The sequence below is a fragment of the Lampetra fluviatilis genome, chromosome 21, assembly GCF_964198595.1.
Source record: "Lampetra fluviatilis chromosome 21, kcLamFluv1.1, whole genome shotgun sequence".
In the NCBI taxonomy this organism is placed as follows: Eukaryota; Metazoa; Chordata; class Hyperoartia; order Petromyzontiformes; family Petromyzontidae; genus Lampetra; species Lampetra fluviatilis.
Genome location: NC_136295.1, coordinates 1,484,304 through 1,586,952, shown reverse-complemented (window position 1 = coordinate 1,586,952; position 102,649 = coordinate 1,484,304). Strand labels below are relative to the sequence as shown.

At 48.4% G+C, this 102,649-nt stretch overlaps 4 protein-coding genes and 1 long non-coding RNA gene across 5 annotated transcripts in view; 4 read left to right on the top strand and 1 right to left on the bottom strand.

The window, feature by feature from the left end:
- The window catches only part of LOC144938129 (receptor tyrosine-protein kinase erbB-4-like), a 99,939-nt gene extending 98,170 nt beyond the window's left edge, over positions 1-1,769 (bottom strand). The window contains exon 1 of the mRNA XM_078865841.1: positions 1,540-1,769. Coding sequence (XP_078721967.1) covers positions 1,540-1,615 — 76 coding nt within the window. The 5' untranslated portion in view covers positions 1,616-1,769. The remainder of the gene's footprint in view (positions 1-1,539) is intronic.
- A 7,912-nt stretch (positions 1,770-9,681) lies between these two features.
- On the top strand, positions 9,682-74,845 carry SPAG16 (sperm associated antigen 16). Its single transcript, XM_078865723.1, has 17 exons — positions 9,682-9,733; positions 13,999-14,045; positions 14,803-14,901; positions 16,635-16,762; positions 17,342-17,479; positions 18,678-18,785; positions 20,792-20,909; positions 22,955-23,024; positions 23,932-24,056; positions 24,507-24,640; positions 26,195-26,338; positions 27,448-27,633; positions 30,406-30,532; positions 30,780-30,845; positions 30,955-31,081; positions 40,555-40,707; positions 74,548-74,845. The coding sequence occupies exons 1-17, from the start codon at positions 9,691-9,693 to the stop codon at positions 74,592-74,594; spliced, it is 1,860 nt and encodes a 619-aa protein (XP_078721849.1). The 5' UTR covers positions 9,682-9,690; the 3' UTR covers positions 74,595-74,845.
- On the top strand, positions 59,739-70,794 carry LOC144938093 (uncharacterized). The gene is made up of 3 exons (XM_078865790.1): positions 59,739-59,750; positions 65,539-66,495; positions 70,295-70,794. The coding sequence occupies exons 1-3, from the start codon at positions 59,739-59,741 to the stop codon at positions 70,307-70,309; spliced, it is 984 nt and encodes a 327-aa protein (XP_078721916.1). The 3' UTR covers positions 70,310-70,794.
- A 4-nt stretch (positions 74,846-74,849) lies between the features above and the next one.
- LOC144938034 (uncharacterized) lies at positions 74,850-77,648 on the top strand. The gene is made up of 4 exons (XR_013637811.1): positions 74,850-74,911; positions 76,102-76,264; positions 77,018-77,070; positions 77,638-77,648. It is a non-coding gene; the product is annotated as an uncharacterized LOC144938034 (long non-coding RNA).
- Positions 77,649-78,848: 1,200 nt separating this feature from the next.
- On the top strand, positions 78,849-90,889 carry LOC144938032 (myosin light chain 3, skeletal muscle isoform-like). The gene is made up of 7 exons (XM_078865722.1): positions 78,849-79,269; positions 81,229-81,256; positions 86,117-86,260; positions 87,836-88,009; positions 89,950-90,027; positions 90,527-90,567; positions 90,719-90,889. Exons 1-6 carry the CDS (start codon positions 79,159-79,161, stop codon positions 90,553-90,555), a joined length of 564 nt encoding a protein of 187 aa, XP_078721848.1. The 5' UTR covers positions 78,849-79,158; the 3' UTR covers positions 90,556-90,567; positions 90,719-90,889.
- Positions 90,890-102,649: the final 11,760 nt, after the last annotated feature.

The following is a 102,649-nucleotide window of genomic DNA, read 5'->3' as shown; positions in this document are numbered from 1 at the left end:
GAAATCCGCCCCGAGTGGCGGAGGATTTATATATATAGGCACGCAGGCTCCACGGGCGGCGCTGCGGGTCAGACGTGAACCTCACAGGGCAAGGCTCTCTCAAGCGCCGGGCTGCACGCAGCCTGTGGTGACTGTTGCGTAACACAGTACGTGCCGCGGCTTGTACACGCCGCACACGGCTACATACACTGCACGCCAGCCAGCGGGGTCCTGGGCGGCAGGTCTCGTTACGCGAGTGGAACTCTCAGTGGGGGATTGCACCCAAGAAGTTCGTATTTTGCGTAACGCGGTGCCAGCCTGACTGCCACAGCTGACTGGCATGAGCTGGCAGACACCAGCTGGTAGGCAGTGATAGTCGACAAGAGCTGGCAGACCAAACCTGCGTTACCTTTGCGTGTGTGTGTGGAGGGAGCGGTGGTGTAGCGGTTAGCGCACTGCGCTCCGAACCCAGCGACCCGAGTTCCCGATTCCATCTTTCTCGGCCAGCACCGGTGACGAATATCCGAACCTGTCCGAGGTCTCTCCTAGGTGGACACAGCCTTAAATAATTACCTGGTGCACCTCCGACAAGCACGGTTGGGCTACGTACGGTGCGAAAAAAGTTCAACACGCGGAACATACAAACATCAAAACTGGGGGAGACAAAGGCGACCGAGTGTGGTGCTGGCCCACCCCCGACTCCCTTCGTGCACCGTTCACACACAGAGATGCTTGCCAACAGCACTTACCCCCAACAGTCTGTTGAGGCTACGCGGGCGACCTTTGCTTTTATTTGTGCCAAGCGCGCGCGCACCGCACACACCAAGAGCAACTCGTCCTGTGCCCACGTCAACTCGACAGCACCAGCGGCGTGCTATTGCTGCTGCCCGTATGGTGACCGCGGTGTTGTCGATTTCACCGCTTGGGCCACTCTTCGGCTATTAATTTACAAAGTTCGAGAGCGCACACTTGTTCTCTGAGAATTGTTACTTACCCTAACTTGAAGCTTTCGAACAACAAGAACAACGCGTGCGGTGTTTAGTGATCTCGCGTTTACGTGAAAACATCCCACGCAAAGGGATGAAGTTGAATAATAAATAATAGAATCTCCGAGATGAGCCGAGTGCTGAGCAAATCAATCGCGCGCCACGCTTCCACGCGTCCGGACGTCCACGTGTTTCATTTGTGGCACCTGGAGCTTCTATTTGAGTCTGGTGAGTGTGGGTGAGTGTGAGTAAGAGCGTGGTGAGTGTGGGTGAGTGTGGGTTAGTGTGGGTGAGTGTGAGTGGGTGTGGGTGAGTGTGGGTGAGTGTGGGTGAGAGCGTGGTGAGTGAGGGTGAGTGTGGGGGAGTGTGGGTGAGTGTGAGTGAGTGTGGGTGAGTGTGGGTGAGTGTGAGTGAGTGTGGGTGAGTGTGGGTGAGTTTGGGTGAGTGTGGGTGAGTGTGGGTGAGTGTGAGTGAGTGTGGGTGAGCGAGGGTGTGAGTGAGTGTGGGTGAGTGTGGGTGAGTGAGTGTGAGTGAGTGTGGGTGAGTTTGGGTGAGTGTGGGTGCGCGCACTCACCCCTCTGCTTGCCGCGCACCGCGCTCACCCCCAGCCCCAGCAGGAGGCACAGCAGGACCGGGACCCGCCTCGCCATCGCCAGCACCCCTCGGTGTCTCCTCCGCCTGCCTCTCCCGTGATTCCAGCAGCAGCAGCAAGTCCCGTGCGTGGCGCTGGAGAAGAGTTGAGTGGACGCCGCTGTCTCTCTCGCAGGTCGCGCGCTCTGCCCGTCCTCTACAGCCACCCCCGTCCCCACCCTCTCGTGCCGCGTGCCCTCAGGGGGTCTTCACCCCCCCACCCACCTTCGTCTGAGTTGCGAGTGTCACGCCAGCGCTGCCAAACTCTACCTCCACGCGTGGCCGGACCCAGAAGAGGCTCGCGTCCGCCCTCTCGTGGGCACCAATGCGCGTCTCGGCTTGCAGAATCGTTCTCATGCCAGCAGCAGCAGCAGCCAGCAGCAGCAGTGAGCCCGCGACGGCCGTGCGTGGCCTCCCTGGGGAGGGTTCACATTCTGGGGGCATTGCGGTCAAGCGACTGAGTAGCTAAGACCGCTTACAGATGTGTCAAAAATATGTTTCAAATCGTCTTCTTCTTTCGTATGGCCGCTGATGTAGTAGATGCAGAGCAATAACGAGAAGCTCACATTCAGTTGGGTCAAGCCAGATAACCGCGTCAGGAGCAGCGGTCTGTATCATCGCCGTGATGTCTCCTTCGTGTTTGTGGATCGGGCATTGCGTCGCTAAACGTTGTTACGGTCTGTTCTGGATGACCGCAGTTGCACACTGCCGGAGAGTTAATTATTTATTTTTCATTTATGCATCAGGTATCGGCAAATACTGCCGTGCTTTATGATGCTGTTTAAGGTGGAAGATGAGCTTCGTGGAAGACCAAACCCAGGGGATCTTCTGCCTTGGGCTCTCTTTATTTGATGAGATATGGACAGACAGATACCGGGAGAGGGCGTATTGTCAGCGTATGTGTTAATAAAAAATACCACTATAATAGAGGTTTGTTTTGGGGCTTTACGCGATCTAACCCACAAAAACCCCTCTATTAAAAAAACACAACTCTTCTCTGTTGATTTTTCTCTTTCACTGCCTCCACCCCTACCGGTTCCTTCAACCGCCCCTAATCAAGTCGCCACGTCCTCTTCCTCCGACGACTAATTCCTGACTCGGCTCTCACGTCTCGCTTTCTCTATGTGCAGATCGCTGCCCTCAATCTCCTCCGTGTTCCTCAATCAGCCCAACTATCCGGCCACCAGACCTCTGCCCCTACCACCCTTCACCTAACCTCATCCATGCCCAGCCATCGCACCCTATCTATCTTAACATTTCACGCATGTGCCGCATACCTCGATGCCTCTCATCCACGTTGCACCCATCTGTCACCCTCATTCACCATCACCCTCCACCTTATTCCTCCTTCCCTAACCCTGCAACATTATGGCTCCATTCCCAGCCCCTGTCCCTCCATCCCTTCCATCACCTCCCTCACCGACAGCCATTCCACCCCACCCGTTCATCCCCTTCTGCCCCTTTGTGTATCGCCGTCGACTTGCGTTGTCATGTGCCCTGACAAGGGCGCTATATTATTTCTAAATAGCATCGAATGTATTTTACCAATTGCACGTCCTATGAAGAAACACATCCCTGTCATGGGAAAGTGGATTTAACACAACGCAGGAGGTAGCGAACTACCCCACGCCCATGTGTGTCGGAACACAATTTGACTCTCAAGAAAACCTTTCTTCTACACCTAAATATTTGTTTAGTAGCGTAAAAAAAACAACGATAAAATAACTGTCGATAACAAACACTATTTTCTTGTAAACAACCTAGTAAATATGGAATGTTGTGCCAACGTTGTGTCAATGTTGGCACAAACGTTGCATGTGTAGTGATGCACTTTAGAGACACTAGTATTTGGGAGGCACTCTGTTTATTATAGCCTTCACCAGCACAGGGTCAGGACAGCAACAGGCTGCCTGACCAACAACAATGAAGACGATGTCGAAGGCGATGACGAAGACTTGCAGCTCCACGGGTTCCACTCCAAACAACAGCAACAAGTCCTCTACGGGGTCTCCCTTTTATCCCCCCAGCGTAGCCTCGCTCCCCCCTCGGCCACGCCCCCTTCTAGAACCTACTTGAAGGATCCCGGCATACTTCACCTGCCCCCTCTGTCATTCTTTCCCCACATTCCTTCCTCCAGCCTATCCCCTGACCTGCTGACCGACAGTGCTGCTTCAACAGCAGATCCCCTTTTTGCCAGCAACCAGCGCTACACGCCATAGTGACCTATTCCATGTCACTACATCACCCCCCCTGTGAAAAAAAAACAGCTGTCCCGGCTGACCTCCATACCCCGCACAGCGGAACAACGAACACAACAACAACCGTTATGCCACTTGCGAGGCAACAAGAACAATAAATAAATAATAAACCCATCGCGAACGCACGCTAATAACCGAGCCCCTAGGAATATACAACCCCCGACAACCGTCCGCGTGGCGCAGCCACAGCCCGGGTCGCGTCTGCGACCACCCGCCAGACGGCATCGGAATAAATAGGAGAACGGGAAGGGCGGGTTATCTTCATCGAACAGTTTTTGAACGGGTCCTCGTCTCCGGGCCCCCAGGCAGGACAAGAATGTGTTTCCTGGGGACCCCGGGGACGATTTGTAAATGGCCTAATGGGCGCAGCCCCTCCAGGGAAGAAGAAAAAGGGGAATAAGAGGAAGCGGTTGGCGGTCGTTCCGTCCTCCCTGGCCCTCCTGTGGACTGCGCCGCTGGTGGTTCCGTGGTTGTCAGGCGCTGGAATCCTGTGGGTGGAAGAATAAAATCCCGCTGAGGCGCGACCTTCGTGACTGAACGCCCGGACTCGCTGGACCTCAGCCAATCGGCCTTCAGGTAATGGGGATGAAACGACCTCGCAAGGTGGAAAATAGGGTTTCAGTCGTGACGGGTGCATATACCAGCGTCTGCGACCGACCTGTATTCGTACGCACTGTGGCCTCCTGACCTCAATCACCTCCACCGGGCCCTGCCATGGCTTATGTGATTAAGGGGACGTACCCAGGGGCACCTGGGGGCAATGCAGCCATACCTTGTCCCCAGGTTTCCAGGGGTTTCCGGATCCCCGAAGTCCCACCAACTTTTAATTTGCAGCCTGCCGTTTCGCTAAATTACCCCGAAATGCTTCCCAAGCTTCTGTCAATCGTTTCAGGGTAAGGTGCATGGGCATAGCCACATTAACCTTCTTCCTGGTCGGCTCTATGTCTAAATGAGCCTCCACGGGGGTCATATTCCCTCCCGCACATGAGGAAAAAGGGGGAAACCCCAGTGGAAACGTGAGGGGCCATTCTGTTACAGCAAGAACACCCGGAACGTGCAAGTCCCAATTGGACTGCGCCTCGTTGACCTGTTGGCACAACATGGACGTGAGAGTCCTGTGCACGCGCTCTACCATCCCGTCAGTCTGGGGGTGGTAGGGTGACGTCCGGATCTTTTTAGTACCGAGGGAGTCGCACATTTCTTTTAATAAATTAGAGGATAAATTCCGTCCTTGGTCCGTAAGGAGACGCTCAAGGGGTCCCTTTGTCCAAAACATACCCGTGTAGGAACGCGTCCGTGATGGACGCGGCCGACTGATCTGGCAAGGGCCAAGCCACCGGCCACCGTGACAGGAACTCCACCCCGACGAGCAAAAATGTTTTCCCTCGGAGTGGTGGGACACGGCCCGAGGATATCGAGGGCAACGAGCTCACTAATACGTGACACCTCTATGGACTGCAACAGCGGCCGGTTCTGCCTCAGCGGGGCTTGCGGCGAGCGCACTCAACACACCCCTTCAGCATATTATTGACATCCTCCGACATCCCGGGCCAAAAGAAGTCGCGTTTTAAGGTCAACAAAGATTAATGCACCCCGAGGTGCATCAATCGCACATGAACAGGCCGTATTATCCTACCCCGCAGAGCAGTCGCTACGACGATGCAGTAATGCTGCAACTCCCCGTCCCACCTCATCAGCAGCCTCTCACGGAGGACCATGAGGAGCATACTCGCTCGCCCTATTCTACCACCCGTCGCTCCGATACGCCGCCGCATTTTCAAGAGGGATGCATCCTCCACTTGGGTGTGTTTGAGGGTTAGAGCATGGGTTATGGGGGAGCGGTAGCGTAGTTGTTAGCGCACTGCGCAACGAACCTGGCGATCCAAGTTCGAATCCCGCTTAGGGCCAACACCAGTGACGATTATCAGAATCCGTCCTGGGCCTCCTCTCCTTGGTTGACTCCGCCTCAAAATGAGTACCTGGTGCGGTGTGTAAACATAGCCACTGGGGAAATAAAGGCGGTTGGGCGTGGTGCTGGCCAATCACCCCCTCGTGTATCGCTAACAGCACTTGCCCCAACAGTATATTAAGGCTATACGGGGGATCTTTGTCTTTGTTGTTTAGGATATAACATGGGGTCCAGCATTGGGTGGGTGGGAGTGAGAGCATGGGTCTGCATCGACATCGCTACAGCATGGGGCCCAACATGGGTTGTAATAGCATGGGTTACAGCATGCGGTGTTTGTGAGTGAAATCATGGGTTAAAGGATGGGGTGGGTGTAAGTGAGAGCATGCGTTACAGCATGGGGTCTAGATCGAAATCGCTCCAGCAAGGTGTCCAGCCTGGCGTATGTGTGAGATCACGTGTTGGCGCATGGGCTGAGTGTGAGTGAGAGCAGACCCCATGCTGTAACAGCTGTGTCGAGTTCTGTTCCATTAGTTGATCCTGGCCGCATGAACACTGCCAGGATAAACTTATGTGGGCATGACATTCTATAACTTTACAGGGCATTCATCAGTCAATTCCCTCTCGCAATTATCACAATTATCGTTGTGTTGTCATTATTTGAGTTATTTTCGTTGTCTTACTTAGTAACGGTATTCTAAATGCAGTGTTGCTCACTCCACCTCTACATTTTAACATCTGAATTTTTCTCAGGGCACCATGGTATGTATTGCGCAGTCCAAATCAAAATAAGTTGAACTCCCCAGTAAACATGCAAACTTTGGGCCAACGTAGCAAATTTACTGGGTCTCTAGCCTGTGTTATTTGCTTCAAAGAAGGGCCATTACCCAAAACATCGTCTATTGTTTTTGCTGTTTAAGACCGCATTGTTGGTGACAATTGTCGAGTGTTGCTTTAGCTGCATGTAGAGTCTGCAGTGAAGTGGGTCTGTGGAGATATACAGGGTGGTCCATATGTATTGTGACCCACAATTCATTGACTCCTATTATTTTTTTCCTGATGCTTATATATTTCTGTTTTTACCTCATTGGTATACAGTATACAACGTTTTGGATAATTAAATGGGGGGAGGGGGGTCACAAGACCTCTGGACCACCTTGTACACTCTGATTGTTGAAAGGGAGGCCATGAATCGGTCTGATCAGCGAACTTTATTGCTACTCACCTAAGCCACGCACTCGCAGGGAGATTCACCACCAAAATACCCTCGGTGGCGAGGTGTTAACTACTTCGCCTGTTATGAGGTCGTGGGTTCGATCCCGACCCTGATGCCTGCTGTATATTTGGAGTTTGCATGTCTCTCTCCCCTCGTTGTCGCGTGGATTTTTTCCCCACACATTTAGAAACACGCGTTTACAGTATTTAGCTGCTATCCATTTCCACACGACGATAAGCCACTTCCTTGACCTCTCATTTGTGATGGCCAAATGGCTTCTGAAAAAGAGCTGTATTGCTCTGCGGGCCTTGCCTGATAAAATGAAAACATAGTTTATAGTTTAGTTTTAACCTCGTTCTTTCTGTAAGCCCCCCTGGTATCGACTCTCTCCCAGTTCCTTCTGGAACCGTCTACAACAATGTTTATCAAACTCTAGTCCTCGTGACCCACCGCCACGCGACGTCTTTCCCAGTTCACCAATTAACTCCCCATTCAAATACATCTGAACTCTCACCAATTAACTCCCCATTCAAATACATGTGAATTCTCACCAATTAACTCCCCATTCAAATACATCTGAACTCTCACCAATTAACTCCCCATTCAAATACATCTGGACTCGTTCCACACTGCACGCGCGAGATGATTGCGACACGCTGTCTGTGCCGCGTGGAGTACACGGAACGCACGCGTGGAGTACACGGAACGCACGCGTGACGCGACCACGCGCACTGAGATCTCAATCTTAACACGAGTCGGCTTAATGAACGCAAACAGCGTTCATTGATTAGCGCGTGGCGTGGGAGGTGCTTAACAATCATTGGGCGCAAGGCAGCAGTGAACGTGAATTTGAATGGGGAGAGTTAATTGATGGACGCGGAAAGTGGTAGCGTGGTGGTGAAACATACGAATCGGAAACAATTGATTCTGCGCGCCGTTCAATTTCCACAGTACGGGAAGCGTTGTGTTTATTTTGTCACATGTTAAAATCACAATCGCATAGGAGTGTAGTGGGTAGCTTAAAGTTGCCACTTAACTGGGTTAGACCCGGATAAGCAGTAGAGTTCAGTGTTGGCTTGACCCCGGGCAGTCCGGAAATTGACATCTGTTTTCAGGTGATAGAAATGTTTTTGTAGCGAGGTCTGGTACTGGCAATTCTGTGAACTGCATTACACAGTAAACCACACACTTTTCACAGCCAGAGTGCTAAGCCTGGAGCTGGTCGACAGCAGTGGTTTTTAACATGCGGTGCACGCACCCCCCTGGAGGTGCGAGATGCCCTGTCTGGGGCTATGAGAAATGGCCATACTCTTTTTGAAGGTAAATCATCGAAACAAATTAAGCACGGCCTGGTAAGTACAAATACTTTGTGTCATCAAACCCGTGTATGTGTTAACATTTTACATGTTTTAACGGTTGAGAACCAAAGGGGTGCAAGGCTGCAGTAAAGGTTAAGACGCACTGGGCTACAGGAGATGAAGTGGCAATAACAGACCACCAGTGGGTGAATCTGATCTCGCGAGACGAAACTCGTCTACCATTGTGATTATGGCAGGGATTGTTACTCATTAACTACTATTAGTCTTGACTTAAAGCTTTCGTGACTGCAGGAATTCAGACTCTTTGGGTCTTTCGGTAAAGTCACGTAGATAGAAAAATAATAAAAATCACGACGTTTCGATCGCAACACAAGCAATCGTCTTCTAGCATGTTTTAACCTGAAGACGATTGCTTGTGTTGCAATGGAAACGTCGTGATTTTTATAATTGTTCTATCTACGTGACTTTACCGAAAGACCCAAAGAGTTATATTCGTCTGTTCGTGTAACTATTCACATGGCAGTTCAAACACTGGTCATCAGAAACATGTCTTTATGTGATTCTCATCAGAACCCATGGTGTAAGTATAAGTTAATACCTCAGTGGACTCTGCCTGGTAGAATGGGGATGACTTCGTTATATTTGTATGTTTCTGAGTGATTTGTTTCACGACCATCATGTGTTTGTATTGTTTCTTGTTGTAACATTCTTACATGCCCCCTACCTGTGAAAAAGAGCTTTACAGCTCATATGATTTCTCCTCCCGTATAGATAAATATTCGGATTCTGAAGTGCAGTCTTGAACTCTTACTATATTCGCGTTATCTCTCTGGCCTGTGCGCCTTCAATAAAAACTTTTGCCCAAAAGGTTGCATGATTATTGATTTTGTTCCCGTTAAGGGGGCGCACACACACAAACGCGGTGTTGTTACTGACGCTGCGGTGGCTAGGAGATGTTAACTACCTCGTCTGGTGTACAGGAGGTCGTGGATTCGATCCCCACCACGATGCCTAGTATATATTTGGAGTTTGCGGTGTCTGTGTGTGTCTCTCTCTGTGTCTCTGGGTCCTGCGGGGTTTTCCCTTTACATTAAGAATGAACGTCACCACGCGTTTAGAGTGTTTGGCTGCTGTAAATGTCCACGTGATAGGCCAACTTCGTTTAGCTATCATTTGTGACCAGGTCGCTTCTGAAAAAAAGAGCAACGTAGCTCAGTGGGCCTGACCTGGTACAATAAAAACTAAGTTTAGAATAGGGATTTTATTTATTCACATAGGGAGTGGGCTGACGAAGGTCTCGCGAGACTTGGAGAGTTGGCTGCAGACAAATCTCGCGAGACTCGCGCTGGACGCGGTCTCCACGGTAACCGCGCTCGGCTCACTCGGCCTGGCGTTGATGATGGAGGCGGACGCGGCGAACGGCGCCTTCTACCTGGAGCGTATCCTCCTGACCCCCCCTGATCCTCCTGATTCCCTCCGACCCCCAGATCCTCCCGATTCTTCCCCTCTCCCTGATCCTCTCCGTCCCCCTGATCCCATCCCCCTGATCCCATTCCCCCCTGATCCCATCCCCCCCTGATCTCATCCCCCTGATCCCATCCCCCTGATCCCATCCCCCTGATCCCATCCCCCCTGATCCCCCTCGTCCGCGGCCTCCCTCCACGCCGCGGGGTTTGGCCGTCACTAAACTGAGCAGCTGCTGCTGCTGCGCGGTCCCCAACGCCGTGCGCGCGTGTGCGGTCTGAACGTGGAAGGTATAACAGGCGACGTTTCGGGCAATGGGCCCTTCGTGTCAGTTGTGTTTGTGCTCCGCTGCCAACGCGCCAGGCGACAGCATCACCAGATAATTTGTGTGCTTTGTGTTTTGTTTTTGTCGACGCGAGTGTGCTGTGCGCGTGGTTTCCGCAGCGAATCCTGCACTGCGGGCGGCAGCAATGGTTGGTGGATCCACGAAAATCTTGCGAAACTCCATACCTGTCAACCTCTTATCGGTGCCCTACCTTATTACAGAACAATGCAGACCTTATTGGTCACCCCGTGCCACTTATAAATCTCAATGTTCATCCTACAAAGTCCCATATAGACAAAATAAATGTTTTCCCCGTATTGAAACAGCTGTACGCCGTATGGACCTGACAACTAAATTTCCCTGTACAAGAATACGGGTGAACCGTGTGGGTTGACACGGTGTGAAACTCCCTTTCCCTGGGAGTACTGTACAGAAAATATGTGGACTCGGGTCTGTTACATCTGTATGGGATAAAGTGTTCCCCCCTCGCATGCTTGGGTATTCACCGTGTGCGCTGGTTTCCTCCCACATGTTAACAGTCATTCATTGACCGAAGTTCGACATATATGCCTATCTTACTATATAGAGGAACACAGAGCCGGGGCAATTAATTGATGGCGTCGGCTCATTGCATCCTTCCTTCCCTGCTTGTCTACAGTTCTTCCTTGCGCTTCCGAAACATGTCGTTTCGTTTACCTAATATAACTGCTGCCGCAGACACAACTTAGTTTGTAGACACCAGGGTATTGCATGTCAGGAATGACATCCTTCACAGATGGGATAAAATCACGGATTTTGGGTACTGTATTGAATCGGACCTGGATCTTGTGTTTGTTTAAGATTTTGGAAATATTTTTGGTAACACCTCTGTATGGCAAGATGATGGTTTTGATTGGGTCCTCAGATGGTTGTCTCCCCATGTTGGGGATACAGCTTTGCAGATTGTGCGGTCTAAGTATCCATTCATGTTGGCGGCTTGGTGTACGTGCTCCAGTTCACTGGCTAGGTGGCGGTGGTCGGAAAAGCAGCGGGCCCTATGGTGTAGTGTTTTTATGAGGGAGTTCTTCTGGGCCGGAAGGTGGTGGGAGTCAGGCTTCAGATAGGAATCCGTGTGGGTCGCTTTCCTATAGACGGAATGTCCCAACGAGCCATCAGGACTCTTCTCGATCAAAACATTCAGGAATGGTAGCTTGCCATCATTTTCCACTTCCATGGTGAATATGACGACCGCTTGTGTTGCGATCGAAACGTCGTGATATATTATATTTTGTTTTTCTACCTATGTGACTTCACTGAAAGAACCAAAGAGAGTGGATTCCTACAGTCACGAAAGCTTCAAATCAAGAAGTAAAATGTTAATTAATATCTGAACAAAATGTATAAACGTCATTATTGTCCGGATCAGCCTGCGTTTGCATCACAGCCCCGCTGATCACCTGGAAGACCGTCGCGGACCACCGGTGGGCCGGGAACCAGACTAAGGGAACCACTGCTCTATGTGAACAATATTTACGATCGCATTGAATCTAGCGACCTCGTGTGGCTGCGGGTGTCACGTGCACCGTAGCCACAATGTACATGTGTACGTCCATTGATTCAAGCAAGCCTGACTGCTGTTGAGACACTGCGTGTTGATGCAGGTCCAGAGTTTGCTTGTCTTGAGTTAATGCTGCTGAAATCATGTACTCCCAGAAATAACCTTTTTTCATGTGGAGAGACGTTGCTTATTTTCTTTATTTTCCACAACGCTAATGATTGTTTTGGGCAACGTATGACTAGATGATTGTTAACGTGATTCTGCATTTATCGCAGGCTTAATCGCCGCATCTTCATACCTTCTCCAAAAGTAAACGATTTGGTGATACTGCGTTGGTAGTGGTACACAAATAAAAACACGTAATGAAAAATAAGAATAGGTTTTAACCTTTCTGGCAATAAAACAGGAGGTGCAGAGATGTTTAAACGCCAAATATATCCATTTTGCAATGAATCATGTCTGCATTAACCACACATACTTGTGGTGAACGTGCAAACACCTGCTCTGATACTATCTGCATTGTCTTTGATACTGATTGGCCTTCTGTATGTCCTTGTCTCACCAGTGTCAGACCAGAGAACGCCAAAAGACGACCAGTACAAAGACAATACAAGTAGCAGAGCACTTCTAGCTCGGGTCTAGCAGTTATATCTTTGGGACCTTTGTACCAGTATCAAAATGATGAAAAATAAGAATAGGTTCAAAGACAATGCAATTCAAAGACAATACATATATTATCAGAGCATGCCTATTATCATAGCATGTTTTTTTGCATGTGTTGTGATGTCGCTGGATGTCAAAATGCTGGGTTCAGTGCCGGCCCGAGAGGGGCACGGCGTGCGGTGTATAAACTTTGCGGATACCACAATGGTGTGGGTGTAGTACCAGCCCTAGAGGGACCCGGTGATCGCTGATTGATCGCGCTAGATGGCACCACGCTTTACGTGCAGTGCCGACCCTACAGGACAGTGTGTGGGTGCCAACCGAAGGATGAGGTTATGTGAGGCCATGGCACTCTGGTTGACCCGGATGGACACGTGACCAGTTAAGTTGACAAAGGGGCCCCAAGAGGAGGCTAGGGGTGGTCACGTGATTGGGACCCAGATCCTTCCCGAGGATTCTGGAAGGTGGACGTGGCCAGGGGCAGAGCCGGCCACGCCACAGAGAATATAAGCCGAGTCCCGAGAGGGTCCAGGGTTGTTGTTCATCGTGGAATAAACCCTTCGTCTACATTCTCTGTTCAACAAGTCTCCAACATGTGGACCCGGGCCGAAGCTGCTGGTCCCGGTCCATAGTAGCAGTTACGTTGTAACTAGTGTAGTTAGCCTGGTGGTCACCACCATGGGTTGTTATTCTGTTAAGGGGAAAGTTACCTTGTTTTATTGGAACTGAATATGTTTCACCACAAGTACGTGTTGTTAATGCTGACTTGATGCCTTACAAAAGGCATCTATTTGGTGTTCGAACATGATAATACCTGTTTTATTGCCAGAAAGGGTAAAACTTTTCTTATTTTTAATCATTTTGATACTGGCAAAAAGTCCCAAAGTAAAAAAAAACCTCAATTACATTGGCCTGAAAATGGAAATATGAATATATATTTAGGTGACGTTTCAGACATTGGCTCTTCCTCATAGCACATAGATGAACTTTTAAGGCAGTATTGTTCATTAATGTATGGGATTTTTATTATTTTTACCTCCACAAGTCAACCAGTGTTCTAAGTGCACAGATTGTAAGGCCATACACACGTGGTCTAGTCACTGCTATTTGCTCTTGTCGGAGTTTGATTCCCGTTCACGGCCAACACCAGTGACGATTATCTGAACTGGTCCTGGGCCTCCCCTAGATTTGCTCGATCTCAAATGAGTACCTGGTGTGGTGAGTAAACCACCCCACTAGGGAGACAAAGGCAGTCGGGCGTGGTGCTGGCCACCCACCTCCTGTCCTCTGAACGACATCGTGGAATCTTGAAGGTCGACTGAAACAGACGGAAATTATGCTACGGTTAATATCCCGCAGTATTAACCAAGGAGCCTTGTGGGACTTGAACCTTGAGGCTTTGTACCTGCCTCCTTGGTTAGATGTCAACATTGTGCATTACAATGTATGTGGTGCTAGGTAATGTACGCAACCCCACCTTGTCAAATAAAACTGACCAATGTAGAAGGTTTTAAAGAGAGTATTTTTCTGTATTGGATTAAATGTAATCAACAAATATAGATAGCGTGTCTATTCTGATATTAAACCTGCGACGCGATTTTATTTTTAATGCCAATAAAATGAAAGCATCTTTCTAACAAGTTTACCAACAGAAAAAGAGTGCCGTGTACAGAGATGGGATATGCTTTCTCTATTACCTTGACTCCTTATTACAGAGGTTACAATCACTGATGATGCTGAAGATCAATACCGCTATGAAGAGGTGGGTGCATATCTCTGGATTGTAGATAATTTTTGGGTATCAATTCAGTATAAAAAATCTATAACTGCGACATGCACTCTTTAAAGTTTAAAAGTGAATATTGTTTACATTTGATACAGTCCACCTATGCATCCTAAAATTTGTTACCCTTTCGTATGTTATGGGTATTTTTAAGGAAAACATCGATTAATTATGCAAACATTGCACGTTTACATCTTCCCAAAAGTTATTATCCATATCAATATACAGTGACCCAGTTTTTTTATTTTACAAAAGTGAGAATGTGGATTTTACTCTTGTAGAGAATTCAATAAATCATGCACAACGTGTCCATGGCCTGGACAAAATCACCAATGACAATAAAAACATGTTAAATTGCAATTTGAATTTTATTTAGCTGTAAGTAGCATCAAATACGAAGTAAAATACTAAATTTTCATGGAAATTATTATTTTTTTGTACGGAAAGTAAAATTAATTTTAAAGCCGAAGTGTGATAAGTGTTATGAAATCTGCAAATGAGAAAAAACCCACCATAATAGATAAAGAGTGAAGGGCGTTAAATCGCAAGCTTCAAACAACACAAACACGAGTACAAAAAGCACTTGGAATGTGCGCGTCATAGAGAAAGCACCAGTTTATGAACAATTGGACCACAATACAGTTCTTTAGGGACATCCGAGTGTTTTTTGCGTTTGTTTTTGTTTAAGCATGCTAACATGTGAATGATACTTTGCCTCAATTACAATCGTCCATAGGTCTCCATTGCTGATGAAGGCAGTGCACAGGACGCTGATGAAGACCTTGACTTTGCCGTAAGGAGCCTTCAGGAGCTGAGTGAAGATGTGCAAGCCACTGTAAGGATTTTTTCCCATATTTATCACTCAATTCTATTTTACATATTGAAAGAGATACGAGAGGGATTTTCGAGTATCACAACATCCACTTTCACACATCGAAATCTGAGGATAAATGGTGAAACCTTCCTGGAGTATAGAGTATATTTCCTAACTCCAGTTGCATGTCGCTCTACAAAATTAATATTTTTCAATGCCTTTTTATTTTACTTCTTGCACATGCACCGTTACTATGACTCGCGGATGGGATCATGTGGGTCATCGTAATTAAGCAAAGATAAACTATGACATAACTTTGTGTGCAATATCATGCATTAATTTAGTAAGAAAACTGGTTTTATAAGTCTTTATGCAGATATATATATACACATACGATTAGTACCGTTGTCTGCGTATGGTGTCAAAGGAGTTCAACATACATGCCTTATTTATTTTAGTTATATATAAGCAGAAATACAAAAATCTGCAATCCAGTATGCGGCATATTGAAAATGCTTCGCGAGTCACAAGCCATGTTCTGTAAACGTTAGCGGGGCTAATTTGGAGCTACAGGAGCAGAGCGGCAGAGATATACAGAGGTAAGATCGTTTCATGTTTCTAGACTTGGATCTCAACATTGTAATCCGCAAGTTTATTGCGTATTAATTTAGCCGTGAGTCACGTGCCGCAATTCTTCTGTAATTCGCCACATTTTTTGCGGATTAATGGAATTGCGCGGCTCTTCCCATAATCTGCCGAACACCGCATTGGCGCGAAAATATTTCGTGATCCCACAAGAATCCATTCTGGGCACCCATTATTGCAGCTTACATGTCTCCAGTAGGTGAGCTCATACAGAGTTTCTGGGTATCCGTACATCAATTACGCTGATGTTACTCTCGGTTGGCTACGTAAAGTGTGAAAGAAGTTCAACATACATACTTAAATATATATACCCAGCTCCACATTTCTTTGAAAACTTTGGTCCTAATACAATAAACTTGCTCTTAGAATGTACAACAGCTGCACGACACTGGTTGATGCTCGAAAATCTACAATTCAACCCCTCAAAGCCGATGGCCTCAACAAACGTCTCCATCGTCTGAAAAATACCCTCGCTGAAGTCATTGGCCTGGCTCCATCTCTCAAGCTCTTAACATCTTTTGAAGGAGCTGCGCTGGTTACCATTGCATGCGAGAGTCCAGCTCAATGTCGCAGTGCTCACTCCTATAGCAAAGACAACTGGTCAACCAATTAATCTGAGCAATGCCATGCGCCCATATCTACCATCACCAAACCTACGCCCGGTTTGCCATTGACCTGCTGTGTGTGAAATCCACTCGGCTTAGGACAGCAGAACGGAGATTTTCATCTGCAGCCCTGGTGGTCTGGAACAGTCTGCCAATTGAAGTCCAGTTAGCCCTGATAACCAGTTCTTTCAAGAGCAGCTGAAACACATTTATTTTAGCTTCTGTTTAGTTTAATTGAGTGCGATCCATGCTTTTGTTCCAGCTTCATGGTCAATGTGACGCGTAAACCATATTGGATTGATTGATGTGAAAAAAGATGTTGTACCGAGTCCTTAAGCTGGTTAAGGTAGGAAAGCCATAACCCAGTAATGCCACTCGAGGGCGCTGTGGCAGTAGGTCAGAATTACATTTTGACATTAACATTTCCACTACCCCCTGATTTTATATAATGGGATTGAATTTGTGACACGTCTGACTTTTATGGGGGGGGGGTTTCTCCAACAGGTGCGTCGGCAGGGCGTGGGGGAAAAGCCCCCAGTGGCAAGACAACTTGAGGCCATTGATGACTTTGTACGCAATTTTCTGTTCCGGATGGGCATGAGCCGTACCCTTGACTGCTTTCAGAGCGAATGGTAAAAAAAAATCACATTTTTTTTACATTTTCTTCTTTATTCCAGTGTTTTTGGTACTGAAAAACTGTTGACCTTATCGTCAGAAACGTCCTTCCCCCAACTATCGACTCCCTACCCCTGTTTAAGTCCAGGTTCAAAACCTTTCTCTTTGCGCCTGTCTGTCCATCTTTTTCTTTATTAACAAAATATAAATTTATTTTTTATTACATTTTTTACCTAAGTGACTTTACCGAAAAAAACAAAGAGTATGGACCCTTGCAGTTATTAAAACTTCAAGTCAATAATTAAATTATTAACCCTCCTTTCCCCAGGATACCCACATTCTACTGCTCTGTACATAATCTTAAGATGTGGTTGCATATACTTTACATGCTATACAACTCCAAACTGGTATGCTGTATTGTGCACCTGCAGGAAATGTTTTGAACTGTTATCAATCCTGGAAGCATTTTCATGGTGGCGTCGTATTCGCACAGCGTTATAGGGGTATTATTATTATTCATTTGTTGTTAAATGAACTATCGTGAGGTTGTGACACCAGTGTCTGTTTCCTCGCTGTGGTGTTTAACCCCTGGACAGGTACGAGTTGCAGGAGAAGGAACAGCTTGGCAAGGCCGAGCGAGGAACGGTGTCAGATGTCTACATTCAGAACCAGGAGCTACACGACAAACTCACGTCCTTACACAGAGACCTCGCCAAGTTCCAGGATGCCACCAGGTCCTCCGATCTCTTCAACACCATGAACATTGCTGGCTTTTGAGGGTTTATACTATGCAGTGAAATTCCTCATATCCATTGGCCCTTTGATATGAAGATCGTTGTTATCCACAGGTTCTGTGGGTTCTACAACTTTTACTGTATCTGGAAATCGTGAAGTATTTTACGGCTGACCTAGTTCAGGGGTCAGCAACCTGCAGCTCCGGAGCCGCATGCAACTCCTTTGGCGGCCCCCTTGTGACAGCCATAGTTTTTGTTCCTTATATCTTAAACTTAATTTGACGTGAAGCAAATTAAATATGGCAGGGAATGGGTCACTATGATTTGTACAACAGTCAAACTGTATTGATAAAGAATAACTAAGGGGGGAAAACACTAATAGACTCAGTTTATTCCATCACCAATTTCGTTTATTTAATTCAGAATGTGTGTTGTCATCTGCAGTATTGCTGCTGCTATGTTTGTGTACAAGTAGCTCTGTGTGCGATGCAGCTCTCGAGCTATTTTGGTCAAATACAAAAATCTCTTCTTCTTTAAAAGGTTGCTGACCCCTGCCCTAGTGAGTAGCAGCACATTTGTGATTTGTCATGAAGTGCTCTGGGGATGCTGCAGTTCTGCTTGCACATATGTTAGTTTTGTATGTCAAAATTAAGTTAAACAATTTGATATTGTGAATGAGATGGCTTTGACTGTATTTCGTTTTAAAGTACGACTTACAATGTATTAATTTTAACATGGAAAAATAAAATTCTCAAACATACAATGTGGCCTAAAAGTCATGACACATAGGGTGCTGTATTTGTTTTAACACTAGCATTAAACAGTTTTTATTGTTTCTACTTTAAGTTAATATTTTATCTGTTTTCATTGTATATATATAAAAAAGTATTTTTCATTTTTAGATGAATTTTTTAAATGGAGAGAAAATTGTCTAAAGACGAATGAGTTGCATTTTTACGTATGCTAAAGAAGGCAGCTATAACCTTTAAAAACAAGTCCTAAATTAATTTCAAAATATAATTCATGCATGCATTAATGTTAATGGGAGTCAGTTTGAACATTTGTTCAAATAAGCATAACCCTATGACATCCTGACGTTTTTGGGCCACCCTGTTAGTAAATGTAAACACTCGCTGGTCTATGGCGTGGTACGTATGATCTGTGCTTTAACAAATCACTTGGATTGTGTGCGTTGCAGACAAACGCAGGACACGTTGGTGACCCTTCGTAAAGAGAGGGATCACCACCGCATGCACCACCAGAGGGTGCTGCAAGAAAAGAACAGGCTGCTGAACGACCTCAAGAGGTAAACTATACAACAACAAAAACTAGATTTCATTATATTTGGGAAATCAGTGGTTGAAAAAAAGTGATGGCACGGCCCACCCACGTTTTACGTTTAGACTCCCTGTGCGCAGTCATGTAGTCCAGTAGCGGAGGAATATCTCGTAGGTACCTTAGCTTTCGGAGTGTGGCATAGGTATGTAATGATGAATCTGCCTGATGTTGAGTTATAGTTAAGAACATACTCTTGTATGATTAGAATCATTATTTTTTCACAAATTTTAGATATTACCTGATTGTAAGAAGGCATTACTATAATTTGCAAAGTATATGCTGACACACTCTTGAGATTAAAAGAACAAACACGATTGGCATTAGAAATTAGACAAGATACATGGTTAAAATGTGCTTATACACGGGCCTATGTATAATATTAATAATCCACTGATAAGGTCATGCTCCTAACCACTGGTATTGGTAGGAACACTGAGTCACTGAACCAATGTGCATTGGATCAACAGCTGCATTCCTGCCATTGCTGCATAATTGTTTCAAGTGAATGTCCTATGTAGGAGAATAGCCCCACCATGGAAATGTGGTATTTCCCCATTTGTCTGAGGGTTCCCACTCGAGACAAGCTTTTCCCCCCACACTCACTTGAGCAGGGCACTTGAATTTTGTCTCCTGTTACCAAAATATCTTTGGAAATGGACATTAACTACCCCGTGGGTCATTATGTTGAGCAGGACATGTGGATGAAGATAAAACAATGAGAATAGGTTTTTACCCTTTCTGGCAATAAAATATGACATGTTAAGATGTTCAAACACCAAATAGATACCTTGTGCAAGGCATCAGGTCTGCATTAACCACAACAGTGGTGGCAAAACATTAACTTGTCGTCAACGTATGTGTGGTTAATGCAGACTTGATGCCATGCAAAACGTATCTATTTGGTGTTTGAACATCTTTACCATAAAGGGTAAAACCTGATATTGTTTCATGTGCATGTTATATTCATATTTCCATTTGTTAATGTGATTATTTTTCTTTGGTCATTCGAGCTGCCGATTCCCATCTCCTTGGTGAAGCCAGACGTCTCACTTTATGATTCTTGCCTGCCTCTACGTGGACGCTGTTTGGCTTTTTGGTTCCCTCTGTGTTTCACTTCTCGCATTCTACCTCTTGTTTGAACGTTTTGACTCTCACCCTTTTCACCCAGGACTTCCGACGCCTGTACATTTTCAAAATAGGTAGCTCTGAATTTACCCAAATATATGAAGATTATAAAAAAAAAATCATTGGGCAAAAAAAATCATGACAACTCATTACTGTGTCAGCAGAATCTTACCTCGCGTCTATAAAAAAAAAATTGCAAACTAAACTTTCACCCCCTCTCTGAATATATATAACATGTTGAACTGGATAAAATTATTTTTCACTACTCACTTTATTTCTATATATGCTGCCCTGATCGACTGCATGATAGCGAGTTATATTTAATAACACACTCTTTTAATTTATTATAATCACTTAATGTCTTTTGCTAAATTACTCAATTTGAATATACCGTAGATGGCAAATATTGCCACGACTGCAAAAACTTGGCAGGCTTTACTGCGTAAAAAACGATGATAATAATTTTGAATGTCGTCCCCCTAAGTGCCTGTAAAAATAAATTATCAGGACAGTCATAATGCTTATAAGTCATCCATTCCTTCACAAGTTATTTAATAATTTGTTCACTGGTTTTCTTAATTTATAGCAACCTTCTAAACATGTACGTTTCTCAGCTAGTATTATGATACATCATTGATTTTTATGTTTGGGTCGTGTAACTATCTGGCACAATTCACGGTGTGAAACCCTCCTTCACCCGACATAGCCAAACACGTAACAAATATAGCCACGTGTACGAGCATTTTAAGGCGCAAACCATCGTTGTTTGAGCTCACCGGTAAACTTAAGAAATGATTCTCACAGCCAAATTTAGCAATCCGTGAACATGCTCGTTGTCTGTTCCCTCAGATTGCAAAAGCATTATGCCTCGTACGAGCCAGCTCTCCGGTCACTGAGAGAGAAGTATGAGGCTGCCCTGAAGGAGAAGATGCTCACCAAGCTAGAGCGGGACCGAGCAGTGGGACAGGTCGGGCTATCATCACGCAAACTGCAGTCATCCTCGCAGCGGCGGCGGCTTTTGGCTAGCCCCATTGGACAAAGAGGGTTACCACATCGCGCGCTTTCACATGCGTTTCTGCGGCCGTCTGGAACCATCTTCCTTACGATATTAAGGAGTCGCTGGAGCTATGCACTTTTAAATCTAGATTAGAAACTCATTTCTTTTTAACTTTAGAACTGATTTTCTTAAAAAAATGCTTCTTGCGTTTAGTTTGTTGTCCTTCCTGGCACCTCTCATTAGCACCGTTGCCTACATACGGTGTTACAGTTCAACATACATACATACATTCATACACCGTGTGATAGCACTAATTTATCCTGACCCTGATGCCCGTTCGACAACCCTGACGCCTGTATATTTGGAGTTTCCATGTTCTCCCCGTGGTCGCATGGGTTTTTTTCTCCAGGTCCTCACGTTTTTCCCTCCACATTTAGAAACATGCGTTTATATTATTTTGCTGCTATACATTTCCGCATGATAAGCCACTTCCACGTAATAAGCCACTTCGAATATGCTGTGGCCAGGTCGCTTATGAAAAATAAGCTAAAAGCTCAGTGGGTTTTATTTGTATGTGTTTTAGCAATTTGCTTACTTTTCCTGTACTTCTGACGCACCCCAACTGGAGATTTGTGAAAAAAAGAGCTTTATAGCTCATCGGATTCCTCCTCCAGTCTAAATTAATATTCTGACTTTGATTCTTTACCTCTGGTTCAGTAGAAAAAACCCTTTAATTTCTGTATGGTCATCAGACAGCCCATTGATCAACTTTCAGTGAATAACTTTTTGTAATTGATGTTGAATGTAATGTGAGTTGGTTGTGCCTATGTTTTAATAAGTAACTACTATTAATCTTGGGTTGTTATTTATTGGGTTTTGTAACAGTTATTCATTATTAACATTTTCGTATTTTGAAGTAGGAATTGGATATTGACATTTACCAAAAATGTAACAACACAGTCGACTCATTAAGTGATTCCACAAGCAAACCCTCAAGAGTTGAGACACGCTTTTATACTATGCTACCAGAGATATTACATTACGCTACAGTAGAACCCCTCTTAACGACCACCCCTGTTAACGACTAATCACTTAATGACGGGCCTCCATACAGCCCAATGTGTAGTGTATAGTGTAAAGTAGTGTAGGGTATAGTGGTGGAGTGCCTCCATCGAGCCCAATGTGTTCACTTACCGATCATTCCCCTGTTAACGACGGGCAAATTGTAGGTACAGTAATTAATAATTCATGCATTTATTAACCACGTTTATTTTAATATGAATTGTCTATAATGGTGTTAGTATCTTTATATATTAATATCCATTGTTTAAATCTAATAAGGTACGTTTTTTGGATGAAAAATTGTAACTTTCAATGCTATTGGAAATAATGAAGACTTGAACATGTATTTCCCATACTCGCAAATCACTTAACGACCTGTTTCATAGAACCAATTACCGCCGTTAAGAGGGGTTCTACTGTACATAATAATCGTGGCAGTGCATCAGACACTGCCGCTTCCTCCCCCCAATCGGTGTCCAATGCGTCGTTTAGCTCGCATGATGTGGTAGTTGTTTGTGTGTCAGTATGACAAAGTTTGTTGGCGACTCGCACTTCGGCAAATGTTACATCTTTACGTATGCCAAGTCCTTAATAAAGTAAAATATTAAATAAGTCCCTTTCGCGGTTGACGTCCCTCACACTTGGGACAATATTTTGTCTGCATGACATTTGGAAATTATTCCATCCTAGTCAGTCTTCCATGACCCTTTTCGGTTCTTTACTCAGACAATACAAATGTGTCTTGAGTATAATACTTAGTTTTTCTGGACTAAATTATATTTTAAAAGTTGTTGTATTGAGATCATTTAAAATAATATTTTTTTTGTATATACCCACATCATTGTATTGATCCGTTTGTTTTTGTTCTCAGTGGACACTGATCTGCCTATTCATAAGTGACTGCTGTGAAAAATGATCATTGAACTTCTGAATACTACTTTTGTCCAATTTAGATTGCTGGTCTGCAAGCCACTCTACACAGTCTAGAGTCTGGGCTTGAGGAGCCAACACCAATAATTGCAGGTGTGTTACTACTTTTTCAATTATCTTTTACCACCTTTACAATTTTGACAAAGGGTAACTTTTACGCACTTGTAAACTACAGATAATAACAACAAAAACACGAGTGAAGTAGACACATTGTATGTAAATTAGAATTTCTGCGAAATGTGGCTCCAGCATCCATTGCCAACTGTATATACCAGCTGGATGAGATAATTGCATGTTGGGTTTTTTTCCGTTTTCATCAAAATAATTTAAAGTCAATTCCCAGTTGGAAGTATATTTTAGTGTAATGTACATGCGTTGTACTATTTCCACTTGCTCACCAGGTGAGCTGCTTGACTCTGTCCCATCTTTTATCTCAATGCTATTGAAATACTTGCCTATTTTTTCCATGAATTTCAAGCAAATTAACTTATTTTGTGGGCTTAACTGCACTGGCTGCATTTTCTGCTTACAAATGCAAAGCAAGAATGAATGGTGTGCTAGCTCAAAATGCAATCATGAACCACCATAGATGGATATTCATGGTTACTTATTCACCTTGAAAATCCCCTAAGTCTCATATTTTTTCAGGTGATTCCTTCTTGCCAGATCCTTTGGTTTTTCCCATACAAAAAATACTCAATCTGGCAAGACTAAATGCATTGCACACATGTACAGAACACCTCAACTCCACACCCAAATCATGCACATTCTTTCCGGATTTTGTATTTGATATCCCTGACACCACGTCTCACTGCAGATGGGTATCACACGTGCGACGTCTGCGATTCACCATCCCTACCCTCAAGTTCCCATATTACATGAGTGCATCATTGTTAACACACCCAACAAATAAGAGATTGCATCGCCATCCAGAACTTGTACCCGTGGCTTTAGTGCGGCACAGCACGTAACCGTAGGCTGTTGCGTCCTCGCGCGCTAGGCTTTCACGACGCAACAGAGACTGGTGTGGAAGGCCCGTCTCAGCGCCGTCTCCGAGAAGCCCGGCAGCAGGGCATCGCACCAGCCGACGAGCCGGCGAAGAGCTCTGCAGTGCGGCATGCCAAGGTAAAACTACGCGATAAAACCGTTGCCACTCATCATCATCGTCATCACGCGCCGTAGGTGTCCACTGCACATTTCGTCATTTGTTTCCACTTTCTTGCGTCTTGTGCCAATATGCTCAAGTCGTGGCCACATATTTCTGGCACCAATCTCTTATGTCGTCATCAAGTCATTCTCTGTCACATTACATGACCTGCCATATTGCTCGATCTATTCACAGTGAGTGATGCAGTCCACTTTTAGTATAATCAAGAGAGGCTGGCCATTTTATGTTTGTTTGTTTTTAAGCGGAACACGAAACGTTGGTCTACTATAAGCCATCCATTCCCAGAGTATAGTGACTCTAATGGCAACACAGTCTCTGTAACAAATGTTAAAGAAAGACTATAACTTGTGTTTTTAGAGACGCGATTAATAAGCCTCCTTTTGCGGTGCATATTTCCCACATTGCAGGATTCAGAATTCCCCGTGGATACCCGGGTCAATCCATTCCTGGGCCAGGTGCAAAAGCAGCCAAGTGACGCGATGCGCAGTGGCTCGCTGCGGATTTCCCAGACGCTCAAGGCACACGAGATGCCTGTTAGCAGGTGCTTGGCACTCACGTCAACCGTTGCACATTATACAGCCCTATTACGTATGTCTGTGTGTGTATAAAGTGGGGAATGGTAGTGTAGCGGTCAGCGCGCTGTGCTACAAAATCGGCGACCCGGGTTCGATTCCCGTTCACGGCTAACACCAGTGACGATTATCTGAAACGGTTATCTGAAGTACGATGTTTCGCTGGTAATTTCATCCAGCGTCATCAGGCGATTTGCCAAAATAGTAATTACCAGCGAAACATCGTACTCAAATTGTAAATATTGTGGATTTATTTTCCAACACACCGGTGGGCTGAAGTAGTAACTAATTGCCACGTTTTGTTTACGTGACAAACCTTACTGGCTGTGTCGGGTGGTGGAGGGTTTCGACGTATTTTTACTTGTGCGATCTAACCCAAAAACCTTTATTATGAATGATATTGGTCGTGAAAGCCTTTGTGTTAAAACTACATATATTTTTGCAATGCCAGCTGGAAGTGCAAGTAATAAAACTAATCCTAACCCTAACATAACTTTATTGTAATGGTACATACTGCACATGACCTGGTAGAGATGCGTGCTTATGCAAACGTTTTCCTTTTACAGTTTAGAATCTATTACAGTTTAGAACCATAATGCCTTTTCTGAATGACGCATTGTAATTGGAGGAATTTAATTACACAGCTTCTTTCACAATAAAATAATTTTATTGTAGTGCACTGTGCAAAAAATTGCAAATGGCATGCACTCAGGATTCATGGAACATGTATCAGAATTCTTGTGCATTACAAAAAACTGGAACCTGAGATCTGACTGAAATATTGCAAGTTAAATGCGGAGGCGAGGGGTTTGGAGATGCGATATTGCGACATCCCTGTTACGAAGTGGCCACATTTCATGAGTCGTAATTGTTAGCTAGACCATATGGTTTCAGAATTATCTGCCCTCAAACAAGAGCTCCACAAAGTTTATTCACTCTGACATGGACATCCCCGTCTTTTAAGGCTCAGGATGGGCTTACAATGGGTCACTTAACCCACGCAATTTAACACAGAAGACTACTTAAGCCACACTTAAGTAACGTCACGGGGATGTAAAGTTAACACGTAGCTATATAAGCCGGGTATAACTTTATAGCAAAGAAGTAAACTTTAAGTGCAGTGGCAGCTAATCAAAGTCAAGGTGAGGCAATGGGGGCTGGGCCAACGATTATGAAAAATGTATCGTAGCAATCACGTGACGATCAAGCAATCGTCACACACCACGTGACCCTACCGAAAAGTAACGTTCAATTGTAAGTGGTGTGAAGACATTGCACGTAGTGTTAGGTTTGTGACGTTCGCTTTAAATAACTTTAAATTCCAGTGTAAAAATCACCCCAGCACATGCCATATCACATTGTTCACACAATTTGAGTTCACATTAAATGTAAGCAGATTTTACTGACATAGCATAAAAATAGATATATTTCATATAAATGGAAACACATTATATGGTAGACAGTTTACTGTGTTTTGCCAAATGATTGCTGGACTCACAATGCCATCTCTTTCTCTCCTCTAGCATGGCGCTACACCCTCGTAAAGAGATTCTCGTCACAGCCAGTGATGATCAACTTTGGAAGATGTGGTCCATTCCTAATGGGGACATCATCATGACTGGCCAGGGCCACACTGATTGGATTGGAGATTGCGATTTCAATCCAACGTACGTAAAACATCCCAGCATTTCGCAACATTGCTGCATCACTTGAGGTTATCTTTGCAACACTTGTTATGAGTAAATGTTTTAGTATCCTTATTTTAAAACTGAAGTGAAAAGTTGATCATCAACTTAAAATGCATTTTAAGATTTAAAATGCCAATCGTCGTCTTATGGATGAACTTTGCACTGTCGCTTGCTTTTCCAAAGGAACTACTTCAGCATTACCAAGATCCTGGGGTCAAATTAGGGCAGCCGCCCTTGGTATTATTTTCAATATAATCTTAAATTTTGACCGGGAAAATTATAGGTGTAATGTGTGGGTAAAGGCGGAAAATTAAGTATGTAATATTACGGACAGCTAAGCTGAAGGCCACGATGTGTTTGAAATAGGACATGGTACATAGAGGGAGATAATTTTCAATGACTGCACAATAAGACTCGACACATAACATTTTCTTTTTCACCTAATTATGCTCCAAGAAGTAAGACAATATATTAATGTGTGAGACTTAGAAGGCCATATGATGGTGTTTCACCTCGTGTGGATAAAGAGTTATGTTAACGTGTCCTCTCAAGTAAATATGTCGGTATCATCTCTCAGGAGTTCCCTTCAGACGCAAGGTGATGGACTGCTCACTGTGGAAGTTCTAAGGCAGTTGTAATTAGTTACATATATCCCTTTTAAGAAAATTGAAAATGTCCTAATTTGTTTTATTAATACTTGAACAGTTAACGCATACATTGGCAATGAAGCAAATAATTTTTTGTTAATTAATCAAATACTCATTTGTAAGGCAGTCTTTGGGCTGCACTCTGCTCACGTCTCTCGCCTGTAACATCAGGCATCCCAGTTGTTTTTTTATTTAATAAGTTGCACCCTACTGATGAGACTCGGAGAGGTTAAAGCGGTCCCAAAGGTGCCTTGGTTTAACGAATACTCTGATCTACCGATTAGCAGATGGAATAAATGTGCTTTAACTTCGGATGAAACTAGTTGTCTGTTTATAGTCCTTTTATGAAACATAAACGGCACGTGCTTATATAAGCATTGTAAAAAAAAAAACGACTTTGTGTAATTTAACGGTTCACGTGCACACTTGTGCACGATTCAGTGGAACCAACTTGGCAACAGGTGGCGGTGACTCGACGGTGAAGGTGTGGGACTTCTCGCAAGGAGTGTGCGTACTGACGCTGGAGGGTCACGGTCACGCCGTGTGGGGCTGCTGCTGGCATTCGTGTGGGGATTTCATCGCTTCCAGCTCCATGGACAACTCCAGCAAGGTCTGGGATGTCAACAGGTGAGGCCTTCGCGTGTGGAAATATTCTGATTTGATCACAGCTGGTCATGTTGGTGATGAGCTCAAACATTTATATATATTAGTGTATAGTTAGGTTCCTATATGAAGTTGTTTTAATCAGTTATTCGCACAGTCATAGTTTTTGTTAATATTTAGTCGTCTATAGTGGTCAGGAGATAGAGAATAACTAATACAGAGCTGGGAATAAAGTGAAGAGAATATAGTCAAGAGCCTTGGGCTTGTTTTGTTATTAGGCAAACGTGAAAATATGATTGATTTTTGGAGAGAAAACCTTTCAGGAACTCTTAAGATGCTTTGACATTCCAGGTAATTTCAATGGATAAAAACATGCACCGTCCCAACCCCTGTGCTGAACTACCTAATTGTCCTGCCTAGTTCCCCAGAAGGCCCTCTATATTAATATATACACACATTGAGAGAAACACTTCCCGGTTAGGGTAGGCCTGTCAAGTCCACTGTCTACTGGTGAGCACTTAGAATATTGGCCACTTGTCCCACCAGCAGAGATTGTCCCACCACTTGTGGAATCATAGTGGAGTACGGACATCAAACACTGTGGGCCATACGTTTCAAACGATACACATACAAGTATAAAACGCACTCGACCTCTGTGCATTATCCAAAGAATACATCAGCAGCTCCAGCTGAAGTGCATTGTGGACCTCTTATGTTAGTTCACCATCAAAATAAGGCAGTAATACAGACAACTGTGGACTGCTTTCGTTTTATATTTGGACTCATCAGAACAGGATAGTCACCAATGCTGCTACCACTGGGGGTTGTTTTAAGGGAGGAATGGAAGCTGCAAGTTATAGTGAAGATGATCGCTCTGTGTGGTGCAGTGCAGGGCGAGGGAGGCACAGAAAGAGGCAGTGGAGATTATTCCTCTAAAGTGGCCATCAAAATAAATTTGAGCAAAGGTGCATGGAAGCTATGAAGCTGTTTCGTTATTTAGCCGACCTCGTGCGATCCAGCTATCCAAGGTTTGTCTAGCCAGGGTCTGATTTGCCAGGGTTCCACTGTATTTTGGCAAAATTAAGACAGGCAATTGCGCAACGTGGCACTTGTTTTGATTTCACAACAAAGTGCTTCCAATTTTTTTCAGTTTAAAAGATAACACAATTATGAAAAAAACAGGAATTTTGATTTTGAAAGTTTAGATATGTATATTTTACATGTTAATGTCAATTCAGTATTTTTATTATAACAATGTTGAAATTAAATATGGAAAAAAAATCAAGTGCTTCACATATTTGCATGAGATTAAATATATAAGATCATTTAAAATAATTGTAAATTTGGGTTTTGATGGGCAAACACAACAGTAGTTGTCCTTTGGAGAGAGGTTCCCCTGCCATAGGAATGTGGAATATCCATCAATGACTCAGGGCTGTCAACTGGAGATGAGAATCAATGCTTCGATGCTCATTTGAGCAGAAAATCACTTTGACTCGTTGGCAAAGGACACCTTTTCTAACATGACTAACATATACAAAGACAAATAATATGCATATTATAGTCTGATAAATTTGCTGAAGGATTTGGGAAATATTCCACAGCCCCGATTGTCGGTCTAGACTTATGGTAATATTCAAGGTAGTATTCATGGCCTGCACATGACACAACTGTAGTAATGCTGATATAAATATATAAAATTGAGCCCTCTTTCAGTGTCTTATTACATGGGAAGTACAATGTTTTGATGGCGACACTGGCTTCTTCAGCTGTTCTTGTGTAGTTATTTGTTAACCAACTGTATCACCTCTTTAGACATTACAGCGATACACATGCGATCCCTAGGTTTTTATCTTTCACGAAGCTCATGGTCCACCCTGAACTGCATCCTCACAAAACATGGCAGATACAGATAACTGATGCACAAATGGAAAACTAAACTCTCCAGTGTGCGACTGTGGTCATCCAGAACAGACCATACAACATCTCACGACGCAATGCCCGATCTACAAATACGAAGGAGACATCACAGCGATACACTCCACTGCTCCTTACACGGGTATCTGGCTTGACAACCTGAATGTAAAATTGTAGTTGTTACTCTGCATCTACATCGGCCAATGCGAAAGAAGAACGCCTCTTTTATTTACTAGTTGTCCACTCTTGTATTTGTAATAAAGGTCATTGAGGCGACTTCTGGAATCCAGTCTTTATTCGCTTTTCATTACAGCACTTCCTTCACGCTGCTAACAGGCAGCGTGAGAGGGATAGAGAGAGAGAGAGACGCGCGCAGCCACGTGGCAACTTGGACCCCCACTCTCGCGTGGCCTCCTCCTCCGTTCGTTCCAGTTCTGACCACGTGTTGTTCGTCTCCACCCCTATTTAATACCCGGGTCATGTGGTACATTTCCACCAATCCTGGTTAGCCTCTATGGAATCTTCCAGACTCCACCGTAGGCTCCCGGGACCACGCCCCTGACTCGTCTCCCCATTGGCTGTGGCTAAAGCCAGCAGAACCAATCCTCTACAAACAGCTGTCACCTTTCCATTACGTCAGGGCCACGCCCCTAGGCTTCCCCCCATTGGCTATGGACCAGGACCGGCAGAGCCAATCATCGTGACGAGTTATAATCCGTCAACGACCCGGATATATCCTCACATTACATGTTAATTGGATGTTTACCGTTCCGATCATGTAAACCCTGTACAATTAGTGGAGCATAATAGGCGAATTCTTCTTCTGCAATCGCTGCGTTTTCCTCACGATTGTGAAGTCTGTCGTCTGTGTTGTGGCAGCGAGCGATGTCGCCAGACGCTCCGAGGCCACACCGACTCTGTCAACAGCGTGGAGTTCCTCCCTTACTCCAACACGCTGCTCACCAGCTCAGCTGACAAAACCCTGTCTTTGTGGGATGCTCGAACGGTAAAGTTACATGTAATGCATTCACGTTCAGCATTTTACTTTATTTTTAAAGACTTTATTGTTTTCGTATTGTTCGAAAGATGTGGCAATGTAATCAATTTACTTTGTGTTTCTGGATTAACTTTTTACTGAGAAGCACGTTGCACGTAAATATTAACGATGATGGAGAGGGCATTGCATTTGTTATAATCACAAACCATTTACGTATTGTACAGTAATGTGTGATAATGTGAAACTTTTCTTCCAGGGAAGATGTGCACAGATATTTTATGGACATTTGCACTCCTGCAACCATGGCACTTTCAACCTTAAGGTAATATTCATGGCCTGCACATGACATGACAATATCAGTGCTGCTAGTTGGGTCCATGTGAGAGCCTTCTTTCAGTATCTTTTATAATGGGAAGTACATTGTTTTGTAGGGTGACACCGTAGCATCCTGCGATTCATATGGAGTGATCAAAGTATGGGATGTCCGTAAAGGTACTGCGACAATGACACTGAACCTGGGACCACATCCAGCCAACCGTCTTTCCTTCCACCCGTCTGGTAAGATGCATTTTTCATACTGGACATAGCAGTTCGCATTTCATCTCCATCCATTTGTTTGTGTAAAAAGATCAGGCCATCATATCCAACACTATGTATATATCCATAATAGAGGTTTTTGGGTTAGATCGCGTAAATATATAAATGTGTCGTTAAAACCTGCCACCACCCGACAGCCAACTAGTAAGGGTTGTCACGTAAACAGAACGTGGCCAATTCGTCACTAGTACAGCACACCGGTGTGTTGGAGAGCCAAGCCACAACATTTACAAACTGAGCACGACGTTCCGCCAGTAATTACAACTAGCTTCATCAGACGACAGCCAGATTTGTGCAGAAGTTTTACTGTTCCATTTCTTATATAGAGGCGTAGATGTGTTGACCACCCTTCTGCGCTCTTGCGCAATGATGGAGGGGGGGGGATTACTGAGGCAACGTACATTATGCATGTGCATTATGGGAGCGCTTTAAACTTGTCCTTCCTGTCTATTGTGTTTATTAAAATAGCCCTACCAACGGTAATCCCTATTGAAGTACGCTGCCGTTTGTAAGCATGCATTTAAATAAAGTATTATTTGATTATTCACTTCCATGCAGCACTAAAACGGTAGCTATCCGAACAGTAAAGTTATTTTTATTTCTCTCAATTTCGATAGATTCTCTAATTCGTCTTGGCCAGTAGTAGCTAGTTTTGCACAATACTTCAACATCAAAATCAATTGCGTGTCCTTGTTGGCACACGTGTTCTGCTACTGCTGACAGTTGCATTTGGGATAATTTTATATTTATCTGATGTTCTTTTAGTCTCGTGCTGATCATTGGTCCTGTTTGCCCAACATAACATTTACCACACGTGCAGTTAATCCTGTAGCTTCGGTAATACATCTTTTGTACCAGATACAGTATTACATTTGGAATTTTATGTACTGTGCCAAATCTGACTCGGATGTTTTGTTTTTCAAAACATCTGGCTAGTTTATCAGATACTCTCGCAATGTACGGTATTTTTATCGTTTTAATTACTTGGGCAGTTTTAATGCTCTTGTTATTTGATTTGATTTTGGTAATCAATGCCCTGTGGATTTGTGCATCATTGTGTAGTAAGTATTCAGGAGGCTTTGACGACAGAGTCGGAGGCACACTTATTTATTAACACCAACTTGTGCACAGTAACGGGTACACACAGCACTTATAGGGGTATCGTCCCCTTCACTCGTCTAACAGGGAGACGCAACATCTAACCCCACTAACCTACGCCCGAGTCCTCCACTACAGAGCTAGGGGAGGCTACCTATCCCAGCCCTGGTCAAGCTGGGATCGCGGCACCCTGAGTCTCCAGACCGGCTCTTATAAGAACGTCAGTCTGGGCTCTCGGGGCCACGCCACCGGCTTGCCCTGGTCGGCCCTGACAAGGACAGCGAGCCAGGGGAGCTCCGGGGCCTATTCTAGCTGGTCTTCGCTCTTCGCTGGTTTAAGCTAATACTCGACCTCGAGCCCTCCGGCCCACCACCTTTTATAGTACTCGGCCCCCGGGAGGGGCCCGTGGGGGATGCAGGTGCGGACGTCGGTGTGAGCACCTCCTCTGTGTACGGCCCTAACCACGCCCCTTGTGTTTGTTAGCCATCCGTGCCCATACACAATTACACCTCTACATCACCCCCCCCTGCACAGCTCGCAGCCGTCCCCGGCTGCAAGAAAATCAGAATAAAGGTGCATCCCTCCCCAAAACCGTGTGTGCCTCGCGTAATTTTAACAAGAACAATGACAACCATAACAACAACAACAGCAACAGGAAACAGGAAGAAAAAAATAACCCGACGCACCCCCCCGAATAAATACCCCATTCTGCAAAACCAACATATATACACGCGCTCCGGACGCCTCCCCCCACCATCCGCAAGGGCCCCCCAACGGCCGACCTCACAAAAGTCTGCGCGTTTTGGCGCGCGTTCTCGCGGCGGGCCCGTCACAAGGGCCCGTCCCGGCACGCTCAGTGGCGGTTGTTGACGGTCCGGGTGCGAGAGAGTCTGGCTTCGCTGCCGAGTGACCCCCGACCCTCCCGGGAGGGGTTGGCGGTCGTGGACCCGTCACTCCTGTTGCACCTGGAGATGGAACAGTCGATATCAGGTTAGGCGAAAGCAGCGACGTCGCGGAGTCGGCGGACCCCTCACATGTTTGGCCATGCGTGTGTGTGTGCGAACCACGGGGCGGCGCAATGAACGGTTTCAACCTGGAGGGGTGCACGTACCACCGACGCCTCCCCCATTTGACGCGTACACATTGCGGCCGCAAGACCTGTACGACCTCCACGAGCCCCCGCCACGGCCGTACCAACTTTGACGAGGTCGCCAGCGGCACCTGGGGACAGTGCAACCATGCCCTGTCCCCCGGTTTCCATTTGAACACATGTACCCACCCCAGCCTAAGCCTCTCGTTCGCCTTCTGGCGGAGTTCAGAATTTTGCACGGCCGCTTCCCGCGCCTCAGATAATTTGCCGATGTTAAATTTAACGTGTTCCGACAATGTAGACTTCGCCTGAGGCGCCGAGTGCTTCAGCTGGGTCGTCACAGGCGGGTTAGCCTCGTGGCCATACATTAAAAAGAAAGGGGAAAATCCGGTGGCCGCATGGGGAGCCATCCTGTAGGCTTGTAACACACCGGCAATGCGAAGGTCCCAATCTGTCTGGGATTCCGATACCTGCTGGGACAGCATGGACGTGATAGTCCGATGCAGCCGTTCCACCATCCCGTCAGTTTGTGGGTGATATGGGGAGGTCCGAATTTTCTCCGTACCCAAGAGGTCGCACACCTCGCGGAGGAGTTTCCCCGAAAAATTCTTACCCTGGTCAGTCAGCAGCCGTTCCGGAGCACCCTTGTCGAGGACATAGCCCTGGACAAAGGCCTCCGCGATGGCTGCTGCCGACTGGTTGGCCAGGAGCCAGGCCATGGGCCATCTCGTGAAGTATTCGACCCCTGTCAATAAATACCTATTTCCCCTGGGTGTAGCGGGAAATGGCCCGAGAATATCCAGAGCAACGAGCTCGTTAATCCGGGAAACCTTTATGGACTGCAGCGGAGGGTTGGACCCCCTCGCTGGTGGCTTCCGCTGCGCGCATTGCGTGCACGACCCCAGGAGATCCCCCACGTCCTTTGCCATGCCCGGCCAGAAGAAATCGAGCTGGAGCATGGCAAAGGTCTTGTGAACCCCCAAGTGCAGGAGCCGCTCATGCGCAGCCCATACCACCTTACCCCTCAATGCTGCAGGCACCACGAGCCGTTGGCGGCAGGATTTCCCGTCCCAGTGCATTAAAAGCCCCTGGAACAACCCCCACAAGTCAACGTTCGCCACCCCCTGACCAACCCCCCCGGTGCGACGGCGCAGAGCGAGGAGGGAGGTGTCCTCCATATGGAGGCGTCCCCACTCCGCAACCGACAACCCCAGCAACGAATCCCTCCCTTCTTGCTCGATAGGACCCGAAGCTGAAGGCGCATCGGCGGCGGCCACGAGGACCGAATCGGTGGTCACGTTCGGGGGCCTACAACGCCCCGAACCCAAGAGGCACGCGCATTCCGAAGTGGGTGGCAACCCGACAGGGCGTCAGCGTTCGTGTGGCGGACGCCCTTACGATATGTGGTGACAAAGTCGTAGTCTTGGAGAATCTCCAACCATCGAGACAACTGCCCCGATGGTTGTTGAACCCGCAGGGCGTACTGCAGAGCCGCATGATCTGTACGGACGGTGAAACGTCGACCGTACAGATACGGGCGGTACTGCTGAACGAAATAAACAATTGCCAATAATTCCCGACGGGTAACGCAGTACCGTTGATCCGCCGGAGACAGTACCCGACTACCGTAAGCCACCACATGCTCTACGCCACCAATGAGCTGGGACAGCACGCCCCCAATGCCCGTGTTACTTGCGTCTGTATCGAGCAAGAAGGATTGTGAGAAATCGGGATAATTCAACGGCGGAGCCCCCACCAGGGCATTCCGGAGGGCGCGAAAAGCAGCCTCCTCCTCCGGCCCCCAATGAAACCTGACTCCCTTGGACGTCAAGGCATGCAATGGTTTCGCGATCGTAGCGAAGTCAGCCACAAACCGTCGGTAGTACGACGCGAACCCAATGAAACTCCTGACCTCTCCCACCAAGGTGGGAGTCGGCCAGGAGCTGACGCATTCCGTTTTGGCGGGATCAGTGGATATCCCCGAGCGTCCAACAATATGACCCAAATACCGCACCGATTCGCGGAGCAAATGGCACTTCTGCGGTTTCAAATTGGCAGCCCGCATTTTGAGAAAAACAGCACGCAACCTCTGGAGGTGTTCATCGAATGATTTGCTAAAGACGATGACATCGTCCAAGTAAATTAAACACGAATCCCATTGCAAGCCCGCCAAGACCAGTTCCATTAACCGCTGAAAAGTTGCTGGCGCAGAATGTAAGCCCATCGGCAAGCGGTTAAATTGGAAGAGGCCTTGCGGTGTACGGAAAGCAGTCTTAGGTTTGGATTCGTCATCCAGAGGAAGCTGCCAGAATCCAGAAAGTAAATCCAGGGTGGAAAAGAATCGCGCCCCCGCCAAGGCATCGAGCGACTCATCCATTCGAGGAAGCGGGTACGCATCTGCCACAGAAATTTTGTTCAATCGCCGAAAGTCGACACAAAACCGCAGTGAGCCGTCGTGTTTTTTCACCAAAACGATCGGCGCGCCCCACGGGCTGTTGGAAGGGGAAATGATATCGGCGGCTAGCATGTCATCAACGGCCGATTTGACATGATCCTTTTCGGCGGGACTCAACCGAAAGGGATTTTGGCGGATTGGCGCGCTGTCACCCGTGTCAATATGGTGTCGCAGCAATTTAGTACAACCAATATCAAATTTGTGTTGACTAAAAACGTCGGCAAATTCTTTCAGGAGAACTCGCAGCTGCGCACGCTGCGAGTCGGACAGGTCCACTGATCCCGCGCAAAGCGCATCCAGCCATCCGTCATCACAGTCCGAATGCGGTCGCGACGGAGGATCGGTGCTTACCTGACCCACGAGTGGTTCCTCATAGGGTGCCGGCGTTGCGTGTGCAAGCACGGTCCCTTGAGGAACCACGGCCGTTCGCGATCCTACATTAAGGACTGCAATGAAGGGGTCCCCATCCCCTTTCACCATGGTCTGAGCCGCTAGCAAATCGGGTCCATTGACCCCGGCCCGAGATGGTCCCAACAAGACCCCCCGATCCGCAACCCCCTCAGCAAACGGCCGACGCAACCTAAGAGGGACGAGCATCTGAGCCCCCGGGGGTACGCGCACAGTTTTTGCCACGAGCGCCTGCACGGTCGCAAACGCCCGACGCTCTGTGGGCGTGGGAAGACAAAAACGTTACACGTCGGCCCGACGGGAGCTCGATGCACCCCTGGTCGATCAAGATACGAATGGGCATTTTGGCCAAGAAATCCGTCCCCAACAGGCACGGAACCGCCAGTGAGGAGGAAACCAAAACAGGTCCGGATAATTTAATGTCTCCAATGCAAATTTTGGCGCGGATTTGCCCAATGATGCCTAGCGAGCCCCCGTTAGCAGCATAGCATGGCACGTCAACGGGGAGCAAGGGACGACTTTGAACGGGAAGGATGTTATGAATCAAATCAGATATAATGGTCGCCGACGCTCCTGTGTCAATTAAAATCCGCACCTCTACCCCATCAATATGACCGACCACGACCGACGATCCCGCCGACGCTGCAACGACACGATGGGCGAGCTCCGACCACTAACCCGGTTGGAGCGCTCGCCGCATTTCAGAACAATCGGACGCAACGGCCGTCAATTTGCGAGCCCTGTTCAGTTCAGCGCGTGAGTGTGTGTCGGATGTGTGCATGGGCCAAACGTGTGAGGTGCCACGACTCGCCGTATTTCTCTGCTGAAGATTGGGTGGAGACGGCGCGGCGTCCTGACGAGGTGTCGCCCCGCGCTGACGGGGAGCCCGGCATCCTGAAGCAACGTGGCCTTGAAGGCCACAGTTGTAGCAGCGTGTGAGCGCCCCAAATGGCCTGGGCTGCTCCTGGCGGCTCGGTCCGTTCCGAGCCTGTGGTGCCGCCGATCTCCATTCCCCCCGCCGCTCCACCCCGCAGACCTCCTCCGATGGGAGGGTGGTAGTCGCCATGGCATGGCCGGCCACCCCCTTGGCGGCCTTGCGACGCAGGGACCGCAAGCCCCCGTGGATGTGGCGCGCTACCAGCAAGGAAGACATCTCTGTGTCGTCTTGAGCCAAGACGGCGACGTCCAGCTCGTCCGCGAGTAGCAGCAGCTTTTCAGCCACTATAGCGTCCACTCCCTCCTCGTCCATCCACGGGAAAGCTGCCTTCGCCAGGGCCAGGAGAGCCGTCCGGAAGGCCAGAGGCGATTCGTTGGCGCCCCGATGACGATTGTGGAACAGCTGCCTGCAGTCCGAAGGCGGGCCGTAGACAGCTGACAGCAGCTGCAGCGCCAAGTGCAGCGTGGCGCGCTTTTCCTTAGGCGCCGAGGTGAGGGTAGCCAGGGCGTCGTTGTCCAGCATCGCCGGCAGCGCGCGTAGTGCTTCGGCGTCCGTCCAGTTCGCCATCTCCTGATGAGCGATGAACCGTCTTTTGAAACCGCCCCAGTCCCCGTCCGCGCCCACGAATTCTTTGAGAGGCGGCAGTCGCTGCTGTAACGTGATGTCCGTGGCTGCGGATCGCGCTCCGTCGTTCCCAGCAGACGTTACAGTGTGGGCGGGCTGCGAGCATGGCATCGCCGGTCGCTCCGTTGTTGACGCGCTGGCCGGTGTTGATGATGTCACGGCTTGTGCTTGGCCCTCAGCAGTCACCTGACGCGGGCCGGCCCCGCCCTCTGCTCCCACTGTAGTGATGGCGGGAAATTTAACCGCGAGCCGCGTCGGGGTGGCGGGAGATTGTCGCCGCGCGTCGGCTGCCGTCGTCGTCCCGCGCAGCCCCTCCAGCCCCCAGCCGCGTGATCTCCTCCAACGTGGCGGCCGCAGCGTAGAGCAGCTCCGCCAGGCGGGAGTGAGCCAGCCGAAGTCCCTCGGCCGACGCATCCCCCCCTTCCTGTCGTAGCAGCGCGGGTGTACTCGGCCCCGGCTGCTCCGATCCGACCTCGGCCATCTCTGGTGCCGATTCGGCCGAGGTGTCCTCCATCTCCGACTCCCTGGTACGTGTCGTCCCTCGTGTGTCCATCGTTGAACGTTCACTTCTGACCCCAGATGTAGTAAGTATTCAGGAGGCTTTGACGACGGAGTCGGAGGCACACTTATTTATTAACACCAACTTGTGCACAGTAACGGGTACACACAGCACTTATAGGGGTATCGTCCCCTTCACTCGTCTAACAGGGAGACGCAACATCTAACCCCACTAACCTACGCCCGAGTCCTCCACTACAGAGCTAGGGGAGGCTACCTATCCCAGCCCTGGTCAAGCTGGGATCCCGGCACCCTGAGTCTCCAGACCGGCTCTTATAAGAACGTCAGTCTGGGCTCTCGGGGCCACGCCACCGTCTTGCCCTGGTCGGCCCTGACAAGGACAGCGAGCCAGGGGAGCTCCGGGGCCTATTCTAGCTGGTCTTCGCTCTTCGCTGGTTTAAGCTAATACTCGACCTCGAGCCCTCCGGCTCACCACCTTTTATAGTACTCGGCCCCCGGGAGGGGCCCGTGGGGGATGCAGGTGCGGACGTCGGTGTGAGCACATCCTCTGTGTACGGCCCTAACCACGCCCCTTGTGTTTGTTAGCCATCCGTGCCCATACACAATTACACCTCTACATCTGTAACCGTTCATTTACAGCGCTTCTTTAACATATTGAATTCCACTTCTCAGACTGTCACCATCTGACACTTTCTTAGCTCGATGAATGAGCATCTTGATAAGAGCATATTTCTGTGCTGGGTGATGGTGTGACTGCATTCAGATAGGCGTCAGTATGCGTTTTATTTCGGTAAACACTGCGTGTTATTTTACCATTTCTAGCAGAATATCCAGAAATGGTAGAGTTCTGTCAGCTTCCACTTTCATGGTGAACTGGATGGATGGGTTTTGCGAGTAAAGATGATTTAGAAATACGTTCAGTGTATCTTTGCCGTGTGGCCAGACCACCATTGTGTCATCCACATATCTAAACCAAGCAGATGGTTTAAATGTGCTTGAAGCTATTTCTTTTTTTCAAAATCTTCCATGTACAAATTCGCTATCACAGGCGACAAAGGAGAGCCCATTGCTGCTCCTTCCTTTTGTTTATAGAAATCACCTTGCCACAAGAAGGAGGTGTTCTTTAGATAGTGTTCAGCTAGTCTTGGGATATCTTTAGCTAAACCGTTGTTCGTTGCCAGTGTCGAGTAATTTTATTGAACACTTGTGAACAGAGAGGTCACATCAAAACTTACGAGAATATCATTAGGATTAAGATTAATATCTTTAATTATACTTACGAGATGTTCAGAGTTTTTGATGAAAGAAGAGGTCCTACCGATGTAGGGCTGTATTTGTTTCGTTACGTATTGTGCTAATGTGTACATGGCAGAGCCTATTGTACTATGGGTCTTAATGGGACATCAGGTTTGTGAATTTTTGGTAGCCCATAAAGTCTTGGTGGTTTTGATGCCCTTGGTTTGATCAGGTATTGCTCTTCCTTGGCAATTGATGACTTGGCAATGATTGCCGTTGTTTTACGTTCCAATGTGCTGGTTAGGTCTCGTTTAATTTAAAGGTACCTTCATCGAGTAAATCTTAGATTTTATTATCATAGTCCTCACGGGGCATCACAACAGTTGATAGGCCCTTATCAGCAGCAAGAATTTGGATATCTTTATTTGCTCTCAATTCTCTGAAGGCTTTTGCTTCACTGAAGTTAATATTTGTTTTTGCCACTTTGCTGTTCTCAATAATGTTGGCAACCTCGTGCCTAGTCATCTCAGCTTGATTATGAGGGAGATGTCTAACTGCTGATTCCACTTCAGCAATGATCTCATTGACAGAGATTGTACATGGGGCAACAGCAAATTTAAGACCTTTAGACAGGACTGAAACCATATCGCTGGATAATTCAACGTTCGTCGTGTATGCCACCCAGTCAGCTACTCTGCTGTTTACAATAACGGTGCCATTGTGAATATTTATAATGGAAAATATTAACATTTAGCAACCGACAATATTTTTACGGTTGTTCATGGTGTATATGTGAAGGTGTAGTTCTAAACCACACATTGAAGGCAAATACACTCGGGGTGCATGGCTCGGGTCTGATGGGACCCGGTCACATTGGGACTGATCAGATCCGAGTCCATTTCAGAGCCGACTAAATATTATTGTTTGCTGCTTGGATTCAAACGCAGGATCTCAGTGGTACCAACTCAGTGCTCTGACCCCTGAGCATCCTAACCACCTCGTTCCCCTGCTTGCATTGGCAGTGTGTTCCTTGCTTACGTTGTGCACTTTGTCCCCGCTTTACACAGGATACGTAATGGCAGTGGCCAGCGATGACGGCTGTGTACGGATAGTGGATCTGTTAACAGGACACGTGGAAACACTCAGTGGCCATGAAGACGCTGTCCAGACCGTCGTCTTCTCACCAGACGGGGACACACTCTTCTCAGGAGGTTCAGATGGTACCATACGAATGTGGGAGTAGCCTGACATAATCCATGGTGATGCATCGAGGGTAGGAAGGTTCATTTCAAGGCCACGATTATTCGAATTTTGTTTTATAAATACGTGTGCTTAGTGTCCATTTACAACTTAAAGCACTTCATATCATTTGTGTAAAACACTTAACAGGGAGGAGATGCACCAATACAAATTGGACACGACTTGGTTTAATTCATACAAGTCCTCTTACTGAACCAAACATGCTGGTGTCATCATCAGTGAATTTGTTGTTTTTTGTGTTTATTCATGGCATCTCTTGACAATCCAACTATATTTGAAGGAAGCCTCAAGCGACTACATTGCAGTTAAATATTCCCTGATTATATCACAGTTATGATTTTATTGACTACTTAAATTTAAACGTATAACATTTGTCTTTTGTGGAAATTGTCATTCTTATTGCAATGTAATAAAATTTTAAGGGTAAAACGGTCTCTGGAAGTTTCTACATAAGTTAAATTAAACATTGAATTTGTATTTTAAGCAAACTATATATTTATCATGAAAAAAAATAACTTTGAACATTTCTCTAAAAAGACAGTCCCAAAATAACGGGTGCTATTTTATGTCATTGCCTGGACAACATTGAACCACGATGATGCAGCACTACCATCACAGATCCACATCTTCCTGGTACAGGAGGTCCTCCGTTGGCTTAACATGGGCGGTTCCCAGCATGCACAAGTAATGATGTAGTGTAAGGTACAGGGGTCATGATTCACTGATGTTGCATAAGAAAACTACCGTGGCATTCCTGACAATTATGTGATTGTTGCTTTTAATTATTTGTACTCACGTATGTAGGTTCTAACTCGTCCTGGACACGTATCATAGTATAAGGTGTCTTCAAGAAAAGAGCTTTTTATTTCATTGTTACACAGCTACCTGTGCGATCTACCTCACAGTGTGGAGGTGCAGCTGTCTACAATAAATAACAATGTATTGTTACACACGCATATTTCACGTTTTGGAAGCATCATTCGATCGAGATTTCAGAGGCATGGAGAAAGAGCTCAAAGTCCCTCCATAAGCGTGCCTCAACAGGTGAGAGCCTGCATGGGTGAGAGTCTGAACAGGTGAGAGCCTGCATGGGTGAGAGTCTGAACGGGTGAGAGCCTGACCGGGTGAGAGTCTCAACTGGCGAGAGCCTTGACGGGTGAGAAACTGGACAGGCGACGGCCTGAACAGGTGAAAGCAGAGCCTGAACAGATAAGTCTTGAAAAACCAACAAGATCATCACGAGTTCGACTTCCCTAATCGAACCAACCAAACGTCCCTCTCTAAAACCCTCGGCGGCTAGATCTCCCAGACTCGCGTATGGTCTTCCCAAGATCCATAAAGAAGGCACCCCGCTACGACCCATCGTGTCAACAATCAACTCCCCTACCTATAAACTAGCCCGTTTTCTATCAGATACTCTGCTTCCCTTCACAGGCAAGACCTCTTCGGCAGTACTCAAATCAACCCAATTAGTCTCTATGGTCAAGGACATGGTACTATCTCCTGATGATATCCTCGTCAGTTTTGATGTAGTAGTAGGTTTTTACCCTTTTAAACTGGTACAAAACTCTGTGTTGTATTACATTACATTTCGATATTTTACTAGGTTATTTAATTTTAGTGTGTCCTCCTGATTTTCAGGCTTGCTTGCCGTGCCATCGCATTCGCAGCACCACGTCTGTTGACCACTCATTGATATGCTAATTTTTTCTCTAACCCTCCTCCCTCTCTCTGCCTCCGCCCCCCCCCCTCTGTCTATTTAAGGCCACCCCACAGAGACGATCACCCCTCTCTGTTACCTGTGTTGCTCTCGCTATGTATCTTGGTGATATCTGTCTGCTAATATGTCTGTCTATAGTTTTCTGGTTAGATTTTATGTCGCTATTTCATTATACCTGATGATGATTGCTTGTGTTGCAATCGAAACGTCGTATTCTATTATTTAATTTATTATTTTATCTTTAGACGTGACTTAACCGAAAGAACCAAATAATAATTCCTGCAGTCACGAAAGTTCTAAAATTAAGATTGAACCACTTCTACGGGGAAGTTTTAAGCTTATCTTTTTTCTCTCTCTCTGGCGACTTGTTTTCTCTGCCTGTGTCCTCTCTTTAGATTGTTCACACTTAAATTCTAACTTAGCAATCTTTGAAATACGTAATCAACCAGGCTATGCGTTAATTGTGTGTTGACCGACCCTCTGTGTTGTATTACATTACATTTCGATATTTTACTAGGTTATTTAATTTTAGTGTGTCCTCCTGATTTTCAGGCTTGCTTGCCGTGCCATCGCATTCGCAGCACCACGTCTGTTGACCACTCATTGATATGCTAATTTTTTCTCTAACCCTCCTCCCTCTCTCTGCCTCCGCCCCCCCCCCTCTGTCTATTTAAGGCCACCCCACAGAGACGATCACCCCTCTCTGTTACCTGTGTTGCTCTCGCTATGTATCTTGGTGATATCTGTCTGCTAATATGTCTGTCTATAGTTTTCTGGTTAGATTTTATGTCGCTATTTCATTATACCTGATGATGATTGCTTGTGTTGCAATCGAAACGTCGTATTCTATTATTTAATTTATTATTTTATCTTTAGACGTGACTTAACCGAAAGAACCAAATAATAATTCCTGCAGTCACGAAAGTTCTAAAATTAAGATTGAACCACTTCTACGGGGAAGTTTTAAGCTTATCTTTTTTCTCTCTCTCTGGCGACTTGTTTTCTCTGCCTGTGTCCTCTCTTTAGATTGTTCACACTTAAATTCTAACTTAGCAATCTTTGAAATACGTAATCAACCAGGCTATGCGTTAATTGTGTGTTGACCGACCCTCTGTGTTGTATTACATTACATTTCGATATTTTACTAGGTTATTTAATTTTAGTGTGTCCTCCTGATTTTCAGGCTTGCTTGCCGTGCCATCGCATTCGCAGCACCACGTCTGTTGACCACTCATTGATATGCTATTTTTTTCTCTAACCCTCCTCCCTCTCTCTGCCTCCGCCCCCCTCTGTCTATTTAAGGCCAACCCACAGAGACAATCTCCCTCTCTGTTACCTGTGTTGCTCTCGCTATGTATCTTGGTGATATCTGTCTGCTAATATGTCTGTCTATAGTTTTCTGGTTAGATTTTATGTCGCTATTTCATTATACCTGATGATGATTGCTTGTGTTGCAATCGAAACGTCGTATTCTATTATTTAATTTATTATTGTATCTTTAGACGTGACTTAACCGAAAGAAGCAAATAATAATTCCTGCAGTCACGAAAGTTCTAAAATTAAGATTGGTACAAAACTGACATCATGTTTGCAATAACCACAACACAAGTAGTCAAAAAAGCAAACAAAAAGAAGCAACTCTGATAATGATAATAATATGCACTGTCCTTGAAGTTGATTGGTCCACACCCGAGACGTCTTTCTTTAGAACCTAGTCTCCATTGGTGTTGGACCAGATGACACCAGAAGGCGTACAACTCAAACACAGTGCAATATCAGAGTCTGGAGAGCTCGGGGTAAGCATTTACACTATGAGATCTCTTTTACCAGTGGCAAAATATAGTAGTAGGTTTTTACCCTTTTAAACTGGTACAAAACTGACACCTTTATTCAAGGCATCATGTTTGCAATAACCACAACACAAGTAGTCAAAAAAGCAAACAAAAAGAAGCAACTCTGATAATGATAATAATATGCACTGTCCTTGAAGTTGATTGGTCCACACCCGAGACGGCTTTCTTTAGAGCCTAGTCCCCATTGGTGTTGGACCAGATGACACCAGAAGGCGTACAACTCAAACACAGTGCAATATCAGAGTCTTGAGAGCTCGGGGTAAGCATTTACACTATGAGATCTCTTTTACCAGTGGCAAAATATAGTAGTAGGTTTTTACCTTTTTAAACTGGTACAAAACTGACACCTTTTTGTTTGCTTTTTTGACTACTTGTGTTGTGGTTATTGCAAACATGATGCCTTGAATAAAGGTGTCAGTTTTGTTCCAGGAGACTTGGACGACGTAGTTGGAGGCACACTTATTTATTAAGCACAAAGTACATAACAGGCCGAGATGTACAACACTCGAAGGGGTATCGGCCCCTTCACCCGTCTAACTGGGAGATCAACACTCTATGTCACAGCTAGCCTACTCCTAGGTCCTCCACTACCGGGCTAGGGGAGGCTAGCTAACCCAGCCCTGGTTAAGCTGGGATTACGGCACCCTGAGTCCCCAGACCGGCTCTTACAAGAGCATCGGCTCTGGGCTCTTGGGGCCACGCCACTGGCTTTCCCTGGTCGGTCCTGAGAAGGACAGCGATCCAGGGGAGTCCCAGGGCCTATCTAGCAGGTCTTCTTGCTTCACTGGTTAAGGCTGAACACTGAACCCCGAGCCCTCCGGCTCACCACCTTATATAGCAACTCCCCCACTGAGGGGTGGGGCCGTGGGGAATCCCAGCTCCGTGTCAGCCCCCCAGGCTCAACGGTGCGGACGTAGATGTAAGCACCTCTCGGCGTACGGGCATAACCACGCCCAGTGTGTTTGTTTGCCCTCCGTAACACCTCTACACATGCATCCCGTGCTCTCTTTTAGCCCCGCCCCCCACCCTTCCAATACGTTATCATGTGCAACAACAGTGACTTGCGCACAAACACGTCCACGCCCACGAGCACCTCGTGTCCTCTTTTAGCCCCCCCCCCTCCCGATACGTTCCATTCATTGGCTACCACATTCTGATAAGCTCCCCCCCCTCTCCTCCCCCTTAACTTGTATTTAAGAGCTTGCATCTTGAATCCCTGCCTCACTTGATGCAGCAAATCTGGCTGTGACGGTCCCACCTGATGACGGAGACTTGTGTTTCTCCGAAACGTCGTGATTTTTTTTATTAATTTAATTTTTTACCTACGTGACTTTACCGAAAGAACTAAGAGTATGAATCCTTGCAGTCACGAAAACTTCAAATCTAGAATCTTGAGAAGCTGCTTGAAGTTAGATGATGCACATATTCAGCCAATGTTCAGTGGTGCAGCTATGGAGAAACGCCGCTCGGCCAAGACCGTCTAGGCTCTGGGTACCATTCGTTTGTAGTGAATAACTCAGAGACGATAAGAGTTGGAGGCACTTTATTAACAAGCACCATCGGGGTTAACACTCTTAATGATTCGTCCGTCTATTGTTGGCGATGTTACTCAGGACAGTTGGTAGGCTGCCTGACTGGTGACGCCCCGAGATGGTGAAGACGGAGACGATGACAAGAAGGAGGGTGAAAACGACGGGAAGAATAGTGACCAAGACTTCAGCAGCACGGCGGGGTTCCCACTCCACATGACAGCCCTGAGGTCCCCGACAGGGGCCGCTTTTATACTCTCAGCGTGGCCTCGCTCCGCCCCCGGCCACGCCCCCTTTCCAGAACCTGCCAGCGGGTTCTTGGTGTGCCCCTTCTGTGACCCTTCCCCTAGATCCCCCTCTGGTGTGTCACGTGGCCTGCTCACGTCAGGGCTGCCGTAAGCCGCAGACCCCTTTCCCTGCCAGCAGCCAGCGCTATGCTGCTACATTACTATTGTATGCCACTACACAGTCATTCATCGCTCACCGTCGATGAAGGAGCATTGCACCAAACGTGCGACTTCTTGATTCCGTAAAACGGCGTCTCGAGCGATTTATTTGATCCACGGATCACGGGGGGGGGGGGGCGACCACGGTGTGTGGGGGTGGTACGGGCGTAGGGAGGGGGGGCAACTACGGGGGGTGGAGGGGGGTGGTGAGCACAGGGGGGGAGCACGGGGGGCGATCATGAGGGGGGGCGACCACGGGGGGAGGGGCGACCACGTGGGCCAACCACGGGGGGTGGAAAGGAGCGACTTCAGTGGGGGGGAAGGGGGGGGGGCGACCATGAGGGGAGCAACCACAGGTGGTGGAGAGGGGCGACCACAGGGGGGGGGGGCAACCACAAGGGGGGGGGGGGCAATCATAGGGGGTGGATGGGGGCGACCACGGAGGGGCGCCACCATAGGGGGTGGCGCCCCTCCGACGTTCTAAGCGGACTGCGAGGGTCGCAGTCCGCTTAGAACGTCGACTGCCAACTGCAGTGGGTACGACGAGCGGCGGGCGCTGTTGTTATTATTAGACGCGCTCCATGGGGAGCGGCGGTGTGCTGTGGTCAGTGGAGCGAGAAGCGTGGAGATATACGGTGGGAGACCTTGACCGAGAGCTCGGCGGCACAGCAGTGATGTCGACAATGCACAAGTAGTACAACATACATCACGGGTGGTGCCTGCAAGCAGGCACCTACCATGATGGATTGCTTGCTGAGTGTTTCAGGGCATGACGATCCTCGACTGTGGCACCCCACATGAAATTGGCAGTCTAAACAATGTAAGCAAAAATAATGCCACAAATTGTAGAAGGGAAATGCGAACGATGAAAATTGTGTTTAACATGTCGTGGGCTTTCGCGACCAATACCCATAACAGGTTTTTTTTCTGTTAGATCGCGTAAATATAAATGTGTCGTTAGACCCGCCACCACCCGAACTAGTAACTAATTGGCACGTTTTGTTTACGTGACAAACGCCACTCATTAGCTGTGTCGGGTGGTGGCGGGTTTCACAACATATTTACGCGATCTCACGCAACAACAACAAAAACCTCTTGCTGATGAAGAGTGTACGTTGAAACAAAGGACACGTGGTGTAATTATGTGGGTGCCTGTGGTCACTGGGGCTCGCTCACTCGATGTCTCCCCACGCACCTGCGAGGGCGACTGTGCGAGTACTACCTCGTGTGCGAGGCGGTGGCCCACAAGTTGGGTGCCACTCGTGAGGTTCTGCAACTGCTGTAACAATACTTGCGTTATCTCATGGGCGACAAAGTGGAGAGATGATATCACTAGAGCCCAGAGGTGTGGACTCGAGTCATGTGACTTGGACTCGAGTCAGACTCGAGTCATGAATTTGATGACTTGCGACTCGACTTGGACTTGCATAACAATGACTTTGTCCCACCTATGAGATGTGGACTCGAGTCATGTGACTTGGACTCGAGTCAGACTCGAGTCATGAATTTGATGACTTGCGACTCGACTTGGACTTGCATAACAATGACTTTGTCCCACCTCTGCTAGAGCCCCTGCACCTTACCCATGCTTCGTGTTTATTATTTGTAACAAACAAAAACCCCAGTACTGCGATGCCCTACAGTATCCTGTTGATGCAATAAAGGTGGCTATGACCTCCAGCTAATATTCGACATATAACTGTTCTTATGCCAAAATGATCATGCCTGTGATCACTGCGGCTACTATGACGACTGATGCAGTGTCATATTTTGTAAAATATATATCTGGTGAAACTGCTATGAGAGGTCAGAGATGGAATTGAAAGCTAAAAGTGGTGCATGGCTGGTATTTAGGGGAAGGTGGGGCTAAACCCCACGAGAAAAATGCATAATCAATACATTGCATATTATTTTAAGTCTCACGCCAGGAGCGCACGTATTTTCCCGAGCAGGAACCGCTTCGTCCACATGACAGAAATCACTGGTAATTGTCAGTGTCTGCTTGGACATAATCCACAAGGTTAAGATAGCACACAATGTTGGACGTAAGAAGCCGTGTACTGATGCCTACCTAAATGAGCAGTCGCACTCATCACACACAAAGTGCTTTCCTCAGATGAACTACAATACCCCGCTGATCTCGCCAAGAAACATAAACCATCACGCGACCTCCGATCATCCTCGCAGTGACGTCTGGCTTCCCAACGAACAAAGACGATCACCGCATCGCGCGCTTTCAGAAGCGTTTCTGCGGCCGTCTGGAAAGCTCTCCCTTCCGATATTAGAAAGCCACTGGAGCTGTGCATTTTTAAATATAGATTGACAACGAATTTATTTAGAACTGCTTTGTGTTTAATTTGTCCTTCACCCGCACCTCCGATGAGCACGGTTGGATACGTACGGTGCAAAATGAGTTTAACACACACACACATTCGGGGTGATGCATGTAGTTGCGTGGTCGCTCTGTGCGGGGGTAGACGCGTGATGTCGCGCAGGGCAACCCAAACACGCTGCTCGCCTGGCAGCAAAGCCCCTCCAACTACACCAGTTGTCCCACGAGTGGGGCAACTTGTTTGCGAGTTCTCTTATCTGCCAGCCTTTCCGCCGCTGATAACCAAAGTTTCACTTCGTGTACTTTACATTGTTTCACGCACTGCTGCCAACCACTGGCGGAGCCATTGGGGGGGGTGGGGGCGGCACGTGCCCCCCCCCCCCCCAATGATCCAATCGAAATCCCTAATTTAGATCGGATCATTGGGGTTTACTAATAATAAATCGGCATTTCGCGACCCCCACTGCCACTGTGTAGCATATTATTACATGCAAGGGACTCTATGAGATGATAGGACAATAATCTGAGTCCATAATTGGCAATAAGTAACGGCAAAGTAGTAAAAGTGACTCAGAATTGTGCGCAGTTGCGTACACAGAGTCCACAACTTCCCTGAAGGCTATCACCTTCAGCGAGCGCGATGCCGATCACACAACGCGGTTCGAATTCGACCCTCAATCGATGGCTGCGCTATCGCCGCACACGCGTCGAATAAAAAGCAAGGGACAAGTCCTTACTTACTAACATCTCCTATCTTACTAACAACTCCTATAATGTTTCATTGCTGGAGGGGTTGCCCCCCGACCTAAAAATCCTGGCTCCGCCATTGCTGCCAACCTTTTATTTCCACGAGAAGCATTAAGCGATGGTTCACATTACAATTAAACCTGGATTTGTTATTTTTTTCTTACAAACTTAAAATCGACATGATTTATCCATTCGTCCTCCACGATAAATGTGGGTGAGAGGGCCGAGAGGTGTCGAAGTGAGGCAGGATGACATGTACGGGGAGGGACATGAGTGGAATGAATGAGGTGGGGGCGACTGGGCATGTATCGGGTGTAACTTTACACTCTCCAGACAGTTACACTTACCTTGGCTTGCCCTCACCCAGTCCACCTCGGTTCGCATTTACACTTTCCATTTACAAAGGACTGTTCCAGCATTGACGTCAAGCGAATGCGATTAAGTAAGATCGTGGCTGCCAAGTGATGTGTCCCTTTGACCTGGTCTTCCAGACGCAGTCCTGCTATCACTACACGCACCGAAAATGCTTCGTGTAGGTCCAATGTGTGGAAATGTACTTCCATTGCAAACGTGAATATTGTGATGGCCAACTCGTTAGCTATCGTTAGCACGATGCAGTCGTATATATTGCGTTTTAACGGGGCGTTCTTTTAAATAGTAAAAATGTACACCCGATTCGTGTTACAAAATGATTGTGTCTGCAAAACAAAAATACATAATACATTAATAACATAACAAATATCCAGCCACAGCTGCAGTGGCAGGTCATTCTCTATTGTTCTCGCGGGGGATTTTGTCGCACTGGGAGAGCGAGATGGCAGGTGTGTGCAGATGACAAATAAATCATTTATGACCATCCAACATTGAGCTGCCATGCCTGTCTCGACATGGGGGCATGCGTAAAATTGCCTATTTATACGCCGCAAACCCTCTGACTTTTTGTTCTCCTGGGTATTGCGTACACAACTTAGATCAGACCATATTAGTGCATGAGCAACTATAAATATAGCCACCTAGTAAAAGATGCACATGGACATCTTCATTATCAGCCATTGTCTGTCCACTGCTGGATGAAGGCCTCCCCATGCCGGAATCATCCCTCGTAGCTCTGCGCCGTTACAATCCATCTCGCCCCTGCCCATCAGCTGATTTCATTGCTCCATCTCTGGTAGTCGTCCTGACGGGATTGTTCAATCCTCTGGCAGCCATTTCTGCATCAGTCTCATTCCTCAGTAATCTAGTCACGTGTCCTGCCAAAATAGGTCTTTTTTTTAATATGTATAGTTGCTCATGCACCATGCGTTATATACACGTATCATGTATACATGGGCTGTTCAGAAAAGAGACAGGGCCATAAAAAGGCTGTCTCTGGTGTAGGCCAATCAGTTTCAAGGACAATGCATGCATTATCAAAGCTCATTTGTCTGCTTGTTTTACCACGAGCATGATGTGGTGAATGCAGACTTGATGCCTTGCAATGTGTGTCTATTTGCTGGTTCGACATGTTAACACTCCGGTATTCTTGTCGGAAAGGGTAAAGCACATTCTTGTTTTTGGTCATCAGCCCACGTACTATTTATAAATGTATTGTCCGTACTACCGATAAATGACACTTGTTCATTTCTGATCCAGCCAGGTGCCTTGATGGTAGAGTTGCGAGTTGAGATTGCAGGTAGGGGTTCACTCAGCCCATCATGCTTCTGGGATTGATACAATGAATACACTTTGTGAAGAAGTCAACAGTGGTCCTATGGTTATACTCACCATTGCCATATGGACATTTATGTAAGTATGTTGAACTTCATAAGAGGTTTTTGGGTTAGATCGCGTAAATATATAAATGTGTCCATACTCTTTGGTTCTTTCGGTAACGTCACGTAGTTAGAAATCAAATAAAACAAATCACGACGTTTTGATCGCAACACAAGCGGTCGTCATCATCTTTTGCCTGATGACGATTGCTTGCGTTGCAATCAAAACGTCGTGATTTGTTTTATTTTATTTCTACCTACGTGACTTTACTGAAAGAACCAAAGAATATGGATTCCTGCAGTCACGAAAGCTTCAAATAAAGATATAAATGTGTCATTAAAACCCATCACCACCCGACACAGCCAACTAGTAAGGGTTGTCACGTAAACAGAACATGCCAATTCGTCACTAGTACAGCACACCGGTGTGTTGGAGAGCCAAGCCACAACATTTACAATCTGAGAACGACGTTTCGCCAGTAATTACAACTAGCTTCATCAGGCGACAGCCAGATTTGTGCAGAAGTCCACCTGTTTCGTTCTTTATATAAAGGCGTAGATATGGTGACCACCCTTCTGCGCTCTTGCACAATGTGGGGGGGGGGGGATTACTGAGGCAACGTACATTATGCATTATGCGAGCCCCTTGAACTTGTCCTTCCTGTCTATTGTGCGACGGGTGTGTGCGTGGGCCAAACATGTGGGGTGCCGCGACTCGCCGGGTTTTGTTGGTGAGGCTTGGGAAGAGGCACGACGTCCTGTCGAGGCGTCGTCCCGCGCTGCCGAGGAGAGCGGCATCCCGAGGCCACATGGCCCCGGAGGCCGCAATTGTAGCAGCGCGTAAGTGCTCCCGATGACTTGGGTTGGTCCTGGCGGCTCGGTCCGTCCCGAGCCGGTCGTACTCCCGATCTCCATTCCGTCGGGCTGTCGACGGCGCAGATTTCTTCCGCTGGGAGGGTGGCTGCAGCGACGGTATGGACGGCCGCCGCCTTGCTGGCCTTTCGACGCTGGGACAGCAAGTTTGCATGGATGTGTCGCGCGGCCCGCAGGGAACACATCTCCGTGTCGTCTTGCGCCAAGACGACAATGTCCAACTCGTCAGCCAACAGCAGGATTTTTTCCGTGACCATAGCGTCCACCCCTTCTTCATCCATCCGCGGGAAAGCTGTTTTCCCCAGTGCCAGGAGAGCCGTACGGTACGCCAGGGGCGACTCCTTGGCACCCCGCTGGCGATCATAAAACAGCTGCCTGCAGTCCGAAGGTGGTCCATAGACTGCAGCGAGGAGTTGAAACGCCATCTGCAGTGTGGCGCGCTTCGCTTTCGGCGCCGAGGTGAGAGTAGCGAGGGCATCACTGTCGAGCATCGCCGGCAGCGCGCCGAGAGCTTCGGCATCCGTCCACTGCGCCATTTCCTGGTGGGCGAGAAAACGCCTCTGGAAACCGCCCCAGTCACCGTCTTCGCCCACGAACTCCTTGAGAGGTGGTAAGCGCTGGTGTAACGCGGCGGCCGCAGTCGATGGTCGACCCCCGTCGCTCCCGTCACTCAGCACGGTTTTGGCGGGAAGGGCGTGTGGCATCGCCGGTCGCTCTGCTGGTGACGCGCTGACCGCTCCTGATGACGTGGCAGCTACTGTATGCCCGATGTCGGGCGCGTGGCTCAGGCCGGCCCCGCCCTCAGCACCCACTGTAGTCATGGCGGGAAATTCGAAATCCGGCCCCGTGGAAACGGCGGGAACCGGCGCTGGCCGTCGGCTGTCGTCGCTCCGCGGCGCTCCACCAGCCCCCAGCCGCGTAATTTCTTCTAGTGTGGCGGCAGCAGCGTAAAGTAGCTCCGCCAGTCGCGAATGAGCCTGCCGTAGTCCGTCAGCCGACGGCTCCCATCCGTCCAGACGTTGCGGTGTGGATGGACCCGGCCCTGGCTGCTCGGCGTCGCCTTCAGCCATCTCGGGCTCAAAGTCGTCAGCGTTTTCCTCCGCCCCCGGTTCTCTGGCACGAGCCGTCCGTCGCATGTCCATGTTCGTAGAAGACCACTTCTGACGCCAGATGTAATAACGTTCAGGAGGACTTGGACGCCGGTGTTGGAGGCACACTTATTTATTCCGTACAAAGCACGATACAGACCGGGACATACAACACTGGAAGGGGTGTCGGCCCCTTCACCCATCTAACTGGGGAGACACACTCTAGGCTACACCTAGCCTACCTCTGGGTCCTCCACTATCAGGCTAGGGGAGGCTAGCTAGCCCAGCACTGGCCAACTGGGCTTATGGCGCCCGGAGTCCCCAAACCAGCTCTGACAAGAGCACCGGCTCTGGCTCTCGGGGCCACGCCACTGGCTCGGTCCTGGTTGGCCCTGACAAGGGCGGCGATCCAGGGGAGTCCAGGGCTCTATCTGGAAGATCTTCCTTCTTCACTGGTTAAGCTTCATACATCCTCCCTCGAGCCCTCCGGCTCACCCCCTTATATACCATCTCCCCCCTGAGGGGTGGGGCCCCGGGGGATCCCAGCTCCGAGTCAGCCCCCCAGGCTGCCCGGTGCGGACGTCGCTGTGAGCACCCCCCTGTGCACCGACATAGCCACGCCCACTGTGTTTGTTTACCGTCTGATACCATTGCATAACAGCCCCTCCGTAACACCCCTACACATGTAAAGGCAACTTCACTTCTTTAATATTAATGAAAAATAAAGTGACTCTTACAATACATCTTGTTTGTTTCTATACTCACTATTATTACAATCCACTCAGTTTCTTTTATTAAAGATTCCACTAGGTGGCGACAAATAATATTGTTGACTGAAACGTGCTTACGTATGATGACGTAAGCACGTTAGTGCGAGCCCTCCCGGAAGCCATAGAGAATGCATTGGAGCGCCCGCCGTTCGAAAAAAAACATCTTTGAATGTAAGTCTATGGGAACACTCTGGGCGATTCTCAGCCAGAGTGAAATCGCCCAAGAAGAGGCGGTACTCCACAGAACGTGACATGATGCTGATTGGACTATATCCAGAGGCACAATAACGGCTAGCGTAACTCTGTGGTTGAATGACATTGGTGGTGCGTCGCCCAATCGCCCTAATGAAGAAACCGCCCCTGGTGCAATCTCCAACTCTTATTCACGTGCTCTCTGCAGCCTCTCCGTGTGATATGAAGACGGCTAATTTGCCTAAAACGTCACCTGTTGTCTCTTTTTCTTATTTTAAAGTCCGCACTGTGCGTTGAGATTGTGCGTGCATTGTTCTCGAGCGTCGCTGCCAATGCAGCAGCATCAAGAAATAATCTGCGATGCAAAATTACATTCTGGGAGGGACACAACGAGACAACACAGCAGCATCCATGGATATGTGCTGTTGTCCTTTCCCCGCACCTCCGATTCGCACGGTTGGCTACGTACGGTGCGAAAGAAGTTCAACATACATACATAGACTCACACAGCAGAGACCCATAGACTCACACAGCAGAGACCCATAGACTCACACAGCAGAGACCCATAGACTCACACAGCAGAGACCCATAGACTCACACAGCAGAGACCCATAGACTCACACAGCAGAGACCCATAGTTTGTTTAACTTTCCCCCGCACCTCCAATTCACACGGTTGGTTATGTACGGGGCGAAGGAAGTTCAACATACATCTATATATTTTGCAATTATTGAAGGCAGACCAACAGCACGATAAAATAAAGATACCACAAGGAGGATGTTGTAGTCTATTTGGAAAAGTCATCTTGATCATGAGACAGACGATAGCGATGTGTGTGAAGAGAACGGTTTTCAATCAGTGCATGATTCCATATGCGACCTCCAAATGATAAGTTAACTCAATTATGACCAATTTTAATAATTTCAATCAACATTCACCTGTACATGCAAGCACTGCGGTCGCAATTACGATAAAAGTCGATACACAACCCACATATTGGTGACAAGTGAATTTTGCTGAGCAAAGTATCTGCAATCATAGTCAATTTAGGCAGAACAAACTCCGATTCGCACGGTTGGCTACGTGCGTTGCGAAAGAAGTTCAACGTACGACCGTTCGTCCGTACGTACAAACTCCCAACGAGTATCCCCTTTGTACCAACGCACCGCGAATTCGAGTGCCCATCGAGCACGGTGACCCCTATGAAGGGCGCGCATACAAAATTAACCTAACACATGCCTGGGAAGGTTGGCTCACTCTAAACTTGCCGGGGCATAAGCCGCTCTCCTCGCATTGTCTCTGCGGTGGGGGGGGGGCCTCGCCAGCCCTCCCTTAATAAAAAGCGTTGAGTGACCGAAACACGTGCCAGTCTCCCCGCGGGACTCAGCGGGACCACTTTGTTCCACGTGCCTTTGTTTGGAAGGCCGGCAAAGTGGGTGTTGTGCCATAAATAATACTGCGGGAATCTGCCAGCTGTTGACGTCAGAAAATGCGAACGCCGCGGAGAATTCCGGTCGCGGGTGAATCGTCGCACCGAACAGCGCAGCGCGCAATAGCTCTCGCCTCGTCGTTACAATTTATTATTTCGCTGCGCTTGAATATGCAACGGACATTTTTTCCCTCTCGCGGAAATTATTTTACTACGTTGTAACCATTCTAATGTGTCAATTTACAATCGCTTTACTCAGGACGTGTGTGTATGTGTGTGTGTTGCACTTCTTTCAAATATGAAATCGTGGTTGGCAAAATGTGATAATTTTCTGCGTGTGTGGGAGAACGAGTCTCTCCATGCGTGTGTAGTGAGAACCAAATATAATAGGCGATTCACTCGTGCAGTTGCAATTGTTGTGCTATACTGATATTAGATACTATACCGCTATAGCATTAGAAATATCAAATATCGCTGTGAAAACTGAGCAATGGTCGACATGGGGCATTTGAAACATGTCGAGTATATTCGAGTGAGGCAGCTACCGACATATTAACACTAAATAACTTAACCGATATCTTAATATATAGCGGACCGCAGAGCAGGGCAATCCATTGTTGGCATTGGCTCATTACGTCGTTGCTTCCCTCCTTGTCTACGGTTCCTCCTTGCGCTTCTGAGTCGTCCTAAATTGAAAACGTATTTCTTTAGAACTGATTTTTCTGTTTAGTTTGTTATCCTTCCCCCGCACCTTCGATAAGCACGGTTGGTTATGTACAGTGGAAATCCAGTTCAACATCACCATCACGATCCACATAAAAATAGCCCTAAGTGACCACTGCACATTTCGTCACTGGTTTCCACTTCCCTCTGTCTTGTGCTAATATGCTCAAGTAGTGCCACATCTTTCTGGCACCAATTTCTGATTATGTCATTGTTAAGCCATTCTATGTGAGGTCTTCCTCTCTTTCTCGTTCCTTCCATTTTTATGAACAACACACTTTGAATTTCCCTGTTGTTGTCCATCCTACATATGTGTCCAAATGGTGGCAGCTTCCTTCTCACCACTGCCTGCACCATCAGGTCGTCTTTTATGCGCAAACTTTTATTTACTTCTACGTTGGTCACTCTTTGGGGTCCAGCTTAGATGGAGTATCCGAAGTTCAACATACACACACGTACATTGGGAAGGCTGCCTATGGATGTCCCACCTGGCACTGTGGAGCCGCACGTCTTTCTCTCTCTCCCACAGCTCCATTTCACCCCATCCACCTCCCAGCACCCCCCTCCAGCAGCAGGAAGCATTACGTAACGCCCACTGTGTGTTCAATACAATACACTCGCGTTACAACACTAGCTGATACATTCGTTGTGTTCCAGTTATTTCCTCGACTTTGGAATTCCCTCCAATCAGTAAGTGCCGTTTGTTAATGGCCGCTTGACATTTTTTAGCCTTTGTGCTCAGCAATCGTCCTGATGGTAAATAATAAATGCGGGTGCACGATTCAGGTCACACTGGATTTGATCATCCGCCATCCCATTAAGAGGTTTTACAAACCAATTTGGGAGGCAACCGTGCAATTATCCACATAGAGCGTGGCCATATTTATATTAGGAAATCACATTTGGTTACTTTGTTTATTTTAACGAATGGACGTATTGGGAGTACACCGGTGCAGCATAACATCAAAATTTGTCTTCCGACTGCTTCGACATCACGAGAACTGATTTTGACGTACAACCACCATCACCACCACCATAACCACCATCCCCACCATCACCACCGCCATCACCACAACCACCATCACCCCCATCATCACCACCATCACTACCACAACCACCATCACCACCACCATCACTACCACAACCACCATCACCACCACCATCACCACCACAACCACCATCACCACCACCACCATAACCACCATCATCACTATCACCACCCCCATCACCACAACCACCATCACCACCATTCACCACTACCATCACTACCACAACCACCATCATCACTACCATCACTACCACAACCACCATCACCACCACCACAACCACCACCAACCACAACCACCATGACCACCACCCCGCAAGATTTTCTGACCGGGGTTGCCAATCGCAGGAAAATGAATAATTACTATATTGCGAAAAATATACTTTTTTAATATCGCTCACCACCGGTGTACCACTAAGACGTTAAAATGTTCAAACTGACTTTTCATTAACATTAATGTATGATGCATTCATTCTATTTTTAAATTAATTTTAGGACTTAAAAATAAGAAAATCGGTGTAATCTTTCAACATTAATCAATTACGTTTCATCTCAATTCATTCAGGGTACTAGGTTGAGTTTTCTAAATCTGATCTGAAAAGGAATAAGACAAATAGATATTAATAATGATAATATATCAAATATTAACTTTAAAGGAATTTACAATGATCATGTTTTAATGCCAGTCGTGGAATTATATGAAATAACCCTGAGTGTCCTGGCTGTGGAGCCACCCTATATAATAATAATAATATTTAGTTCCATTGACAAATGGACCTTCCGGACAAATGTTTCCAAACAGATTTTCTTTTAGTTGAGACCTTGAAGTCGAATCAGCATGAGGTCGGCCATTTCACAAATATTACCTGGCAGTGGCTCGGTGTGACAGACAAGAGCAATTAGCACACGGGGTGAAGCCTCTGGTCACGTTCAGCAGAGTGCTGCAGAGTTGTGCAAACAGCCTCCGTAGATCGTCATGTATGTTGACTTTCTATCGCACCGTACGTAGCCAACCATGCTAATCGGAGGTGCGGGGAAGGACAACAAACTAAACACTTAAAGCAGTAATGAATAAGTCAGCATGGCTGTTTCATTGCCAAATGCCATGCTGAATTAATCAGTCACATACAAACGTTGAGGATCCAAATGTTCAAGGTCACGACGTCATTATTCAGACTGCCAATGATGTCACCGTGCCTTGCAATCGCTGCACTTTCACTGCTGGATCTCAGAGCCATTTAAAAGTCGAAACCCATCATCCGAAGTATGTTCTTCCATTATCCCATCACACGGATTACAAATGACCCTTGGCATCTGACCCATGAGTGCCACCGACCTCCGAGTGTCCTCCCTCGTGCACGTGTGTCCCACCCATGGAAACGTCCTCTTCCTAATTAAATCTACACCATTTTCTTGGCAAGTTATATCCTGACCTTCAAAGTTTGTGATCACGTCATGCCGTGAAATGGCAGAAGATTAATTTGTAGCTGCTTTTTTTTACGAGCCTAGGTGAGTGATCCATGTGCGTTTAACGGCATATGTTTGTCACCGCCCATCGTTCGAGATTGTCTGAGGACAGACAAATTATGGTCCAATCCCCCACCACCACCCCATTCGCTATTCACGAACGGCTGTTCGAAACCGGCAGGCTACCCTGGTTAATCACGCTGGGGTTTATGAAACTGTGCACTGCGCACCAACTGCTTCAAAGTTCCCCTGTGGATGTCAAAGAATCCGTGACGTCCGTCGAAGAAGAGTCGCCCAATTATGTGCAAAGCGTCAGGTTCCACCTTGGCCAAATGTGTTAAAGCGACTCGCCAATTACAAGCGTCGTGACGCCCCCCCCACCTACCCCCCATACCGTGAATGTACAGTTACGTGAATGTACAGTTACGCAATTCATATTTTAAGGGACACACGCCGCTTGTCGTTCCACCGTTATGCGCCCACGAGAAACGAATTTTTTTCGTCAAATTTCACTTTTCCAAAATACAAATACAGCCGCGACCCTCACCAGGACAAGCAGATTGAGAAACGAACGAACAAAATACTAAAACATATTTGTCAATGATAAAAATTTAAAGTAACAAAAAAACCTGATATGTCTGATGGCATCATCGCGTCGTTCCAGCGCCCCAGTGTCAGGGGCTTAGCCGTCTTAGATCTGTCTGTAGTGACATCGGGGACATCGGGGATGTCACTGTATGGTGCCGTGGACAGCACCGTGTGGGTGGCTGTGTGTAACACCAGGCCTAGCAGGGCTTGGCGAGCACTGAGATAGTGCGGGCACCGTGCACAGCGTGTGGTGGGGGCTTCACCGAGGGGGAGGGGGTGAGCATCAGCCCAGGGGCAGGGTAGCCCAGGGCCATGGCACTCTGGTTGACCCCGTGGACACGTGATCCGGAGTGTCCATACAGGGGCCCCGAGTGGAGGGACTGGTGGGTTATCACGTGTCCGGGGAGAGCTCTTGAGAAGGATCGAGAAAGAACGAGAATGTTCGGGAAGGTGGGCGGGGCCGAGGGCGGAGCGGCCCCGACCGGAGAGGGATATAAGGCGGGTCCCTGAGAGGGACCGGGGTTGCTGCATTCAACAAGCTGGAAGCTCTATATCTACAAGCTGGAAGCTCAACATCTACAAGCTGGAAGCTCAACATCTACAAGCTGGAAGCTCAACATCTACAAGCGGGAAGCTCTCACGAGGCAACCACGTGGTCGGAGACCCGAGTGAGGGATCGACCCTTCTTACCAGTAACTCGCTGTAGTCTGGTAAAGGGGCAGTTACCCCTGTGTGTTACGGTGTTACGGTGTTACAAATAAAAGTGTTGCCTCTAAAAGGAACAACGTGTGCAACTCAGTTGGACCCACTGCATGTCCACTTTGTCTGCATCACGCCTGATGATGCTGCTGCTGCAAGCAGCCCACCGAAGCGCTCAAGAAGCCCTGAAGTTACTCCTTATTAAGTCATCTTTTACATCTTAATTATGATTACTTGCGATGAAGTTCCCGATTAAATACTTTTTGTAATGTTCTTGATATTATAATTAAGTGTTACATGTGTAGGGGTGTCAGGGGAAGGATTCCCACCAATAGGAGGGTTAGTGGGAGGGGTGATCGAGGGGATATAAGGGGAGAACAGGCGGGAAGAAGGGGCCTTTGGCGGGAACGAGATTGGGACGGCTGGGGACAGGTGTGGATGGGAGAAAAGGATTAAAAGACGAAACCCCTGCAATCTTGTGTCGGCTCTCCTTTACACATGTATACGTATATTGTAAATCCAGGGCGAAGATAATGAAATTATACTTAATTTGATACTTGAAATTATACTTAATTTTTCTTCAGCGCCGACCTTATTACAGACCAATTCAGACCTTATTGATCACCCCGTGCTCTTATAAATCTCTACATTCATCCTACAAATCCCATCACAAGGGAGAAACACACGGGTAAACCGTACGGGTTGACACGATGTGTAACGTGTCGAATTTCTGTAGGAACATAGGCTTCATACGGCACAATTCGACTTCCGCGCTGTTCTTCAGGAACGCACATCGAGCGTGCTGTGAGAGACGCCTTCGTGTAAATGGGAAGCTATGGTTGCATGGTATGTGGCCACTGGGGAGACAAAGGCGGTCGGGCGTGGTGCTGGCCACACACCCCCTCGTGTGTCGTGCCGGCCTTAATAGGCTATACGGAAAAATCTTTGTATTTCAAGGGTGTGTGTGGCACTCCTCAGGGGAGGTGAAAGCCTGCGACGCATAGGGACCCAGTCGGCCACAAGGAGCCCCCGAATCAACAGATAAACGAGTGAACACATGTTAAGAAAAAATTATTCGTAAAAAATTACCTGCGGTCTACCATGGACCTAGCCCAACTAGCGCATCTGATTATCGTGTTAACAGAGCAGCGTGAAGTTGCGCGATCCACCCCCTTTGAGGATATCCTAGACCGATGGGGCCGGCATGAAAGCAAGACGCACGATAACTTAATTGCGAGTCGTATTGTACCTTTAAACAATTTGTTTTATTAATAACTGTCACTGGGAGACTGCCTTCCTCTAAACCCAATACACGATGCAACTAAAATAACATCTATAGTGGTAACCTAACATATTATTGTATACGGGCTAAAAACATCCGTAGTAGCTACATCAGTAAAAATTGAGATGGGAGAAAAGGAGGGGGGCCCACAGTCGGATCTCGCTTTGCCGCGTTGACGTCGGTGGATGCGCCACTGTTGGGGAACACATAGCAATCGTCGCCCCCTACTGAAACAAACGTAGCAGGAGCCTCCTGAGATATCGTCTTTGCTTGGTATGCAAGTGTAATTAGTCTGTTCTGCGAGAGCGCCGCGTATTTTCAAAACGCCAATTAGATGTAATGTGATGAATGTATTAGGGACACACATTCCATTATAACGCGGATGCAAATTGGATATAATGCGATCGAGTGAACGGAACTGCGTCGCGCGAGTCGGAATAAAGCGGTTGTACAGCTGCCTCGGCGTAGCATCGCACCAGGCATTGGGATGCTGCTAGATGCTTCTAGATGCTACCCACGCGCATCCTGCCTCCGCATCTCACGTGCAATCGCAGACTGAGCTTTCGAACGCGATTTTTCCATAACGTGGTGTTCTTCAGGAAGGAAACTACCGCATTATAGGAGAACAGACTGCACAATAACAAATGGCTGTTCCCGTACTCCTGCCTCAGATGGCAGGAGGACGAGACCAGAGCTCAGGAGGTCACATGACCCTGACAGGGTTAGGAGTGGACGTGGTGGCACGGCTCCCAGCGTGACCCCCACGTCGTGCCTGCCACGGCGACGCGAGGGAACTCCAGAGCAAGCCACGTGGCGGGGAGGGACGCATTTGCTGCGTGAAAACGTTAACCCTGCCATAGGCCTTCACCTCCCCTGATGAGTGCCACACACACACCCTACAAACACAACGATTCCCCAGTATAGCCTTAACGGACTGTTGGGACAAGTGCTGTTAGCGAGCACATATGAAGGCCGGCACGGCACATGAGGGGGTAGGTGGCCAGCATCACGCCCGACCGCCTTTGTCTCCCCAGTGGCGATGTTTTTACACACCGCACCAGGTGCGCATTTGAGGCTGAGTCGACCTAATAGGGGGAGGCCCAGGACCGGTTCAGATAATCGTCACTGGTGTTGGTGGCCGCGAGCGGGAATCGAACTCGGGTCGCCGGGTTCTTAGCGCACTCACCGCTACACTACTGCTCCACCCCACATCCATACACAACTACATGCCCACATCCATACACAACTACATGCCCACATGCATACACAACTACATGCCCACATGCATACACAACTACATGCCCACATGCATACACAACTACATGCCCACATGCATACACAACTACATGCCCACATGCATACACAACTACATGCCCACATGCATACACAACTACATGCCCACATCCATACACAACTACATGCCCACATGCATACACAACTACATGCCCACATCCATACACAACTACATGCCCACATCCATACACAACTACATGCCCACATGCATACACAACCACATGCCCACATGCACACACAACTACATGCCCACATCCATACACAACTACATGCCCACATGCATACACAACTACATGCCCACATGCATACACAACTACATACCCACATGCATACACAATGACATGCCCACATCCATACACAACTACATGCCCACATCCATACACAACTACATGCCCACATGCATACACAACTACATGCCCACATGCATACACAACTACATGCCCACATGCATACACAAATACATGCCCACATGCATGCACAACTACATGCCCACATGCATACACAACTACATACCCACATGCATACACAACTACATGCCCACATCCATACACAACTACATGCCCACATGCATGCACAACTGCATGCCCACATGCATACACAACTACATACCCACATGCATACACAACTACATGCCCACATCCATACACAACTACATGCCCACATGCATGCACAACTACATGCCCACATGCATACACAACTACATACCCACATGCATACACAACTACATGCCCACATCCATACACAACTACATGCCCACATGCATACACAACTACATGCCCACATCCATACACAACTACATGCCCACATGCATGCACAACTACATGCCCACATGCATACACAACTATATGCCCACATCCATACACAACTACATGCCCACATGCATGCACAACTACATGCCCACATGCATACACAACTACATACCCACATGCATACACAACTACATGCCCACATCCATACACAACTACATGCCCTCATCCATACACAACTACATGCCCACATGCATACACAACTACATGCCCACATGCATGCACAACTACATGCCCACATGCATACATAACTACATACCCACATGCATACACAACTACATGCCCACATCCATACACAACTACATGCCCACATGCATGCACAACTACATGCCCACATCCATACACAACTACATTCCCACATGCATACACAACTACATACCCACATGCATACACAACTACATGCCCACATCCATACACAACTACATGCCCACATGCATACACAACTACATGCCCACATGCATACACAACTACATGCCCACATGCAAACACAACTACATACCCACATGCAAACATAACTACATACCCACATGCATACACAACTACATGCCCACATCCATACACAACTACATGCCCACATGCATACACAACTACATGCCCACATGCATGCACAACTACATGCCCACATGCATACACAACTACATGCCCACATCCATACACAACTACATACCCACATGCATACACAACTACATGCCCTCATCCATACACAACTACATGCCCACATCCATACACAACTACATGCCCTCATCCATACACAACTACATGCCCACATCCATACACAACTACATGCCCACATGCATACACAACTACATGCCCACATGCATACACAACTACATACCCACATGCATACACAACTACATGCCCACATCCATACACAACTACATGCCCACATGCATACACAAATACATGCCCACATGCATGCACAACTACATGCCCACATGCATACACAACTACATACCCACATGCATACACAACTACATGCCCACATCCATACACAACTACATGCCCACATGCATATGTAGTGGTGGTGTTGACGTGCGCCGACAGTGACAGTGATGGATCACGGGGCGGCACGGGGTGCGGGGTTGGGCACGCGTTGTGGGCGTGGTGTGGACGCGCGCGCCGGGAGTGACAGATGACGGGGCGGCGCGGCGTGGGTGGTGAGGCGCGCTGAGATGTGGGAAAACAGGATCGTAGCCAGCGCCCAGTGATTGGTCAAATAGGATGGGTGCTCTCAGCGACGTCCGCAGGTGGGGTATAAAGGGTGACGCACGAGAGCACTCGTGGTTGTTAACCAGTTGAAGATCGAAGACGGAGTTGAAGACGTAGTGCCCCGAGACCCCTAGTCCCGCTGTCCTTGTAGGGACCGGGGCCCTGTGTGGCTCGGAGGCGAGACTGTGGGACCCGTGGTCCGACGCCCATGTGGGTCGGGACTGTGGGACCCATAGTCGAGACGGACACCCCGGCAGCGTGTGTCCCGAGTAGCTCAGTGGGTGTTAGTCACCCGAGTAGCTAAGTGGGTGTTGGTCACCCGAGTAGCTCAGTGGGTGTTAGTCGCCCGAGTAGCTAAGTGGGTGTTGGTCACCCAAGTAGCTCAGTGGGTGTTAGTCACCCGAGTAACCAAGTGGGTGTTAGTCACCCGAGTAACCAAGTGGGTGTTAGTCACCCGAGATACTACAGTGGGTGTTAGTCACCTGTGAAACGAAGTTGGTGAAATAAAGAGTGTGCTACCCGTGAAGTCGTCTCCCGCCGAGTTACTACATTACAACTGGCGTCAGAAGTAAACCTGTCTTCAAGAAGAATGGATACTAGGAAGACTACCCGTACCCACGAGCGAGATCGGGAAGACGACGGCGTACTGGAGACACCAACCTCGGGAGGAGAGGACGAGGAGTTGCCGCCGATGCAGCACTTCGCGGCGATGGCCGACGCTCCGCTCGCCTCCGACACCAGCCTACAGGACGCACACTCCCGCCTGGCGGAGTTGCTGCTCGCCGCCGCTGCAGTTTTGGCGGAGATCTCCGTTCCAGCGGGCGGAGGGACGGCTGCGGGGTTGGAGGAGGCGGCGCGGCTGGAGGGTTCCTGCCAGAAGGCGCTTCGCGCCAAAAGTTTTGAAGTTGGCGCCGTTTTTGAGGGACCGCCATTGTTTGGCGGGAAGCAGGGACACCACGTGGCCGGAGATCTCCACTCAGCGCGGCCCGCGTCATCGGCGCGCGCCGGAGCTCTCCAGGGTGCGACTGCTGACAGAGCCGACATTTTCTACAACCACAGTGGCGCGCGGGAAAATCCTTCCGACGACGACGACGACCGAGTCCTCCAGCAACGATTGCCCGCGCTGTCGGCGTTCAAGGCAGACGGAGGCGACTGGGGAGCCTTCCACCGAAGGTTCCTCGCACATCAAGAAATGTCGGGGTGGTCCGACACCACTGCCCTGCGCGCTCTGCCAGCGATGCTCGACGACGACGCGCTTGCAGCCTTCACATCTGCCCCAAGGTCGTCTCGCTCAACGCTCCAGGCCGCGCTACACTTAATGGCTAAGGTGTTCGGCCCGCCCTCGACCTGCCGCCACCAATTCTACGATCGGCGGAAGGTGGTTGGAGAAACAACGCTCGCCTATCGCACGGCGCTGCTCGCCCTGGCGGACGCAGCTTTTCCCCGCATGGACAAGGAGGGGAAGGACGCCATGGTGACGGAGCAGCTGCTGGCGTTGGCCCACGAGTTGGGAGTCCCCATCAATGTGGCGGACGAAATGGATATCTGCTCCCTGGCGATCGCCACGAGTATTCACGCGTACGAGGTCCTCAAGCGCAAGCCGACGGTCGTCTGCAAATTGGCGGGGAACGCGGCACCGGCCACCACGATCGCCGAGCCTCAGCCAGCTGCGGATCGGGAGCAGGCCTTCGCTGTATCGCGTCCGGGGGAGTGGAGAACGGGAGGTCGTTCACCCACACGTTCATCCCGCAAGCTGGAGCAACCGAAACCTACGACGTCCCTCGTCGTCTGCTACAACTGCGGCCTTCGGGGTCACGTCGCAGCCGGGTGCCGGGCTCCGCGTCAGCGCGCCACGGGACCACGTCGGGACGACGACCAGGCCCACAAGTCATCCCAACTAAACCCGGCAAGTCGCGGCACCTCACACGCTCGGTCCACATACGCGGCACGTTCGGGTCGCCGCTTGGCGGTGGGGGGTCCGCGTCTGGGTGCCGGGGGTTCACTTCGGCGAGGGGGGTCCGTACACGGCCCGAAAGCAGTCGAATGGTCCGAATTGGCCCACAGGATAGTGGCTGCGTCGGCCGGGTCGTCCGTGGTAACGGGGTTTATTGACGGGGTTGAGGTCCGGGTGCTTGTGGACACGGGTGCGTCGGCCACTATCATTTCGGACCTTATTTATAACATTCTTCCCGTCCAAAGTCGACCCCTTCTGCCTGTGGACGTGCCATTTTATGCGGCGAATGGGGGATCCCTGGGGATCATCGGCCAGATTCGGGCGACTATTTGCATTGGTGACATCAAATTGGCGGGCCCTATTTTTGTATCATCATCGCTGGCCGTTCCTTGTTTGCTAGGTACGGACTTTTTGTCCAAAATGCCCATCAAAGTTCTCATAGATCAGGCCTGCATTGAGCTTCCGTCGGGACGGCGGGTTGCGTTCTTGACGAGCCCTACCAAAATACGCACGGTTTGTGCGACGGTGCAGGCGCTGGCAACTCAGACTGTACGGGTGCCCCCGGGATCGCAAATGTTGGTACCCCTTCGGTTGAGGAAACCACTCGGGGTGGATGCGGGGGCACAGGGAGTACTGTTGGGGCCGTCTAACAGGGCCAAAAGTGGCCTCGACTTGGCGGTAGCTCAAACCATGGTGAGAGGGGACAGTGAGCCGTTCGTAATGGTCCTGAATACGGGGTCGCGGCCGGCCATAATTACGCAGGGAACGGTGCTGGCTCACGCCGCGCCGCTACCCGTTGAGGAACAGCTCGTTGCTCACGCCGATTTCAGTGTCGAGTCGCATCCTCCAAGTGATGAGGGGACAGAGTGGTTGGACTCGTTGTGTGCCGGGTCTGCTAACTTGTCCAAGGTGCAATTGGGAGCATTGAGGGGTTTGCTACTCGAGTTTGCTGACGTGTTCAGCAGACATAAGTACGATATCGGCTGCACAGACCTGTTGCGCCACCACATAGCTACGGGGGACGCGGCCCCTATTCGACAGAATCCTTTCCGGCTCAGCCCAGCCGAGAAGGAGCATGTGCAGTCGGCGGTTAATGACATGTTGGCGGCCGACATCATTTCACCCTCTTCTAGTCCGTGGGGTGCTCCTATTGTCCTAGTTAAAAAACAGGACGGGTCTTTGCAGTTCTGTGTCGATTTCCGCCGCTTAAACAAAATCTCGATGGCGGATGCGCATCCGCTCCCCAGGATGGATGAGTCGCTGGATGCCTTGGCGGGAGCACAGTTTTTTTCCACACTCGATCTGCTTTCCGGATTTTGGCAATTGCTCCTCGATAACGAATCTAAACCTAAAACCGCTTTCCGGACACCTGGTGGCCTATTTGAATTCAACCGTTTGCCCATGGGCTTACATTCCGCTCCCGCCACGTTCCAGAGGCTCATGGAATTGGTTTTGTCGGGCCTCCAATGGGACACCTGTTTGATTTACCTCGACGATATCATCGTTTTCAGCCGGACTTTTGAGGAGCACCTCCAGCGACTGAGAGCGGTGTTCCTCAGGATGCGTTCCGCTAAGCTTAAATTTAAACCGGCTAAATGTTTTCTGCTTCGGGAATCGGTCAGGTATTTGGGCCATATCGTGAGTCGTTCAGGGATCTCGACAGACCCTGCTAAGACGCACTGCGTCAGCTCATGGCCAACGCCAACCTCGGTCACGGAGGTTCGCAGCTTTATTGGATTCGCCTCCTATTACCGTCGGTTTGTCAAGCAGTTTGCCACCATAGCCAGGCCCCTGCACGCTTTGACGGCTAAGGGTGTGCGGTTTCACTGGGGGCCGGAAGAGGAGGCTGCGTTCTGCTCCCTTCGTGACGCCTTGGTGCAGGCTCCCCCCTTGTGTTACCCCGATTTCACGCAACCGTTTTTGCTTGACACGGATGCCAGCAACACGGGTATCGGGGGAGTGCTCTCACAGGTGGTCGGGGGGGTTGAACGGGTGGTCGCCTACGGTAGTAGAGTTCTTTCCCCCGCCGAACAACGCTATTGCGTGACTCGTCGTGAATTGTTAGCGATTGTGTTTTTTACACAGCAATTCAGGCCGTATCTTTACGGCCGTCATTTTACGGTTCGTATGGACCATGCGGCTCTCCAATACGCTATGCGGGTGGCGCAGCCATCCGGCTAATTGTCCCGATGGTTGGAGGTCCTTCAGGACTACCAATTCACGACGATTTACCGCAAGGGATTGCGACACTCAAATGCGGACGCCTTGTCGCGGTTGCCACCGCGCACGGACTGCGCATGTTTGCTGAGATCGGCGCGGTGTAAACCCCCGGTCGCCGACCCCGTGGGAGTTGCGCTCGCCGCCACTGACACCGCGGGTGTCGACGCTCCCACGGGGAGGGACTCGCTGTTATCGTTGCCCCTCATCGAGTGGGGCCGTCTCCAAATGTCCGACAGCTCCCTACTCACGCTACGTCGGAAAGTTGACGCTCCCGAGGTAGGGGATGCGCGGGTCGGTTCCTGGGTGTGCAGACAGGGCCTCTTGATGAAGTGGGACAACATGTCCCGGCGTCACGTGCTCGTTGTGCCTTTTGCTATGCGGGGTAGGGTCGTTCTGGCTGCTCATGAACGACTCATGCATCTGGGTTTTCACAAAACGCTCGCCCTAATCCAGCGAGACTATTATTGGCCGGGGATGGGTAACGACGTGGCGAACATTCTTAAGGGATGCGTAGGGTGCGCCCAAAGAAAACCGCCACCATTGGCGGCTAATCCACCGCTGCAATCCATTCAAGTTTCGCGCACAAACGAATTGGTTGCGTTAGACATCTTGGGGCCCTTTCCTGCTACACCGAGGGGAAATAGGTTCCTGCTGGTTGGCGTAGAGTACTTCACCCGATGGCCCATGGCATGGCCACTCGCCAACCAGTCGGCTGCAGCAGTGGCGGACGCCTTTGTCCAAGGTTATGTTTTGGACAAGGGCGCCCCCGAACGCTTGCTGACGGATCAAGGGAAGAATTTTTCGAGCGTTTTGTTGCGCGAGGTGTGCGACCTGTTGGGTACAAAGAAAGTGCCTACTTCCCCGTACCACCCGCAGACTGACGGGATGGTTGAACGTCTGAACAGGACGATTACGTCTATGCTGTGCCAACAGGTCTGCGACGATCAGGTTGATTGGGACTTACAGGTGCCGGGGGTACTCGCGGCCTATCGAATGGCCCCTCATGCGGCGACGGGGTTTTCCCCATTTTTTCTTATGTATGGGCGGGAGGCCGATCCGGCCATGGACGTCCAACTGGGGATTTCCCAGCCACGTGCAAAATCTAAATTGGCAGACCACATCAAATTTAATATCGCCAAATTGGCTGAAGCGCGGGAGGCGGCGAGATTGAATTTGCGGTCTCGGCAAATCGCGAACGAGAGATTGCATGGACGGAGGGTGCATACGCACGATTGGAAACCAGGCGATAAGGCCTGGCTGCATTGTCCTCATGCACCGTTGGCTACGTCCCCCAAATTGTTGAGACCTTGGAGGGGACCGGTGGAAATTGTGCGGGTTGCACGACCCCAGAGTATACAGATTAAATGGGGAAAACGCCGTTGGTACGTGCACCCCTCCCGACTGAAACCCTATGCGGCACCGTGTGACCCCGTTCTGTGCCGTAACGACCGGGCGTGTGATGTGACCGTCGACTCGGGGAGGGATGTGTCGCAGGCTGATCCTCACGTGTCTCCACCTGACCCACCCCCAGGTGTCTCGGGCCTGACGGCTGCTGACCGTCGGGAACCGGAACCCCGCGGCACGCGCGGATCCCCGATGCCTGGCCCATGTCTTCCTGAACTGCCGGCACCACCGGACGGTCAACCGCATCTGGTGCCGTACGACGGACCGGCAAGGCGGACTCGGGCTAGGGCACAACACTTTTCATGAAGACATTTTTCAACCCCGAGCTCGCCCAGTGTTCCCCCTCTGCCGGGGTAATGTCCCGTTCTAGGGACGCTCGGAAAGAATGGGACGCTGCACGAGTCGGAAGAAAAAAAAAAGAATTTTTTTTTTTTTTCTGCATACACATTTGGTATTGTCACTCGCCGGATTGTACATATTGTTCTGTTGTTGTAGTGGCATTGGTTGATGGTTGCGGATGGCAGTGTTCGCGTTGTGTTGTGTTGTTACGTTGGTTGTTGTTCTTGTTGTTGTGTTACGGGGCACACAGGGGGGAGGGGGTGTTGTATATTTTTTTAGCAGCCGGGTCGGCTGCGAGCTATGTGGTAGGGGGTGATGTAGTGGTGGTGTTGACGTGCGCCGACAGTGACAGTGATGGATCACGGGGCGGCACGGGGTGCGGGGTTGGGCACGCGTTGTGGGCGTGGTGTGGACGCGCGCGCCGGGAGTGACAGATGACGGGGCGGCGCGGCGTGGGTGGTGAGGCGCGCTGAGATGTGGGAAAACAGGATCGTAGCCAGCGCCCAGTGATTGGTCAAATAGGATGGGTGCTCTCAGCGACGTCCGCAGGTGGGGTATAAAGGGTGACGCGCGAGAGAACTCGTGGTTGTTAACCAGTTGAAGATCGAAGACGGAGTTGAAGACGTAGTGCCCCGAGACCCCTAGTCCTGCTGTCCTTGTAGGGACCGGGGCCCTGTGTGGCTCGGAGGCGAGACTGTGGGACCCGTGGTCCGACGCCCATGTGGGTCGGGACTGTGGGACCCATAGTCGAGACGGACACCCCAGCAGGGTGTGTCCCGAGTAGCTCAGTGGGTGTTAGTCACCCGAGTAGCTAAGTGGGTGTTGGTCACCCGAGTAGCTCAGTGGGTGTTAGTCGCCCGAGTAGCTAAGTGGGTGTTGGTCACCCGAGTAGCTCAGTGGGTGTTAGTCACCCGAGTAACCAAGTGGGTGTTAGTCACCCGAGTAACCAAGTGGGTGTTAGTCACCCGAGATACTACAGTGGGTGTTAGTCACCTGTGAAACGAAGTTGGTGAAATAAAGAGTGTGCTACCCGTGAAGTCGTCTCCCGCCGAGTTACTACATTACACATACACAACTACATACCCACATGCATACACAACTACATGCCCACATCCATACACAACTACATGCCCACATGCATACACAACTACATGCCCACATGCATACACAACTACATGCCCACATGCATACACAACTACATGCCCACATCCATACACAACTACTTACCCACATGCATACAAAACTACATGCCCTCATCCATACACAACTACATGCCCACATCCATACACAACTACATGCCCTCATCCATACACAAATACATGCCCACATGCATGCACAACTACATACCCACATGCATACACAACTATATGCCCACATGCATACACAACTACATGCCCACATCCATACACAACTACATGCCCACATGCATACACAAATACATGCCCACATGCATGCACAACTACATGCCCACATGCATACACAACTACATACCCACATGCATACACAACTACATGCCCACATCCATACACAACTACATGCCCACATGCATGCACAACTACATGCCCACATGCATACACAACTACATACCCACATGCAAACACAACTACATGCCCACATCCATACACAACTACATGCCCTCATCCATACACAACTACATGCCCACATGCGTACACAACTACATGCCCACATGCATGCACAACTACATGCCCACATGCATACACAACTACATACCCACATGCATACACAACTACATGCCCACATCCATACTCAACTACATGCCCACATGCATGCACAACTACATGCCCACATGAATACACAACTACAAACCCACATGCATACACAACTACATGCCCACATCCATACACAACTACATGCCCACATGCATACACAACTACATGCCCACATGCATACACAACTACATGCCCACATGCATACACAACTACATGCCCACATCCATACACAACTACATTCCCACATGCATACACAACTACATGCCCACATGCATACACAACTACATACCCACATGCATACACAACTACATGCCCACATCCATACACAACTACATGCCCACATCCATACACAACTACATGCCCACATGCATACACAACTACATGCCCACATGCATACACAACTACATGCCCACATGCATACACAACTACATGCCCACATCCATACACAACTACATACCCACATGCATACACAACTACATGCCCTCATCCATACACAACTACATGCCCACATCCATACACAACGACATGCCCTCATCCATACACAACTACATGCCCATATCCATACACAACTACATACCCACATGCATACACAACTACATGCCCACATGCATACACAACTACATACCCACATGCATACACAACTATATGCCCTCATCCATACACAACTACATGCCCACATCCATACACAACTACATGCCCTCATCCATACACAACTACATGCCCACATCCATACACAACTACATGCCCACATGCATACACAACTACATGCCCACATGCATACACAACTACATGCCCTCACGCACACTGATGCTGTTGCCCATCGATGGCTGAGTGCTCCGTATCTGCTCATAGCCAGAGTTCTGTTCAGCAATACCAGGAGCGAGCGACTTGCCTTGCGCAGGCAAAGCTGTGTCTCGACTCAAGAGCATTCCTCATTTTCTTCACTGAGACCCACAACTCCGCCAACCACCGACCTCGTGCGTGGAGACAATATCAACCATCTCTCATTCTCTGACGCCACAGTGCAGTGGCAAAGTAATTTTAACAAAACAATTGAACTCACCTGCAGGAAATTAATGAAAATAGACATAAATCCAACCAAAAATGTTTTAATACAAATTCGCTCGACAATTGGTATCTGCCGAGAGGGCCATAACTGCAAAAAACGCCTTTGAGTCTCTGTAACTATTGCAGTTATTAAAGGCGGACCAGAATATAAATGATGATATAAAGAGGCAGGCACGAGCAGCTTGCCGTGCTTTTTTAAAAGTAACGTAGCAATGCATGAACAATGAGGGGTCAGCACTGACGGTGAGTGAAAACGACGTTTTACCTTAATAATTATGAATAGGCATTTACACTTTCTGGCAATTAAACAGGATGTGTTAAGATGTTCAAACACCAAATAGACACCTTTTGCACGGCATCAAGTCTACATGAGCCACACCAGCGACGTGCGGTGAGGTCAATGGCTGGGGATGGCTACATTGGTGACACACAGAGATAGTAACAGGCACGCGCTTATTGACCGCGCTCCATCCAGTTACTGAGGGGTTGCGCAATCAGAGGGGAGGCTGAGCTCGTGGCTGCCTCACCTCTCGTGTCTTCCTGTATTTACAACGGCGCTCCGCAAATTTGGCGATTTTGACTATAAAAATGATTGGAATCGTACATAAATGACATTTATAACACAGATCAGTGGAAAAATATTATTATTTATTTTATTATTATTTTAGTTTTCGTAACAGCTATTTTCATTGGAGTATGCCATTCACGTCCCTGAACCACACGTACTTGTGGTGAACACGCAAACACATGCTCTCAGAATTAATAGATGCATTGCCCGATACCAGAGACTTCTGTATGGCCTCGTCTCACCGGTGTCAGACCAGAGAACGCCAAAGGCGAGCAGCACAAAGACAATGCCACACGTATCACAGCATTTCTAGCTCGGGGTGATCAGCTATACCATGGGAACTTTTTGCCAATATCAAAGTATGAAAAAAAAATTTGTTAGTTTTCTTTTTTTTTCATATTTTGATACTGGCAAAAGGTCCCACGATATAACGTTTAACCAATCGGCTCCTTGACGTGGGATTTAAATGAACAGGGCTTATATTACAGACAACTACTTTTCCCTGGGGGGGGTGAGCGGTCCCTCATTGCTCGATTACATAATGCTTGCAGTTTACATTTTTCTTAGCTGGATGTCAACGCTTGTTTAGAATGTTTATCATATCGTGAGCGGCGGAGATCAGTGCCCGAGGTCGCGACAGGCACGCATAACACGTTCTCTCTCTCTCTCACACAGACGCACAAACACGCATCTCTCGGCGTTGTGCGGTGCGAAGTCTCTAGTTGCCCAGCTCTCCCCAGCTGCCCCCTTTACAACGTCGCCTCCAAGATGCAACGTGACACTTCGCGTGGCAGCCCCGTGGCACAGGGGGGCGGCAAGCTGCGTGCGGCTCATCAAGGAAACTGGCTTCGTGGCCATTCATTGTTTAAGGATCAATACCAACACAGCCGCCATTCACCACGAAGTGACGGTGGCGTCACCACGGCGTCTGTGCCAGGCTAGGTGCACTTTGAGGCCACGTGAAGTGTCAAAAGCTCGCTGACAGGAGGAGGTCTCGGGACAGACCCAGGTGCCATGGGTTGGCTGACTGAGATGAACGGTAAATGCACCCAGCTGTACCCCCTACTGTGCCAACTTGCTGTATTTTATCCACCTGGCATTCCGCTCGTTGTTGTGAGCGTTGCTCCTCTGCCCTCCGTTGTTGCTGGAGGGCGACTGGCTGCAACTTCCCAGTAGCAGCAGCGTCCTTCACGAGCCTCCTCCATATGAAGGGACCACCCGTCTCGTATTCGACATGCATGTGCGGCTCTTGAAATATTGAGGGGGGGGGTGTTATCGAATTCGAAACAAGAAAAAAATGGCTTTTCTCGTGATTTTGGTTGCCGACTTCTGTTCCCTTGCGATGTGCAACGCGCAACGTGGCTTTTTTCCCCATGCGATCGGGAGGAGGCAATTGGGTCAACATTGAGGTCACGGTGAAGGTCACAGAGGTCACAGGGTGCTCGCGGAAACTCGAGGAATTGAGCGAAGGTCGAAAGAAAAGCTCCGGGAGTGGAGGGAAGAAATGTGGCGAGATTCGGCGGCGCCTCCAGGGATCGGCTTCAGGGGGAGAAACCCGGTCTTGGGCAACCACGAGGAATCGGCCCCGTGTAGATACAGAGAGAGACAGAGAGAGAGAGAGACACGGAGATACAGGGAGACACGGAGACACAGGGAACGAGAGAGAGCGAGAGAGAGAGCGAGAGAGTGAGCGAAAGAGTGAGCGAGAGAGTGACCGAGAGAGTGAGCGAAAGAGTGAGCGAGAGGTGGGGGTTTACATAAAGCAAAGTTTAAAAAAAAAATTACAAAAAAAAAAGAGAGGAGACAAGGAGTTGCAGAGAAAGACACAGAGAGAGACACAAGGAGAGACAAGGAGACACAGGGAGTGAGAGGAGAGAAGGAGATACAGACAGAGACACAGGGAGAGAGAGATAGGAGACAATGAGATTGGCGGCCGGGGAAACGCGTACCACTTGTAAAGCTGTCGGAAATGTTGAGAACCCTAACATGGCGGTGTCGTTGGTTTATCGCAACGTGTCGCCTCGTCTCCCCTCACACGTGACACGTCAAGCCATGTAAGTGGCAAGTGCACAAGCCCCGCGCCAGAACAAGACAAAGAATTCACTCGTCAAACCAATCACGAATCGCCAAAGTACAGGCAGAGGCGAGAAGGCGTTTGTGAGAATGGTTTGACAAAGCCATCATCAATGTGTAATTCCGCACTTGTGAAGTATGTACATTTTTGCACAGGACATGGCTCTACTGAGCGCAATGTTGAGATCAGCGGGGGGAGCATGACGGTATACGACTGAGGAGTGTCAACCACTGGAATCGGGCGACGTTGAAGTGGCAAGCGACGATTTCACGACTCTCCCGAGCCTCGTGATTCGCGAGCTCTTCAGAGCGACTCGAGGTGACTCTCTGGGCTCTTCAGTCGCCTGCTCTTGAAAGGCCACGCCGCGTGTGGATTGTTGACGAGTGCGCTGAGTTTGTTGTTAATTGTGCTGGTGCACCGCCGCCCAAGGCATCAGCAGCAGCGTCACCACATAATGCGTCTAATTCAGGACCCATCGGTGTGGTCAATAGACTTGGAAATTACATTCTATGTATGTGTGTATAACGTCTTTCGCATCGTACGTAGCCAACCGTGCTAATCGGAAGGACAACAAAACTAAACACAAACATAAATTAGTTTTCAATCTGCCTCTCAAGACAAGACTTTGGAAGGCCCTCCCATCGTCTCCCTTTGCCATGTTCTTACAATATAATCCTTGATCCATTTCAGAGAAACTCTTACCTATTGCAATTACCTCGGCGATGTTTATTGCCGATTTGCCTGCGCGTTTTGGGCCTTCGGGGCCTGTGCACCGAGCAGCTGGTTCCAACTATCGCTGGAAGCAAAACACCTGGTTTATAGGGAAGAGTGGACTGACGTCCGTGATTTCAGATGTCTATATCAGGCACTCTTCTTGTGTTTCCCAGTGTAGTTCAGGGCGTGCTCGCATTCAATAATATTTGTCGTGAGGGAGGCAGTTGTTGATTGAAGACAGACACACGTGTTCTCACACACATGATACCCAGTAATAATTCAGCCATGGCCTAATTATATCCACGGCCATAATAGCCCAGTTTTAAAGTTGTACAATTTGTGTGTAATACTGTGCAGGACTCGCAAACCGCACATCACTCGGGCCGTCCGACACTCCCCGCCTTCAACCGGTCAGCAAAACTTGACTTTGTTTAAACATAAATGTAAAGTACCCCTCGTTAGAACGACAGTCGCCCCCCTCCTCTCAACGCCCTCCCCTCTCCACCACCCCCTGAGTGCCCCCCGCTTGCGCGTGACAACCCCCAGCGCCCCCCACTCCACAACTCGCATATCACCCCAGTCGCCCCCTTACACCCCCCACCCCCTCGGCACCCCCCACGCACCCCGCACCCCCACGCACCCCCCACCCTCACGCACCCCGCACCCCCACGCACCCCGCACCCCCACGCACCGCCAACCCCCACGCACCCCCCACCCTCACGCACCCCCCACCCCCACGCACACCCCACCCTACGCACCCCCCCCCCCCACGCACCCCCCACCCTCACTTTCCCTCGGTGCCCCCCCCCCACGCATCCCTCACCGGGCGCCCCCCCACCCCCAGGTACCGGCCACCCGCCCCCTCGCACCTGCGCGCTGTCAGCCAGCCAGCAAAACTTTTGTTGTTGTTGCTAATATGGTACGACAGTGGCAACTTTCACGAGCGCCCACAAAGTGAAGTTATTGTCAACCGGCAGGTGATCATCCCTGGCAGCGGAAGGGGACAGCCAGAACGTGACCATCAACTTTGCGACGCAACTCTCCGTCCAGTGGCGCAAATCGAAAAGCGACCACACAACACCTGCAATGCATTTCGCAGTTACGCTCCGTGAAAATCTCCTTAATGTTTTTTTTTTTAATGAGCAGGGAATGTGCCTCCTTCACACATCAGTCGTTCAACATAAAATGTAACAGTAGTTTAAAAGAGTAATGTTGCCAACATTTTGGAACATGTTTATTAACATCATATTTCAATATTATGAAAGAGGAGTCGAATTGTCTGCATATTTAGTAAGTACAAAAAGAAAATGTATACGGATAATTTAGAGAAAGGCAAGTAACATTTCTCGGGCATATAATGAGAAAACAAGAGACTCAATATAAAGTTTTGACTGGGGAAATTATCGGAACAAGAAGTCAGGGAAGACCGCAAATTCAGTTGGAGAAGCAATTTGAGCAATCTGATGCAACTGGGAGGAGTCTCCAATGTCGACTTCTTGGGTAAATGTCACGGACAGAGCTCAATGAGAGAAGGGCACGATGGCCACTGCCATTGAGAAAGGACACGTGGCTCATAGACAGATTCTCTTGGAACTTGTAATCTCCACAGCGGCGCTTACGTCACAATGCTAGAATGCAAATAAAGTAAAATATTAAAGTAATGTTTGACCACTTTAAATCTTCAGATTTACCTTGAACAGGAGATACTAGAACACACACATCAGATCTAGATTTGAAGTTTTCTTGACTGCAGGGATCCATACTCTTTGGTTCTTTCGGTAAAGTCACGTAAGTGTACAATACAATAAATAAAATCACGACGTTTCGGGCGCAACACAAGCGTCCGTCATCAGGTGCTGTGGTTGTCCCACCCGATGACGGACGATTGTGTTGCGCCCGAAGCGTCGTGATTTAATTGATTGTATTGTACACCTACGTGACATTACCGAAAGAACCAAAGGGTACACACATCATAGTCAACGTTTCTCTAGTGTTTTTTTGTGTGTTCAGTTTGCCGTCCTTCTCCCGCACATCCGATGAGCTCGGTGCGAAGTAAGTCCAACACACAGAGCGCGCACAAACAAGTGGCCTTCACTCATTTTCAGAGGGGGGGGGCACGTTCGCCGATAAGACATCATCAGTGTGAGGGCCGCCACACATTTAAAACCCGGGGGGGGAGGGGGTGTCACGTGTTGTGTATTTTTTTTGGGGGGGCGGTGCCCCCCGTGGTTGGCCTTACAATGAAGGACACTGAGCCAGGGTGGTGATGGTGTCAACCACGGGGGGATTGACACTCACCCCCCTTCGCTCACTGCGCCGGTGTCGTAATAAAACAATGAACACGCGCAGCGGGTTCACGGCCTCGCTCCGCCCAGCACCCCCCCCCCCCGCCCGCAGAGGACCCCTATAAGACTCCGGGACTTTTCGCTCGCTCCGCCACCTTCTTGCCGCGGCACCAAAGGAGGGCCCCAGGACATCGAGAAGACAGACAGAGAGAGATGGCACCGAAGCCTCCGGCTAAGAAAGCGGCCGAGCCCGCCGCCGCCGCTCCCAAGCCTCCTCCCCCCGAGCCGCCCAAGGAGCCCGGCTTCGACCCCACCACGGTCAAGGTAGCCAGCAGCACACACACACAGCAGCACACACACACAGCGCACACACACACAGCACACACACACAGCACACACACAGCAGCACACACACACAGAAGCAGCAGCACACACAGAAGCAGCAGCAGCACACAGCAGCACACACAGCACACACAGAAGCAGCAGCAGCGCACACACGGCACACACACACAGCACACACACAGCAACACACAGCACACACACAAAAACAGCAGCAGCACATACACAGCACACACACACACAGCAGCACACATCACACACACACAGAAGCAGCAGCAGCACACACACAGCAGCACACAGCAGCACACACACAGCACACATACACAGCACACACACACAGCAGCACACACACAGAAGCAGCAGCAGCACACACAAAGCAACACACAGCAACACACACATAGCAGCACACACACACAGCAACATACACACAGCAACACACACACAGCACACACACACACATCACACACACAGAAGCAGCAGCACCGCACACAAGCAGCGGCAGCACACACAGAGAAGCAGCACACACACAGTAGCAGAAGCACACACACACAAACACGTTCCACACGGGTTATCATCACCCAGCACCTCCTCCTGTGCCACGGCACTTGGCCAGGAGTCGCGCAGCTCCAAAACAATAACAAGAGGAGACATTTGTTTTTATTATCTCGAATTCCGTTCAATGAAAACCACCTAAATATTTCAAGAGCGGCAACACGTGTGACCCCGTCACCAGGCCAATGAAGACTCGGCGCGATCTGTTGACCCCGATGTCATCGTCTTGTACAGCAATTATCATATTTTAGTCTGTGACGGAGTGTAGAAATGTTCGAATGAAGGACGCTTCTGTGATCTCTCCATGGAAGGTTCCGCGTAAACATTAATACATAAACGCGTTGCTTTAGTGAGATGTCAGTAATCGATCAACCACGTGAGCTACTCAGGTGAACGTCACGTGATGGTCACAGGTGAATGTCACGTGAGCGACTCAGGTGAATGTCACGTGACAGTCACAGGTGAACGTCACGTGATGGTGTCAGGTAAATGTCACGTGACGGTCTCAGGTGAATGTCACGTGACGGTCTCAGGTGAACGTCACGTGATGGTCTCAGGTGAACGTCACGTGATGGTCTCAGGTGAACGTCACGTGACGGTCTCAGGTGAACGTCACGTGATGGTCTCAGGTGAACGTCACGTGATGGTGTCAGGTGAACGTCACGTGATGGTCTCAGGTGAACGTCACGTGATGGTCTCAGGTGAACGTCACGTGATGGTCTCAGGTGAACGTCACGTGATGGTCTCAGGTGAATGTCACGTGATGGTGTCAGGTGAACGTCACGTGATGGTCTCAGGTGAACGTCACGTGATGGTCTCAGGTGAATGTCACGTGATGGTCTCAGGTGAACGTCACGTGATGGTCTCAGGTGAACGTCACGTGATGGTCTCAGGTGAACGTCACGTGATGGTCTCAGGTGAACGTCACGTGATGGTCTCAGGTGAATGTCACGTGATGGTCTCAGGTGAACGTCACGTGATGGTCTCAGGTGAATGTCACGTGATGGTCTCAGGTGAACGTCACGTGATGGTCTCCGCAGCTTCTTGTCGTCCAGGTGCTGCTGCTGACATTAACGTCACGCGTGATGATCACCGCACTGGGGTCATTTAAAGCGGTTGAAATTCAATGAGTACGGGAATACATTGTCCATGGATTTAGGTCACGGATATTTCACCAGTTCCGTGAAATGGATAATGATGTTGACATGGTTTATATTACTTAAATGTGTGTTTTATAATAACCGTATATTTATACTATATTACAATATTAAAGATGTGATTTAGAAACTCAAGAGTTGACGGAAGCAACGTTTTAAATGTTCACACTGACTGTATTGTAAAGCGATGTAAAGTGCCTATTTAACAATGAATTCTTTTCATTAACATTTCCAGGTCGAGTTTTCACCAGACCAGATCGAGGGTGAGTGTAAACAAATAATCCGGTGGTTCTTGGGTGGATTTCTAACATCCCGTGTCAACCATCACTTTGAATAACGCATTCACATTGACCCCGCTGTGTTAGCAGTCAGCGGCTCTGTAAGCGTCCCCCTGCTGCAACCAGGCCTACCCCAACCCCTATCACTACCTCCACCACTACCACTACCCTAACTACTATCACTACCCCAAACCTCTATCACTACCCCAACCTCTATCAATACCTCAACCTCTATCACTACCCCTATCACTACCCCAACCTCTGTCACTACCCCAACCCCTATCACTACCTCAACCCCTATCACTACCCCAACGCCTATCACTACCCCTAATACCCCAACCTCTCCTTAACCTCTCCCACCTGTTCTCTTGTTATCTTGAACTACACCACCACTATTAATAAGCCCACTCTTTATCTCAGCTGCAATCATCTTATTTACAATTTTATCTTTGTTAATCTATAAAAGAGTAGGGCACACTGTCACAATATTGCCAACATTTTGAGATGTTTAATGTAATTAATATCGCTTATTTAACTCAAGCACAGACAAGAGATGAGTAACATAAATGTGTCACGGATAGCAGCAGGGTACAAAGAGGCAACTGGTAATAATAATTAGAGAAGTGTCAAGTTATATGTCTCGGACATGGAATGAGAAAACAAGAGACTGAAAACACAATTATGGTTTTGATTGGGAAATTATCGGTACCACAAGAAGTTGAAAAAGACAGCTCATTAAGTTACAAAAGCAATTTTAACAACTGGATGCAACTGGTATGAGGATCTATGGGATAGTTGTTCAGTAAATATCATGGACAGAGTTAAATGGAAGCAAGGCAATGCATGCTGACGTCTTGAAGAAAGGGCAATACTCGCATAGAGAGAGAGGTTGAACTCAGGCAATTGAGACCGGGTAGCTTTTGTAACAAATGCTGAAGAAAACATGCAAAGAGAGTTTACTGAGAATACCAACACGGGGTGGAAATCAGTACAAGAACAAAACATATAGCGCACATAAAAGGTGAAATTAAAGAAAGTCCCTTAAACATTACACAACGTGAAAATGTCAAGTGTTTACTGCAATATCAAGAACATGACATCACAGCAGCATTGGCTCTCGATGTTGTATATGTCTCAAATAAAACGGAGGTACGTTGGTGAGACACCGTTGAGGCATGCGGTAAAGCTGCAGCCCTGCAATTGCGCGCCCTGCGTCACCGCTGGCGGAAAGGGCCCCGCTGCAGGGAGGCCTCTGGAGAGAGAGCGAGAGCCTCTCCAGAGGAGGGGGCATGTTTTTGGCGGGTCAGACAGACGTCTTGGAAAGAAGAAGTTGGAGTTAGTGTGGCCCGCACTTTCACCCCACCGCAACGGACGCGCCAGTTGAGCGCGGGGCGCACCGATTGTGTCAGCGGCCGGGCGGGCGGATTAAAATTAAATTCTAAACCACTGTGGGCAACTGCCGCGTCTTGGGATCGAATGGAGCCGGCAAACCCACTTGGATTGTGTGTCTCTGCAGCTGTCCGCCGCCAACTTAGGCCACTGACGCGACACCGGCATGTCCGTGTGTAACACTGTGTAACAACAAATATGTTTTTGTTCCTGGGTAGTAAGTGTTATTTTCTAATTGCTTAAGCCTCAAAAGTATTTAAAAAATGGCTATTATTCCACACAAACTTTGCTTTTGTGACCAGGACAGAGATATTTTAAATGTACCTATTTTCAATGAGAAAGCGTGTGCATTTGTGTCAATTATGGACTCAGACTATTGTCCTATCTTCTCATAGAGTCCCTGGCACGTAATAATATGCTACACAGTGGCAGTGGGGGTCGCAAAATGCCGATTTATTCCTAATAAACCCCAATGATCCGATCGAAATTAGGGATTTCGATCGGATCATTGGGGGGGCACGTGCCACCCCCACCCCACTGGCTCCGCCAGTACCTATTTTCAATGAGAAAGCGTGTGCATTTGTGTCAATTATGGACTCAGACTATTGTCCTATCTTCTCATAGAGTCCCTGGCACGTAATAATATGCTACACAGTGGCAGTGGGGGTCGCAAAATGCCGATTTATTCCTAATAAACCCCAATGATCCGATCGAAATTAGGGATTTCGATCGGATCATTGGGGGGGCACGTGCCACCCCCACCCCACTGGCTCCGCCAGTACCTATTTTCAATGAGAAAACGGGCGAATTTGTGTCATTCCTTCACATAAAGTCCTGGTCACAAAAGCAAAGTTTGTGGGGAATAATAGCCATTTTCTATACTTTTGAGGCATTAGCAATAACAAAATAACACTACCCAGGAACAAAAATCATGTTACATAGTGTAATTTAGCACGTCGATAATGCTGCAGCTCAATCAAACCAAAATCATTGGCAGCGCTCGCTGTTTTGCCCGTCTCGCTCCCACACACGACACTCACTCAACGTTCACCCCCGCTCGAGCGATTCAATTAGCGGATAATAAAATTGTCGACGGTTGGACGGGCAGATTGTGGCGAAAACAAGCAAACAATAGAAATAACATCCGGCAGCCGCAGTCGCGGTGTGTCGCTTACACGCGCGACGGAGCCGCAGCCAATCGCAACCGTCAGAGTTAAAGATCGAGGGGCATCATAGACAACTCCCACAATCACAGGGAGAAACTTCGCAACAGCCGCCGCCAGCCAGCCAGACAACTGCTTAATCTAATTTTAAGGGTGAGTGTCAGGGCCCCGCTGAATGTATCCGTGATTAAGTCGCCAGCAGGCGCACCGAGGGACCGCAAATGTGCCAACACCGGACCCACTCCCCCATCACCTGCTCCCTCCTCCCTCTCGCTTCGTTGGACTGCCCCACCACCACCACCGTCGCCTGCTCAGTGCCCCACGTGGTGGTGGTAGTGGCTCTTGTAACGTTCCAGTCGTGAGTTGTCTGCACGGGTTCCTCCTCAATATCTCGCTCTCTCCACGCCAAACGTGACGTCGCGAAAGAATACAAACTCGATGCAATCGTCAATAAACACTGTCTGTGCCCTTAAATAATAATGATAATAATGTAATAGGCGACGTTTCGGGTGATGGCCCTTCTCTGGTAGCACGTAGCACCGTTTTATGGAGCAGATTAAGAATTTGTATCTAAGAGTTGTGCTGCTCTTCATGCAGCCACGTGAGAAGGGTGCACGCAACATGAAACATTCGCGGACACAGGCAGTGACAGACGAGTTTCCAAAGAAGGATCAAACTAAACTTCACTCTTTTTTTTCTTTATCCGGTAAGGCCCCACCGAGCTATGTATCTGTTTTTCAGAAGTGACCACTGGCCATCACGAATGATAGCTCAACGAAGCGACTTCTTATCGTGTGGAAATGTATAGCAGCCAAATACTCTTGATTTGAAGCTTTCGTGACTGCAGGAATCCATACTCTTTTGTTCAATCGATAAAGTCACGTAGGTAGAAAATAAAATAATTTCCACCTACATGACTTTACCGAATGAACCAAAGAGTACAGCCAAATACTCTGAAAGCATATTTTCTAAATTTGGAGGGAAACCCCGCAGGACCCGGAGGAAAATGCACTCGACCACAGGGAGAAAGAGACATGCAAACAGCAAATATACAGGGTCGGGAAGCCACAACCTCCTGTACACCAGGCGAGGTAGTTAACATCTAGTCACCGTGACACCCTGTGTGGCGCCGCCCTCTGGAGCTATCCCCCGCAGCCCCTCCCCTCGGTTCCCATATATTCTTTCACATTTTTACGGTGGAACAGATATCGAACAAAAATCTATCGTTTTATTTTGTACTGTATGCAGTGTTCACTGCGGATATATTTACTGTCCTTGCGATTGCACATCCAGCAGTGGAGTGAGCTTAAATGGACATGTAGAGAGCAGTGCACTATTATTAGTGTAAGGACATTCATGGACAAAGAGATCAACTTAAGTTAAAAGAGGTTTCATTACTCTCAGAGGGCATGGGCAAATATAACTGCTCAACGTCACTTCCATTGATAGATCACGGGCCGTTACACAACATTCAGACTGTGCATGCCGTAAAATTTCAAGTTTAACGTCACCAAAATTGTTTGCACATCACGCGAACACATAATTGCACATTGTGTTACATTATTAATGTAAAAAAATAACGTGTTTAGAAGGAATACCTTCAGCGGAGGTAAAAAAAATACATCACTTCTTCCAAAATACAATGCGAAAGTCTTTATGCATTTCAAATCAATGTAGATCTGGTTCCCGTAAATCACGTAACCTTTGTGTGAACAACCCCACTCTGAATCCCTCCTCTCTCATCTGTCTTTGCTATCTAAATCTGCTCAAGCCTCCCGTGAATCACGTGACTTGTGTGTGGCCACTCCCACCCTGAATCCCTTCCCTCTCCCCGCCCCCTTTGAAAACACACGCTGCTGCTCTGTGAAGCTCACTTCTGCACACTCCTTCCTCTCTCCCTCTCTTACCCCCCCGCTCATCATCATCACCCTCTCATCCCCGACATCTTGGCCCGTTCATTCCTTCTCACGCTCCTTCCCTTCCTGCCCGCTGCTCTTTCTGTCTTCCTGCTGCTCATCTTGAGCCGTGCCCTCTTTGCCCGTCTTGGGGACTTCCATCCCGCTATCCCTTCCCTTTCCCGGTCACCTCGCCCGCCTAACTGCTCCCCTTTTACGCAGCTGGCTCAACTCCTCTTGCCGTGGTGTGCCACGGGTAAAAAATTCGTGTACGCTTTACATATATACCGTAGTACAGTAGTTACATTGTTTCTGTGTAAACAGATGGACTACTTCAGCTTTAACAACGACGCAATTCGGAATACACGTTGTGATTCTAATCTCTTTCCCACATGCAGAGTTTAAGGAAGCCTTCGCCCTGTTTGACCGCACGGGCGACGTCAAGATCACGTACTCCCAGTGTGGCGATGTCATGCGAGCCCTCGGCCAGAACCCGACCAACGCAGAGGTCCTGAAAGTGCTCAACAAGCCCAAGCCAGATGGTGAGGGGACCACAGCACCTCCATCGCCGCCACCACCACCGATGGTTGGCTTTGCTCTAAAACGCGGTGGCACCTGTTTGTTTATGCCACGTGTCGTCCGTTTCCTTATTCGGCACCTCACTCACTTGCGTCGTCGAAGATGATTGCACTCAGGACGGTCTGATGGCAATACAACTCTTTAATAATCACGAAAAAAACCTGGGAACAACCAAAACAACACAGCTCACACCATAGCTCCACCCTCACTGTTCAAAACGGCAGGAAGAAAATGGCTCCCATCTCTTTTACCATGACGCCCAAATGTAAGTTGTCTACACGTGTTTGAAATATAGAACTCCTCTTATCCTTGACCCGATTACCCGCTACTTCTATTAACAGCGCATATTGTAGGGTCTACGGCCCTATACATTCCTATGCTTTGCTATCGGCAATGTGAGGGTTGCTCTTTTCTATTAACACTGGGGAAAGAGGAGTTTGCCTTCATTGACTCACCCATGCAATTCCCTCAATAGTATCGGGCACCAATGCGGACTTTGAGACGTGCTTCATCGGCAATAGAAAGATGGACAAATAACTCGATCCGGATATACAGCGAGTCTTAACGAGATTTCGAATGTATTAACTATGCCTTGAGACACTTTGTCCAAGGACACGAATCAAACAGTGGCGGATAATAACTTCTCACATCTACGCAGCGCCATCGCGCGCTAACAACTTCAAAACACCGCGTACCACACCATAGCGCCCCCCACACGTCGGCAAATCACAGAACATCAAGCCCTGCCGACTCCGGTCAAAGCCAGACTTTGTGGCGCCTCTGCTTCCGGAGATGGGGGCTTTGGAGGAATTTTCCCCCCATAACCACTCACGCCCTTTTATCTCATGTAACACAGACCACCTCGGCTCACCCCGGTGCGACAGCGCTCGTCCACACCGTTACATGCTACTTTTCCCATCAGTCCATGCGAAACGGCGTCCGATTAACCCACAATTTGTTTGTGCGCGAGTTGAGCCACTTGGCAAATTCATGCAGTTGCTCGCGGATTATCAGCAGATATTACCTCACGTCACAACTCCCATTGTCAACAGGTGTTTTTTGCGGATATTCGGAGTTCAGAAACGGAAATATTCATATTATCGGCAATCATCCACAGAATGTTTTCCCACGGATAAATGGACAAAATTCTCGGATAACCCCGTGGATAAGAGGGTCTGCGATATTGGCCCCCACATCACAACGGATCAGAGTTCTCACGCATAGCTCTCGAAAGAATCCCAAAATAATTCGCAATACAATCTCTGTGTGGTATTAGTGCATTACCTCAAATTGCAATAGCTCAGCCATGTTGTACGAATATAACAATTCTAAGACAAGACGGAGTAAGTGGATTGTACATTTGAATAAAGGGCAGGAGGAGCTCGCACCGTTACCATTGTGACGTTAATTCGTCATGTAACGAGAGACTTCTAAACGTTCAACGGTGGCATGCGTCAATTTCCAGTCAGTTTTTCCAGCGCATGAAAAGTACCGACCCCCACTGTCCGCCCCCGCCCCCCACCGATGCTGCGTTGCAGAGATGCTGATTAAGGACATGGACTTTGAGACCTTCTTGCCCACGCTGCAACACGTCGCCAACTCCAAGGACCGCGGCACTCTGGAAGACTTTGTGGAGGGCCTGCGCGTGTTCGACAAGGAGGGCAACGGCACCGTGATGGGTGCTGAGCTTCGTCACGTCCTTGCGACGCTCGGTGAGAGGAGCGAGTAGCCACCATCGCCGTCGGCAATAGACGTGGCGAGATGTTAACTTCCTTCGCTTGGTATGCTGGAGGTCGTGAGTTCGACCCTGGCGACTATATATTTGGAGTTTGCGTGTTCTCTCCGTGGTCGCGTGGATTTTTATTCGGGTCCTCCGGTTTTTCCTTTTCATTTAGAATCAACATCACGCATTTAAATTATTTGGCTGCGATACATTTCCACATGATAAGCCACTTTGTTGAGCTTTCATGTGTGGCCAGGTCGCTGCTGAAAAATAGCTATATAGCTCAGTGGGCTTTACCTGGTCAAATAAAAATAGTACAGTCGTAGGTTTTTTGGGTTAGATCGCGTAAGTATAAATGTGTCGTTAAACCCGGCACCGACCGACGCAGCCAATTCGTAAGGTTTGTCACGTAAACAAAAAGGTAACAATTAGTCACTACTTCAGTTCACAATGGTGTGTTGGAGAGTAAACACACAACATTTACAATTCGAGTACTGTGATGTTTCGCCGATGATTGCAACCAGCTTCATCAGGCGATTAGCCAGAAATGTGAAAAAGTTCCCCTGTTTCGGCCTTAAATAGAGCAAAGGTGATGTCATCACTGTGAGCCGATCCGGTGCGAAGACCAAGCGGGGTTAATGTTATCATATAAATTACAATGGATCATGTTAATCTGAAAATATGCAGTACCTGTTATGAGTTTGGTTATGCACATTTAAGTAGCATACAGTGGAATGCTTTTATGTTCAGTTTGTTGTACAAACATTATGTTAACCTGAGAATATACAGAGAATATGCAGTAGCTACTATTGGTTTCTCACAGTTAATCAACATAGAGTGGAATACTTTTACGTTTATCTGAGAATATAGTGCACTGCACCATGAATCCAGTGACTCGGGTTTAGTTCCCACTCACGGTCGACACCAGTGGCAATTACCTGAACCGGTCCTGGGCTTCCCCTAGGTCGACTCAGCCTCAAATGAGTACCTGGTGCGGTGTGTAAATATCACCACTAGGGAGGCAAAGGCAGCCAGGCGTGGTGTTGGCCACCCACCCTCTTCGTGTGCTGTGCTGGCCTTAATCGTAATTTAAAAGTATAAAGCTCCCTTTAACAATCATTCTCAGGGCGCTTCATAGGTGCTCGCTAACAGCACGTGCTCTAACAGTATGATAAAGTGTATACGGGGATCTTTGTTTACCCGTGCACAGGATGTGCATGTTTGTGTCATTAGTATTACAAATTGGGGGGTCTCGTGTAATTACGTTTTCAATGAGAGGTCTAAATCTGCAGTGGAATCCAATGAGTGAGCAATGCAGAATCTGAGAAAGTGGTGAGCCATTGACTGTACATTTAAAAGACTGAAATGTCGCAGTCAGGCGGGAAGACGAGTTGCAAGTTTATTTTGTTTTAAGCATCTGATAAATCTAGAGTCCATGATGAGTCTCATTTGCAATAGTGACCTGGATCCCCAACATGACAAAGACAAAATAAAATTCGGCAATGAAGCAAATCAATCAGAACAAAAGCAAATACTGTACAACAAACCCACCGCATCACATGAGTAATCAAAGTTATTGCACAAACATTAATTAAGCTAAATAAAAGCTGAAAACAAATTTCCCTGCAGCAAAAATAGGCTCTAAGCAGATCACCTGCAGATTGATAACAATTTTTTTTCAAAAACTCAGCTACCGTAGCGCTAAATATTAAACAGATACAGACTATCGGTTTAACTATAGTCCCTGATATGTAAACAAATACCGCACGGATATTTGTCAAACACAATTGCAGGGCGAAGTTCTAAAGAATGGACGGTGTCACGTCAAATTGTGATTTATATGGGAAGACATCGGGACGATGAGTTCCAACGTCCCGTGGTATGGGGCATGAAGGATATTTGAGTGACACGTGCGGATTGGGTGTGCAGGGGAGAAGATGACTGAGGATGAAGTGGAACAGCTGATGTCTGGACAGGAGGACAGCAATGGAGACATCAACTATGAAGGTAAGCCTACTTCCCTTCCCATCGCCAACCAATTGCCCTTTACTTGTCAAACGCTGCCGATCGGAACACGACACTTGTAATCGACAAAGTCTACTTTAGCAGAAGTGCGCATCGATGAACTCGCACGGATAAAGTATGCGTTGCTGTTGCCTGTGAAGGCACGGTAGCTTTGTTGTCGTGGACACGGCGGACCAGATGTCTTGTGACCTAGATTTAATTTTCTAAAACGTAATATATATTTTTAAGAAAGGGTTATTTCAAACATAAATGATCGTGCAAATGGGAAAAAATGCTCGGGATCAATTAATTGAGTGACAACAAGACATCTGGACCACCACCCATATCGTCACATTTATATTTACGTGATCTAACCCCAAAAGAAACTCTGTTATGGAAAGTATTTCACGATTACATTTGTATTCATTGATACATTTATACGGTAAGTTGTTAGTTATTATGCCGACGCCTTGATTTTTCTTCCGTGTATCTGCGATTGCAGCGTTCATCAAGCATATCATGGCGGGCTGAGGGCTGCCTCAGGTGAGCGAATGTCTCCTCTGTCAGCTGGGCCAAAGAACACCGCACTCTACCGTACTGTGCATGAAACAATACAAAATGATACAAAAAAATGTACGCTTCGTGGGCGGACAGTTTCCTCTCGTGAATTACGTATTTTGTTTTTCTCTTCCAGAAACCATTCACCTTGACTGACAGACACCCCCCACCAATTTTGAAACGGCAAATGAGCAAAGAAACAACCTCCACCAAATGTCAAAATTTGTGTCGTTTATGTGACGATAAAATGTTCTTCCATTGTAATAAATTATCTTTAAAAGAACGTTCAAAATCCTCATTTATAAAGTACTAATGTCATGTCTGAGCAAATTACGTTAAAGACAATGTGCACCAGCAGAGTACGACGCTATAGAAGTTGACACGAAGGGAGAAACTTACATCCTGGGTGGCCGACCCTGGTTAGCACTGTGGGTGTGTTAATCGACAAAAAAAATACTGTACATGCCGTTTGCCTCACAGTGGCTGTTCAATAACCAATGATGTCATTTGCAAGAGCAGACCATCGTGCGCCGGTGTCAGGGTCCAAATATGGCAAATTCGAAAAATAATATGCGAACTCAATTGGGATCACGCAGCAGGGTTCGTCGTTGCAAAGCCACCACGGGCCACTGGCGGCCCCTGGTGGCCCCTGGTGGCCCCTGGTGGCCTCCAGTGCGGCCCCTGACGTGTGGCCCCCGATAATACACAAATTGTGAAAACACCCCCCATCATCATCATCGTGCTGCTGTCAAACCCCCAATGGTTTCAATGTGTGGCGGCCCTTACACTGATGAGGTCTTATTGGCGAAATTGGGCCCCCCTCTGAAAAATCGTGAAGAACACTGATTTACAGCATTCATCTCTCCCTGCCTGTATGCAGGCCAGGTGCTGTTTTTTCCTTGTGCCCACAGAGACAGCTGCCACTAAGGGTGCCCTTTCAGATGTGTTGAGATGACGACATGTAACGTAGGTCGCTCTGAGATGCCCTGGCGTACAGCGTACTCGTTCTGTTAAAAATAAATCGTTAATACAAATTAAATTAATACTGTAACTATATATGTAATAATCATTAATAAGCATGAACTAGTGCTTCCTCCATTTGTTTTTAATTCAGTGACAAATTATATTCAAATTTTCTAATAAAAAATATATTTCATATAGTGTCATGTACATTTTAATCTCAAAATGTTGAACATCAAAAGTCACTTAAACTTAAAAAAATGGTACGAGAATACCACAGAGAAACAAACCAAGTGTAAAAACGCGTTTCGTGTTTACGCAGGGAGGGCGACAGTATAAATTTAAGCTCCTCACATTGGCAAAAATCCAGTGAATAATAACAACAACAACAATAGTTCTATCCCACACAGCGTCATCCATGCAAACAGCGCCCAGAATGCTGAACATCGCGATGCCACAGCACACATCAACAATAGGCAGCAGCAGCAGCAAACAAGAAAGTGTTTAATTGTGACTTGGCGACTGAAAGGGAGCTGATGTGACGTACGCTCACACATTTTTGATCTATGGTGTAACCAGCAACTGGAGATGTTATCTCCCTCGCCTGGTATGCAGGGGGTCGTGGGTTCGGTTGCGACCCTGACACCTGCTGTATATTTTGAGATTCCATGTCCTCCCCATAATCGTGTGGATTTGTATCCGGGATCTCCAATTTTTCCTTTCACATTTAGAATTGACGTGCGTTTTGAGTATTTGGCTGCTATACATTTCCACATGATAAGCCACTTCCTTGAGCTCTCATTTGTGGACAGGTCGCTTCTGAAAAAGAGCTGTATAGCTCAGTGGGTCTTACTTGGTAAAATAAAAATAGCTGAACTCCACTACGTAAAACGGAAACAATGATGCGAGTCCCTTCCTCTGCCTTCTCCCGGTTTCGTCAGCCATGTGTGTTGTATTTACTCTGTATGTTTAACTTCTTTCCCACCGTACGTAGCAAACGGTGGCGAATCGGAGGTGACGGTGGGGATAAACAACAAACTAAACACAACAAGAAGTGGTTGTAAACAAATTAGTTTTCAATCAGTACGTCGGGGCAACGACGTCACGAGCCGTCCTCCTAAATCCCATGCGGACTGGGGACTATAAAAACAGCGCAGCTGTTGTTGTGTTCACGCCACGTGGATCATCGCAGCCTCTCATCACGCCACACCAACACTGGGAGAAACGCGCGCTAACACTACAACAACTTCTGATGAACGCGGTTGGCTACGTACGGTGGCGAAAGAAGAGCAACAAACATCCGTATCCTCCCGACTTCGGCCTACAGCAAATGTCCAGCAAACACCACGAAAAAACCCTCGTGTAAAGCTGTAAAGCAAATGGACGGGGAGTACAGGGAAGCTCCCCCTGAGGGAAAACTCTCCTGCCCAGTGGAGGAGCAGCAGTTGTCTCGCTATCGGCTCCACTGGGATCATTGAAATGTACCTCGAAAAAAAACTGTTACAGATAGTCCATGGGCCAGAGCAGAAATCAATAACCGCCCTCGGTAGCAACACTTTAACAGTGGCGATTCATGTATACGGCCAACACAAGTGCGTTCTTTGGTAACCCCGACTCATTTCAATCGGTTATTGAATAATTCAATTTTATTTCGGTCGTCATAAAGTGATGCCACCTCTAGCGGTACGGACGGGTGAAATGTCTGGCCCTGGCTCATGGGACTTATGCGAGGCAAATGATTACGCGGAAAACGTAAGAACCAAAATTGCCACAAAGCACCGTGGCACCAATAATGCAGGTGGGTCTCGGATTGCGGGCTGCGCAGGTGACACAAAGCTGCCTCAGGTGTGGTGGGAGTCGGGACGGTCGTCCGGATCTCTTTAAAAACTCATCTCAACTTGTAACGCGTCTCGCAGTGCTCGCTCGCTCTCCAAGATAGAGACGGAGCGACTCAGAGGTGCGAGGAAGAACCGCAGACGAGCGGGAAGTTCAGCGGCCACGCGGTGAGTTGGCGCCAACAATTGCCCAAGTTCTGTGGTCCTCTATGTATTAAAATGTTTTCAGCCAATTAATTCGCGCTCATACTCGTGAGAGTAAACCGGGGCATCCGGAGTAAACACATACGTGCAAGAGAGCAACACTCTATCCCGTACAGAAAGGACAGATGATACTCGTCCACATTATGCTGTACCGCCTTCTGGCAAGCTGGGATTATGGAACCTCCTCGACGTTACCACGGGAAGGGATTTCAGAATATTCGCGTGGTCCCCGCCAAACCCTCGCTGCCTCCGCAGTGCTCGATTGCAGGCCGCGTGAATATCCCTCACGGCGAGGCTCGCATTTGTGTTGCGGTGTTGGCCTGGATCTCAGCTGGGCATTGTGTGCACTCAGTATTCACCTTGCCACGAGGTCTCCCACTAGGTACGCGCTCCACAACGTCCCGATGTGCCAGACAGCACTTCGGCCTCCGAGCTGGGCTCGCTCGAGCTGCCACCAAACCGTGTAATATTGTTGCGCACATGATTTTGCAAAAACAAAGTATGACATCATCCAAATCTATGAGGCGCCAGACCTCGACAGCTGTAGTCCCACATCTCTGGAAGATTTGAGTGTGAACCCAACGCAAGTTCAGTTATCCTGGTTTCATCACAGCAATGATTTGATTAAATGCAATTTCGTGCAACTGTAACCTTGTCCATAGGTTTGTGTTTTTGCGATTGCACTTTAGTTCCGCTCGCTTCTTAAAGGGTAGGCCCTCTGAATTGCAATATTTATGAATGTCAAGGTACCAATTTCTGCAGTTTCCATGGCAACGAGGTTTAGTAAAAAAGCCAGGCACGCGTACAGTGCGGTACAGAGCGGCACATGAGGCAGTCTTACTCTCTTTATATGCACACCTCTTTGGCCGATTAGGTCAATATCAATGCACCTCACTTTGAGATTAAACATTTAATAACGTGACACGTTTGATTCACTTTAGGAGCCGTCCATAAATTACGTCACGCGATTTTGGACGATTTTTGACCCCCCCCCCCCCCCAGGGCGTCAAAAAAAGTCAGACCCCCCCCTCAAATATGACGTCACAAAACTCTGCCCCCCCCCAAAAATAAAACATGCTTCAAATCGCTTTAAACTATTGTCATTGTAGTGCGTATTTAATGTGGCGCTGCACTCTGATGTTGTAGGAGAAAACATTTATTAAAAAGTCTATTTAATTAAGTAGAACGTGTTGTCTATATTTATTTAAAATTGCGCATTTTGATGTGACGTCACATTTCTCAACCCCCCCCCCCCCCATCGTCACACATCGTCACAAATGTCTGACCCCCACCCCCCCCCCCCCTAGGTGCGTGACGTCATTTATGCACGGCCCCTTATTATCATGGCACTAGTTTACCTAGGAAAAGATATCGGCTTAGAGTACAGATACTCTTTACCAGATGCTTGTAAGTGAGAGAGATAATTATGTTGATGTTCCCCAAGCACCCATCCAGGCGTCAACCCGGTCTGTGCACATTACTTGCGACAGTCTCCACCAATAAAATAGTGACGATCAAAACGGCAGTTTCTAACATGAAGGCAACGCGTTCTCCTGGGCTGCCATCTGAGTTTGATCAACCTGGAACCAACGTCCGTGGCAGAGGTGTCGATGTTCATCGCACGGCTGCCAAGTAAGACGTTCGCGCTCGACTACATCCACACGGTCGAAACTCAAATCGTGCTCGGATATTGCTTGCTTGCCGCTGATTGTCCAGCTGGCAAATCTTTTGTTCAGCGAGGGCTGTTTCTCAGAACGGTTTAAAATTGCGCAGGCAACGCTGCTCCTGAAAAAAATCGTCTTGAGCCACAGTGACCCCGCAAACTATCGCCCCATCTTAAACCTGAATGCGATTTCAAAGGTTACAGAGCCCCTGAAGCAATGAGACGGCTCTACTAAAGACATACCTGTCAACCCCTTATCAGTGCCTACCTTATTACAGACCAATTCAGACCTTATACTGGTAGGAACCTCCTGGTTCCACCAGCCAACATGGGGTTTATTGTGTCCGTCCGTTCGTCGTTCATCCAAAAATGGGAGGGGTGGGGCTGGATGGAGAGGGGAGGGTGGGGAGGGGCTGGGTGGGGAGGGTGGGGAGGAGCTGGGTGGGGAGGGTGGGGAGGGGCTGGGTGGGGAGGGGCTGGTCACACCGTGGTGCCCTTATAAAACTCAACGTTTAACCTACTCACTCCGGCTTGTGCCCGCCCTCACAGTCGGGCATATTTGCGGAATACACCACGCCGCCGTTGACCCTGACCATTAACCGAGCAACCCAACGTCCCTACAAGCTCCCTCCGCTGGAATGTGTTTGGTCACCCCGTGTCCTTATAAATCTCAACGTTCATCTGATAAAGTCCCATCACAAGGGAGAAACACAAACAAAAGACAAAAACATGTGTTTGCCCGTATTGAAACGGCTGTACGCCATATGGACCTGAAAACTCAATTTCCCTGAACAAAAATACGGGGTAAGCCGTATGAATTGACAGGTCTGTAAATATCACTGATGACCTCTACAAGATCGTGGATGACCAGTGCGCTGTAGAGTTGGTTGGCTTCGATCTCTCAGCCACCTTCGGCACCATCCACCATGGAATACTCATCGGGCAGCTAAGGTCAAGGTTCGGTGTATCGGACACGGCACCGGGGTGGATTGAGTCATACCCGCACGGTCGGTCGGTACGTGCGACGGGAAAAACCGGAGCACTCGGAAAAAATCCACACCTTACGTGAGTGGGCAGCTGTGATGCCGCCGCCATGAAGCCGCTCGGCGGGCGCCCCATCCCCGACCTCGCCACCACTAAGTGACGGAGCCGACCCCCGCGTCCCCTCACCTCACCTCACATAAACACACTCACATGCATTCCCCCCCCCCCCCCCATTAGAGCTCCGAGAGGAAGTCACCTGGCCGACCGGTTTTAATCCGAGAAGCCCTTATCGGGATAATTTTCACGGTTTCCGGCGACCAGGGAATTGGACGACCTCCCCCGATGCTACTTCGCGGCGCTGTGACCGGCATTAAGATTGCATGGTCGCAGCGAGGGGCCACTCGGCCACTGCGGTTGAAACGCACCCCCCACACCCACACACGTATAGACGAGGCAGGCAGGGGAGGGACGGGACGACATAATTAGCATGACAACAGGGGCTCTTGTGCGTAGTCGCTGATGGTTAGGATAATTACGCTCGAGCGCGTAGGCGCCATTATTAGGGAAATTAGTGAAGTTAAAGGGTAAAAGCTGGAACTACGAATAAGCGGAGGTATGCGGAGGTCAGTGCATAAAATCCCATGGCAAGCCTTTGTGATGGACACCGTGACCTAATTGGCATGACAAAGGCATGCACCGGCGCAGTCAAGCCGACCACCCATTGTGATGGGGAGGCATGAGAATGGAGCTGATTAGAATATGCGCCGCGCATAAACGCGGGAAGGAGCGAAGAGTGCTGGGGGAGGCGGAGCCCTGGGACGGGGAGATAGGATAAAAAGCGAAGGTAGCAAGGTAGAGGGGATCTGACTCCAAGAAGCCAGCGGTCAAGGCGGCTCCCAGCTCTGCCCTCCGGACGTCCGTGCGACGTGTCCAGACGAGCAGCGAGGAAAACCCACGGGACACCGAATACTTCGAACCGTGAGTAAGAAGGTGAAATAGTATCATAAGCCGATAAATAGGAAATAGGTCCAGGGGTAGCAGAATAGGCCAGCCTCGTCGATTCATACTGATTTAGCAATAATTCTCAGGGAGCCGAGAATAAATCACTAATAGCTGATCGTGGCCTCGTGTGATCTCGCTGAGAAGTGTGAACGCGTGTGGTGCTGTGTATACGGTGGCTCGCCACGTGGGAGCGCTGCGCAGAGCGGCGCAAGAGAGGGTGTCGCGTTTGAGTGCGAGTGGAGCTGCGTGTGTGCGCGTACGTTCACTACGTGTCTGATACAGGTGCGCATTGGTAACGTGGTTATTCGGCGTGGAGGCGAGTGCGGCACAGGGCTGTAGACGGGCATACGTATACTCGTAGCGAGTGAGTGCTGCGCGAAGCTGCGTGAGGGGGAGTATGGCGTTTGATTGATGATGCTGTGCGTACGTACGCTCGCAGCGAAGGAGCGCGGCGCGAGACTGTATGAGTAGGGGCGTCGCGTTCGAATGCCGGCGAAACCCTAGCGGGTATTCGGGCAGTGTGGCAACGCAACCGGAATAGGGGATGCGTGAGGGAGAGACCCCGGAGGCCAACGGCCCCCACACAGCACTCTGTCCCCGTACAAATGGAGACAGATGGACATTAGTCCACTTGCTAAACTGCCTAATGGCGAACCAGGGTCTGGTGCCTCGACGCCCATGGGAGTTTCGCAACATCCGTGCGGTGACCCACCAAACCTCGCTGCTGCCTCCACAGTGCTGGAGTACAGCCGCCACGTAGCGCAAACCGTAACGGGCGAGTCCGATGAACCAAACACATTCACCAACAACACCGTCGCCTTAAAATAATGAAATCTTTTAACACAGGTGACGTTTCGAGCAATGCTCCCTTTTTTATGTAGTGCTATAAAAACTTTTTTTGTTTTAAACATCCCGTCAACAACAAAGCGCCCCCGGAGTTCACACATTCATCAGCACTGGCTCAACACAAGGAAACTCTGGGCCGGTTTCAACATGCACTGTCTCATCATCTTCACAGCAGCACATATATTAACAATCCAGCCATTGCACGAATCGTCGTTTATCACGTATATATATGTGTTTCCTTTCAAATCCGCACCTGTTTTTGTTATCGACAGGGTGTGTTGAGTTATTTTTTGGGTTAATTGTGCTTTGGGGCCGTCCATAAATGACGTCACGCGATTTTGGACGATTTTTGACCCCCCCCCCCCCCAGTCACACGGCGTCACAAAAAGTTAGACCCCCCCCTCAAATATGACGTCACAAAGCTCTGCCCCCCCCCCCCCCCCAAAAAAAATATATAAAACATGTTTCAAATCGCTTTAAACTATTGTCATTGTAGTGCGTATTTAATGTGGTGCTGCACTCTGATGTTGTAGGAGAAAACATTTATTAAACAGTCTATTTAATTAAGTGGAACATTTTGTCTATATTTATTTGAAGTTGAGAATTTTGATGTGACGTCACATTTCTCAAAATCGTCACAAATGTCTGACCCCCTCCCCCCTAGGTGCGTGACGTCATTTATGGACGGCCCCTTTGTGGCACCGCAGCCAACGCAGCACCGCCATATTGTCAGAGGGGACACAGAGACAGACGTCACAACGCAGCCGCTAGGGGGCGCGACAGCACTTCGCTGCAGTCTCTCTGCCGGGCAACGTTGCTGCAGGGACCGACCACGTGGGCAGCCCCCCCAGGATGGCTGGCTGGTGATTAACATCCCAGGCTGCGAATTAAACCCAAATGGTGACCGCCCTTGGAATCATGGGACTCTGGGGGATCGTCTTGGTGGCAGTAATTGATTTGTAACGATAACGGGTACTGCTATTGTGCTTACTGCATTGTGTATGACTTTATCACAAGGGTACTGCAAAGTGTTGAGAGTTTCCCTGTCAATCCCTTATCAGTGCTTACCAATTCAGATGTTATTGGTCACCCCGTGACCTTATACATCTCAACGTTCATCTTACAAAGTCCCATCACAAGGGAGAACACACAAACAAATAGACAAATCAAAGTTGTGTCTGTATTGAAACGGCTATACTCCGTATGGACCTGAAAACTCAATTTCCCTGTACAAGAATACGGGTAAGCCGTATGGGTTGACAGGTCTGTGATAGGTCTAGATCAGGAGTCTTGCTATTACTATTTTTATTTTACCAGGTAAGGCGCACTGAGCTATTAGGCCTTTTTCAGAAGTGACCTGGCCACAAATGATAGCTCAACGAAATGGCTTATCATCATTTGGAAATTGAAAGCAGCCAAACACTCGAAACACACGTTGATTCTAAACCGGAGAAAAATCCACGCGACAACGGGGAGAACACGCAAACTCCAGAATATACAATAGACATCAGGGTCGGGATCGAACCCACGACCTGCTGTAGACCAGGCGAGGTAGTTAACATCTCGCCACCGTGGCAACCAAAAAGGAAAAAAATCGAATTAGCTATGTAAAAAAATCAACCTCATTATGTCAAGAGGCGCTATTCAATGCAAAGGCCGTAATTATAATATATATTGGGGGGGACACCCCCCCCCCCCAATATTCAAATATGCTCAAAATGTCCCACCCCAATATATTTCTATAAATAAGATTTCTGTTTATATGATTGTGGTTATAGTTGTACTTTATAAATCCATAATCTCTGCCATTACATGCAATGAAACAAGAGAAAAAAACAGAGCAATGTAATACAATACACTAGTAGACATTATTGTTAAAAATAAATAAAAAGTCAATCCCATGTGTTAGTGAATTTTTTTTATTTTTAGGCAGGAAATGGCAGGAAATTCGTTATTAGATTTAGATTATTTTTGTCTGGGGGGGGGGGGAGCCCCAGACCCCCTGGAAAATTTGGTCCCCCCCAATGTAGACTCCATGGCTACTGCCATGATGCAATGTGAATACGAGACGGTGGTGGTCCTGAATCAAGAACGGTCACAAAGCAGCAGTCCTTGAAGAGCCACCGCACGCGGCTCCAGAGCTGCGGGTTGCCCCCTGACCTCGGGCGACTGATAACATCGTTTTGTCTGGGTTTGTGGTCTCGTGGAATAGTGGCCCCCAAATGTGTAGTCTCTGTCTCACTCTGTCTCACACTGTCTCACACTGCCTCACTCTGTGTCACTCTGTTTCACTGTCTCACACTGTGTCACTCTGTCTCACTGTCTCACTCTGTCTCACACTGTGTCACTCTGTCTCACTCTGTCTTACTCTGTGTCACTCTGTCTCACTGCCTCACACTGTGTCACTCTGTCTCACTGTCTCACTCTGTCTCACACTGTGTCACTCTGTCTCACTCTGTCTCACTCTCTGTCACTCTGTCTCACTGTCTCACACTGTGTCACTCTGTCTCACTGTCTCACTCTGTCTCACTCTGTCTCACACTGTGTCACTCTGTTTCACTCTGTCTCACACTGCCTCACTCTGTGTCACTCTGTCTCACTGTCTCACACTGTGTCACTCTGTCTCACTGTCTCACTCTGTCTCACACTGTGTCACTCTGTCTCACTCTGTCTCACTCTGTGTCACTCTGTCTCACTGTCTCACACTGTGTCACTCTATCTCACTGTCTCACTCTGTCTCACACTGTGTCACTCTGTCTCACTCTGTCTCACTGTCTCACTGTCTCACACTGTGTCACTCTGTCTCACTGTCTCACTCTGTGTAACTCTGTCTCACTGTCTCACTCTGTCTCACTCTGTGTCACTCTGTCTGTCTCTGTTTCACTCTGTCTCACTGTCACATTGTGTCACTCTGTCACTCTGTCTCACTGTCACTGTCTCACTCTGTGTCACTCTGTCTCACTGTCTCACTCTGTGTCACTCTGTCTCACTGTCTCACTATGTCTCACTCTGTGTCACTCTGTCTGTCTCTGTTTCACTCTGTCTCACTGTCACATTGTGTCACTCTGTCACTCTGTCTCACTGTCACTGTCTCACTCTGTGTCACTCTGTCTCACTGTCGCTCTGTCTCGCACTGTGTCACTCTGTCTCACTCTGTCTCACACTGCCTCACTCTGTGTAACTCTGTCGCACTTTCTCACTCTGTCTCACTCTGTGTCACTCTGTCTCTCTCTGTTTCACTCTGTCTCGCCGTCACATTCTGTGTCACTCTGTCACTCTGTCTCACTGTCACTCTGTCTCACTTGTTCACACTGTGTCACTCTGTCTCACTGTCTCACTCTGTCTCACACTGTGTCACTCTGTCTCACTCTGTCTCACTCTGTGTCACTCTGTCTCACTGTCTCACACTGTGTCACTCTGTCTCACTGTCTCACTCTGTCTCACTCTGTCTCACACTGTGTCACTCTGTCTCACTCTGTCTCACTCTGTCTCACACTGCCTCACTCTGTGTCACTATGTCTCACTGTCTCACTCTGTCTCACTGTCTTACTCTGTCTCACTCTGTGTCACTCTGTCTGTCTCTGTTTCACTCTGTCTCACTGTCACATTGTGTCACTCTGTCACTCTGTCTCACTGTCGCTGTGTCACTCTGTCTCACTCTGTGTCACTCTGTCTCACTGTCGCTCTGTCTCACTCTGTCTCACACTGCCTCACTCTGTGTCACTCTGTCTCACTGTCTCACTCTGTCTCACTCTGTGTCACTCTGTCTCTCTCTGTTTCACTCTGTCTCGCTGTCACATTCTGTGTCACTCTATCACTCTGTCTCACTGTCACTCTGTCTCACTCTGTCTCACTCTGTCTCTCTCTGTTTCACTCTGTCTCGCTGTCACATTCTGTGTCACTCTGTCACTCTGTCTCACTGTCACTCTGTCTCACTCTGTCTCACTGTCTCACTCTGTCTCACTCTGTGTCACTCTGTCTCACTCTGTCTCACACTGTGTCACTCTGTCTCACTTTGTCTCTCTGTCACTCTGTCTCACTCTGTGTCACTCTGTCTCTCTCTGTCTCACTCTGTCTCACTCTGTCACTCTGTCACACTGTGTCACTCTGTCTCACTGTCACACTATCTCACTCTGTCTCACTGTCACTCTGTCTCACACTATCTCACTCTGTCTCTCTCTGTCTCACTCTGTCTCTTAGTGTCTGTCCCTGTGAGACTCCGTGCCAGGGTTCCAACATATTCTAGTCCTTCCCGATTCCCCTCATCCACGTTTCACCAAGTCTCTCGAATGCCCTACAGATCCTGTCATTGCGCGCTGCACGCGCCTGATGATTGCCCAAGACGTAGTTAACGAGGAGATGCGGGCCGTGGTGGTTTGGTATGGCCACAGGGTTGAGAAACTCTTCGTATATCATGGGACGTGGACCGCATTGTTGCTACATTACATCACTCAAATCTGTAACAGGACAGAGTACCCCATCATTGTCGTCATCACAGAAGAGCAGTGCAGGATGAACATTCGCAAGTTACAAACGACAGCACAGAAATATGCACGGAGCATCTGCGCATTGC

Coding starts and splice junctions, on each gene's coding strand:
- SPAG16 (XM_078865723.1), top strand. CDS start 9,691: ATGATGGAGGCGGACGCGGCGAACGGCGCCTTCTACCTGGAGC. Junction 20,910..22,954: donor GGGACCGAGCAGTGGGACAG/GTCGGGCTATCA, acceptor TGTCCAATTTAG/ATTGCTGGTCTGCAAGCCAC. Junction 40,708..74,547: donor CTTCTCAGGAGGTTCAGATG/GTACCATACGAA, acceptor TCTCTCACACAG/ACGCACAAACACGCATCTCT.
- LOC144938032 (XM_078865722.1), top strand. CDS start 79,159: ATGGCACCGAAGCCTCCGGCTAAGAAAGCGGCCGAGCCCGCCGCCGCC. Junction 81,257..86,116: donor TTCACCAGACCAGATCGAGG/GTGAGTGTAAAC, acceptor TCCCACATGCAG/AGTTTAAGGAAGCCTTCGCC. Junction 88,010..89,949: donor TCACGTCCTTGCGACGCTCG/GTGAGAGGAGCG, acceptor TTGGGTGTGCAG/GGGAGAAGATGACTGAGGAT.